This window comes from Paramormyrops kingsleyae, chromosome 5 (assembly GCF_048594095.1).
Source record: "Paramormyrops kingsleyae isolate MSU_618 chromosome 5, PKINGS_0.4, whole genome shotgun sequence".
Lineage (NCBI taxonomy): Eukaryota > Metazoa > Chordata > Actinopteri > Osteoglossiformes > Mormyridae > Paramormyrops > Paramormyrops kingsleyae.
In genome coordinates, this window is record NC_132801.1 from 38892784 (window position 1) to 39031499 (window position 138716).

General features: G+C 41.0%; 5 protein-coding genes and 1 long non-coding RNA gene across 9 annotated transcripts; 4 read left to right on the top strand and 2 right to left on the bottom strand.

Annotated features, from left to right (window-relative positions):
- Positions 1–5571: 5571 nt before the first annotated feature.
- On the top strand, positions 5572–44508 carry cmn (calymmin). The gene is made up of 37 exons (XM_072712728.1): positions 5572–5680; positions 8572–8625; positions 9038–9103; positions 10358–10423; positions 10506–10574; positions 10664–10708; positions 10917–10970; positions 11072–11110; positions 11303–11347; positions 11758–11805; positions 13191–13241; positions 13806–13856; positions 15188–15235; positions 15585–15641; positions 15734–15778; positions 16156–16212; positions 17364–17414; positions 17890–17946; positions 18219–18272; positions 19000–19056; positions 19385–20011; positions 25021–25080; positions 26291–26362; positions 26806–26841; positions 27078–27101; positions 27216–27275; positions 27386–27451; positions 27628–27705; positions 27919–28107; positions 32745–32792; positions 33056–33112; positions 35532–35597; positions 35723–35794; positions 35872–35943; positions 36366–36431; positions 43446–43499; positions 44008–44508. The coding sequence occupies exons 1-37, from the start codon at positions 5614–5616 to the stop codon at positions 44010–44012; spliced, it is 2733 nt and encodes a 910-aa protein (XP_072568829.1). The 5' UTR covers positions 5572–5613; the 3' UTR covers positions 44013–44508.
- An 8261-nt stretch (positions 44509–52769) lies between these two features.
- Positions 52770–66034, top strand: LOC111833109 (progestin and adipoQ receptor family member 4-like). Of its 2 annotated transcripts, XM_023791047.2 has the most exons (4): positions 52770–52944; positions 53299–53433; positions 61172–61390; positions 62623–66034. In XM_023791047.2, the coding sequence occupies exons 1-4, from the start codon at positions 52890–52892 to the stop codon at positions 63054–63056; spliced, it is 843 nt and encodes a 280-aa protein (XP_023646815.1). In that variant the 5' UTR covers positions 52770–52889; the 3' UTR covers positions 63057–66034. The 2 variants fall into 2 exon arrangements, with proteins under 2 accessions (XP_023646815.1, XP_023646814.1); XM_023791046.2 differs by having other exon boundaries at positions 52772–53433.
- Positions 66035–66780: 746 nt separating this feature from the next.
- On the bottom strand, positions 66781–80224 carry pelo (pelota mRNA surveillance and ribosome rescue factor). Of its 2 annotated transcripts, none has more exons than XM_023791049.2 (13): positions 80191–80224; positions 79223–79315; positions 78995–79145; positions 78296–78386; positions 77818–77981; positions 77403–77463; positions 77154–77315; positions 76998–77044; positions 76777–76850; positions 68672–68743; positions 68518–68592; positions 67487–67518; positions 66781–67389 (listed from the first exon to the last, which is right to left on the bottom strand). In XM_023791049.2, exons 1-13 carry the CDS (start codon positions 80199–80201, stop codon positions 67295–67297), a joined length of 1128 nt encoding a protein of 375 aa, XP_023646817.1. In that variant the 5' UTR covers positions 80202–80224; the 3' UTR covers positions 66781–67294. The 2 variants fall into 2 exon arrangements, with proteins under 2 accessions (XP_023646817.1, XP_023646816.1); XM_023791048.2 differs by lacking the exon at positions 80191–80224 and adding an exon at positions 79801–80169.
- Positions 80225–94275: 14051 nt separating this feature from the next.
- Positions 94276–101019, bottom strand: LOC111840499 (uncharacterized). Of its 2 annotated transcripts, XR_011991840.1 has the most exons (4): positions 100890–101019; positions 100279–100325; positions 97845–98133; positions 94276–94765 (listed from the first exon to the last, which is right to left on the bottom strand). It is a non-coding gene; the product is annotated as an uncharacterized lncRNA (long non-coding RNA). The 2 variants fall into 2 exon arrangements; XR_002837426.2 differs by lacking the exon at positions 94276–94765 and having other exon boundaries at positions 97557–98133.
- Positions 100266–111694, top strand: LOC111840498 (serine/threonine-protein phosphatase PP1-beta). Its single transcript, XM_023805406.2, has 7 exons — positions 100266–100642; positions 102331–102462; positions 103705–103935; positions 105219–105323; positions 106982–107205; positions 109943–110077; positions 110180–111694. The coding sequence occupies exons 1-7, from the start codon at positions 100588–100590 to the stop codon at positions 110288–110290; spliced, it is 993 nt and encodes a 330-aa protein (XP_023661174.1). The 5' UTR covers positions 100266–100587; the 3' UTR covers positions 110291–111694.
- A 672-nt stretch (positions 111695–112366) lies between these two features.
- tufm (Tu translation elongation factor, mitochondrial) lies at positions 112367–123164 on the top strand. The gene is made up of 10 exons (XM_023805405.2): positions 112367–112468; positions 113964–114013; positions 114146–114284; positions 114558–114724; positions 115379–115648; positions 117014–117146; positions 117348–117452; positions 121720–121871; positions 121959–122078; positions 122194–123164. The coding sequence occupies exons 1-10, from the start codon at positions 112408–112410 to the stop codon at positions 122362–122364; spliced, it is 1368 nt and encodes a 455-aa protein (XP_023661173.1). The 5' UTR covers positions 112367–112407; the 3' UTR covers positions 122365–123164.
- The last annotated feature ends 15552 nt before the right edge of the window (positions 123165–138716 follow it).

Consider the following 138716-nt stretch of genomic DNA (forward strand, 5'->3'; position numbering starts at 1 on the left):
CAAGGAATAACCCAGGACGGGCCACCAACCCACCACAGGGCTCACACACCATTCACACGTGAGAACATTCTCACAAACTCCACACACATAGAGCCAGAGGAGGTAGAACACAAACCCGGGTCTCCAGAGGCATAAAACACAGCAGCCACTGCACCACCATGCTGGTCCAGTCTGGGGCATATTAACACTTCTTAGCTTTTCAGTTTTCTATAAAACACAGCAACGCTTCAGCCTTTGAAATCCAAACACTTTAGCCACATAATCATTGCCCCAGAAATACAAATTCAGCCTCTGCTACAGTACAAATCTTACCAGGACTGTGTGGGACCCCAGACAGGGCTGGATTGGCCATCTGTCATACCAAACATTTATCGTGTGGATTCCCCCCCCAAATCCAACTCTCACCCCAGATTTACAGAGATGATATTCCACTACTGCCCAAGAGCTTAAACACACCCAGAAGAGTCCTAACCTGTGTTGTTGAAAGACATTTACAGACATTAAGTATACGAGTATCTGAGGTGTGGCTGCTATTATATTCCTTATTAAGCACTATGAGTAAGCAGTAGCTGTCCAATTACATTTAATATTAAGACATTACAACCATTACCTCAATAATATGAGTCATCTAAACTCACAAAAACATATTTTTCAGGATGGAAAACTTGGAAGATAAATGAAAACACAAATGACACAATTAAACGCTTCTTCAAATCAGAATATAAGGCTCCAGAGTTCTTTTATAAGAAGTATCTGAGCATAAGACTTTGCCAAGTATTCTCAGCATCAACAAGGCCCTCAAGCACCTACAGAGTGCCGGTCACTTGAGAGACAACATTAATGGTGCTTCTGGCTGCCAAATGTAGCTCTTAGTAAAATGACTCGCAAAGCACATTTGCAGAGTGCATGGATGCTGTTAGACCGCTTTTACTGGGGCATGTACCCCAGTATTGATCTGCTGTGCCCCAATAAAATCTCATGTGCAAGTTCTAGCAACTCCTATATTTGGCAGAGTATTAATTTAGATTGATAATAACAGGAAAAGTTATATATATATATTAAGGGCAGGTACATGGGACAATAGGACAATAGGAAATTGAGTTTGGCTCCCGTTAGAGATCTGTATAAATGCATATTAATGTAAAGCCTGATGAATAATGCAGTACCCTGTTTTTCTGATATATTATGCTTCCTTGATAGAGGACAGGACATGCAAACACAGACAGATGACTTCACACATAGAAAGCAGGAGCTCAGAGTGATGGGGAGTGGGTGAGGGTTGGGTACACCTTGCTGAACAAACACTTGAAATGTGCTCATGTCTGCCTCTGTCCTCCAGGCTTCCTGCAGGAGCACCATGAATGGACAATGCGAAGGCTGGACCCATGAAGACAGACCTAGTAGGTAGTATTAGGTTAATACCTAACCTAAAAACACACTCCACTATTTTTCGAATACCATACCATTCCTAAATCTCACATTCCCAGACATTAAACCAAATACCTGCTTGAAACAATGATCATAATTTAAACTAGCCTACATTTATTTACTCTTTGGTTGGAATGCTAAAGGGCTGTCTTAGAAGGCAGTGTTTCATCGCTTATTATTGTATAAAACAGTCAGACCTGATGTAAAAGGCATGAATTATTCTGTTATATCTTTCCTGCAGCTTAACTTTAACTCTATTTAAGCTCCATTTATTCATAGAATGTTTGATTACAAGGATATTTGTAGCATATCAGACACATGCATATCCTACACCCCTTAAGTGATCAGTGCTTTTCCTATATTTGTATATGACAAGTAAATCCTGATTGACATTAACTCTTAACAGTTTTTCAGTGCTTCAGTTTCAATCGTTTTAGGAGTTTTAAGTGAACATACATAATGTACATTTCCATGCTGTCTAGGATGGGTTTTAGGCTTCCTCCTGCCACACTGTGCTGGAAAAGATGGATGGATGGATGGATAATATTTGACAGAAGGATAAAAAAAATGATGAGCCTTAAGAGGCATGGGTGTTATTTAAATGTAAGCAATAGCTATTTAATTGTACATTCTTTAGGGAAATCTCTGGCATTATATCATGTTCAAAAGGAAAAAGAGTATGATTTAAATAAAAAACAATCTATAAAGAGTGCTTCATCGCAATAATACTGAGTGACAGAGGACTAAATGTCCTTTGGAGTATAATTTGTCTTTGTGTATTGCATATCTTGTGTGATGTACTGGATTTCCATCCACGGTGCCCCCAGCAGTGACCGGCAACTAATAGTTCAATTGGGAAAACATTTCTAGTTGATAGCAACCCTTCCACCCCCCCAAGCCCCCACCAACCTGTGCATCAAAATATACTGATGGGGAGTCAACACCCGCAGCCCCAGTCAGCAAGATATAACCCCTCCCCCCGATCAGCAAAACGAATCGATGGAGAACAACCATTTTGCCCCATTTGTAAAAATAGCTCCCAGTGTAAAAAAGGGGCAGGAGAGCACTGGGTTACAGGCTAAGCGCAGCAATCCAGGGCTGGATAAGCATTTGAAAGATTTTTTTGTGTAGCCTTGGGGCATCACATAGCAGCCCAAAGCCCCCAAAGGCCTTTAGGTGGTATGACGGGTTAAACACTAACACAATCAATGTTGTACTTACCAGACATTTACTGTTACCAGGCAGCCATATTTTTATATGTCAGCATTAATGGAAGAATTTATTAGGGAATTAATTTATTTCTATTATCACTGTGTGACATTCCAGAAGTTATGAGGATCTTAAAGTATAGAATAATACATGGGCCTGTAGACTGGACCAGCACAACACACTCCCATATCTCTCTCCCAGGGTATTTTCTTAGGCTAGCTTCCAAATCGTACACATAGATGACATAGATGAGCACCTTCTCCCAGCTCAGCCGTCTGAGCACTAGTGCAGCAGTGAGAGCACACTCACAGGGCTACAGAGTTACACTCTACTCCTCCAGATAAGAAATGCTTCTCAATGTCTGTTCTTTTAATCAGAAACTTCCAGAAGAATGCTTCACAATTTTGTCAGGTTACCTATAATTTTAATTTTATAATATTGGTCACAACAGAGAGCTTATTTGTTGTTTTTGCTTTGTCTGGGGAAAAAAAGGTTCTAAATTAAACCGTCGAATGGTTTCAACAGACTGCCGTTGGATAAAATTCCAGGCTTCACTGCTTAAAATGTTGCACATTACATGTTTTGCTTTTGCTGTATCTAGCATGTTATGAATAGTAAACAGAAACATATTCTGCAGTACATGCTTTGGAATATGATGCTTACTCTGCAGTGTACTCAATAGGCTACAGTGAAAATGGGCCAATGAAACAGAAGCATAAAATTGCATCATGCGGGAACCATAAATCCTCCTTCTCATTTTCAATAAACTGTGATGGATTAGCATCCCATCCAGCCTTTGTGTTTGACCACCTTGTTCCCAATGTCCCTTTCCAAACGTGACCCTGCATTGGATAAGCAGTTGTAAGATGAATGGATGGATTTTTAATAAACAAATTGCCTTACACTATGAAGAAGACTGACCTGATCATTCTCCTCTCTGCAGTCTGTATGAGAACAGGAGTGTGATCACAGGACATGCTCTGCAAGAGCTGTTTCAGCGGACGAAAGCGGATTGACCAGAGCCTGAGGGAAGACTCCTCTCAGCACACTGATCTTTTGGTTGGGGCCTGATGAAAGCGAGAGAGAGAACACGGGTAGCTGACTGCAAGTGAGGGGGTTTGTCACATGACCTTGTCCCATATCAGAAGGTCCATGCCCTCCCCTCTCTCAAATGTTGTTTGGAGGATGCTTGATGTGTTGCATTTAGCAGATGCTTTTATCCAAAATGACTTTCACATGGCTATTAGAGAACAGGCTCAGCCAGTCCCTGGAACAACTGGGGTAAAGGGCCTTGCTAAGGCTCCAACAGTGACACCATTCTGCCAGCAAAGGGATTCAGATCAGAGATCGTATGATTAAGTGCACAGAGTCCTAATCTACCGAGTCACACACACCCATTGTTAAGGTGCCTATAAAATCAGTTAAGGGAGGGTTCATGCTAAGCCAAAGCTGTCAGAGGTCACAGGGGTCAAGAGGTCAGACATTAACCCCACGTTAACCCCGCAAGATCAGGATTTGGGGAAACGGTGAGGAATGTATGTTGAAGGTGAGATATCTTGCATTTGTTTTCTTTTTCTAGGCAGACAAAGGGTGACTGTCTGTGCCTGTGCCAGGCTTCATGTGTTGCACTGCAATCATGGAAATTCTTTGCTTCTGAAGCAGGCAGGAGGAAACATGGTGTCAGGAACTTTTAGCTCAATATTTAACCACATTTGCAGTACTTTACTTTGGGCTCAACTGTACATATCAGATTATTCATGTGTGTTGCTCTTACTTTTTCACTAAAAAATTCATTGATACTGAGTTTGAGCAGAGAGCTGTAATACAGTATAATTTAATTTACATTGATATTTGTGTTCAATGGTGTTTATATTTCTCACATTTGTCTATAATAATCTTTAGAACCTTAATAGGGATAATAATAAGTAATGTATCAGCATATTATCATGTGCTATTAAATCATTTAAAAAACACTGGATGTTTATTGCTTATAGAACTATGTTTTACAATAGTTCTATCTGAAATAAATGAAAGCCACACTGAGCAACACCACCTGAACACACATAACAAAGAATTCAACTGAATAAGATGAACACTGGCTTGCAGTAGTTTAAACTATGGTAAATAGCTTTCTGAATACTAATAGGTTTTGTGAAAATAGCTGCTTGATGAATTACAGTGGCTCCCAAAGGTTTTGACACACTGTAAATGCTGGTAAAATGGACGCACCTTTACCTCATGCTGATCAAAACATTTTCATAACTGAGCTACAGTAAATATATTAGCTAATCCCCATGACCCAGGCCAATATAAAGCATAGAAAGATGAGTGCACAGTAGTGCAAAGCTCTCAGTGATTCTCATATTTATGCCCCCAAATGAGGGGCCACTTCTGCCCATTTCCCAGTGCTGGTAACACGTGATGTCTGTAGCCCTGTTTCACGGTGCCTCCACACTGCTGAGCTGATGTCACCGTGCAGTGCAGTGCAGTGTACCAGGACCCTGCGGCCAAAAATAAAGTGACTAGGCAACCTTATTTGTTTAGTCTCTTCAGCTCTGACAGTCCTTCATTTGTTTTTCTTGGATCCCTGAGGTGTTTCCTAATAAGTTCTGAACCCAAGCTAATGTGACTGGGCCACTGACTTTACCCAGCCTTGGCTCTGCACTCTGCCTTCTCCCCATGCATATCCATCCTTCTGTATTTGTCATTTTCTCAGCCATTGTGTCCCAGTAGCCCTCCCTCTCCGTTCACTACACCACTTACCGTATGTTTAACATCTGTGCACCTGAGAGCTGCAGATGTGGGTCCCTATTGAGCAGGAAGGCGGGGCTGCCTGAGCGATGGCCAATCGCAGCACTGCCTATAGGGTGGCTTTCTGACCCAGATGGATATATAACGTGAGGGTGAGTAGCGGGAATGTCTGTTTGAGCCTTGCGTTGCTCCACCTGCCTGTCTGCATTTCCCAGTCTGTTCAGCATGTTAAGAAGCATGATCCTTCGATTCCTGCTTGTCTGTGGACTGGCACAGAACTCGCTGCAAGGAGGTAAGGGTGTGAGAGCGGCGGACAAGGGAGAAGGGGTCCCGGGCTGGCCGCTTTGGCAGGGCCCTCAAAGGGAAATTAGTGAGGTGAATGGAGTGAATAAATCACTCCCTCATTTTAAGAAATTATTGTATCATATCCAAAATGTGACCTCAGTTCTTTGGTTTGTTTAATATGTGTGAATTCACCCTGTTGATCTGCAGAATTCGAACCGCTTTAATCATTTTACTGTAACGTGGAATCTATTGTTAAAAACAGTTGTGAACTAAAGATCAAAGGAGTAGACTGGTAAAAGACTAGGAAAGTGCTGGATTTGCAGATCGGCCATAAGATAAATTATGTGTAAATGTATGTGTATGTGTATGTGTGTGTGTGTATATATATATATATATATATATATATATATATATATATATATTATTATTTTTTTACACACATACACAAAAATAATGTTTTACATACTCACACATATGGCCCATATAGATATATACAGGTAGTCCTCCAGGAATATGGGTTCAGTTTCTGGCCTGGTTCTGTGTGTTTGCAGTTCCTGTGTGTTTTCTCGCTTGTTTAGGCAGGTTTCCTTCCGCTGCATTTCCCATGGCATGTAAGTCTGCTTCCTGTGAGGGGTGCGTCACCTGCCCTACGCTTCCTGGCATTTTTATACAATTGACAGACCAAATGAATTGTTACACTCAGTCACATAAGGTTTGCAATGCATTAGCGTTTCAAACGCTGGAGTGGAAAATCATAGCCGTAAGAGTGGAGGAGCAAACTCCACCCTGAAGCTGAGGTATCAGATAGGAGGAAGCCTTAGAAAATGTAAAGAAAAGTTTCCACTGAAGCTTGTGTGTGCCTGCGACATTTCTGATGATCGTGTCAAAGCCGTAATAAAAGCAGCTTGGCAGAGGCTGGCTCTTCTGCAGGCTTCTCCATTACATAACTGTGAAGTTGCTCTGTAGTCAGGGATCCCCTCTCTTCTCACATCAAAGGGAGCAGGGCACAGGTAGCAGTGGCTGTCGAAATCTGACAGCGCTGTGAGAGGAGAGCACTAACTCACCACTGGTGCTGGGCCGCCTTGGCGGTCCCAGTATGAATGGGCTGTTATTTGCCAGGCTTCTTACTGGGAGGGGATGCAGTTAGTGCTGACTGGATGGGCGGAGAGGGACACGTGCTTGGCTCCGCACAACAATATAGTCGCATGTTTAATCAGCCCAATCCCTTTAGACGTACGTTAAGTGATGCGATGAGATGATATCTATCTTTCCGCATCCAGCACAGCTCTTTGACTTGTCGAGCTTCTCAGGTGTCCTCTCACTACTTCAGAATACATGAGCACAATGACCTGTGTACTGTACCATACCCCACATGGCTATTATAAAATGGTGTTTCTACAGAGATAAATTGTGATGAAGATAAACTAGAAAAGCATCCAGCTCATCTATCAACCTCTGACACTGTCAAACATCCAACATACAAATGATAAAAATTTTAGACTGTATAAACAATATATACATCTGTATGCATGTGTACATAACACAGATGCATAGATATTTACATAGTGCACAGGACTAGAACATCAACTCCTCTTAGTAGCATTGGCAACAATTATGAACAAATATGTACAAATACATGCTCCTACGTACAAATAAAAATCTGAGATGGAGATAGAGAGGAGATATTATTTCTGTGGGTTGTAGGCTTGGGAAGCACACAAGTCTTTTATTAGTCCCTGGTGTATGTTTGGAGGCAGCAGAGAGTTGGGGAGCTGAGCAGCCAAACAATGACCTGACTTCATGCCACCACCCATTAATTTTACATCACTACCTACTGACTTTTTTGGGATATGAGCTCTTTCATGTCGTATCCCATACAGGGTAAACCCCAGCCTTTTGCCCTATAATGGACTGGCATCCTATCCAGGGTGTACCCTGCCTTGTGCCCTGTGATAGACTGACATCCAGATCAGGGCGTACCCCGGCCCCGTCCCCTGTGATGGACTGGCATCCTGATCAGGGCGTACCCCAGCCACGTGCCCTGTGATGGACTGGCATCCTGATCAGGGCGTACCCCAGCCGCGTGCCCTGTGATGGACTGGCATCCTGATCAGGGCATACCTCGGCCCGGCCCCTGTGATGGACTGGCATCCTGATCAGGGCGTACCCCAGCCGCGTCCCCTGTGATGGACTGGCATCCTGATCAGGGCGTGCCCCGTCCCCTGTGATGGACTGGCATCCTGATCAGGGTGTACCCCAGCCACGTGCCCTGTGATGGACTGGCATCCTGATCAGAGTGTACCCCGGCCACGTGCCCTGTGATGGACTGGCATCCTGATCAGGGTGTACCCCGGCCACGTGCCCTGTGATGGACTGGCATCCTGATCAGGGTGTACCCTGGCCACGTGCCCTGTGATGGACTGGCATCCTGATCTGCCTGTACCCCAGCCCTGTGACATGTGCTGTGTATGATAGGCTCATTAGTATCCATTTATGCCTTGGCAGTTTACTTCTGTGAGTACTGTGCACTCCCGTTCTTCGCTACTTCTCTTCCCCCCATAGTCTAGCTTTCCTCCCCAGCCGTAATTCTTTCAGCCAGTTATTCATAGTAAATAGAGGTTCAGCACAGGCTCCATTACTTATCTGATTCCCACAATTACTTTGCATATTTTTGTGACGCATACAGACTCTTGTCTTGAGAAATAGCAGCCCAGTCTATAACTAACATCTCTTCATGCTGAGCCTCATAAACCCCTAAGAACTACTTTCCTTGCTCTTGTAAAAATTCCATTATCAGAAATGCCTTATGGTATCCCCAGTTGTACGTCATTGTTTTTGTGTCACTCACCTGTTAATATTTCTACAATATATGACACCATGTTCTTTTCTGCTTCTCAGGGGTTGGCCCACAGACTAGAGGCAGCATGGGGAGGCAGCTGATGCCACCCGGAGGTGACTGTTGACCTATTTTCAGCATTTAGTGTGTGGCTTTGTGTTTACTTTGAATGGGAATAAGTCACTGTGTTCATCAAATGTTCCTAGAGGTGGTCCAAGGTGCATATGTGCATGTTATTGGCCACCAAAAATGTTTCAACCTACTGCATGTAACATTGTATGACATTTAGTTATTATATTGATTAATTTATATAAATGATACTGATATAATAATACATACTCTACACAGAGCCGCTGCAATCCATACTTGTTTGTGGCATGTAGCAATTGTGTAAATAACCTCAAAGTCTATGGAATAAACCATAGAAATATTTCAATATACAGAATTGCCTGCCATTAATAATGTTTTAATGCCTTTAGATGTCTGTTTACCTCTGGTATATCTATGTGTTCCTGCTTCCTTTTGCAGGAGCCAGTGCAGCTCTTGGCATGCAGGGCAGTGCCGGGTATATGGGCAACCCCATTAAGGCAGCAGGTGAGGCAGGACAGACAGCTCATAGCTTCTATTATTACAGCTATACGAAATACTGAAGATTAAATAAAAATATTCAAGTCATTTATTTATTTTGAACTTTTAAAATATTATAAAGGTTAGTCCAAAGTGCTGTACAAGGCTAAAAAAGAATTCAAACTAACAAGACATGCAAAATCATCACACAGACCCAACTGATATTTGTCAAATTACAAAGAATAATGAGACATGGAAAAGTGACAATGTATAATAAGGCAGAAAAATAAGTAATAACAAAAAGAAACCAATGATAAAACTAATACTAACAAATACTAAAAACTATAATGCTATAATCATACTAAAATCTAAAGCATCAAACGGGCCCAAACGCTAAAGAATAAAAATGAATTGTAAGCCATGATTTAGTGGTGATGCAGGGAGACAGATGGACCTGGAGTGGCGAGCTATTCCACAGAAACCCAATCATCTTTGTTTTTTAGATGGCTGTGTGAGATAGAAATAATTGATTTGAGGTTTTAAGACAGTGATTCCCAGTTAATCCAATAAATACAATGCTCTAACACTAAACAAAATATTAATGCATAAATTTATTAAAGATGTTTGCGGAACTTTTACTTGCAGATCAATGAACAGATTAATGACTGTCAAGGTTGGGGCTTTAGTGAGGAATGAACATTTTGGCTTCAGCAAACAGGAAAGGCACAGGAACACAGAGTGGCCATCAGGACTGGGCAGGTGTCCTGAGCTCGGGGCTGTCAGGCTACAAGGACAGATACATAAAGTCTCTATTTTTATGAACTACCTGCAGGTGAATGAGGGGGTTTAGCTCGGGCTACAGTGATTAGCATGTGCGCCCAGGGTAACTGATGCTTGTTACAGTTCTGTCACTTGCTTCATATTTTGTCATATTTCTGGCAGAAATAAAAACTATTCATTATTCATCGTGTTTTTGAAATATTCAGACCTGGTGGATTTGGTGTGATTTGCATACTTGTACTTACTTTTTACTAATACTTTTTGTTTTATGGTCCTAATATATTGTATAGTTAAACAAAACCATTTCTGAAGATACAAGAAACTAAGTTTGTCATTATATAGCATAAATTATTATGAAGTTATTCTGATTACTCATGCCCTTATCCCAGCCCCTGCATAGGAATGGGTAAGTTACTGTACTGCTGCGGCATGTATATTTTTCTTTATTTGATTCCAATTGGACACACATGCTGAGGTACGCACTGGGCGCATGTTTTCCAGGCGGATATGGGGGGCTTGGGAGGGGAGCCGTCCAGCAAGGATACGGTGTCCAGCCGGCCTACACAGGTGATCTGTCACTGCCTGATTTCATTGTATGATTTTAGCCACTGTGGCTGTGCTGCTAAAATAATAATTGCTGTAAGTTTAGGTGCTGCGTTTGGTGTGGGCACAGGAAGAGGGCTGGCTTTGGGCCCACAAGCTGGAAGGCAGGGAGCAGGTGAGCAACTGAAACAGGATCCACATTCCAGGCCAAGGACAAGTGTGGGTACAAGTGTCAAGCCTAACCGGTGTTCCTTGTTTTTATAGGATATGGCAGCACTGGCTATGGATACAAAGGAAATCCTTTAGGCGGTAAGTTTGACTATGGCTAATCAAATTAAAACCATATAATGTATGAGATTAAAAGAATACAGGTAATAGACTGACCCAGACAGTGATTGTGATTAAATGCTAATTTGGGTGTCATTGTTAAAACTTTGTCATGCACATAGTGCGGAGCTTCACCCTCATATACTTGTGCATCCCAGTGTGTGATTCCGAGCCCTGCCTTGGCTTTCAGGTTATGGGGCAGGTGCTGGCATGTTTGCCAGGCCAGGACTCGGCTTCGGTGCAGGTGGGCCAGCCTGCATCACCTCGTCTGCAGTTTAACATCAATTGGTGACATGTTTTCAGAGGCTGCAAAGCTGAGCTCATTCAGATATGTCTTTCTTTCAGGACTTGGAGCTGCTTTTGGAAGGAAAGGTCTAAAGCCAAGTCAGTTAGATTCTTTAAGGCTCAAATGTCTGTTATTTTGTGGTTTTGCTTTGCTTATCTGTTCTTTCTTTTGGGGTGGGGCTGGTTATAACTGGCAGCTTCGCCTGCTTTTCCTATAGAAATTTCCCAGGATAAGTGTAAAATTCCTCATGCTGTATGACTGGAACACTAACTGTGAAATCTGCTCCTCAGGTTATGGTGCTGCTGCTGGATATCCCAGCGGAGGCACCAAAGCAGGTAAAAAATACACCCCTGTTATCAGCACAGTCGTGTGGGTGAGGTTTAGGTACACAGACTACAAACACCACTGCTTTGAGCAGCCTCCACCTTTCTGAGAGCTGGACTTGGAGCCAGTGAGACAGTCTGGATCAGCGCGTCTCTGTGTCTCAGACGGCTGTATGCAGATATTAGGGCTCATTCAAACTCTCAGGCCCATCAGTTCACCAACAGAAGAGTAATTCTTTCGATTGGTTGCCACATCTCAAGAATAAAGTGAAGGATGGATTATAATTCGTTTTAAAACAAATTTTATTGGTGTGCTATATTATGAGACATGTTGAAATATCTTTTTTATGGTCTTGTGTTTGTATAATGAGCATATGTAAATTACACATCAGGGTTTTCAGTATAATGCTTGTGGTCTGCAGGTTATGCTGCTGCTGGTGTGTCTGACAGGCAGGGGGCAAGACCCACTGGTAACGTCTTTTGTTCAGCTGCTCAATTTCACCTAAATTTTGCATTTAGATCTTTCTGTATACCGTGCTCACAGAAAGTCTTGAGATGCTTCCTTAATTCAGGAAAAATATTACACATTTTTGGGCTTTATAACAGAAATCATTACTTTTTTCACTTGTTAAAAATATATTTCACATTTGAAATGACTAGGACATCTAAGTAAACATTCATTTCATGTAGCAATAAATTGAAACCTAAATTCTAGTTATTAAAGAGCTGTTCTGAGCTAAAAAGTTAATTGATAAGCTGTCTCATTGGGTGCTTCTTTAATTAGTAACACCTTTGCAATACCATGAAACGTCAAACATTTGTGGTTAATATCCCTTTTGAGACAATGACTACAACTACAATTAATACCAAAATGGCAAGAAAAAACTGAATGAGACAACTAAAAAATTACACTTAAGAAAAAGAAAATGTCTGTGCGAAAAATATGTGCAGATATGTTAAGCATTGCATTAGTTATGAAACTAATAAATTTGCAACACTTTTACAGAATTAAGTGAGCATCCCAAGACTTTCAATGAGCACTGTACATGTCTGTTTATGTTTTTGTATATATTTTTCTGTATATACAGTACTGTGCAAAAGTCAAGAAAATTATGTTTAAATGACCTTTTTGTTGCTGTAAAACTCTGCTATTATGCCTGTCAAACTGTGTCAGCTTAGGCATTTCAAAACATCTGCTAATATCACCCCATTATTTCCAGTAACCATACAATGCACCCATGAATTTTTTGACTCGACCACTAGCACACCTCATATAGGTGATCAATACCTCATTGACTGTTTTAACTAATTAAGTTAATTAATTAACTGAGCTGGTAGTGAAATTTAATAAATACATGGAATGGCTGGGGTGCCCCTGAGGAGAGGTTTGGGAACTGAAGCGGTGTTCATCTAGCCATCCAACTAGTAACTTTTTGGAGAACAGAAGAAATTTTTGCTAGTTTTTATTATGTTACTCTTAATTTGCATGTGTTTTAATGTTAACATGTGTCTTTTGTTCTGAGCAAAGATGCACTTACTATCCAGATAAATAGCTTTAAACATTTCTTTTGACTGCCTAAGACTTTAGCACAGCGCTGTATGTTGTCTGATACTTTACAGTACTGTATTAGGGAATGATTCAGTACACAGTAGGGATGTCTTGCTAAGTGAAATATTTTTTTTTAAGTATTAATAGTTTCTCCTGCAGTCCAAAGATATACAGTTAGACTAGCTGGCATCTTTACATCACCCACTGTGTGAGTGAGCACATGTTAATGTATGACCTCTGCTACGCATTGGCATCCCATCCAGTTCTGAACATTTTAAATGTGTCCATAACTGCTTTGGTTGTCAGGTTATGGTGCTGGTGTTGGTTACCCCTTTGGAGCTAAGGCCGCCAAACCAGGTAAAGTACAACCAAGCAAGAGAACACAAGTGTTTTTTTTATTTCTGTTAAGTTTGGGGTCTGTCCATCTTACAGCTTAAAAATCACTTATTACTTACAGATATTTAATATTAAACAATTATCGAAATTATTTGACAGTTATTAAGTGAATAGCAACAAACAACATGTGGGCAGCATGTGTCTCAGTGGGCCTGTAATTAGAAGGTCACCAGTTCAAACCCAGCATCTCCAGGTCCTTGAGCAAGGCCCTTAACCCCCAGCTCCCTGGGTGCCCCAACAGCTGAACAGCTTACTCTACAAAGAGCAAGTCGAGGGAGATAGTCAATGAAAGTTTAAAAAAAATAAAAAATAGAATTTTCATATTTTTACCGTGTTGCTGCTTCATGAAAGTTACATTTCAGACTGATTTGCTTTTTTGAATGTAATGTGCAATGTGGTATAGTTATTTTTTTTATGTAACTTTTAGTTTTATTTCTGTGAATGAGTATGTACATATGTGAACGAGAGTGTGCACATTTGTGAACAGGGTGTACCCATTTGGAAAGGTCTGTATATCATCCCCAGGTTATGGTGCTGCAGCTGGTGTTTCCAGCGGACTTGCGGTCGCACCCTTTGGTAATACATCCTTCTGCACTGTTTGTCTCAGTACCAATCCAAAATTTGAGTGCATTTACTCAGGTTTTCTTAATTATATTTACCAGTTAGAATATTTTGCAAATACCTTAAATAAGAAAAAATAATTAAAAGCCATAATAGGAATAACAGGCAGGTTCTGAAAGAAAAATTCTATTAATGTTTTCAAAATTCCTGAAAATAGCCACTGCTTGCCTTGATAACATCAGCACCAATATAAAGCATTCGGTCTGGGTACTGGGCAGGCCAGCGGACTGAACAGGCCAGGTCTTTAGTTTGAGTTGTTCTCCACTTTCCTTTTTTTTGCCAGATAGTTGTGCTTCATTTTGAGGTTCTTTTTGGACTGTTATTTTGCTGTAGAATGGAGGACTTTCCAGTGAGTCTTAATGCTGATGGAGTGGTATGCCTCTGAGGTTTGCTATTGCTGAGTTGGCTGAGATTGCCAAGGATTTGGTGCAGATCGCCAGCTCTGTCATCAACAAAGAAACCCCAGACCATGACACTGCCTACTCCAAGCATGACAGGGGGAGCTGCATCTGCTGAATTCATGTGCTTACCCTCTGTGTATCTTACAAATTTATATAGCTTATTGCAAATGATTGTGGTTTCAAGCAGGTGTACTCCAAATTTTAACTGGTGTTTTGTGCCGTCCATTTGAGATTCTGGATAGAAACCCACACTCAAATCAAATCCAAAATCCAAAAGAATTTGCAGTAGCTGTAGAATATACTTTAGAAGTAGTTTTTTTTTATCTCATCTTTAAGTCTTTTGCTCATATTTTCTTTTTATGTGGGAGTATTTTGAATTGTTGTATTTGCTGCTTAAAACATGTTATGGAGCAAGAGACAGTTACAAAATAAGGTTTAGGGGTGGCACAGTGGTGCAGTGATACAGTGGTTTGCGCTGTTGCCTCACACCTCTAACACCAGGGTTCCGTGTGTGGACTTTGCATGTACTTCACGTGCTGCCATGGCTCCATGTGTATGGAGTTTGCATGTTCTCCCTGTGTCATCATGGGGCCAAATTGCATGTGTGAGTGTGCCCTGCGATGGGTTGGTGCCCCATCCTGGGTTGTTCTCTACCCTGCACCTATAGGCTCCAGAGACCCTGAATAGGACAAGCAGTTGCAGGAAATGGATGAAAAGAAGATCTAATCAAACTCTTCTTTTTGTTGTAAATTTTAGCTATGTCCAGTAAGTCAAAGTTGACTCCTGGCTGCTATATGTTGCCTATGAGCACTGCATTTTCTGCAAGATTGTATAATAATGAATAATGAGTGAATCAATGTGTAAAGACACTAATGTGGTCCTTAGGGTATGGTGCTGGATACCCCAATGCAGCAGCTAGGGCAGCCAAAGCAGGTAAAACACACACTGTGGTCTGTTACCTCTTCTCTTTATAACCCAGGTCGAGCTCAAACCCTTCAGAAACTCTATAAATGATATGAGCTTGGAAGACAGATTGATTGATTGATGTTAAATCCTTTGTATATCAGTTTATGACATTGAAAAAAATATAATTAGTGATTTTTAAATTACTATTGTAAATGAATTATGTTGTGTTCTTTTTCCTCAAAATGACCCTTTGATAACTTTTTTAAGTAAAAACTTCTTTTGGTAACCTTTTGGAAACTTGGCAGATTCAGATTCCTAAGCAAATTGTTGATTGATCGTAAAGCCTGAGTAGAGAACCTGGATCTCTGGTCCTCAGGTAACCCTGCTGCTGCTGGATATCGTAATGGCGGCGGCATTAAAGCAGCCAGTGCAGGTGAAAATATACCCCTTTATCTACAGCCGCTGGTCTCCTTTTCATGCCTGAGTCACATTCGACATGTTTGTTTCATTTAAATTTCTCTTCAGGTTATGGTGCTGCAGTACCAAGTGTACAGGAGACCAAACCCACAGGTAAACCCTTTCACCGTTCCTTTACTGTCAAATATGTGAAAGTCTGTGCATTTACAATCCGTGTCATATGGCCTTTCCAGAATGTCGGCCTGTTACATTATTTCTCATCTACCCCTAAGAAACTTTTATAACTGTGATTATCAGGGCTATTGCTTGCTTTGTTTGTATTAGTTGTGAAAAAAATGTTTTAGCTGATTAATATGTTATTATACCTTTAATTTAGTTTTGTAAATATCTACAGTTTGAGATTTTTTCCCATTCCTTTATGCATTGTTTACTTTACATTTTTTTTATGTACTGTAGTGCTCTGATTGTGGAGCTAATTGCAGTACTGCTTCCATCTGTCTGTATTATTAAGCTTCCATCTTTGTCCCCAGGCTCTGGTGCAGGTACTGGATACCCCAGTGTAGGAGGTGTTAAAGCTGCCAAGCCAGGTAACTTTCACTAATGTGCCCTTTGTCCAAAGTTGGGCACTTCTGATTAACCCTGCCTGGTTTTTCAGTAATATATACACTGTAGTATGATGAGGAAAACCCTACTTCCAGGTGCAATGAATTTCATTTATAGAACATTATTCTTTTATATCTATATGAATTCATTGTGTGCAGTTCATGGTAGACTTTGTGTAACTTTTTCAAAACTGATTGTAAATCCAAACTTTGCAGATTTTACTGAATCTATTTTAGTTTATTCATCCCTTTATTGACATGGATCATTAACATGTATTATTTGCTCCTTAAGTTATTTAACTTGCAATGTAGCAATTTTTACTTTGTTAGCCTCAAATTGAATTTGGGGCTCATTCAACAGCAATGTCTCTTACCAGAAATTATGACCTATTTACTCAAGATAATCCACAGATTTTGTAGTGAACAGTTTTAATCTGGGAGCTATTTCTTTCTACCGAACTCCACACACCCATCGTACCATTGTGCAGAATATACAAGCATGGTCACCCTGGCAATATCTTCTGCACAGTGATATGATTGGTGTGTGGAGTTCAGTAGAAGGAAATAGTTACTACATTAAACTGCTCACTACAAAGTCTGTGGATTATTGTGATTTTTCAAATGTACTTTTCTGGTACTTTAATCACCACAGAAAGAATGTCATTAACTCCCAATATACTCAAAGAAGCCTAAAACAAAACTAGGCAGCTAACAGCAAAATGACCCAGATGGATAGATAGCACTAAAGCCCCTCTAGAATATATTTTTTTCAGTTTTGGGGTGAACTGCCCCTCCAAGAGTTATGAGCAAATAAGTTCATTTATGAGTCATATCAATTTCCAGCATGGTAGATTAATAACAATGCATATAAGAACATAAGAAATTTACAAACGAGAGAAATTTTAGGTTATATTAGCTGTTCACAACAGAAAGCGAAGGAGTAATAAAAATTTGTTCTTTAGATGAAGGTTGATGTACACTAAGGAAATTTGTTTACTCTGTGAGGATACAAAAGACTTGCTAATTTTTTCTCCATTTCATGTTCTGGTGGTAGTTTCATTAATAAGTCAATAATACACAGTAGGACACAGTGTAGCCTGTTACTTTATATACACTGACATTCATATATCCCTCAGGTTATGGTGCTGTAGCAGGTGTCCCCAGTGGACAGGGGGTAAAACCCACAGGTAATAGCCCACACTCAATGGTGTGTTTCAGTTATACTTGTACCCTGCTCTGTCTTGGGGAGAGTAGATTGCCCATAAAGATGAGTGTACACCCTACAATGGACTGCTATCCCATCCAGCCCTAACACGCAGGCAAAGCCAATTTACCATGCTGAGTGTCAGTTTTAAGTGCATGAAATAAAAATGGTGTGATTCTGTTTGTAACAGTGTTCTTTTCAACTGACATATTTTGTTTCCATCGTGCAGAACATCACAGCGCAATGTAGTAGTGGAAGTTTGGCATGAAATTTTAGTACTTGTGGCTCAAAAATTGGAGATATGTTTTGTAACTAAAGTAAAATTATTGCTATAAATTCAAACAATACTTTGATGCCTCTTTGTTAAGATTTTTGTTAAGATTGTGTCATATGATAATAGAATGTGTGTGACATGTTGCTGTGGATGTAACCAGTTTATGAATCCCTGTTGTTTGTAGGTTATGGTGGTGCTGCTGGATATCCCAATAAAGGAGGGCTCAAGGTGGCCAGACCAGGTACAAACACATTGTCAATCTGGCAAGCAGGTGCTGGAAAGGCTAATTCAATGTATATTTTCATCAAAGTGAATCAGGAATACAGATGGCTGATGTGGCATTAAAAGAGTTTGTAGAAAAATGTGCATCTCCTGCAAAAATGGAAGAACCAGTAGCTTTGACCTGATAGTGCTGGAATTGAAAAGAGATAATGAGTAAATCTAGAACCAATGGGCATTTTATTAATAAGCATTAAAAATTATGTACAACAATCATTACTCTGTGTTCTTTAGGTTATGGTGCTGTTGCTGGATATCACAATATTGGAGCTAAAACATCCAAACCAGGTATGATAACCAATGGTGAAGCAATCTTCAGTGTTTAACTGATTTTTGAGGACTGATGTGTTTGGCCATTGGCACCCTTTTCTTGAGTTGATATCAACTGCCATTTAATAAATTACTTGATTCAAATAAATTGAGTGTTAATGAATAATTTAATTGGGGCAGCATGTGGCTCAGTGGGCTATGCCTCTGTGCCTGTGATCAGAAGGTTGGCCGTTTGAGCCTGTCCTTGCCATATCTCCTGGTCCATGACCAAGGCTCTTAACCCCCAACTCCCTGGGTGCTGTTCTGGGTGGTTGCCCTTTGTGGTCAGTTTGCTGTCACCTACAGAGAGCCAGGGGGGCTCTATCTATCTATCTGTCTCTCTGTCTGTCTGCCTGTCTGTCCGTCTGTCCAACAGTGTGAAGTCATAAAAATGATACAGATTTCTCCATGAGAATGAAATGGTATAAAGTCTTCATTGTGTGTAATTTTATGTTATTTTAGCTTTCGCTTACCAGTGAACTTCATCGAATAACTAATAAATATCAGCACATAATCATCAGGCAGCATTTGTTATCTTGTCAAAGGACATTTTGTGTCCTGTAATACAGAGATAGTGTGCTTGAATAGTTGCATCACCATGTCTGTATCACCATAACTCATTATTTGTAAAATGTGTTTCTTAGAATCTAATATAATAAGAAGAATAAAATGAACCAGTGAATGATGTTGCTTTTCTGTTTACTAGGTTATGGGATGAAAGCTGGTGTACCCAATGGAGAGGTGCCTGAATCAGCAAATACAGGTAAGTCATCAATGTTTCATTTAAAAATCTTATGAATATCTTAGTAGCTGTTTGTCAGTTCATAATGGTGTACAACAGTTTACCTTTATGAAATTACTAGATTCAATCTTCTACTTGGTTGATGTCCAAACGAAAGACCACATCTACTTCATTGTTTAAATAATCTTGCTCCCTCTATAATTAGTTCATAGGAATCATCTTATATTCATTGTCTGTTTATTCTTCAGTATGTTTTTCAGTATCATTTTTAGTTACTCAACAAGTTTTTTTTTTATGTAGACCTGCCTCACTGGGATTGTTTGTCACTTGACTGTTTTATGGTTCCCAGGTTATCATGTTGGAGGTTTTGGGTCTAAAGGACGGGTCACTAAGGGCTTGGGAATGGGCATGCCCACTGGAAAGAGCTACAAAAATATGGCAATGTTGCCTCAGGTGCAGGGCACTAAGGGTCTGGTCTCTTCGGGTCCACAAGGACAAAGTACTAAAGGTGTGGCTCCTGCAATGCCTGAAGCCCAGAGCACTAAGGGCTTAGCAATGGGCATGCCCACTGGGAAGAGCTACAAAAACGTGCCCATCATGCCTCCAGAACAGGGCACTCAGGGTTTGGTCTCTTCGGGTCCTCAAGGACAAAGTACTAAAGGTGTGTCTCCTGCAATGCCTGAAGCCCAGAGCACTAAGGGCTTAGCAATGGGCATGCCCACTGGGAAGAGCTACAAAAATGTGGCCATCATGCCTCCGGAACCGGACATGAAAGGTCTTATGGTTCCTGAAGCACAGAATATCATGGGTGTAACTTCTGAAGTGCCTGAAGTACAGGGCACTAAAGGCAGTGGAGCTGGTCTGGCTGCTGGAAAGGGAATGGCTGTGGTACCTGTGGATCAGGGTTCAAAAGGAGTGGCCCAGGAGGCTAGAAGGACTGGGCCAATATTACCAGAGGGACAAGTGACTACTATCGGTAAACCTCCACTCCTGTTTTGTTATTTGTTTGTACTTTTCTTCTAACTTGTGTCCTAATCCATGTGTTAGTCCATGTGTCTTAATTTGTTGTCCTATTTGTTGTTATTTTATCATACTATTGTTACTTAATATATTAGTCTTCTCTGTACTTGTAATCTCTATATATTCTTGTAGGTGTAGATAAGGTTCTGCGGTGAGAGAGTCAATTTGATTATCCACCCTTTAATACAGGAGTAATAAACATGCACCATAAGAAACTCAAGTGAAACTGATGGTACATCAGTCAGTTTGAACTTCACACTAGTGAAGTGTTACTCTTAAATGGTTACTACTTCTAATCATATCATTTCCACCAGTTGAATGGCATCATTGGTTGAGTAACATCTCTAAAAGTCTGTTGCTAGGTTTCTATTGTCTAAGTCAGTTTATTGCTAGATGCTTTCTCAGGAATCGTTGCCTTTGTATCCGCATTTAGAAAGCTAGCTATATACTCTAAACTTCAGTCAATAACATATGATTTTAGCATTAGTCCGCTGGCGCTGTCTCCACCACCGCCGCAGACGTTTTAGTATGTAAGGCGATAACTCAAAAACTGTGTGACGGAACTTTTTCAAATGCACAGGCTTTGTGTGAGTGTATTTGCCAGATTTTGTTCAGCCTTTGCAGATATGTTGGAAGGTTAAAGATCCTGAAATGATTAAATTTTGAGGCAAACTGCATCAAAACTGAAGCAGCACCATAAAGTGATAGCAAAGAAAAGGTCAGCTCAGACATTTAATCTTGTCATCATGATAACTCAAAAATTATTTGCCCGATTATTTCCAAACTGGACTGGTCCAAATTTTGCAACAAACTGCACCAATATTGAAGCAATGGTGCTTAGTGGCAGCAAAGACAAGGATGAGATGATTAGAGGCTTATCCTTGTGAATAGGATCAATCTCTCTGTTATTATTTGTTCTGTTTACTCTACTTGAACTTGAATGATTTTAGCTAAAAAGTAACACTTGGTCAGATTCAAATCACGTTGTAACTGCAACAGCAAAGCGCAGCAAAATCGGAAATGCAAACTAGAGGGCAGCCGAGAAACGTAATTGCTAGTCATCATCTTGTGAATGCAGCCATCTGCCATCTAACGTTATTCTATGGATCATTATGTAAACTTCCCAGGAACATTGTGCAGGTCAGTAATACTAAAACTGTGCAATTTTCAATTTTTATTTTTTTTTTTGCCAGTCTCCCCCGTTTGGAAAATTTTATTGGTTGTAGTCTGGTAACTGGTTGGCTGGAAACACATCTTGGGTGAATTGGCAAAATTTATTGTGGGACAATTTAATTGTGTCACAGTTTATTTCTTTTGGAGCTGTGAGGAGAGGCAGGCTTGTAATAATATTTTCTTTAGACTGCAATATTTTCATTCAAACATTTATTGGACAGACTAAAACTAAATGTTTTTTGAACATAAATATGAATCGAAATAGACAGGATACAATATTATTCCAAATAAATAAACTTAAACTTAAAATAACTTAAAATATTTTACTCTCCATAAAAATATCTCCTGTCAAAATTATACAAATTCAAAATATTAATATGCTGCAAAAAACCTGAAAATATAAATAAAATATATGCTTTTAAGTGAAAGTTAAAATAATAACAAATCAAAACATTACATTTTCTTTGCTCTTATGCCATTCCGCCAGAGCTGGATGCTTGGCATCTTTTCTTGGCAACAAGTTCGTTTATGTTTGGGGTATAGGGTTCTGTGTTGTGGAGATTCTTGCTCAGCCACATTAGCTCCACAAATAAGACACACGGGTTTACAGGCAATGCCAGTAATTAAAAAAAAGATATATAAAATTATCTGGGGGTGGCATGGTGGTGCAGTGGTTAGCACTGTTGCCTCACACCTGTGGGACCTGGGTTTGAGTCTTTGCCTGGGTTACGTGTGTGTGGAGTTTACATGTTCTCTCCGTGTCATCGTGGGGTTTCCTCCCACAGTCCCAAAACATGCTGAGGCTAATTGGAGTTACTGAATTGCCCATAGGTGTGCTTGTGTGAGTGAATGGTGTGTGTGAGTGTGCTCTGTGATGGACTGGCCCCCCATCCAGGGTTGTTCCCTGCCCCGTGCCCATTGCTTCCAGGATAGGCTCCAGGCCCCCACAACCCAGTAGGATAAGCGGGTTGGAAAATGGATGGATGGAAAATTATCATGCAGGCCGGGTATAATTGTACGCCGAGCCAGATGTGGCCCTTGAGTTTGACACATGTGCTCTAAGTAAGTAAAAATATTTAAATTGTAAATACTGTTCTTGTGGATTTTAGCTAATCCAATTTATATACTATACATAAGAACATTCATTTTTGTTCAGTTTTTTATTGTGCAAAAGGAACATGGCAGTCTGAGTGACAGGGGCCCTAAAAAATTAGGAAAATAACTGGATTGGTTTGGACTGGGGGGCGTAATATGATATGCTTTCATGGGGCCCAAAATCTCTAGCAACGCCCCTGCATGCAGTTAAGGGTCTTCGTAAACGTGAGGATTTGAGTTTGCACCTGTCATAAATTACGCAATAAATAAAATGTTACGCAAAATAAAATAAAAGGTTATGTCAGGTTCAGCCAATATGGGATGAGATTTCATATTTTCAGATTGCTATCCTCCTCCGAGTAAGTTAAATCGTGGGGACTTGGGGAGGTGAGGGAGTGGCCTCCCTTATTTTTAAAAATCAAAAGTCATGATTAATAGTTTGATAAACAAAGGTGTGCGTCTCTAGTTAGTCAAACACAACAACACAGTGAGGGAAAACTGAGATTCTGAAAAAGCTAATTGATGTGTCTTAATTCTTGGGTTGACAGCAGTTGGGATTATGATGATATTTTGGAATTTGTGGTGTTTTGCGGTTGCAGTGTAACATAAAGCAAAAAGTAATGTAAACCTCATTTAAATAAAAAGGGAAAATCATAAAAAAACATAAATATGTGAATGGTAATTACATGACCACAACGTGTAGTTTTTGTCCATGAAAGTGCAGGAGAAGAAATTTGGGATGGAAGACATATTATACATTATTATGACGATATGGGCTCAGAGATATATGCATATACTGTTAGCAAGTACAGTATTAAGTTTTCGATGACCATAACACCCAATTTCCACCATAGAATTAATTGAAGATTTATGCTAGGTATAGCTGAATAACACAAAGTTGGATTGGGAGGCAGATTATGCACAATTACAGAGATTTTAGCAAATAAATTTACTATCGTACAACCCCAAATATTTCATTTAACAAATAACCAAAAGGTAACCACCTAATAAATGGGGGAAGATTCTGTAAATTGTCATATAAATGGAACGTGCAATAAATGAATGAGTATACTGTAAGACCTACATATCATGACAAGGACTCACAGCATTCAAGTAAAAACACATTAACTTTCACATTTCCAGGTGATCCATTCAGTACTTCTAGAAATTGTACAAGTTGGTCAGTGTGGAAATGAGTATGGCTTTGACAACAGAACCAAATGCCAATGCCATTTTTTCCCGATGGCACCAAATCTAGTTGGTTAATATTTTAGCCTGTGGTCAATTGCAGTGATAATTGTTAAAGGTGTACTGAAAAAAATCATTTAATTTTTGACATTGCTATAATTAGCAGCAATGTCATTAACATTTAGAATATTGATTGATTTTTGAAATTTACACAAGCTAACAGAGTTTGGCCAGTGTTTTAGTTTTAGTGGTGTGAAACTTCAATTTCCTATGATGTTTTAATACTGTGATTGAAATGTTATATCAGCAGATGCTGTAACTGGCAGATATAATGGAAAGGCAGAACAGTTCTATTCTGTCTCCTGTTTTATTTTATGTGTTCACCGTGGGTTCTTGAATTGTTTTGTTATTGTCCATGTAAATTATCTCTGCTTGTAAAGAAGCTCCTGGTGAACTGTGGTTTATCAGTGAGTCAGCACCAGACAATGATCATGCGGTAACAGGAGGTCAAAACCAGCAAAAGTGGGTAAACTTCAAATCCAGTGTTTTTCTCTAGGAATCTGTATCGAAAATAAGTGTCCTAATCACTTTAATCACTGCTTGTAATCACAAGGTCGCTGGTTCAAACCCAGCCTCAGCATGTCTGCAGGTCCTTGAGCGAGGCCCTTAACCCCCAGCTCCCTGGGCGCTGCCATGAGTGGCTGCCCTTGACAGACAGCTTGCTTACAAAGAGCAAGCTGAGGGAGGCATAAAAAAAGACAATTTCCCCACAGGGATTAATGAAGTGACGGTGATGATCATTATTATTATAAGAAGTACTTTATTTCATATTCCAAATCCTCGCATATTGTTGAGTTGTACTGAGCTTTGTCTGTTTAATGACGTAATAATTAATGATGTAATAATTAACATAGTAATTCATAATGATTCTTCATGTTTCTCCACAGCAGGTGCTTATGGTTCCAGTTGTAACACTGTTACTGGTATTTTAGATCATTGTAGCTCTCTAAAGTGGTGGAATATTGTTTTCTCAAACTCCACAAGAATGACAATTTAAAATTGATATTAGTACTAATAATGTGTCACGTTAGCAGAGTTAGCAGAGTGCTTGATCTCCACATGAAGGGGGTTGAAGGAGTCAAACCAGGTTAAGCTCCACTTTTCTTTGAATCGGTGCTCCATATCATGGTTGATTCATCTGTCTCAGGCACATTTGTATTCCTAAGTCCTAGAAAGTTCTGGTGTCTGAACCAACTAATTTCTCTTTGTCATTCTGTCCCTCTTAAAAATGTATAGGCTGTTGTTTCATGTTACTTGGTGTGTGTTAATCTGTGTTTCACTGACCCTTCGCTTCATTTGTCTTTTGTGTTGAGTGATGAAGATGCAGACACCATTTCTGCATCGAAGGCAATGACTCTGTTCATAGTTAGCTTGTCAATCTTGAACAGAGCTTACATGCAAAAGAAACATGAAATTCACTCAGCGTTGTATTGATTGTGTTCACTGCAGGATACGGTCCTGGAACAGGGAGCTACCTTGGCATGGCACTTGGCAATGGTTATGGAGCAGGTAATGACAGCAGTGAACTGGCGTTGTAGTCATCATTCTGATTGCCCTCGGTTTGTGTCATATTTGTAAAATAGCCACTGAATGTGGAGTAGAGAAAAGAGAAGTTATCAGTGGGATAATATCAGAATTACAGGAACTCACCTTCACTTAATTGAAGCTCAAGAGCTATTGAAGCTTTTGATGTCAATATTTAATAAATGCAGTGTTCCTTCTGTTGGGGTACTTCCTACCCATAAGGGCAATGAATGTAACTATCCATACTTATATCCAGTCAGTCCTGGAATTATGCTTTCTATAGACATTTTTTGTACTTTTTATGCTTCTGTACATTTCCCTCCATAGTTACATAAAAGCTAATAAGAGAAGAATAGTAGAGAAACTTTTAATTCACTTAACTTTTATCAGTGCTGCTCAATAAAATACTTGTATATGCATTGTTTTTGAAATACCTGCATCTTACTAACAATAATCTGTTTGCTTGTACTCTTTAAACAAGAACTCAGATTTATGAATTACCCTTCTCGAACATACTAGAGTGCAGCCAACAGAAAGATCCCATTAGAATAAAGGTTCAACAATGAATTCGGTCTAATCTCTGTTGTGCAGCTCTTGCTCAAGGTGGATTTCCCCAGGCATGCTGCTATACCAGTATTCTCCAATTAGTTTTTCCCAAGGGCCAAATTCTATCAATAACTCAAAGCCAAGGGCCACTGCTAGGGATGGGTCATACCACTCATTTTCTTATCAATCCAGTATTAAGTAATATCAAGGTAGGAATTGCGATGCTGATCCCAATACCAAAATTCTGGGTGCTGACAATTAAAACATCCTACTCCGTGTAATAGAAGCATTTGAACTACTGGGTAAAAAAAATCAATATTTTGACTTTCAAAATGAAACCGTCACAAGGAACACACACTTACACCACTTGACCTAACTGCATGCCTTTGTTTTATGGAAGAAGTCCCACATACAGTACATACTCCATGTGCACAGCACAGCGATGAGATTCATACCCCCAGCCCCAGAAGTGTCACCATTTCACCCTTTGTTATCATTCTTATTACATGTAGGCAAACTGACAGCTCACTTCAGGGTGATTTGCAGCATTTAAATCCAGCTACACAGATCTAAATAAACCATGCCCATGACCAATCCTCTGTATAATGTGCCCCATTCTCCCTTCTGTGATTCTCTGACATCCCTCCAGGTACCATTGCAGGTTATGGAAAAGGACAAGGTGCTTACCTTGGCATGGGTCTGGGTACTGGCTATGGGAATGGTGAGCACCCGATACCTTTCAGTTAATGTAAAATATCTATATGGGAATGGTGAGCGCCCACACCTTCTGGTTAATGTAAAATATCTATATGGGAATGGTGAGCGCCCACACCTTCTGGTTAATGTAAAATATCTATATGGGAATGGTGAGCGCCCACACCTTCTGGTTAATGTAAAAGATCTATATGGGAATGGTGAGCGCCCACACCTTCTGGTTAATTGAAAAGATCTATGTGGGATTTTCACTGGCATAGACATCTGCATATACAGTAGTAGGCCAGCAGCAACTAATTGAATCTGAACTACTAACTACACTATGATACATTAATATTGGGCAATTGACTTTTATATTAATAGAACAAAATTTTGTACATTTTCTATGTTGCAGTATTTTTTTTTTTTGCAAAAACCAAAATATTCCTTTTTGATTCTTTTTTGTTTAAGGTCAAGCTGACTTAGGAAGTAAAGCAAAATCTGCAGGTATTTCAGCATTACTGTGTCTATCTGTGTATTTTTGTTAAAAGGTTAATGTGAAATGATTTAATAATCAAATAGACATATTATAGAATACTACACTAATATCTAATATAAGGGCAGGAAGTATGTGCTGTTTAATGACTTTAAACATTGTGTAATCAGAGCGAGGCTGATTTAGGTATGGAATACCCATTTCCTTCTTATCTCAGAATAAAATGTTCACTTTCTCTTGCCCACAGGCTATGGTGATGGTGTCCGCAATGGTATGAGTAAGCATTTGATTGTCGTTACCTATTAAATCAATCAATCAAATATCTTTTAACTTGTACTCCCAGGTCTATTGATAATTCCGATTCCAAAGTGTAATGTTTTTCCAGGCTACCCTAGTGTGCCCACTGACCTTGCTGCACTAGGGGCTAAAGCTGGAAAAGGAGCAGGTAACTGAATAATACAATGTGTTGTTCCAGTAATTACAATACATAACAATTATGGTAATAATTACAATTTATCAGTGCATGACAGTAATTTTGTGCTTTAAATGCTGCAGGGACAGGCTATCCTAGTCTGCCAGTTGACCTCAGCGTCCTGGGGGCCAAAGCAGACAAGAGAGCAGGTAATTCAATCTGATTATAAATCATATAATGTGCTCTCTTCTGCATTGTCTGCGAATGGCTTTTCTGATGTGTGGTTTATACTGTGCCAGGTGCAAGCCTAGATATCATAAATAAATGTGGGCATTATGTGTAAAGAGTATGTAGTTCATGATTTGTGTTTTCTGGTGTCATGTAGGTCTGGGGAGCAGTGCCTACGATGGCCAGAGTCTGGGAGCTAGCCTTCTTGGACGAGAGGGCAAGTCCACCAGTTATGGTGAGAGAGGACCTGAAACTGCAAGAGAGAGAACAAAAGAAAGACAATGAATAGGAAAAGAATGTTCTGAATCCATTAGGGTTACCAGACTTAACTTTTGAATATCATTAATATCTTTGCATATCTTAGTCTTTCACTCATTTTTGCTTACCAAGGATTCGGCCTTGTCTCCAGGCCCTGTTCCCTCATGCAGTGTTGTGTCTGTACCTCCAGAGGGCACTGCTAACAGCGCTGCTGCAGCTGCAACTCCTGCCCAGTTCCCCTACGGGGGTCAGCCAGTGGTTTCGGCTGGGTTGGGACCTGAGAGCGAGGCGGGTGCTTACGGGGCAGGGCAGCTGCCCTACGCAGGGCAACCCATCCAGCCAGCGGGGATTGGAGCCGACCCAGGACTGGCTGAATACGGTAAGAGAGAGAGAGTCTCTAACTGAGGTGGTATGATGGGAGGATAAAGGTTCCTATGAACCTGACCAGGATAAGCAGTGAGAAGGTGGATGGATGGCACAGTTGCCCAGCCAAGTCGTCTATATCTGTGTCTGTGTCAGACAGAAGGCTGGAAGTGGGTGTAGTTTATACTGGAAGTGCCATAATTTCTAACCTAATATTCACTGCCAATTCAATTGTTTTGCCTTAACTAAACTAATTATGAACTGTCTGAACCACCCCCCACCCCTGGGGGACATTGATCAATCAATAACTGAAAAAAAAAGTTTTATAATAAAAACATTCTGTATGACATTGGACATAGAACCTGTATGCCATAAAGATATATAGAAAAAAAATCCTTCAGTTGAAGGGAATAATCATAAATTCCAATGATGCAGCATTCACGTTTGTTGGTGTTAATATTACAGCAGTTCGCTAGGTAAACATGAGTTACAACAGTAAATACATAATTGAATTGAATTGAATTGAAAATCTCATGCCAGCCAGCTGACCAAAGATAGTGGCACTGTTAAAGTCCCACACATTTATTAAACATAAGGATGTGCCAAATTTCTACAGATTACTAATTTGTTAGGTGCAATAATAATCTGCTTAGAAAATTATGGGCATAAGTTAATGTCCATATAATACCGAATCACCGGTGCACAGACAAATGTTTCATCTAAAGCCATATATATGTGCCATATAATCACGAGCACATCGCAATGTGGTATCATGAAACCCTACCTTGACATGCCAACGCGCCAACTATTGCTGTGCAATCTGTGATTTGTAGTGCCATTTATGTGTGTGCTGTACTCTGGTGGGCCAGTTCTGGTAGATATAAGATATTATTGCATGGGCTGGATGTGTCCCATGGATCTTTATAAGAACATAAGAAATTTACAAACGAGAGGAGGCCAATCGACAGATCAGGGTCGTTTGGGGAGAACTTAACTAATAGCTCAGAGTTGTTAAAATCTTATCTAGCTCTGATTTAAAGGAACCCAGGGTTTTAGCTTGCACTACATGAACAGGAAGACTATTCCATACTCTAACTACATGATGTGTTTTCTCAAATTCAGTTTAAAATGTTCTCCCGCTAATTTCCAATTTTGACCACGAGTTCTAGTATTTAAACTAATATTGAAGTAGTCATTTGGCTGAACAGCATCCAGAACTGTTACAATCTTATATACCTGTATCATGTCCCCCCTTAATCTCCTTTGCGCGAGGCTGAACAGATTCAGCTTGCTTCCCCACACTGGCGAGAGTGGGACATGGAAGCAACAACATACATACCAAGGTCTTTCTCGTAATCAGCTACCTTTATTTCAGTGGAACCCATAAAATATCTGTATTTTATATTGTTGCTCCCTGCATGGATTACCTTACATTTATCTATGTAAAATTTCATCTGCCAGGTATCAGCCCAGTCGCTAATTAAATCAAGATCCTGTTGTAGCTACTGTGCTGCGTACATTACGTAAATTAGGAACAATAGTGGTCCTAAAATTGAACCCTGCGATACCCCACTATGAACGCAGGCCCACTGTGACATTGTGCCTCTAATAACTACCCGCTACTTCCTGTCTGTTCAGTTTGACACCCCTATCTTAAAGTGACAAAATGGCACATAAACAAAGATCTGCTGTCTTTGCCACATTTAGCTTGGTAATGACTGTACTTCATGCTGTGGCATGCAGTATTTTGAAGGTATTTTCAAAAGCAATGCTGTTCCAGCTTATGGATCTTGGCAATAAAATTTACTGGGGGGGGTGGGGGTGGGGTGTCACTAAGTTTGTTGCCAAGATTTCCAAATACTGTGTTGTTATGTTTTATTGTAATACTACCTAAGCCTAGTAACTTTAAAACTGTTCGTTACAATAAATCTGCCTCTGCTGGTCTGGAGGTATAGAACACCAATGTTAACGTTGAGATGTGTTGATGTCTTTATATGCAATTTATGCCGCACACCACACAAATGTAATCAGGTTGGGTTGGTTCAGGTTGGGGATCATGCACTGGTACTCACGTCGCCATACACACTACATAATGAATTACCGTGGGATCCAATTTGGCAACCCCCCCCCACGCCCACCACCCCAAGCCGCCACACGGTCCAGTCCCACCCGCCAGAAATGGCCATATATCTGCTACAGTCAGGTGTTACATGGGCGTCCCCTTGGCCTGGTCCAGCCGCTGGAGTTCTCAGAATTGAGGATCCTCCGGGCCAGATCGCCCTCAGAGAACATGGCTGCAGTGCCGTAACTGATGCTCCCACACAATACAGGTAATGTGCCTCATTCAGAACTTCCTGAGCAACCACTAGTTCAACACAAAGTCAAACCAGCAGTACCCAAGGATTCTCCAAAGGGACACAGTACCAAAGGAGTCCAGTCTTCTTCTCAGGTCACTGGATAGCATCCATGTCTCACAGTTTGGACCTTCATCCTCCTTACAAAGATATCACGATCACCACACACCCCTTTCCAGTGATCTCATGACCCCCAATGCTCTCCCATTCCATCTCCTGACTTCATAGGAAGAGTCACTAGAGACATGAATGTCGCTGCTGAGGTAAGTGAACCTTTCGATGAGGTCAACATTCTCTTTGCAGACAGGCACAATGCTGATGACTGGTAATTAAAGGCCTGGATCTTGGTTTTTATCCAGGACGCTCACAAGCCTAGACACTCAGACTCCTAGCCACAATTAGAGCCTCCATTGACACCATGAAGATTACAGCATTGTCGGAAAAATCAAGATCAGTGAATCTTTCTTCACCGGCATAAACCCCACAATGGCTGGACCCCACGACTGACCAAAACCCAGTCCATGTAAGCCAGGTGATCACCCTTCCCTTTCCATATAGGGACAAGAAGTTCCATTTTCCAGTCAGTTGGGATTACGCCTGTCTCCCAAATATAACCAAAATTCCAGGAGGACAGTCTTATCACCAGCCTGGAGAAGTCTGGATACCACCAATCTGTCTGGTCTTTGTTCACCACCTGTGCAATGTCAGTGAGTTTGGGTGGCTCACAGCTAATCTGAGGACCAGTCTCTAGAACTGTGGACCCAGAGATGTCCAACATCCTAGCTAGAGGATCAATTTTAAACAGCTGCTCAAAGGAGCCAGCCCAACGGTTCACAACTGCAGTGTCATCCATAAGGACTGTTTCATCACCCTCCCTGACTGTGTGAGGAACAGATTTGGATGTGCATAATGCTTTGATTCCACTGTAAGCAGGATGTGGATTACAAGACCATAGATGGTATGTCATTTGCCCACAGATTCTTCTAACAACTGTCTCCTTATCTGCACTCAGGGCACTCGCACCCATACTTCTCAGATACCGTTACAGACCGGAGTTGCCTTCAAGCTGTGCACTGTGACTTCTCTTAATAATACCCTGCGATATGAAACACCTTCTTCTGCAAAAACCGGCAACACCAACACAACCCTCATCAGCCATCAGGGTCTTGTCACGGAAGGTCTCCGACATCACATTACAATTGGAGGTTGCATCCAAGTCTGCAAATTCTTCACCCAAGTTGTATGCATACTCTTTAGAAATAGCCTGATCTTGGAATTTGACCATGTCCAGCCTCATTCTCCTAGTAGGTGGTTGCCTTCTGGACCTAAGCTAAATCTTAAGAGTAGCAACCACAAGTCTGTGGTCAGAATTCACAAATTAGACACTTCTGTAGACCCTGTAGTTCTGTAGGAGCCTCCAGCATCTGCCCATGAGGATGTGATCGATTTCTTTCACCACACCACCAGTATTGGAGTACCAAGGCTTATGGTGCTGGAACCAGGATCCAGCAACCAGTGACCCACAGCCCCTGACCTTTTGTAAAGTCAAATAACATGGAGCCACTTTCACCACAGTGGTCAGACCTATGGGGACCAACACAATCCTCATAGCCAGCCCTGTCAGTGCCAGTAGTCGCACTAAAAGTCACCCATGATCAGAGGAGTGTCACCTTATTGGTACCCATCAACCACCAAGCAAAGTTCAGAATAAAATGTCTCCATCGAAACATCACTCGGACCACAGGCGGAGCATACATTGAGACAACGGTCACATAATCCAGAGTGCCTTAGCCTGAGTCTCATAATACGGCTGTTGAAAGGGGTGACATCAAACACCATTGGGATGAACCAGTCCGCCTTCCTGTGGGTAGCTGCAGTAGAGCTACTCCCACGGAGAGCAGAAAAGAGTCCTGTCTGCTTTGTCGGAGCTATGTGAAGTTTTTACGGTGACTGGAGTCCCAATCCCCTCACCAACCCCCAAGTTTTTCTCTACAGGTAGAAGGACCGCTTGCAGGGCCGGATGTAATTTAATGTCATACAAACGAGAGGAGGCCATTCGGCCCATCGAGCTCACTTGGGGTGAACTTAACTAATAGCTCAGAGTTGTTAAAATCTTATCTAGCTCTGATTTAAAGGAACCCAAGGATTCAGCTTGCACTACGTTATCAGGAAGACTATTCCACACTCTGACTACACGCTGTGTAAAGAAGTGCTTCCTTAAATCCATTTCAGGTTTTACATATTGTGACTGATTTTCTTTGTGTAGAACACCTGGTAAATCATATATGTTTAATTGCAGGTGGACTCGGTGCTGAACTAGGAACAGAAACCACAACGGGCAAATACGGTAAAGCCCTTATTTTATTCTCCTTATTGTCATTTGCTCCGCAGGTTCTATAATTCAGTTTAACTTACATTCTTGCAGTCCATCTGTATAAAATAATGGATATACATTTGTGAGGCTACGCACAGTGCTCACATATTTGTTTTCAAAAATAAATATATAAATGAAGAAAATATCAAGAATAGATTTACACTATTGTGATGAAGACAATATGCAGTATGCAGGAAATATTGTCTCATATATTTATATTTCTTTTCCTTTCTTAGTGGGTGGCAGCCAGCTCCTTTACAATGGTGCCCCCATTATTCCCGCTGGTCTGGACGGTAAGGACCACATGTCCCTCCTCACTCTTCTTCAGGCCAGGAGAGTTCCTGCTCCTTTGACTTCTCCTCACTTCCTCTGAAGTTTCCCTTAGCAGCCCCTCTCTTTCCTTGCTGTTCTCCCTGTTCTACCGCTGTCCACCTTTGGACCCCTCTCAGTAGCAGTATTTTGGCACTCTGAGGGCAGACATGTGCAGGCACTCTCCCATATCTGCCACTGACGTCAAAGTGTGCGACTCCTCACCTGCTCTGGAAGGGGCCAGCAGAAAACTAGGAAAAGGCCACCATCTGTCCAAAGCCAGCGTTAGCTAAACTAGATAGAACTACTGATTGATAGAATAAAATAAAGATGCCTCATATTAAAATAGTAGATGAGTCTCATTTCCAAAGGTGGAAAATGATACTGTTCCCTTTGACAGTTTTTTTTTTTTTACATTCCATGCCTTAAACTTGATAAAAGCACCAGCTTGTATCCGGCAGAAGTAGATGAAGGGATGTGGAGACTATCGACATGTTTCTGTAGCTTCATGCTGTCTGCACTTATTTGAAAGACCATTACATTGCTTTCTTTTTGTTTAATTTCTGTTTATATCATGTGATTTTTCTTTTTTATTACCTGCATAAAATTAAAGCCTTCTTTGGCTATTTTGTTGCTGTGCTAGACTGTCCTGATTATGGTGTTACTCTGTCCTAAACACAGTCTTACTCAATCCTGTTAACAGTGTTATTTTGTACAGATTATAGCATGTTACTGATTACTGTGTTCCTCTCTCATAAATACAGTGTTACATTGTTTGGAGTTAGGGGTGGAGCCGAACCCGAATACGGTATTCGGAAAGGCACAAATAATGTGTTTTTTACGAATACTTATTTCGAACAAATACTTTAAAAAATATTTGTATTCGGGAACAAGAAAAACTTTATATTAAAAAGCTGCGTTTCCTCTTGAGACCGCAGTGCATGCCCGGATGAGTGAGTGAGTGAGTGAGTTCAGGAGTCGGGGGGGGGGAGTAAAAGAGGTGACTGACACAGGCTGCTCCACACAGCAACAGAGAAGACTCGGCTGAGCGAAAAAAAGACTTAACTGTATCACTATTTTTGTTGAATAGATTTTTGTACCTTAACTGTGTTCCGGAGGCAGTTTATAACTTTCGGGAAGCAGAGTTTGATCGGGAGATTATTCCATTACGCTGCATTATTGACGTCTGCAGTCAGGTGCTCTCATGTTCGCTCTGTTTACGTAGCTCTGTTAGCTCGGTAATTTAGACAATAGGCTGTTGACAGAGTAACGTTAACGTTTGGTTAAAAAGGTTAAAACAATGCTTGTGTAGTTGTGTCGAATTGTATGCACTTGTAGGAGTTATATGGTACGTTTAAGTTACTCTGTCTACTGCATATCCATAATTATAATTAAAGAATACTTACACTATAACGTAAATTAGAAGCGTTGGGGTAGTTTGCAAACTCCACAGACCATTTACAAGGTAATAAAACTGTTACATACATGAAAATGCGTGTGCAATCTTGTCTCGAATTGAAAATCTCACGTCAGCCAGCTCACCTAAGTTGGCAACCCTTCTTTGTCGCAATGTTTAAAAGAGCTCAGCAAAGAGATAAAATTGTGTTTATTGCTCTCTCTCAATATTGCCTGCAGACATGGTTTAGCAACGCAAAAAAACTGGATTTTTACGCCTATTTTGAATTTTAGTCGAATACGAATACAAATACAAATACTTTTCCCCCCTCAACAAATACAAATACAGATACAAATACCGGCTGCTTTGCACACCCCTATTTGGAGTATAGCATTACTCTGTCCTGATTATGGTGTTACTCTGTCCTAATTACAGTGTTACTCAATCCTGTTTATACTGTTACTCTCTCCTGATTTCAGTGTTCTACTTTGTACAGATTATAGCATTACTGGATCCTGATTATAGCATTACTCTCTCCTGATTATGGTGTTATTCTGTCCAGATTATAGCATTAGTTTGTCCTGACCATAGTGTTAGTTTGTCTTGATTACAATATTACTCTTTTCTGATTACAGTGTTACTCTGCCCTGTTCCCAAAACTAGTGAAAACACAAGAGCTTAACTGTAACTAGATTGATTTTCATAATAATGGATGTTTGGATAAACTGAGCCTCCAGGTATACAATCAAATAGATGACTGCAGATTACTATTTCTTGTATAAAAGCTAAGTTCAATAACAAGTAGGGAACAAATTATAGCACATGAAAAAATCAAAGGCAAGATGACCATACATTTTTTCCAACAATGCTCTGCAAAAAAAATATTAACTTTCTGGCTACTTACACCTTCTGTCTTTGTTATTCCCTTTCCCAAATGTGACAGTATTTTAATTGCATTGTGGTTGCAGTGTCTTGCTCCCTCAGTGTAATGTGTTGTATCCATTCAGGAAATGGTGGGTTGCAGTATGGAGCTCAACCACTTGTATCTGATGTAAAAACAGCTGGAAAATATGGTGAGCTCTTATTGTAATGTTTGTCTATGACTATTATAATCGAATTATAATAATTATAATAATATAATTATTATCTATCTATCTATCTATCTATCTATCTATCTATCTATCTATCTATCTCACAGGTAACACTGGTTTGCCGTACAGTGGCCAGCCCCTCGGTTTGGGGGCTGATGGGAAATCACCCAGCACATATGGTGAGCCTCGCCCTTCATCTTTTCAGTCTCTTATAAGCCACTAGCAGGCATTTTTCTCACTCTCCCACCCCTCACAGGGAATGCTGGCCTGCCATACTACCTACAGCCGCTTGGCCTTGGGACTGATGTGAAATCTGCAGCAAAATACGGTAAAGTGCACCAGTCTGCTTGCTGATGTGTCTGTTTTTGTTTCTGTGCCTTACTTTGATTAGTGATGTATATATGGCTCAGTAAGGCAGGAAATACCAGTTATACTGTTATACTAGCGTCTGATGGAAAATCAGCTTTGAAATATTTAGCATGTATTTACTTAGCAGAGACTTTTATCCAGAGCGATATACAAATGAGGAAGCAGGGTCAGTGAGTGTTCCTGGAGAAACTGGGATTAACGGCTTTGCTGAAGCAACCAACAGGAATACCACTCTGCCAGTTAAAGGATCTGAACCTACAACCTTCTGGTCGTGAGCACAGAGTCCTACCTGGCAGAGCCACACCCAAATACAGGGGCGCCAACCTATGACTATATTTTTTTCCAAATCATTCTAAATGGTATTTTTTCACTTTATCTCAGGAAACAGCGGTTTGACAACCCAGCCATTTGGATCGGAAGCAGATGGAAGGTCTGCTCTTAAATATGGTACGTTCCATGTCTGTTTTTCTGAATGGAATCTGGTTGTGTTTCCACTTTCTTCCAGTCTGTCATACACATGAATACACGGGTCTCATATGATGGCAGTTTGATGGCAAAAACAATGTTTATGTTATTATAGAGACCTATAAACGCATTCAGCAGATGGTACTCCCCTGGCAATTTCTCTGTCATACAGACACCTACAAGAAAGCAGATGACATGTAAAAAGGTCAAATAGCATAATTGAAAAAAAAAAACAAAATGCCAAATCGGTAAGATATATTCATGCAGTTATTCAGATTAATATGGTTTGGTGCCAGCTGGCAGAATGAGCTGAATGACATAACCAGCCAACCACATTGAAATATTTTGGAATAAGAACATAAGAACATAAGAAATTTACAAACGAGAGGAGGCCATTCGGCCCATCAAGCTCGTTTAGGGAGAACTTAACTAATAGCTCAGAGTTGTTAAAATCTTATCTAGCTCCATCTAGCATGGAATGCGGTATAAAATTAAATAATTGCATTTACATTTCATCTTTTACTGGTCTTTAGTTAATTCTCTTTTGTTGTATCACTTATTAAATCTTAGCCAGTCTTCATGCATCCTGTCTCTGGCTTCTTTACTAGATTTGTTTTAAAATGTGTTTCTTCATCTCTTACCGTCCTGGTCCACGCATTGTGCATGGCTGCATACTGTACCATTCCTCCCTTATTGTGTTTATTTCTCTCTTCTCCTTCTGTATGACTTCTCACGCCGCCATCCAACCTTATTTGCGACACCTCCATGTATTCCTGCCGTAATAATTTCTCATGTCTCATTCTTCTGTCCTATCCATCTTCAACATACTATCTCCCATCATCCCATGCACCTTCCAGCCCCTTAACATCTGCAGATGTCCCCTTACCTACCCCAGTCCCCATAGATCCCTCTTATTCCCCTGGAATTTCCCCATCTCCTACTGTTGCTGTAACACCCAGCGCTGTCTCATCCTCCTCAGTAACCTCTCTGCTAGGTTCTGAGCTCCCATCTGCCTCCATGCTGCCCCTCACCACTGCCAGCCCCTCCCTCCCAGCTGCAGCTGCTCCAATGCAACCCCCGCTGCCTGTGCAGGTTGGCCTGCTTGAAATTCCGCAGCCTAAGCGCCATCCAATAAGCCCCCCCACACTGTATGTTCATGTGGGGGATAAAGTAAAGATAGGTAACCTGTGAAGAAGGCATAGGAAGACACTCCAGCATGGTGGGGAAGGGGTTCCAGGCAGGGTTTAAATATAAATGGAGCCCAGCCCCACTTCCTTATGTCTAAATCGCACCTTGCCAGAGCACAGCTCTACCTCCTTCAGCATTAACTTTTTTTTTGAATGCCCCAAAATTTAGTAAAAGATTCACAGTTGAATGACTTAATAAAAAGTCAGTTTTGCATTAAGAATCATGTTTTTTTTCATCAGCTTTAATCATTTTCATTAGTAGCTCTTTCTTGGGTGGATAAGATATTCCTCCATGATGCCTTGAGTTCTGTTGTGTGTTTTTGTATTTTGGCTTATTTTGTTTACTGTACGACTAGCAAAACTTCACTTACAAGCTAGACTCTGCTAGAGGTAAGGCCTGTGTAAGAACTTCTAGAAGCAATCCATGAATTACTTGATATTTTAATGCATTTTTACAAGGACATTGCAAATGAATAAGCAAGATTTAGTATCGTTTTAAAGTTGTAACACAACATGCCAATAAATGAACACACTGCATCTTGTGGATTGTGATCATAAATACATGTGATAATACAGTAATGTACTGAGTGGCTTATTCAGGACCCTCCACCCCCATCTGACAGACCTCTGATTCAGATTTAATCCTGCAGGGTAGGAAATAGGGCCAAAAAAATCTGTGATTAAGGGAAGGTAAAGTATACCAGGTGCTGATGGAAGATTATGGGGTGGCTGAGGGAGGACAAGGAAAAAAAATGCTTAAAAACACCAGGACCCTGTCAAGGGCACATGACTGAATGTTAAAACTGTTGATCACTACATCACAATTAACAGAATCAGAAGCATTGCTAAAAAATAGAATTTTCAAGACAAACAGAACCCTGAGAAATATCTGTATCCTCAGACATATCAGTATGTTTCTCTGTTATGCAAGACACAATGAAGTGAAAGTTTATTCGGAATTTCTCATTGCATTTTCTGCTGGATTTCCAAGGAGATGCTGTTAAATCACAGAGATCCCTATGAAGGATTAAGCTGCCAAAATGGTTTTGGGAATAGCTGGTTATTTGCTGGCTTTCATTTTGCTTTGCATCTCCACACTAACAACTGATCCCTCGTCAGTCAACACACTCAATGTGATTAAGCATTTGCAGAGATGCTTTCCTGATAAGGGTGGAAAACTGTACTTCAGCAGTTTCTCAGAGTTGGGAACAAGCAAAAATGTGAAATGCCTGTGGGTCCCGAAGGACCCTGCCCTAAGGAAACTGCCCTATGGACATTGCCCTAAGGACACCGCCCTAAAGCATTCTTTGTTCATTGGTTCCATAAGCAGCACAGGTCTAATTATTCAATTTTGGACTAATCTTTAGGTAGCTGCCTGAGAGTTAGACTGTAAATAAATGCAATGAAAGGCAAAATTAGACTCACCAAGACAAATGTAGAAAGGAAGATTGCATTGAAGGCTAAGGATGACATGAAAAGTTTCTTCCAATATTTTAACTCCAAAATAGCTCTAAAAGCTGAAATCACTAATTTGCAGGATAGTAAGGGCCTTATAATTGAAAATGGGTTTAATGATTATTTTACACGGGTGTTCACAGTAGACCACCATTTAGTACAAATACAGCATTGTCTATGACCAATATATGTATAATAATACTTCATTGATGCCTGTGGAGAAATTGTCTTTATGCCTCCCTGAACTTGCTCTTTGTAGAGTAAGCTGTTTGCAAAGGGCAGCCACCTGTTGGGACTGCTCAGGGAGGTGGGGGTTATGGGCCTTGCTTCAGAACCTGCAGATAGGCTGAGGCTGGGTTTGAAACTGTTCTGAGGGATAGCCAACATAGATTTAGGAGAGGTAAATCCTGTTTAACTAATTTACTTGAGTTTTTGAGGAAGCTACAAGAGAAATTGACCACAAAAAGGCCTACGATGTGAACACACACACACACACACACACAATGTGTTAGTTTTTCTTGATTGCTTTGGCACATTTCATGAAACACGCTTAACATCCTCACAAGTATAAGAGCAGTAAAGTTAAGCTGCAAAAAGGTCATAACACGCAAAACAATTAACTCATGTCCCAATAGCAAATAATTCTCTTGCTGAGTGTGAAGCTGTTTTCGTTGTCCCGAAATCTACTATGGGAATTTGATCACAAAAAGGCCTATGATATGATCTACTTAGATTTCCAGAAGGCCTTTGATATTGTTCCCCACAAATGGCTCTTGTTTAAGCTCAAAGCTGCAGGAATGTTAGGAACTGCAGCAGCAACTGGTTTACAGGCAGGAAGCAACGAGTAGTTATTAGAGGCAGAATGTCACAGTGGGTCTGCGTTTATAGTGGGGTACCGCAGGGTTCAGTTTTAGGACCACTATTGTTCCTAATTTACATTTACAGCAGTTCACAGGAATGTCACAGGTTGGTAACGAACTCACACCTCCGTTACCAACCTGTGACATTCCTATGAACTACTGGGCAGTGTCTGCTGATGGGTCTGCTGATGGAACAGCCATCAAACCCACACCTCCTTTGCCAACCGGTGACATTCCACTGCAAACTCCCCCCTCCCCCCCACCACTGCTACCAGACTCTGCAAGTGTCCCCTCACCCCCCACTATTACTGTAGACCAGGTAATGAGAGAGTTGAAGAGGCTGAAACCGAAAGCTGCTGGGCCAGATGGCATCTGTGCAAGATTGCTGTGCTGCGGAACTGGGGGAGCCACTCCAACATGTCTTCAAGTTGAGTCTGTGTCTGGGGAGGGTAACTACACTATGGAAAACATCATGCCTGGTACCGGTTCCCAAGAAGCAACACCCCAAAGAACTCAACGACTTTAGGCCTGTTGCCCTCACCTCACACGTAATGAAGACCCCTGAGCAGCTGCTGCTCCACCTCCTCCTAAGACCCCAGGTTTGCCATGCGCTTGACCCCATACAGTTTGCTTACCAGGAGAATGTGCGAGTGGAGGATGCCATCCTCTATCTGCTACACAGGCTGTACTCTCACTTGGACAATGGAGGCAGTGCTGTGAGAATCATGTTTTTTGATTTCTCCAGTGCTTTCAACACCATCCAGCCCCTTCTTTTGAGAGACAAACTGCTGCAGATGAGAGTGGACCCAAGCCTGGTGACCTGGATTACTGATTACCTCACTGAGTGGCCCCAGTTTGTTACACTGGGGGACATCACATCTGGGGCTGTGGTCAGCAGCACTGGGGTGCCACAGGGAACTGTTCTCTCTCCTGTACTGTTTGCCTTGTACACCACGGACTTCAAGTACAACTCTGAGTCGTGCCATATGCAGAAGTTCTCTGATGACACTGCAATTGTAGGCTGTATCAAGGATGGGCAGGAGGCTGAGTACAGGAGCCTTGTGGAGGACTTTGTGGGATGGTGTGGAACCAACCAGCTGCAGCTGAACATCACCAAAACCAAGGAAATGGTGGTGGACTTCAGGAGGTCTGCCCCTCCATTGCCGTCTGTCACCATCGACGGGGTGAATGTGGAGACTGTCAGTACATACAAGTACCTGGGGGTTCACCTGGACAATAAACTGGACTGGTCTGCCAATACTGAAGCACTTTACAAGAAAGGACAGAACAGGCTCTACTTCCTTAGGAAGCTGGGGTCCTTCAGTGTCTGCAGCAAACTCCTGCTTATGTTCTACCAGTCTGTCATGGCCAGTGTCCTTTTCTATGCTGTGGTATGTTGGGGAGGCAGCACTAGGAAGAGGGATGATGGACGACTGGACAGGCTGGTGAGAAAAGCAGCTCTGTGGTGGGCATGGAGCTGGAGTCACTGACATCAGCTGCAGATAGGAGGACCCTGAGCAAACTGCTCTCAATACTGGACAATGACCGTCACCCTCTGCACACCACTTTCTCCAAACAGAGGAGCATGTTCAGTGATAGGCTCCTGTCTCTGTCATGCAGAACAGACAGGCTCAGAAGGTCCTTTGTCCCTAGGTCCATACAGCTCTTCAACGTCACATGGAAGGGGAGGAGTGTGATGGACTTAAGTGTTTAGGCCTGTATAGCACACTGCCCTCCTGTAATTTTCCTTTGTACTGTTGCAGTATGTATGTGTGCGTGAATGTCATAGGTCTGTGCGCCTATGTGTATGTATACTGTGTATAAGCTACTGGACACCTAAATTTCCTTCTGGATAAATGAAGTATCTCTCTCTCTCTCTCTCTCTCTCTCTCTCTCTCTCTCTCTCTCTCTATCTATCTATCTATCTATCTATCTATCTATCTATCTATCTATCTATCTATCTATCTATCTATCTATGATATTGACACCAATATATACAGTAAATTTAAATTTGCAGACGACACCAAGGTGGGTGGTGTAGCAGATACTGATCTAGCAGCACAGAGGCTACAACAGGATCTTCATTTAATTAGCAACTTGGCTGATACTTGGCAGATGAAATTTAACACAGATAAATGTAAGGTAATCCATGCAGGAAGCAGAAATATAAAGTACAGGTATTTTTTGGGTTCCACTGAAATAAAGGTAGCTGATTGTGAGAGTGACCTCAGTGTGTATGTTGATGCTTCCATGTCCCACTCTCGCCGGTGTGGGGAAACAATAAAAAAAGGCCAATAGGATGTTGGGTTACATCTCTAGGCGTGTGGAGTTTCAGTCAAAGGAGGTGATGTTACGATTATACAATTCCTTGGTAAGACCCCACCTAGTATATTGTAAGCAGGTTTGGTCACCATACCTTAATAAGGACATTGCTGCCTTGGAAAGGGTTCAATGTAGGGCTACAAGAATGATTCCTGGTCTTAGAGGAGTGTCTTATGAGGAGAGGTTAGCTGAGCTGAATCTGTTTAGCCTCGCACAAAGGAAACTAAGGGGGGACATGATCCAGGTCTATAAGATTCTAACAGGTCTGGATGCTGTTCAGCCAAATGGCTACTTCAATATTAGATATCAGGAATGGTACTGAACATTATATACTGTTACATTATATGTTAAATATACTGAACATTAGAAATCAAAAGAAAAGAAGAGTTAGGTGGATACGGTTAAAGAAAAGTCATAGAGTGTAGGAGAGCTTTCCTGGTGAAGAATCATTTGTACGTTTTAAATTTTCTTTTCAACAAACAAACCCCGATGCTGCTGATTTTGTGGCGCAGGTCTGCAAGATGTACTTGTCAAAATTGACCATGGGCAAAAAATTGTGCCTGTTGTCAGAGATAAACCCATTCATTATTTTTGTTTAGGCCAAAGATGATGCGTTTTGGATGGTTATTCCTCAAAGTACCCTTAAACATAATTTTGTATATGGAATAGGCCTAACCTTGTATTTGGAGTAGGGCTGAGGCTGTATGTGGAGTTGGTCTGAGCTTGAATTTGGGGTAGGCCTGAATTTGTATCTGGAGTAGGCCTGTGTTTGTGTATAGAGTAGGCCTGAGCTTGTATCAGGAGTAGGCCTTTATGTATATGATGTAATTGAAGTTGACTATAATTTCAGGGGATTTAATCATAAGTGCATGGAGATTTACAATTAAATTTGAAATCTGTTTTGTCGTTATTGTTGGTTGAAATTTTTCTTTTGATTGTCTTTTCAGTTTGATTCATGAATTGCACATTCACCGTTCTGCTTAGCTGGATTTTAAAGTAGAAACCAAAGAAATCAGTTAGGTTCACAATAGACCATCCTGGAAATTTTATTTTTAATTATTTGTTTTACTTTTTCTTTATTTGGCTGAATATTAACTGTTTATCACAGAAATATGTACACCTATTAAATATTATTAAAATAATTGACCTTTACAATTTTTTTCTTTGTTTAGGTGGAAAGGAAAACAAATATGGATTAAATAGGTTTTTCAGCAATGGATACCAAGGTAAGAAAACATGAAAAAACACTCATTTACTGGACTAATTTGTGACTACAGTGTGTAATCATATGTAATCCGTGTCTGGTATATGTCTGTAATTCTGTTTTGTCATTTGAACCCTCTTGTAGATGTCAGTAGTTCAAATTAGTCACTTTCAAGTCAATTTATTTTTACATAGTGCCTTAAGTTACCTTAAGGTGCTTTACAAGGACATTACAGCTTAATTTAGACAGAATAATACAAAAACAGGGAAAATGGAGGACAATGAAAAGAAAGAAAGAAAGAAAGAAAGCCAGCTGACAACATAGAGGGACATAAAAGTCCCAAGTAGATAAATAATCATATAAATATTCAGATAGATGTCAGTAGGTCAGTTTAATCATATAAACTCTCTGGGAGATGTCAGTAGTCCTGTTTGCTCTTCAATGGATGATGTCTTTACGTAAGGTTTAAACTGTGTTGCTAATCTGTCCGAATGATATTCATCCCTTTCTCCTTTTATCTTCCTCTTCAGGTTAATTCTGCTGGCCCCAGAAAGCAGTTTTGTGTTCTTCTGTTATCAATGTGTGCGTGTTTGTTTAATAGTTGCATATGATGGTTTTGTTTTCTCTTAACCGCCTGTGTCATTGGTCTTGCCACTGATTCCATCCCTTTCTGCTCTTCCTGCCTATCACTTGGGATGTATGTGTTTCTCTTTCACGTTATCGTCACCGATGTAGCTCCGTAAGGACACGGCTCCCTTCATATCTTTCCAGTGCACAGGAACTCCCGATTCTTCTGCTGTAAATTGTCAAGCTTCTTCTCTCCCCCAGTCTTTTGTTGTACATGTAATAAAGTGAGTACCTGAGCTGCAGAATGAGATTTCATCAGGTGCTTAATTAACGAGGCAGATGTGGACCTGCACTCGCAAGACTTTTCGGGATTACAATGTCATTCCCCTTACTTCAGAATTCAGTGTAATGGAGAATTTTGGATGGTACATCTTCTGGAAGCCATTAAATAAACAGAAAACCTATTTATTCTTAGTTTTTCTATGGTTATTACAGTTGATGGTTACTTGTACTCTACAAGTTGCTCTTCTTACCAAGAAAGGTGTATACAGTTGGCTATCCGCATCGTATCAAATCAAATCAAATAAAATCAAATCAAATCAAATCAAGTGAATCCAGGACCACCCACGGATATCACAATCCATGGATTCTCCAGTCCCTTATATAAAATGCCGTAGTATTTGCATATGACCTACGCACATCCTCCCATATATGACAGATCATCTCTAGAGTACTTATAATGATTTATAATACAAAATAAATGCAATGCAAATAGTTGTTATACTGTATTATTTATGGAATAATGATAAGAAATAAAAAAAAATCTGTACTACAACTTGTGGCCATAAGTGGAAATTAGCGGGAGAACATTTTAAAATGAATTTGAGAAAGCACTTCTTTACACAGCGTATAGTTAGTGTATGGAATAGTCTTCCAGCTAGTGTAGCGCAAGCTAAAACCCTGGGTTCCTTTAAATCAGAACTAGATATGATTTTAACAACTCTGAGCTATTAGTTAAGTTCTCCCCAAATGAGCTTGATGGGCCGAATGGCCTCCTCTTGTTTGTAAATTTCTTATGTTCTTGGATGCTCAGATTAAGTGTCTTGTTGCTGTAAGTGAACAGAGCTGGTTTGATTTTCATGACAGTTAAGGGATGTCAGTATGATGACACAGCAGGCCTGCACATAGCAGAACACTTACTGTAGCATTTATAACATGTTGTAAGTGCTATTGAGCAATATTGGATTGTATGGCCCACTCAGTTTTATTCTGGCCCACCTGCATTTCATTTCTTGCTGGCCTCAATGGACCTATTGTCAGCTAACAAATCTGAATCTAACAACATGGAATGTTACATCACTGGTGAGAATTGAGTCTGAGCTAGTGCAAGAGGTATACAGATACCATCTAGGTATAGTTGGGCTCTCCTGAGTACATGGCTTGGGCTCTGGAACCAAACTCCTGGAGAGGGGCTGGACTCTATTCCACTCTGGAGTTATCCTTAGTGAGAGGCATCGGGCAGGGGTGGGTCTACTCATAGCCCCCCAGTTTGGCACCAATAACTTGGAGTTAATCCTGGTGAACGAGAGAGTCACCTCCCTTCAACCTCAAGTCCCCTGTTGTCTTTGCTTATGCAATGAACACCAGTTCAGAGTATATGATCCTGGAGACCTTGGATGGGCTGCTGGATGGCGCCTCCTCTGGGGACTAGGGTTGGGAACCAAAAGTAGGTTCCAAATTAGAACTGATAAGAAAACACCCGATACTGGGTACCCAGTTTTTTGTTTTTAATTTCGGTTCTGCTTATCGGTTCCTAAACCATACATATCTGTAAAGACCGGTATGGCTATATGGCAAGACCTGTTTTATATGAATATGTCAACGCGCAACAGCCATTTGCTTAGACACAATTGAACATACGTGACAATAGTGTGAAAGATAGATCATGAACAGTCTAAATAAGCAATAATCTTTCTTCAAGAACAAGAATTCCTGAAAGGACAAAAAAGCTTATGTGTCTTTCCTTCTATTTACTAGATACAGTTTACTTATCTCAGTTTAGTTTCAGTAAGGCACTTCTCTCCAAGATGACCCTTTCACACGTGTGAGTGTGTGTGTGTGTGTGCGCTGAACACTAAGAACAGTCCCTAACGAAACTAAACTTTCTACACCTTTTTAAATTCTTCCCTTGGCTTTGGGTTTCACCTCACTTCATGTCTTGCACTCTCATTGGCTGTGGCTCGTCGTCACACTCATCACCTTTCACACTTACAGGATTTGGTGTCACCAACAGGCTCATATATTTTGCCTGCCTGATATCTGATGGGCATCTGCTACACATCTGTTGGGTTGCATTGCAAGCAGTTCATACATAGCAATCAAGCGGCAATTTACCAGCACCGATCGAACACTGATTTGCCTCCAATCTGGGGCTTTTGTTGGCAGTTTCCAAAAATTATTGGAGAATGGAAAATTGGGACTTAAATCATGTAGTGTGAATTAGTTATACTGGAAGCTGGCATTTGCGCAGACATGCACTAGGCGGGAAAAACAAGTCATCCAATGAGAAAGATGCATGGAGACAGTGAGAACTCTTGGAAATGTATGCGTATGTAAATGATTGGATAAAAAGAATAACAACCAATACTTGGAAATGACTCAGACGGTGATCTAAGTTGTTTGCTCAAACAGAGCTAGCAATTTTGTCTCGTCATACTCAGCAAAGCATAACGAAGAGGGATTCTCTTCTTCTTTCTAATTTTCTTTGTGAAACAATTTTTCATTTTAGCCATAAAATACATCGTCAATGAATACTTATAATCAAAATTTCCATTTACAAAATTAACACTGTTTTTTACCTTCATGGAATTGAAAAGGGGAATTAATAAGAACCAGAACTGATAAGCAGAACCAGAATTGTAATAAATAATATTCAAACAATGCCCAACCCCACTTGGGACTCCATTGTTCTACTGGGGAACATTTATGTTCATGTGGGTAATGGCAGTGAAACTTGGACGGGTGTGATTGGGAGGAACAGCCTGTCCAATCTGAACCTGAACGGTGCTCTATTATTGGACTTTTGTGGTAACCACAGTTTGTTCATAATAAAAATAATTTTCAAGCATGATGGTATTCAGAAGTGCACTTAATGCCAGAGTACCCTAGGCCTCAATTTGATGATCGATTTTGTAATCATATCGTCGGATCTGTGGTTGCATGTTTTGGACACGCAGGTGAAAAGAGGAGCTGAGCTGTCAAATAATTACCATCTGGTGGCGAGTTGGATTCAAGGGTTAGAGTGAATGCTGGATAGACCTGGTACACTCAAATACATAGTGACGGTGTGTTGGGAGCATCTGTCAGAGGCCCCTGTCTGGAAGATCTTCAATTCACACCTCTGGCAGAACTTCTCTTGCATCCTAAGAGAGGCTGGAGAAATTGAGCCCAAATGGACCATGTTCTGGGCCTCCATTGCTGAGGCAGCTGTGCAGAGCTGTGGCTGTAAGGTTGCTACTGCCTGTCGCAGTGGCAATTCTTGAACCAGATGATGGACATCAGCAAAATGATTAAGCTAAAGAAGGAGGTCTTCTGAGCTTGGTTAGCTAGTGGATCTCCTGAAGCTAGGTACAAGCAGGCTAAGTACAGTAGAATGCAACTTTAGCAGCTGCTGAAGAAAAGACTTGGATATGGGATTTAGTTTGGTGAGGCCATGGAAAATGACTTTTGGTTTGCCTTAGAAACATTTTGGCAAATGGTTGGCTGAGGTGAGGGTGAAGCATGGCCTTACCCATCCTGTTTACAGCAGGGATGGAGCACTGTTGACCTCAAATGGGGATATAGTCAGGTGGTGGAAGGAGTAGTTTGAGGACCTTCTGAATGTCACAGACACGCCTTCCTTGGAGGAAGTAGAGCTGGACAACTCAGAGGAGGACTTACCTATCATAAGAACATAAGAACTATACAAACGAGAGGAGGCCATTCGGCCCATCGAGCTCGCTTGGGGAGAACTTAACTAATAGCTCAGAGTTGTTAAAATCTTATCTAGCTCTGATTTAAAGGAACCCAAAGATTCAGCTTGCACTACGTTATCAGGAAGACTATTCCATACTCTGACTACACGCTGTGTAAAGAAGTGCTTCCTTAAATCCAGTTTGAAATGTTCTCCCGCTAATTTCCACCTATGGCCACGAGTTCTTGTATTTGAACTAATGCTGAAGTAACTATTCGGTTGAACAGCATCCATTCCATCCATCTATCACTAGGGCTGAGCTCCTGAAGTAGCAGAAACACGCAATGGTGGTAAGGCTCCGGGGGTGGACGAGATTCACCCTGAGTTCTTGAAAGTTCTTGATGCTTTTGGGCTGTCTTGACTGATATGCTTCTTCAGGATTCTTGAGGTTGGGCACAGTGCCCTTGGATTGGCAGACTGAGGTGGAGGTCCCAGTCTTTCAGGAACGGGCCTGAAGGATGTGCTCCAGCTTCAGGAGGATCACACTCCTCAGCCTCCCTGGGAAGGTCAATGCCAGGGTACTGGAGAGGAGGGTCCATCTGTTGGTCAAAACCCAGATCCAGGAAGAACAATGCGGATTCTGTCCTGGTTGTGGAAGACTAGACCACCTCTTCACTCACACAAGGATACTAAAGGGTTCATGGCAGTTTGCCCAACCAGCCTACACGTGTTTTGTGAACTTGGAATCGCATCCCTCAGGGGGTCTCGTGGGGGTGCTTTGGGAGTGTGGGGTAAAGGGTCCATTGTTATGGACTATTAGATCCCTGTATAAATGGAGTGAGAGTTTGGTTCGCTTTGCCAGCAGTAAGTCCAACTCATTCCCAGTGGGTGTTGGACTCCTTCAAGGCTGCCTTTTGTCATCGGTGTCTAGGCATTGCCAAGGGGTGGACAGGGTCCGGTTTGGTGACCTCATGACCGCTTGGATAGATGGATTTTATATGTAGCTGAATTATAAACCAGGGACACAGCCTGCATTCATATAAAATCATATTAAACCACAAAATTCACATTAACCCCCAAAGTACCAAAGGTTTTTCATTGTTTCCTTCATCCCCAAATGGTAAAACAAAAATAGATGCTCTGGTGTACTGGATAGCACAGCTCCCCATATAAAGACAGGCATAGTAGGCAGTTCCTACTACTATTTAAATGAAAAAAAAAGTTTTAAAAATAAAATGAACAGCATAATAATAATAAGAACAGAAAAAAATATATATTGAAGCAGTACATTTATTCAAGAATAATATAAGAACAGCTTTGTTGCAAATACAACCCTGCTAAAAAATTGGCAATTAACACATTTCCTTTATCATAAATAGTATAATTTTGTTGTGTTGCCAGTCCAACTTAAACTTAGAACTTAAACAAGAAAGGCAATCGATATGTGCTTCAACAAGTGGCTGGAACATGCAAAATAATGTTTATAGAATGTGCATGAGGCATTTTCACATTCCCCCAGCAAAGGTACAGCAGGAATGCCAGTGATTAGGAAATATGCTGTTCATTTTGACAGTATAATTTGATGCAGTTTTAGTTTTAGTGTTTTGACAAAAATGCAATAGTTTTAGTCATATTTTAATATAGCCTTATTTAAAATAGGATATTTAGGCAACTACGTGCACAGTATATGCAGTTAATGCAGTTTAGTTGTCTAATATATAATTTTCACATTTCTTTGAAATTTTCACTTAATTTTGTGTGTACATGTGTATACATGTTTGTATTAATATCTTTGTGGGGACCATTCATTCATTTCAATAGGAAAGACTAATCGTAACACTGACAACCTTAATGAAGATTGAGCACATTCCACCCAAGCTGGAAAATCTTGATGTGATATGAGTGATACATTCCGACTGAGAAATGCAAAGCTATGTGTCCTCACCTGCCAGAACAAGTTAGTGTGCTATGCGATACTAAAAAAAGATCCACAAAGTATGGAAGCAATTGCATAGTATGCTATGCAAAATCTCAATTCTGACCCCAAATCAATGTTAGTTTTTTGGTCAACTCATTCATTCAAATAATAATGATATTTTGCCTGAAATGGATGAAGTAAACAGCTGAATGAATGAATCACAATTCAGTGTGAATTGGGTAAATGAAGAAGAAAGAATCGGAATCAGATTTTAGTTTGGTTTGTAAGTAATCAAGAAATTGATGCAGGTACAATGTAAGTTAGTGAGACTTGGTATGGAAACCTCCTCAAGTTTCAAGAGAGTGAGAAACTGAATGAAACAAAAGAGGTAAATATCTCCATGGAAATTTCAATAATATTTTTTAAATAACATAACATTAAACTTACATTTAACATAAACATAAATTCATTGCTAAAATTACAAAAAAGGCTTTTTGTATAACCTGGGTGACATCTGTAGCCATGTCTAGAAGGTCATGAGTTCAAATCCTGTGGCTGCCAGAGTAATTGTATCACAGTTGGACCATTAAGCAAGGTCCATATCCCTTCTCTCTCATCCATACTTTCATGTAAAGCTAAATGTTTCTGCTTAATAAATGTGATACATAGGCCTGCATGTGGTCATGCATGTATTAATGTTGTGAAACTGAGATGGACAGTTCAGGTCCAGAAAGTAAAAATCCAGACCAAAATTTTGTTTCAACCAGCCAGCTGAGTACTCTGTGACTGTGACTCTTTATACTAAACTGGTTGGTTGAAACAAATTCTTAGTCTGGATTTTTACTTTCTGGACCTGAACTTTCCACATATGCTAAACTTAGCATTAATCATGTTTTTTAAAGAAATACCAGTAGCATATAGTTTGATCCTCAATGATGGTGCAAGTGTACTGGTCTAAATTTGCCCTGAATCACTCAAAAAAAGACATGCGAAGTGGGAGAGGTGCCTGTGCATTTGAGCCTTTTGCTTGAATGATTGAAAGTGCTCCCCTTTTCAGGTTCTGAGTCACAAGGCTTACTTCCCAATCTAATTGGTTTAGCCCTGATGTGCCAAAGCCTTCCTTTGGCTAATTATAGCAGAAAGCTGTGGTCATGTGGTCATGTACTGAAGGGGATTAAGCATTATGCTGAAGTAGAAGTAAGGGACAGAGGGAGAATGAATATTGAAAGTGTCCTTATATTCTCACTGGTCACTTTATTAGGTAGACCTGTTGAACTGCTCATTGAAGGAAACGTCTAATTAGCCAGTCTGTACAGCCATGTCAGAAGTACAATGCATAAAATCACGCAGGAGTGTCAGTTAATGTTCACCTCAAATATCAAAATGAGGAATGAAGGTGATATAATTAACTTTGAACGTGGCATAATTATTGGTGCCAGATGGGCTGGTATGAGAATTTCAGAAACTGATTTACTGGGATTTTCACACACAACCATCTCTAGGATTTACAGAGAATGGGCCAAAAAAGGAAAAAACATCCAGTGAGTGATGGGCGAAAATGCCTTGTCGATGGCAGAGTTCAAAGAGTAATGGCCAGACTGGTTCAAGCTGATAGAAAGGCAACAGCAACTCAAATAATCACTCGTTACAACCAAGGTATGTGGAAGAGCATCTCTGAATGCACAACATGTTGAATCTTGAAACAGATGGGCTACAGCAGCAGAGGACAAACTGGGTTCCACTCCTGTCAGCTAAGAACAGGAAACTGAGGCTACAGTGGGCATGGGCTCACCACAATTACACAATGGAAGACTGGAAAAATGTTGCCTGCTCAGATGAGTCTCAATTTCTGCTGTGACATTCAGATGGTACGGTCAGAGTTTGACGTAAACAACATGAACGCATGGATCCATCCTGCCTTGCATCTATAATTATAGCTGCTGCTGGAAGTGTTAGGGATATTTTCTTGGCACAGTTTGGGCCCCTTAATACCATTTGAGCATCATTTAAATGCCACAGTCTACCTGAGTATTGCTGCTGACCATGCATGTTCATCTCATTATGACCACAGTGTACCCAGCTACTAATGGCTGTTTCCAGCAGGATAATGCACCATGTCACAAAACTCATATCAGTTCAGGTTAGTTTCTTGACAAAGAGTTCACTACACTCAAGTGGTCTCCATAGTTACCAGATCTCAATCCAATAGTGCACTTATGGGATGTGGTGGACCAGGAGGTTTTAATTATGATGGTACATCTGACAAATCTACAGCCACTTCATGATGCTGTCATGTCAACAGGGACCAATGCCTCTGCAGAATGTTTCAGGAACCTTGTTGAATTGATGCCATGAAGAATTAAGGCACTTATGAAGGCAAAGGGGGGGTCCAACCCGGTACCAACAAGGTGTACCTAATAAACTGGCCACAATGTATGTGCTGATTATACACATTTAAGTATGTAATGGACAGAAATGGGGGTGTAGATGGTCCAGGACCCTCAGTAAGCAAATGATAGAGCCACAATACGAAAGAACATAGTAGTTTATTAAGACTTTTTGGGGGACAACAAAATTGCTCATCACTCCTGAGTGAAATTACCATTTCGATAAAATAGGTGCCTAAAGTAAAACATTAAATAAATATACCAAATGTCACATATACCACATTTTCTGTTTTAATTGTCAGGGCATATGCGTCTTGGGTTTCGGTGTTCCAGTGGCAAAAAAGATTTTTTTTTAACCGTGATCCACTTCATTTCGTTCTTTTATTCATTCGTTCTTTCATTCATTGATTTCCGCAGCCTCTCCACCTACCGCACAGGGTCCGCCTCCACGTCTGTCTTTCCCGGTCCCCGATAGCCGGCTATATCGTCCTGTGACAGCAGTGACATAAAGAAGAGATGTACTGGAGATAGCAGATGAGAAAAGTTATGTGCATTTGATATTCTGATGTTATCCAGCTGGGAAAGAGGATGGGATATACAATCGGATACTGGACTGCAGCACTACTATCGACTATTAACACCGGTGAATTGACAATGGCATTTTAAAAGTTAATTTTAAAAGCTACAGAAGCAAATAGTTTGCGCTATCCACGAAGGAGGCGGAACGGAATAACAGCATATATATACGCTGCAAAAAAGAAAGAAGAATCCATTTAATTGACATCGTTTTATTAAAAAAAATGGGCATTAAATGTTTTTTTTTTATTAAATGTTTTTTTTTGCGTTTTGTCGTAAGGGATTTAAACCAGTATCCAGCGGGCTACGCAAAATAGCTCGATTGTCGAAGAACTGTGCAAGTTAATGTTAACACAAATATTGAATTACTTTTGTTCCGTTTTTGTTAATATGGCATTCTTTAACGGACCGAGGCTATTAGAATGGGCGAATTCACCTCCACACCTGCAATTCAACAAATATGTGCTGAAGGGATACCGCCCTGTATCTTCCGCCCAGGACTGTGTCAGAAGCCTGTTCTACCTCCACAACGAGCTGGGCAACATTTACACACATGGTAAGCCAAATAACAAAACAAATAATCAAATTCTTTCAATGCACTGTATTTTATATTTGTGCGACTGATTTAGTAGGCTAGTAATAGGCTAAAACAACATATATACGGCCCGTGAGCTAGGTGACTTATAGCGTTGGCCTATTTCTTATCTCGAAATGAGCGGCATTATACGTGTAAGTACAATTTGAAGTACATTTGTCTTGTGATGGATCAGTTTAAACCTTGTCCAGTTCATCAAGATAATTAACATGGAAATCACAGAAAGACAACCTTGCGAGTTCTCTGAAAAACATAATGCAACCAAAAAACAAGAAGTTCTCAATGAAATCTTAAGATGGTTGTAGTGTAGGTAGGTAGTTCTGAATTCACACATAGTTATATTGTATGCTTTCCTTCTAGTTACTACATGGATATTTATATTTTACTTAAATTACACTAATACACTAAAATTGCACTAATACTTCCTCATGTGCATGTGATCGTTTCCAGAGAACTTTTGGAACAGTTTGGAAAGTTTGGAACACATGACAATACTAGTAAAATTACACCTACTGTACTAGTAAGATTACACCGAAATAGAAGTTGGTTGTACTGCAAAGTGTATACAGTTCATGCCAGTTTTCTGTTATTCTTTGAAAAGCTTGTCTGTAAAAAGTATTTGTCACAATTACAGGAAACATAATGCCAATGTAATGTTCCACTGTTACATCATTCTAACAGCTAATATACTTTAACCAATATATTATTGAGCTGAGATCCATTTCCAGGGAGGGATCAACCCATATTATGTGTTAAAGTGGATGCAATCTTTTAATTACAATGACTGATCTGCTGTATGTGTTTAAGGTAGTATGTCAAGTTAATTGATACTGTGCTTTAGGAACCTTCAAGGCAGAACAGTGTGGAGAGGAGAATCGGAAAGAGCCGATGTGAGAATGCCGGATGGTGGACACACACTCCTAAATGGTTGCAACAACAGTGCCCTTAAACACAGGGCCCTTTGTAAGGCTAGCGGCCACCACCATAATAGGCATTGATGAGACAAAACCACTACATTAATCAATGTAGATTTGGGTTTCTTCAGGTTCCTCATCATTTGCAATCAGGCACTCAAGTGACAATGATGAGAGGGGAACTTCACTGTGCTGGATTGCTGGGTTACACGGAGCAAGGCTATGTCCGCACTAATAGATTAAAAAAATTATAGGAGTTTACGAAGAACAAGATCTGCGTCCACATTACAGTTATCACAAGCACTGAAAGAAACTTCTCTGTTCACACTGTTCTGTGTAAAAGGCAAATGACGTAGCTATGAGTGGTTGTTAGTGTATAAACTATATTTCTGACATTTTTCATTCGCACGTTTAACCAAAGCTTTTTATAATATATTTTTTAGAAGTGCCATACTTTATTTTTTTTTTGTTGTAACTCGGGCACAACATGTCATTTGCACATTTTTTGTACAACCAAATTTTTAATATAATTATAGAAGTATATAATTCGAATCATTTATTTTGACTTTGATTAGCAATAAAGTTCAGGTTTTATAAACGCTTGACTGTTGATTAATCTCACACACAACCATATGTTTAAAGTAAATGGTATAGTATTTATTTAGCAAAAGCGAAATATCAGTACTGTAGTGTAACAAACACGAAGCTGTACATAAAAGGAACCATCACAGCAACAACACAGGAATCCAGATATTTAGTCACTACCCGTCTCACTCTCTTCCCCTCAGTTTCAGTGCACTCAGTTGTCTTACTCTAATGTTCGATGGCTGGATGTCTTTTTCATAAGCTGCACTTAAACTTGGCTCAGGTCTCGTTTTGAGCTCCACAATAGTTGTAAAGCTTACAATGTACACAAAAGACGATTTAGTTGCACACAAGTAAGCAAAACAACATATGCCTAATAGTGTCCTAATAGTCCTGTACATCCTCCATGTTCACATGCGGCTAACTTCCCTGAAAACAAAGGCAAAGCATTCAATTCAAGATTCAAAGTGTTTATTGTCATATGTACAGTAGAAAAGTCCATTTCTCTGTGTAATGAAATTCTTTTCTGTCCACACAAAAATGCTGAGGTACAATATAATAGAAAAAATAGAAAAATAAATACTTTTAAGTGTCAAGTGTGAAGAATACACTGTAAGAATTTGACTGTAAAAATATAGTAAATTACTGGCTACTAGTTGCATTACTTTACTAGTTGCATTACTTACTCAACAATAATTACAGTATAGTATGGTGCAATGACACCAATGTACTGTGAATTCACAGGTAATAATGGAACAAATTTACTGTGATTTAACAGTTTGCTACTTTACAATTAGAGTAAGGAACTATGCCTACATTACAGTATTGTGTTGTGATATTACATATTAACTGTAAAAGTAATGCAACTTAGTAGCCAGTAATTTACTATAACTTTACAGATGAAATTATATAACTAGTTAAAATGGCAAATTTCAGTGTTAGCTGCAATTTATAAAAAGAAATACAAAATCAATGTCCAATTAACATATTTATTCAAATGTATTTTTTAATGTGAAATGCAAACAAAACACTTTTTACAGAAAATACTCTGGCCAAAACCATATTTTAATAAACATTAAAATGTTTTGACTACGGAAGTGATTGGAAATAGTGCCTTAGCTTTTAAATCAAACATATTGCATCTGAAATGCAATCTGAAAAGAAAAATGTCAGACAACAGTGAAAACCTTTAAAAGTCATCAGAAACAACTGTAAACAGTAAAACAAACAAACATGAACGTGATCATTGAGAGTCCAATCAGCAAATGTCTACCTTGACAACCATTCAAAATCGAAAATTTTCCTCAGGTGTATAGAGACTTGCTGGTTTATGCCCACACAATTCTTCCTCAAGAATTTGGTCCCTGTATCAGGGTTATGTTCTTAATGCCCAAGGGGCACCTGAAACCAAAAGGACAAGACAAAGGCTTTCAGATTTTATATATTTTTCAAGAAGCTGTACTCATTTCCTTTTTAATACTTCCTGAAATAAATTAAAGTCAAATACGCCAATTATTTAAAGTAATGCAAACCAAGCATGAGGTAACAAGATACCTCAATGTCAATATCACCCTTACAAAAAAGAAGTTATGGATGTATACTTTAAGTACTTTATAGTGTATTCTGAGTGTACTTTTTGTGCTGGTTATCAAGTTCATACACACACAGTTTACTATAGGTATTTCGTATTTCAGTAACTTAAACCTGTAGTATGCTTATATTATAAATTTATTTCTAGTGCATTTACGTAAGTGATATGGTGATGGAGTGGTGAAAACGTGTCTTTCAGAACAAAGGTTCTTGATTTAAATCTGTCTGGTGGAATTTCCATGTTCTCTGTAACTAAAGATATGTAGATTAAGTGGAATTGGCTGGGGTTGTGTGTGGTTGGTTAGACTGTATGTGCCCTGAGTTGAAGATGATCACTGTGACCTTGCATTAAGGAAAACAGTCTGTTTTCATTTTATTCAGTGAACATTCAATGAAGTACAGTATACTGAAGTTTTAACTGAAAGTACAATTAGCTTCTTTTAAATTTACATATTAGTACATATTATACTACATTTTAAATTCTTAAATTTCAGCATTCTGTGCTGTAATCCACCTAAAATATACTTGGAAAGTACTTTTTCCATAATGGTAAACATAAACATATGTTTTCTATATTGTTAACAATGTTAGCCTACTGTATGTATTCACTTACCTTTGGAAAAACTCTAGAGTACATGAGGCATATTGTAAATTAAAGTTATAGTAGCTTGCAAACATTGCAGCTAATCCACTGATGAATTCGTTATGTGGTTCCATAATCACTTGTCCTTCAATGGACAACATCCAGGCCCTGGGGTTCATCACATCACCTGAAATTAAGATTAGTCAGATAGTCTTGTTTATTTCCTGTTGGTCCCTTTTGTGATAAACCCATTTGCTTTGCCTTGAATCCTGGTCCTGCGTCCCTTGTACCGCAAGTCACAATGGATTCTTCAGGTTTCTGTGTTTGTGTTTCTGTTTGCTCTGCAATGACCTGACACAATGACAGACTGTATGTGTGTTTGTGTATTAAAACACAGTTTGCAATGATTATATCCTCCTGAGACCCAAGGAAAAAAGTGTCCTTCAATTTTAGGTTTTTTGTCTTTGGAGGAAATAAGACATCTTACAATTTAGATTTTTTCAAATGTATTTTTATTTCTAATTTCACAGCATGTTCTCTTTAGTGTACAACAGGAATAAATATGTTTCCTTACATCAGTGAAAAGATAAATGCAAAAACAAAATGTCCACTACAATGGACATAAATGAATGTGTGGGGTCTCAGGAGGATATGACAATGCAAGGCACACTTGCATTGTCAATGTTACCTTGAACAATCAATGTTACCTTGAACAATCAAAAGAGCTGTGCTCGGCAGCATCACTGTTTTCTGAATGTCATCAACTGTGAAAGATGTCTGTAAAAGCAGAGAATATAAAACAAATCTTAAGCAGCTTAGATTATACATAGTGAACATAAAACAGTTCTGTGGCCTCATTAACCTGTTATTCTAGTCTGAACAAAGTGCACCATATGTATAGATTGTTGTATGGATCATTTACATATATTTATTTCTTCTGAAATGGGTTCAGTCTTTGAATTCACTGATTATTTATATTTGCAAGTCAACTGGGCCAGTTTGAAATTGTATGCAAAGGTGAAATTCACTAATTGTGTATTTAGATATTAAGTTTTACTTAGAAATATTTTGCAGATATAGCAGAACATTTAACCTTGACGATGTATGATTTCACCGTGCATACAATTCATTTGATAATCCTGGCGAGATCTTTAACCAAAACTGCATATTCTCAGAAAAAATATATCACATAAATTACAAGCTACTATAAACGCTGAATTATTTCAGATACTCAGAGGCTGATCATGTATACTAGGCGCTAACTGACACTTGTTGCAATTACTATCCCATAATTCAATGCAACTCAGTACAATTCAAATTTACTGAAGTTTCTCTATATTGTAGTGATTTACAGTACTTTTAGGAATGCAGTATTCTTTTGGGAAAAAATGCTGTTAATTACTGTGAAATCCTTGTAATATTTAACAGTGTAACCAATTAGGAAAAGAGACATTGAAACAGAAAGATGACCACAAAAGGGTCGTGAGCTAAGTACAAACCAATCGAAGCTCACTGATGTAACAATTTTTTTTACATTTATGAGCATCAGCACTAATGCATTTACAGAAACATTAGCTTTTGGATAGTGGTGAAATTTTTCTCAGTTTCTGTGAATAAAAGATTTATAGTAGTGCAGGTGGAAGGCTAAATCAGAAGAAAATTTTTGTGTTACTAAATATAAATGTATTAGTGTGGACTATCAATTGAATTTTCATTTAGACTTTAGGAATTTTTCCATTTTTTGATGTTTTTTAATTTTGTGCTAAATGGCCATAGTATCATACCTGCCAGTATATACAGTTTTTGGGATGGAAAGCAGTTCCATAGGAAACAAAATGCCAAGTGAGGAAGAAACGTTTCTGTTGCTGCTGTGGGGAGTCAGTAGATCCCTGGGATTTTGCTTCTGCAAAACAAAGACATCTTGGTTGAAGAAGTGGAACTATGCCAATGGAGAACAGGCTGGTGAGCTACTAATAGCAGACAAAATCACTTGATGCTGACTGCAGTCACCTTAGCCTACAATGCTAGCCCACACCCCATAAAATAATCGATATTTTATACTTTATGTGCATGAACTGGAGACTTAACCCTTAACCTAAACCTAACTCTTAGCCTATGATGCTAGCCCACACTCCAATAAAACTGTAGGACTTAACCCTAAACCTAAATATATCCCTTAGTGTATGATACTACCCTGCACCTCCATAACATTGGCATGAACAGGGAACTTAACCCTAACCCTATAGCATGAGTCAGCACATACCAGTAGCAAAGAGACCAACTAGCTTGCTAAGTGACTTTTTTGTTGATTCCCTCTGCGTTTGTCTCTATTAGCCCATACAGTCTTGAGAGTTTTGACTGTTGAGGGATGCTAATGGTGTTTTTTAAAGCAGTCTGTGTGAAATATGACAGAGCAAATAACTATATGCATAAACCAAATATAGTCATCTGAGAATTAAAACAAAACTTTCTGATGGGGCACTTTCACACCTCAGGGAACTTTTTCAGTAACCAAAAAACTTGGGGAATGTTAGGTTGCAAAGGATCCATCGGGTAGATCCTTTGCCACTCGGCAAAAGAAGGACGTTTTTGAAGGAATCTTCGAAATGGGGCAGCCTTGTCGCACTGATATGATGCATTCGGTCTGCAAATGCAACTTTACAAGGCTGTAGGCCTGAATTAGGATATTTCCTAGGTACTTTTCGTTTGAACACAAACTACAGAGGAGGGGCTTACTTAGAGCGATAACTTGCTGATTGGTTGACTACAAGCACCGATGCTAACTTGGAAGTTGGACGTGCAGGAAAATGAGATAGAAGTAGTGCAAAAATTGAGCAGATGGAATTATTTTTGTCCATATACTTACACTTAATACAGCAATACCTTTTTGCTTGCACCTCCATATTTCTGCATCAGAAAATTCCATCAGTAATCAAAATACTTTTGTCTAATGTTGCCGGTGCCAGTGGTGAAACTTGCCAGCGCTTCCCAGCTCCTGTTGTGAGGTGTGAAAGCCCAGGGACCCGAAACCAGGAATCAGGTTCCAGAACTTTGGTGTGAATGCATCCATTCTGGAAAACGGTTTCGGTCATAATGTTAGCCCAGTGAAACAGTTTCTGGCACCTGTATGTGAGTTCATTTAGGCCTAAATTGTTTTGAGTATGTCTGAAAAGGATTAAGGTTTAATTTCCACCCTTTTGTCTGCCTATTAAATGCTGTCACATACTGCACTGACCTGTCCTTGATCTAACAATGTATGTCTGCACCTAGGTTCCCTCAAATATCTGATAAGTTCATTACATTAACACTCTTACATAAGAACTGTGAGGATTAATTCAGGGGGCTTAGTGATGGCTGCAGACACAGTGATATGCTAACTGTTTGCAGTTTATGACTGAAGTGAATGTTTAAGCCTCTCAATGAGATGTCTCACACCTCAGGGTTTGTGGGTTCAGTTTCAGCCTCTGACTCTGTCTGTGTGGAGCTGCCATGGTCTCCTCATGTGTCTTTTCTTCCACAGTCCAGCTGGATATTCAATTGTAGAATCATAATTCTTTACAACTGAAAAATGAAGGTGTGTCACCCGTGAACTAATTTACAATGGAAGACTTCAGATTCTGGGTTGTGTGTTACAAGGATCCCAAACTTCTTGGAAGAAGAGAGGAATAATTAGGGTGAATACTGCTATTCACAAGTTTTGCCCTGAGGTGACACCTGATGAAGAAGAATGTCAAGTTTGCCTTTAATTAACGTGTAATTTGAATCAGGATCAGACTGTCATATTGGACTTTAGTTCATCTTGTCTCTTGCTTAGTGGTGATTGAGCTGCTCTAGAGTTTCGGGAGGGGGAAGGAATGAAATTGACTAAATCAGACAGGGTGGAGTTGGCATTTGGGCACACCTGTACCATGAGGTAGGTGGATTAGGTGACGAGTTTATCTGCCTATTGCCCCTTTGTGTCTCAGTGTTGCCCCTCCCACAACCCATTTCTGATGACTAATGCCCCCCCCCCACTTATATCCCTCAGGAATCCCACTGCTCTGCTTCATGGTGCTGCTCCCCTTCTCCATCCCCTGGTCTCAGATCAGCATCACCTGGCTGGCTGTGGTTCACATACTGGCTTGCCTGTCCCCACACATAGGCTCTGTGCTCTATCACCTCTTCATGAACCATGAGGGCGGGGCGCCGGTCTACCACACCCTGCTGGCCCTCGACATGTGCGGCATCTGCATGATCAACACATTAGGTAAGAGCAGGAGGCCCCGTGGTGGGAGGAAGGCTGTGTTCAGCTGTATGCCAGGGCCAATTCTGAATTATCCAATAAAGACCCAGCAGCCAGTTCTCAGACTTTTATTTGTCGTACTACTTGCTGAAGGCTTTAGAATGCATAAGTAATTTTATATGTAGTTCAATCTCTTCAACAGAGGTCTATCCAATCTAGGTTATTAGGTTCCTTTTCTGGTTTAGTTTGAAACTAAACAGCACTCAGTGGGTGACTCTTGTGTTCCACAATGCCAGGCTGGGAGCTTCAGATCCCGCCCCTGCTCTGGGTGTGGGCAGCTCTCAAGTCCTCTTTATGTCTTGCTTATACCTCCTGCAGTCCAAAAACTGAGTATATGGGAATGTGTGTGTGTTCCCTGTGATGGGCTGGCATTGGATCCTGGATATTCTCCTGTCTGCCCTATCCTGCTTGGGACAGGCTTCAGTCAAGCATATTTACTGTGGCTCTGTGGCTTAACAAGTCTATGCGGGCCTTCTGTTGTCATCCTACAAGGGGCCTGGTATTATGGTTGTCTAAGGCCATGACTTCATCTCCCATTCCCATCTGGCACATCTGGAACCATGGGACTGCTGGGAGAACTGGAATACTGAGATCAGCTCAGGGCAGGAATCTGTTTAAGTTGAGCCACTTTAAGAAGCTTAGGGAAACTTGTGTTGTTTCTTGGGTAAGTGAAGAATGAGTGACTGGTGTTGTGGTTGTTAGGAACAGGTTTAGTTAACAGCACTTTAGACATCCACCCACCTGCTAAGCAGTTATCCAGGTCAGGGTCACTATTTGGGGTACCTGCACCCTCGTCTAGTCAGCACAAAGCACAGGGCTCGATGCCATTTTAGTCCACTGTCAGGCACATACATACACACACACCCGTACAGTACAGGCAATTCATAGACCCCAGTCAGCCTAACTGCAAGCCTGTGGACTGTGTAAGGAAATCTGAGCACCTGGAGGAAACCCAGGCTTCACAGAGAGATCATGCCAACTCCACAAGGACAGAGAGGAGGCAAGAATCGAACACCCAACCCTGGAAATGTGAGATAGTGCTTCCCACTGAGCCACCATGCCTCCAACAGCATTTTCTGTGCTTGTCTTTTCACATTCAAACACATTATACACACTGCAGTCATCTGTGAGATTTCTGTCCATCTGTCCTGTTTTCATAACTGAAACTTTCCTTCTCTCCATCCCTCCATGCACAGGAGCACTGCATATTGTGTACATCACGCTGCTATGCTACCCCTCAATCCGCAGCGCCGCCCTGCTGGCCTACATCCTGCTGTCGGTCTATGGCATCTACTCTGCGGTGACAGCACGGGATAGCATGCGCCGCCTGCGCTCCTTCGTCTGGCAGGCCCTGTTCCGTTTAACGCTCTTCCTGTTGCGCCGCCTCGGTGTGGGCGTTGGTAGTCCCAGTTCACTGCGCCACTTCATCGCCATGGACACATTGGCTGTGCTAGGGGGGGTCATCAACATCAGCCGCTTCCCTGAGCGCCTTCGCCCGGGCCTCTTCGACTACTGGCTCAACAGCCACCAGATCATGCACGTGTTGGTGGTAGGTGCCATTGTGTGCTTGCACTGGGGTGTGGTCGACGACCTTGTGTGGATCAACGGGTACCTCTGTCCATCAGACTGACAGCGAGGGCCAAGCATGTTCTGCCTTACGGCGGGAGAGCGAACTTGATGAACTACAAAAGAGAATATTCCATCCGTCCATCCTTCTTCTAACTGCTTACATTTGTCTGGTTTACATGAGGGACTGGAGATGCTGGAGTACACCCAGGAGGGATGCAGGTCCATCATACAGCGCAAACACAAACTATGGGTACTTCAGAGACACCACTTAACCTAACTGCATGTTGGATGGAAACCAATTTGCCCAATTTATGTTTTAGTTTGTTATGCACAGCCTGTCACCTGGACCATGATATATGGTTACAAAAAGGATGGATGGATGGATGGATGGATGATTATGCACAGATACCACACCTGTGGTTGGTAACCTTTTTAAAAAAATAATTACACCAGCATTTGCAGGCTATTACAGTTTTAATTTTTTTCTATAGGGAAAATGGTTCCCAAAATCTACAGGTTCTTATGGGCTCATCATCCATCCATCCATTTTCAGAAACCACTTAATCCCAACTGGGGTCACAGGGGGGACCGGAGCCTATCTTAGGAACGATGGGCACAGACAGGAATCAACCCTGGGCAGTCACCAACACATCACAACTACAGGGCCAATGTAGACTCACCAGTCAACCTATCCTGCACGCTTTTGGACCGTGGGAGGAATCCGGAGCTGCTGGCAAAAACCCACACAAACATGAGAAGGGAGTGTGAACTCCACACAGGATGGAGCTGGGACCGAACCCGGGACCGAACCCAGGACCTTCGCATGGGAGGCAGCAGTGCTAACCACTGCACCAACGTGCCACCTCAGGCTCAGCATTTCAAGTATAAACACACTTCAACACTTTACAAAAACAGCATAACGTTCATGTTTTTTCCCTGCTGGATTTGGTACATCATGCTGGGGAAATGATCCTGAAATCAAAACCGAGTCAAATCAGACATACCGAGAAGAAAACAATACGAAGCTGACAGATCAGACACTGAGCTATAGACTGTTGATTGTCCTTCATGTGTTGTCAGCAGATATTTTGCACTAAACTGTATTGACAAGCAATCACATTAATTGAAATTAATCCTTATTTATCTGTATGAATAATGGTGGCTATAATTTAATTAGTGGAAGTGGTCTTATTTTGTTAGTGCTATAGAGACGGAATGATTGTAAAAAAAAAAAACTTGTATTGTAATACACAATAAGCGGCTTCAGTCTTCCACGTGGCACTTGTCTACTTTAATTTTACTGAACGACAGTAACTCAAACCTTAAACAAGTAATGGGACTGTGAGATAAATGTTTTTGGGGAACTAGCAATAACATTAATGTAAGTGGTGCTATGGTTTTCTTGCGGCTAAGCAAAAAAGACAAGCAAAAATATTTCTCATCCCGTTATTTAAATCTCAGTAACTCCTGTCTTTGGATAAATTTACTTAAATTTATAAATGCAGATTTTTGGAGTAATTACAGTTTATCAATTAGATATACAGCATACATAATGACTTTAGGCTTTAACCCTTTCAGGCTCAAATTGAGTTTTTGTTGCTAAAGGACAACCAAGACCTGCAGTGGTACTTTTGAGTAAAAAAAACTCATAAATTATGTATCTGGGGTAATAAGGTAGTTAGTTTTTAACTGTTGCAAACAGCAACGCCTGCCTTGAGAGGGTTAAACAGACTACCTAAACAATATCAGGACATTAAACTCAAGATCGTATATGGCTATCTACAGCAGTCTTTCCCAATCTGGTCCTCGGGGATCTGTCCATGATTTTGCTCCCGGGAGCTGGGAGTGAGCAAAACCGAAGTTTGGGTTGGGAAACACTGATGTAAAGAGTCCAGTGATTTCCTTGAGATAGAGCCAGCCCAGATTGAATGGGTGATGTGTCACATCAGAGAAGATGCTCTACTTGTATGTAACAAGAATGGTTAGTATAGGGATTCTTACAACAATAGAAATATTAACAAGTCTATCATTGCTGTAAGATTAGTATTATTTTTTCATATAAAGTTTCCACTGTGAAGGAAAAAAAACTCGAACTGAGAACTGGACAGAGACAATTTTATAAGAAACTAAGTTGTTAGTTTAAAAGGGCTTCAGAATAAAATTATTAACAAACACATTTTAATGGGTTTATGTATCTTGCTGTATTTATACGTCATCATTGAACTTTAGTTTCGCAGTCATGTCATTAACTGAAGAACTTTGTGCACAACGATGTTATTCGTCTTTGTAACAGCATCGTTTTGTGCTTTCTGGCTAAAATGTCAGGTGAAAGGTAATTAAATGGCGCCCCCTAGTGGTCTTCTGTATTGTGACGATTAAAACATACTATGCCAAAGCATTTTCAGAACTGAGGGAAAGCAGCAAAACATTCCAAGCATGTTCAGAAATGCTATTTTCGGATCGTGGTTTCCGCTCTGTATTCAGCATGGAAGTGGAAGCTGTTCTGCATAGTATATGTTTTGTCCTGGTTACATTTTTTTTAAAAGGATGAAATACTGAATTACACAAAAGTGAGAATTACAGAATATAAGGATTAAAGGGCATAATTAAGCTAAGGTTCTGCATTTTCTTTCCTTTCAGAATTGAAATCACGTAGAAATTATCCAATAGATACTGTAAAAACATAAACTGTTATGTTTTAACATTTACCTTCCTGAAGTATGAGTTGTAATCATATGGTAATTCAGACAGTCAACGTTCTTAACCAAAAAAATAGTCTACATGTGGTCACCATAGACCTTCCTGTTTATTCTGTGTCTGCGGCATATCAAGCAAATGAGGTCCAATGTGATACAGCATCTCGTTATGTTAGGGCTCAATTATACCATGCCCAAAGCAGGGCTGCTCAGTCCTCTAGGTGATATAGGCATCTGCCTTAGGTGCCAACTTCTGAGGGGCTTGTCTGCTGTGCCAGCACTAAACAACTATGCGAGGCAGTGTGCCCCACTATGTCTATGCATTAAAGAAACATTTGTGAAATGTTTTTGTCCCTGTTGTGATTGATCTTTCCAGTTGATGGGGAAATAGTTCTGCTCTGTCCTCATTTCTTATATGAAGCCAAGGGTGACATTAAAAACACTGATTTTTTTTTTTCACTGTGTGAGGTGCCTTCAGATGTGAAGGTATACATGGCATATTACACACGTAGCCATTGGGAAGCCCAGAGCAGATTACAAGCAGCATAGTTGGACACCCTGAAAGGATGCCAGTAAATCATAGGGTGACACCATGAAGTGGTGCCAGTGCATCATAGGAGACTTACAGGGGCACCATGAAGGGGTGCCAGTGCATCATAGGAGACTTACAGGGGCACCATGAAGGGGTGCCAGTGCATCATAGGACACTTACCGGGGGCACCATGAAGGGGTGCCAAAGCATTATAGGAAACTCATAGGGGGACATCCTGAAGAAATGCCAATAGATCATAAGAAATAAATAGGGGGACGCCCTGATGGGATGCCAGGGCATCATAGGGGATTCATGAAGTGCCAATTCACCAAACACGGTCTTTAACCTGCAGGAGTTAACAACAGAACACTGAGAGACTCAGCAGGAGTGGGATTCGTATCTGAACCTGTGAGCGTGAGGCAGAAAAGCTACTGAGCCACTATGCCATCCAATGATTTGACCAACCTTCTGAACCAGAGGCAGACATGGTAACATTGTGCTGCAAAGTCCAGCTTCTACAGACGTATATAATGTACAAAAAGCCACACTCAACTGTGTGCCCCATCAGTATACATTTATTAGAATTAAATATCCTCCTTTTCAAACCATCACCGAAGCTGCATGCAAACATGGCCCAAAGAAACAAATTCAACCAGGAAGACTGTCTCAGGTTGCACTGACTTGTAGTCATAGGCAAGCTGGGTAAAGTAATCCCTTAAAGCTGCAAACACAGCAGACAAATGTCCACTATTCACTTCTGCTGGTGAACTGGTTTCCCACCCCTTTATAAGTCTCTGAGATATCATGAAGGTCTCCACACGTGTGTGGCACCCTCCTGACCATTGCCGTTCCCACAGTGTCAGTTGTGTGCCCTGTGCCTTTCCCATGGTGTGTGAACCATGCCCTCTGTGTCTTTCCCTTAGTGTGTCCATCTGTGTTGGTTTTATTACTCAGTGTTTTCACCCATTTCTGCTTTGCTCCTCTCTGCGCCTGTTTGTGCGCATTCCCTTTCTCTCCATGCATTCCATGTGCCGCGGATGTGATGCTGGCTTCTCGCACCCCGCCAGCCTCCTATTCTTCATCAGAGCTGCTATCATCTTCTGGCTCAGACAGGTCAGCGATGGGGAATCGCAAAATGCCTGCAACTCCACTCAGCTGGTTCAGTTCTTGGGAGAAAGAAGAGGAGGTAGGTCACCTGGACTTCTCGGCGGTGGTCACAGCATTCCCATCCAAATGTCCTGCATTTAAAGACTAGATACTTACGCTCTCCAGACACATGAAGACTTGAAAATATTCTGGAACACAAACAGTACAGGACATATGCAGTGGCCATTATTATTTTTACAGACTAGTGACAGAGAGGCCTGTTCAGTTTTGTCAGCTGTCAGGTATAAAATACTACATATACCAACACCATGCAAGGAAAGCTGTGGGCAGAAGCACACATTTCAAAATATGTTATGTTAAAAAGGTTAAGCACTGCCTGTCATGAAGCAGAAGATAAATGGCAGGCAGGTGTGTTGCAATCAAGCTAAATGAATTAGAAAACATTAATACAGACACTCCTCTACTTACGAATGAGTTACGTTCTGAACGGCCGTTCGTAACTTGAAATGTTCGTGAGTCATTTCCAACATCACATTCAACATCATTTTAAGGGTATACGGAAGTACAAGGAACTAGGATGCTGGTAGAACGAACGCTATGCTGCTGCGTGGCTACAGCGGAATTGGCACGCAGAAAAAAAAAAACTGATGTTGTGGACAGGAAACGGGGGCCCAACGAACACAATTTGGACTTACACTCCTCTTTGTTCGTAAGTCTGAAAGTTCGTTAGAGGAGTGTCTGTATTACAGATCCCAGACCTGAGGTGGTGACTTGTATTAAGCCAGCAAATACAAAGCTTTTCATTCTACTGATAGACAGACCTCAGTCTAAAAGTATACTGTTGCTATTGTAACTGTACATCAATATTTCTCAATTCAGTCCCCAGGGACCCCACCCATATTTTTGCTCCCTCCCAGCAAAAATGTGAACTGTCTGGTGGGGAGCTGGGAGGTAGCAAAAACATGGTTTGAGAAACAATACTGATGATAAATGTGCTACTCTCCCTCCAATGCGCTATGGAAAAGAAGTACTGCTCTGTTTCTTACATCACTGAATAGGCAAGATGGTTTTTTTATGCCTAAGTTTGTTTATATGTGAAGCGTGCACACACATACATTAACTGGACTATTCCCTTTTCTAAAGGCACCACCGTCAAACAGCTCTTTCCCCACTGCACCAGTCATTACCTGACTGTCCCTGCATTGTCTCTCACACTGTCCACAAGCTTCACGTATCGACCTCGGGTTGCCACATCCTGGTGCCTGGTGAGACAAACGTAAATGCTGATGACCCGGAACTGAGGTCCACTCTGCTCTAGCCACAGAAACAGCACATGCTTACCTGAAAAGCTCATCGCTGATTAACAGGATGTCAATGGCCATCGCCTCATTGGCCTTCTCCACGTGTGCCAGTCTGAAATGATTATGGGATCTTAGGGACCATGCATATGGTAACAGTGACTGTTTCAGCTTGCATCCATAAGATGCATGATGTCATTTGTTTTTTTTAACATGGGATTTAGGGTTGTTAACTAATCAACGACCTATTTGCCATTAAGCAGAGCCTACACCAGAATATGATAGCATTTATACTAGCATTTGTACAATCTGTGATGTTACATTTCTGTGGAGGTGCGAGTCAGGCTATGGTACAGTGTACATAGCAACGCCATACCTACGGTGTAAATTGTATGTATGACTATAACTCAGGCCTGGCTATGACAGCACAAATTTTGTGTGGTGTTTGAAAGCACAATAATAATGCAGGCAAACTCAATGATAATTCAGCCCCCCCCCCCCCCAGATACCAGATACTACCGACAACCTTTGAGTCTCAACCCAAAGAGCTTGTTTAATATTTTTTTGGTCAGTGCATAATTATTTTATTAGTTATTTTACAGTTTTCATGTTTCTATAATTATTCTAAAAAGTAGAGAATAGTAGAAATAAACCTTTCAATGGGTAGGTGTGTCCAAACCTTTGACTGGCACTGTTGCTCGATCAGCCAGAAAAAAATAGGCTGATTTTTAAGCATTTCATGGCAATTGGCATTGACCAATTAATCAGATTACATGGCCAATATAGTGATGGCTGCGTGAGGCTGCATATGGCTGTGTAACATGCAGCCACGCAGAGCACTTGCTTCATCAGCGTTGTAGTGTGGTATATCAGCACCTGCTGTAGTGAACCTGTGCAACAACCAAAGGTAAGAGTGCTAAATTCCTGCCGCTTACATCAGTTTCATTTGATGAATAACAACACCACAAAGCAAAAAGAAATCTCAATGCTTAAACAGATTGTTTTGTTAGATTCAATAGATTGCCAAAAGTATTGGGACACCTGCCTACTCACACATTAACTTTTTGTCTCGTCTAGTCTACTGTCTTACTGCCTATACTTGAGAGACTCTCTCAGCCCTGCTCTTCAAAACTAAGGAAATTATGGATTTGATCAACTGGTCTCCCAATGCAATTGACACCATCTTCTCGCAGAGGAGCGCAGGTTCGGGGGAACCTGACTGTCCTGCAGGAACGTACACAGCTGGCTACACGATGGACGGATGGGAGAAGTGGAGGGTCGTGTGTCTGGCAGCTCTTCCCGTGGAGGACATCGAAGACATTTATCTATTTGGAACCATGATTACAGGTCTGATGCTGATTGGATTAGGCATTGCCCTGGCTTATCGGAAATTGAAGAAAACGGTGACAGCCGCTCAAAGCCCAACTAGGTTGGCCGGGATGATTGACAGACTTGGCAGAGCTGTTGGCCCTCAAACTATGGCTATAGATCGCAAACTGGATAACATCACTGTGTCTAACATCACTGTGCCCGAAAACCCAAACAACCCCATTCTATCTGCTTTTGGCTCCCCCCCTAATCAGCACTGGCCTTGGCCAAGGCCGCTGCTGAATTCAACAACTCCCCCGGAAGAACGAGGCAGTGAGACTCTCTTGCATTCCTCTCCCCCAATCCCAAGGACACCCTCCCCCGATCCCACGCCTTCGCCGCTTCATACCCCCAGCGTGAACAAGCGGGTCTGTGACCAGCGCCGTAATGGCTGCAGGATCAGACTGATGTTTGTCTATGCTGGACTACCTCCACCTCCCCATTCCCCTCCCCTATTGCAAGTCTCGACTTTAATGTTGTAAGATGTGGTGACTATGTGCTTATGTTGCTGAGGTGTTTTTTTCTGTTCCTACATTGTACTCCCTACTGGAGTATAGTCTGGGGGCTGTTTTTTTTTTTTTATTCACCTCCACTCTCCTCACGTAATCTTGTTCCCCTGTCTTCCCCCTGTAATGTGATGTTTGTATATGTATGGTCAGGTTGATGGCCTGCTTCTTTCTTTCTTTCTTTCTTTCTTTCACTTTAATGACACCCCATTCTTAATACATAGGTTTTAATATGGAGTTGGCCCACGCTTTACAGCTAAAACAGCTTCCACTTTTCTGGGAAGGCTGTCTACAAGGTTTAGGAGTGTGTTTATGGGAATTTTTGACCATTCATCCAGGAGAACATTTAAAAAGTCAGGCACTGACTATGGACGAGAAGGCCTGGCTCGCAATCTCTGCTCTAATACATCCCAAAGATGTCCTATCGGGTTGAGGTCAGGGCTCTGTGCAGGACAGTCAAGTTCCTTCACACCAGACTTGCTCATCCATGTCCTTGTGGATCTTGCTTTGTGCACTGGTGCAAAGTCATGTTCGAAAAGGAATGGGCCAACCTCAAACTGTTCAGGGCTTGTCCTTTGAAAAATGCAGGCGCACACAAATTTGTGCACCTAAAAAGTGCTAGGTGCACAATTTTTTTTGTGCACCCTAAAAGTGCTAGGTGCACAATTTTACCTTTTTTGTGCGCCTAAAATGTGGTTGGACTTTGGTGCGATGGGTCAAAATCCAAAAAGTCCTAGTGTTAGTTGAGAATTTTGTCCTAGTTTTAATGCTTTAACATATTTTGTAGAAACCCATTTAAAGTGAATCACTTTTTATTGGTGAATAAAATTTGCAATTCAGAATTCAGTCTTTTTTGCATCAACACTTGCTGCAGAAGGCTCAGAGGGGAAGAGCACCATAATATTAAGATTATATGGGCCAAAACTTAGAGATGGCATCCAATACTTTGTATGAGCCAAATTCTGTTTCTCCACTGAAATTGCATTTGTTAGCCAGTGTCTTCTCTGAAAACTTAATTCTTGGATGAAAAACACATCAGCAGTCGATCCCAGCAGCAGCCGATCCTTAACATGTATACAGCTAAGACTAACTAGTTATGAAGATGCCATCTCTTAAGTGCTTGAGTATTTTTGAGTAGGTTGCCTTCCAGGATATAATCTGCAACTAGACCACAGGGTGAGTAATGACAGTAGCCAAGGATATTGCTATTGGACTAGGACTAGGAGTGGGGATAGCTCAATATTAAGAGTTGGACAATAGGGTTGGGTCGATAGACGATGCCATCGTCCATCGCCGATAGACATCACGATGCTGAGCCGACATCGCGATCCTCCGCCCCACCCCCGCTGCAGCAGCAACCAGCCCACGAAAAACACACCACTTAATCACACTATATAGCCAAATTAAATGCATGCTTTCAATTTCTGCATCTTTACTTATATTATGAGGAAATAACAAGGAAGTTGTTATAGCGATCACAATACAAATTACAGTGAACGCCAAACGAATTACACGAACTCGTTCGTTTACATTAAAAAATGAGGCATACAGAAACAGCAGAATTTTTTAATTTTTTTTATTAAATAAGATTAAATAAACTACACCAAATATGCCTTTGTCAGGGTTTTACCATAACGAACAGAACGTCTGCGCATCTTTTGCGCGGATAACTTGACCGCAAATCCTACACACCACTTCAGGCGTATCTCGTGGCTGTCCTGTTTCATTCGGTCTAAAGCTAAAGTATTGCCAGAAAGGTGAATTTGCACCTTTTTTTTACCAACCGAGTTTGTCGACGCCATTATAACGACACAGATCACTGTGCCTATTCCTGCCAGAGTCCCGCGGAAAAAGTGATTGACAGGTGGTAATTTGTGTGTAACATCTTTATTTATTTATGGTTTGGTTATGGGTAAAACAAAGACCATGCGGGTCAGGTAGTGGAAACGGTAGGCTACAATTAATTAATTCGTTATGAATTAATTATTTAACACCAACCATAGCTGCCCTCCCCAAAAACGTTGCATTCTGACACGGATGACCCTTGTTATCCATGCTTTTTTTCGACGCCATTGTTGTCATGAATAATTCCGTGGAGCGTCGAGTGGTCACGTGACAAAAGGCGCGTACAATTTAATTCTTTTTTATTGATAGGCGCGCATTTCTTTGCGCAGCTCTTCACCATTTTAGGCGCGTGATGGCGTGCACGCGCAATTGCGCACCTTAAAGGACAAGCCCTGCTGTTCCCACAAAGTTGGGAGCATGAAATTATCCAAACTGGCTTTGAATGCTGTGCATTGCACTGGATGATATGAGGCTTGCAGCTGAATGGCCATGAAAACCCATTGCATTAAGTTCTCTATGCACTGTTTTTGAGCTAATCTGAAGGCCACATGAAGTTTGGAGGACTGTGGCTATTGACTCTGCAGACAGTTGGCGACTTCTGCACATTGTGTGCTTCAACAAGCATTGTCCCCGCTCTGTGATTTTACGTGGCCTATCACTTCGTGACCGAGTTGCTGTTGTTCCCAATTGCTTCCACTTTGTTATAATACGACTAACAGCTGACCGTGAAATATTTCGTAGTGAGGAAATTTCACGAATGGACTTATTGCACAAGTGGCATCCTATCATGGTACCACTCTTGAATACACTGAGCTCCTGAGAGTGACCCATTCTTTCGCAAATGTTTGTAGAAGCAGTCTGCATGCCTAGGTGCTTTATTTTATACACTTGTGGCTATGGAAGTGATTGGAACACCTGAATTCAATGATTTGGAGGGGTGTCCCAATACTTTTGGCAATATAGTGTATATTCATCTTTTTCAATAACAACTCATCTTTATATTTGGAAGGGTTGCTATTTCAGTCATTATCTGAGACATACCAGCAGTGCAAGTAACCAAAATATGGGAGACCATCAGCAAAATCCCTGCACACCCCCCCTCACATAACTGAAGAATTGTTTGTTTGTACAAGGGTAATATTCCATTAAAACAGCATAAGAACATAAGAAATTTACAAACGAGAGGAGGCCATTCAGTCCATTAAGCTCGTTTGGGGAACACTTAACTAATAGCTCAGAGTTGTTAAAATCTTATCTAGCTCTGATTCAAAGGAACCCAGGGTTTTAGCTTGCGCTACACTAGCAGGAATACTATTCCATACTCTAACTACACGCTGTATAAAGAACTGCTTCCTCAAGCACTTATGGCCACGAGTTCTAGTATTTAAACTAATATTGAAATAGCCATTTGGCTGACCAGCATCTAGACCTGTTAGAATCTTATAGACCTGAATCATATCCTCCCTTAGTCTCCTTTGCTCGAGGCTAAACAGATTCAGCTCAGCTAACTTCTACTCATAAGACATTCCTCTAAGACCAGGGGCCTCATGTATAAACGGTGCGTATGCACGAAAATGTTTTCCACGCTCACGTCGAGATGTATAAAAAAGAAACTTGGCGTACCGCTACGCACATTCTCAGGGCAGCTCCAGACATGGCGTACGCACATTTCTGCTCGGTTTTGTAAACAGACGGCACTCAGTGGCAAGTCATTGCTACTGTGGTTTCCCTTTTTAAACTCACAATCATGACGCTGACTTTATCAAATACACCGACATTAATTGTATGTTGTTTATAAATGTACAGAACCTGATTTTTAATCAATTTGTAACAATAAAACGGTGCATAAAATGACCGAACTATTACAACTACTATGGCAGCTCTTGCGTTATTGGAAGATATACCTTATGGAAGAATTAGAAGAGAGCGCGTATTCAGGCCCATGATGATAACTTGCTTCTAAGTCGATTCAGAGTTCCAAGAGCAATCCTTTTGGAGCTGTATGCTAAACTGGGGCCAGCATTACAAAGGCAGATGATGAGGAATTGTGTTATACCTGTCCCTTTACAAGTTCTGTCCACTCGCGGGTTCTTAGTCACAGGTGTTTTTCAGTGAGAACTTGCGGACCAATCGGGTATTTCTCAGTCAACAGAGTCGCGCCATGCCAGCTGTATGGGACGGCAAAATCTGCTTGTCACCCAGATATATAAAATTTCCTTACACTGTGGTTCAACAGGCAAATATTAAAGCGCAATTTGCAGCGATGTCCGGTTTTCCAAACGTAGTCGAAACTATCGACTGCGCGCGCATTGTTATAAAGTCACCTTCAGAGAACGAATTTGCTTATGCTTATGTAAATAGAAAGCACTTTCACTCTATTAATGTATTCTATTAATGCACTGGGGGCACCTCTTGTACTATTGTCTGTAAGAATAAACAGAATAAACGAAAGTAACACCGCAACTGTGCCATACATGTTATTCATAAACAAGCAAGTAATTCAAACAAGTATGGTACGAGAAAAACTCACCCGCGATGACATCGGCGTCCCCCTCCCCGAATAAAAGTGTGTCCCCAATCATCGCAGCAACTAGTTGCTCAAAGGGCGTGAGACCGGGAATTCCGCTACCTCCGCCTATGCTGTTAAGACTTACAGTACGGTGAGCGGCCGCTCGTTTTTTTACGTCGATTTTAATGTCCAACCACTTCTTTTTAATTTCGGCCACCGTGCGAATTTCGGAACCAACACTTTTAACTGACTCCGCCACGCTGTGCCACTCCGTCAACTTTCGTTTATTGCTGATGCCACTTATACCACCAAATAATATCACTTTTCTCGATTTCTGTTAACATAGGGTGACCAGATAATCCATGTCAGGGAGGACACTCTGAGCTAGGACAGGAATTGTAAATTACCATTTCAATTAAAAGGACCCGAATTTCACTTGAGCAATGAGCTCTTGCTGTGTGCTGATTGGTCAGTCTCCTATAATCATGCATGTGTCACTAATGCTAATATGAAACAGCTGGATGAGTCTTTCAGTCAAGGAAACAAACCAGTCAAAGCACAAGAAGAGCTGAACTATTTAGCCGAGCACAGGAGCCTTTCAATTAGAAAGTAGTTTGTAAAACCCGAAGTAGCTCAAAGTGTCCTCCCTGACATGGATTATCTGGTCACCCTAGTTAACATGACCTCCACTTCGCACTCGCTGAAATACTTCTTTTTCCCTCGTAGTTTATCCATTGTTGTTTAAGAAAAACATAGAACAAAGCGGGCATTTATACAGATTTGCATATGCAAATATACATAATTATGGGCGGGTCAGGGGGGTGGCTGTGGGCTCGTTCACATACGTAAAATTTCGTGCTCATTGGGATTTTAAAAGGGAATGTGCGTAGATCTGTGCTTATGCAAAGTTTAATGCATCTGGATTTTTTCTTGCTTACGCACATTCCTAGTTTTGTCCGTACGCCATGTTTTAGTGTGAATTCTACGCACATCGTTGTACATGAGGCCCCAGGAATCTTTCTCGTAGCCCTCCGATGCACCTTTTCTAAGGCAGCAATGTCCTTCTTAAGGTATGGTGACCAAACCTGCAGACAATTTGCCTGGTACTTCTGCTGTGTGGTAACTAGGCTGTAATGAAAAGGGTATCCCATAGCACTGAGTTTGTAACTGCAGCACAATGCAACAGGTGCTGTCACAGTTCATTCTAGCACAACAGAAAATAAGCACAGGATGGGAGGCAGGGGGGACAATGTCTGCACATGGTGTGTGGGTCAGTTCAGGGGAACCAAAATCTTTCGGACTCGCAGTCAGTTGTCAGTAAAATTGAATGGTCTCAGAGGCAGACAGTTCAGGTCCAAAAAGTAAACACTCAGACCGAAATTTTGTTTGAGCCAAACAGTTGATAAAAAAGGAGGAGGTTGAAAAAAAGTCTGGATTTTTACTTTCTGGACCTGGGGGGTGAAGTCGTGATTGTCCAATAGAAATACCCCTTACCTAAACTCTTATTAGACAATCATGAGATATAGCTAAGTTAAGCCCAGCTAACCGAGAAAATCTGCTTCGTGGAACACCCCCCTGAACTATCCACTTCTGAGTGATGTAAAATGTAAGAATACAAGCCACTATGTTACTAAAAAGATAACACTGTGTACAGGAAGCTGGAAATATCTGACCATGTTCCTGTAAGCAAGCGTGAAACAGTAAAGCGTGAAACAAACGTAAAAAGAGGGACAGCAGCAGTGTTGTTGTTCTTATTACTACTGTTGTTGTTGTCATCAATAAATAATAATAATATTAATACAAAAAATGAAAATCACACCTATGTCACAATTTGCAGTAAGACAAAAGGAATGAAAAGAAACTTTGGATATTTAAGTACAAAAAATAAATTTAAAGCAGCATATAGCTGTTGTTTCCTACCCGTAAAAAGCTCTGTCTGGTTCATGCTGCAGCATCTTGTAAAAATCCTGCAGAGCTTTGACCTCCCCCGCTGCCTACGAATGAGAGGTGTTACACACGCCGCTAACTCATGCGCTTAAACCAACTGTATCATTAGGAAATCAGGCAGTCAATGAAATTATTTATTTACAAATAAATATTCAGAAGGCATTAGATGTACTGCCAATAGATAAGACACTTACCTTGGTGTCAGAAAGTCTGCTTGTTACAGCTGGGTCAGCCAAGATTTCTTCAGGGAAAAAAAAAACATCTTGTGTAAAAGTTTCATTCCTTTCAGATTTTTCTATTATACTGTAGATACATACTAAGCATTTGCTGGGCCTGCCTTTGCTGCCTACCTTTCAGAGAGTACTTATGCCCAGAGGAGGAGTGGACCAGCATGAATTTGGGCTTGTTCTCCAGCAGCACCTTACAGTCCTGCCGCACCGCCTCTCGGAATAAGTAGCTAATGAACTGATCTTTCACAAAACCGGGACTGGCCACCAGGACACATTTCACCACTATAAGAGAAAAAAGATACGCACTGCTGGAGATAAAAAGGAAGGATGACATTCTTATGGAAAGTCGCAACAGAAAGCATGGTTTACCATCAAAGTTGATGTGTCTAAGTATTCCTTGCATCACTGCTTCATAGAATCTCTCTAAGGCCTGAAAGTCAATATTAATCAAGTCAAAATAAAATCAGAGTCAGACTTATTCACCAGGGGCTCAACAAGTCTGACGAATTTGTTGTGGAGAATTTGTAACAATTAATTAATAAACACCACACAAAACTTAATATTAAAAAAATTTACAAGACACACAGGTTTCGGACTGTATAAATTATACAATGCATGCTATACACAATATGATATAACTGAAGAACTGACATGAAATGATATCTAATTAGGTGCCCTAACTATTTGGATAACCATGATAAGTGAATAGTCATACTAGCCGAAACTTATGAGACAGAATGCATGCATTTCTTCTCATACTTAGTTCCTGTGACTTTGTCTTTACCTTGTCATGTTGGGCACAGCTGCCCTTCCTCTTGCGTGGGATGGTGACCTCCACCTTCGCTCTTAGCAGGGTCATGGCAGGAGTGACCAACACCAGATTGGCCAGGCCCTCCTGCATCACTACGGCCGCCACGTCTGCCTTCTGAGCTGGATCGCAGGCCTGCTCTGCAAGGACCACATATCAAGTCAAGTCAAGTGGGCCGTACAGTCATACCATCCATATACAGGTACACAGAGGTACAAGACAGCATTCTCCCAGGACCACAGTGTGATATACAGACTACAAGTAACAAGGTGGTGGTGGTGGTGGTGGGGGGGGGGTGTTACAGTACTTAAATTGGAAAACACAGGACAGGGGAGCTGGACACAAGAGAAACACTTTCACCAGAAGACGAAAGTCAAAATCATTTCAATCAAGGAACGAAAGATTACAAATAGAGAACCTTCAAATGTGAATTACCCAAGACAAACACATGTACCTATTCTGTCCAACACGACACTGTCCCAAACTTTCTTGGCCAGAGTGAATTTTCTGTTCAGTTCCAGTTCTATGGTATGATATGCCCCCATCTAAGAGTGAAAGGAAGGCATTAGACCAATACACTTTTAACAGACAAATAGGGGGCAGATACCAGCTTTATGCCAAAGCAATACATGTATAAAAAGTAGTTTGCATGCTTTTTAAATACACTTTAGCATACATAGCACATTTTAAGCTGGGCTCTAGAGTGAGTGAGCTGTAGTATTTTTTTTAATCACTCATATATATATATATATATATATATACACATTATTTGGACATCTTGACTAAAATTACTTGTTAATACACTTAAATTTACAATAAAACTATCAAGGTGACTGAGTGTTTGATTCATCATATTTAATAATATAATAAAAATTTCATTTGAAGAGCAAACACTACATCGACATATTCTTTTCTTTAAGACAAAACATCTGTTATACCTATTTACAACATCCTTGTTTAGGAACATCAACTTATAACCATGGTCAACTCTTTGATACCTCTAGTATGTAAGAAAAAAAGTTATAAATTAATTAAGGGCTTTTCCGAGACTGGTTACATCTGTTCTAATTAGAATCAAAAGTGCCATACACAATATTGAACTCATGAACAACTTTTGTCATCAGAATTACTCCCATAGTAAACGCTTTCTGACCTTAACATACTGGTTCTCCTGGATGTTGGTCCCCTTCACTCTCAACTGGCAAGCCTGGGAGTCAAAGTCAATAGTCTCCACACACAGTGTAAGGGTGGTGCGCACCCGGCTGCTGCCCACACTGCCCGTAGATGACTCTGTCTGCACCTTCCTGAGATAAGAGGAAAACATGAGCCTGGATTTGGCAGACATCCACCTAAGGTGATACAGCACAGGCGAAGATCTCACCTGATGGTTGAGGCCCTTAGACTGTCTCCCACCTGGAGCAGGTTGTAGGTGTGCCACATGTCCTCTGCCTCCTCGGGAATCAGTGTCACCTGTCTGGGGCATTAGACAGAACAAAAACATTTATGTGACATGGCTAGACAAAGTCAAAAATCAGGCATTCCTGGTGATGCAATAAAACAGTTTCACAATTGCGGATTGAAGAAAAAAAAACAATAATAAAAGTTAACAAGAATCTTGTCCAAACTCTACTCTGGAAGATGGTTTATATTATGCCTCTATTATTTATTTATTTGTTTGGTTTTTTTACCGCAATTTTTTGCAATTAGTCATTCCCAACATGACGGATTATTCCAATACACAGTTGACATGGTTAGGTATCCTTCAGACTCGCCAATGAACTATGGTGTCTTTTAACACATTTACTATCTGATGCAAACCTTCAGTGCCTCCAAAACCGATGACATTTAGTTTATTAGTTTTCTAAAATGTTAGATTTAGTTTAAGTAAGTAGTGAACAGCTAAATGCTAGCCACGTAAGCCTGTGTGGAAAATGAATAATGCTACATGAATCGACTTACCCTAAATTATCTTTCTCTATATCTTTATGTAATAGCTTCATCCTGAAATAACTCCGTAATGACGATAACCTGTTGTATTTATTTTTTTAAATAATCCGTCACTTCATCGCCTTTGCCGAGCAAATACACCTATAACGAACTTTTACTGAAAAATGAATCAGTCTGACATTACGTCGCGAAAATTGTACGTCATCCTGTCACAACATGCGGGAAGAAACGAGGGTTCAATCTCGATGTCAACTAGAGGCGCGTTCCCGCTAAATCCTTGAGGGTTTAGGGGTGTTTCACAGTTAATTCGTCAAGTGTATGATGGTTGTCTTACAAACAGTTTTAGCCTTTTATGCATACTTTTAAGTCTGCATTTCTGCAGACTTTGCCCGAGGGACTTACCCATAGTTCATAGCCTTGTGACGTAAAACATGGGGGGAAGTCCGGAAGTGTAAATGGTAAATTAATAATTTATTTTAGTTATTGCTTAATGATGCAGTTTTGACAAGAAAACGGTACACTTATTAATTGACAATTACCTCTCGTCCACTCTTAAAAGCAAGAGGAACACGTTCAAATTAAGTTCCTCGACCGTGAAGAAAATGTAAATGTTAAAATAAAAAGTCCCACCCACACACAATAGTAAGGAACACGTTTTAGCGTGACCAAAATAACATGATATGGCGTGACGTGCTGTCCCATTCGTAGTAATACCATATCGAGCCCTTACACGCTTACAGACTCTTGCACTCAGTCATTTACCAGGTTTTTTTTTTTTTTTTTTTTTTTTTTTTTTATTAATTGCAAGAAAAGACACAATACAAACATATACAAACTCTCATAGAGGAGAATAAAAAACAAACCAACAAAACGAAACAATGCTAGGGGGCAACAAAGACACACATAGAGGAAAAAAAAAACAAAAATCCATGCAAAAAATAAATTAAATAAAAAGGATAGATATTAAAAATAAATTCTTATTTGAGCACATATCAAACAAAAATCAAAATAGGAGCAACTTAGACATTCGGTGACTAAGGATTCGTGCATTTTTCCAATCTTTTAAAGTCCTTAAGGAGCCATAATACAATTTAAATTCTTTCATAAAACAAATGAAGGATGGCTTTCTCCCCTTCCACTTACAGCAGTGAATATGATATTTGGCTAACAGCAGTATCACATTAATAACATTTATTGATGAAGAGTCCAAATTTTCCATGTAATACAAAATATGAGAGGCGTTAAAAGGGGGAATTTCTTTTTTAAGGTTAACCCAACTATGGACATCTTTCCAAAAAATTTGTGAAAAAAAGCAGTCAGCAAACAAATGATTTATAGTTTCATTTTCCTGGTTGCAAAAAACACATGGATCAACTTCAAATTTAAATCTTCTTTCAAGAAATTGGCTTACAGGGTATATATTATTAATAATTTTAAAGTGGGTTTCTTTAACTTTTGGCGAAATCGGCCATTTAACAAAAGCTGAATGAGCTTAAACTTTAATTGAGTTTGAACAGCCCAATGTCCTGAAAGAAGCTCCGTGATAATCATGGTATATATTACTTGTCGCAAACCTTCATTAACAACCTTATTTTTACATTTGAAAGCAGTTAATTCACAACCATTTATCGTCAGTTTAGGAAGTGATATTGTTACCTGGGAATACAAAAGTGTATTTTGGATTAGTTGAAGAAGTGATTTTGGAATTGATTAAAATATAAAAAAAAAATACTTTATCAAAAATTTTAGAATCACAAACTACCTTATACTTGTCCACAAAGGATGTAAAATTCAGAAAATTACCATTATTATCTAACATATCACCAACAAATATAATATTTTTATCAAACCATTCATGTATAAATAATGATTTCCTTCCAGCTAAAATTGATCTGTTATTCCAAAGAGTTGAATTATGAGGTGAAAAGTTATGGTTGAAAATCATTTTCCAAAATAGCAATATTTGTTTGTGAAACTTCGATAGACTTAATGGTATTTTGGTAGTCTCAAAATCACAACTTAATAAAAAATCAATTCCTCCTAGATTTTTAAATAGAGAATTCGGGATGTGAAACCACATTGAATTTTTGTTCATTAAAAAGGATTTTAGCCATTTAATTTTAAATGTGCCTACCATGGCTTCAAAATCTAAGGCATTAATTCCACCATTATCGTAACTTTTAAGCAATTGTGATCTTTTAATGTAATGAGTTTTGTTTCTCCATAGAAACTGGAATATAATGGAATTAGCCTTCTTAATATTTTTTGGTGAGATGTACATGGAGTGGCAAGGGTAGATGACCCTAGAAACACCTTCTGCTTTAGTTAATAAGTTTCTGCCAAATAAAGTTAAATCTCTAGTCAACCAATGACTTAGACCTTTTTTCATGTTCATTAACCGTTCAGTAATATTAACATGCTCCCTTCTGATAACATTTTTAGAAATCAATATACCCAAATATTTAACTTCTTCTACAACCCTTATTGATGAAATAATATCAAGGTGACAAGCATGAATAGGAAGAATTTCACACTTCTTAAAGTTCAGCTTTAAACCTGAAGCTTTCGAAAACATAGTGATCGAGTCAAGAGCATTTCCAACCACCAGACTATTTTCAAGAAACAAAACCGTGTCGTCAGCAAATTGGCTTATTTTAAATTGTCTGTTAAGAACATTGATTCCTTGTATTGTGGGGTCATTTATAATAACTGAAGCTAAAAGATGTGTTGCTAAGATAAATAATTTTGGGGAAATCAGACATCCTTGACGAATACCACGCCTCACTTTGAATCTGGGAGTAAGTCCTGGATTAAGAGATACCACACTGAATATACCATTATAAAACATTTTGATCACTGCACAAAAATAGTCTCCAAATCCCAAGTAATTTAGGGCTTGAAATAAGAAAGAATGCTCTAACGTATCAAAAGCCTTATAAAAATCTAAAAATAGTATAAGATTATCTTCATCAATCAAATTGTTATAATCCAACAGATCAAAAATTAGCCTTATATGATTATGAATATTTCTCCCTTTAATAAAAGCAGACTGGCTTTCATCAATTATGCTCTCCAGTCCTCTGTTCAAACGTTCAGCAAAAATGTGTGCTAGGATCTTATAATCATTGCATAATAAGGTGATCGGTCTCCAATTGTCTAAATGCAGAGCATCTTTCTTTGGCTTTGGAATTAAAGTGATGATCCCCAACTTCATAGAATTAGAAAGAGTCCCAGCAGAAATGCATTCCAAAAAAACCTTATACAACAGACTCCTGAGATCTTGCCAAAAAAGCCTATAGAATTCGACAGTTAATCCATCCATACCAGGAGATTTACCCAAGGACATTTTTTTAATAGCTTTATCCATTTCGTCAATGCTTAATGGTTGGTCCAAGAACTGTTTGAAGTCTAAATCAATTTTTTTAAGATCTTTTAAAGCATTCAGAAACATTTGACAGTCAGTTTCAGAGTAATTTGACTTATATAGCTTGGAATAAAAACTATGAATTTCTTCGTTTATCAAGTTAAGGTCTTCAGTGACATAATCATTTATATTCATTTTAGTAATTTTCTTTTTGACTTGTCTATGTTTTTCCAGATTGAAAAAATAAGAAGTATTTTTTTCTCCCTCTTCCAGCCATCGAGCACGGGATCGAACAAATGCTCCTTTCGCTTTATCCAAGTACAGAGAGTCCAAATCAGATTGTAGTTTATTTAGCTCAGTAGTTTCACTGTCTGACAGTTGTTTTTTTCCTGACAGATTATTAATTTGATTTATAATTTCCAGTTGTATTTGCTTTTTTAGTCTTGCCAAATATTTACTAGTTTGGATAGCTAATTCTTTGATTTTAAACTTTAACCAGTCCCACTTACTAGCTGACAACATGTCCAAGGCATCAGTTTCAATTATCAACTGTTTAACTTTTTTACAAAAAAAAGAATTATCTAATAGAGTATTATTGAATTTCCAAATTTGAGTCAGTCTAGGATCAGTTTTTGTAATTTGAAGAGAAATTGTAATAACACAATGATCAGTTAATGGAGAAGCAGAAATAATACAATCCTTAATAAAATTGATCAAGGCCATAGAGATCAGCCAAAGGTCTATTCTTGAGCTATGCCCATTTCCAGATGCACTAAACCAAGAAAAACAAGATGTTTGTGGGTTTTTAACTCTCCAGTAATCAATTAAGTTTGCGTTATTCATCAATGTGAGCAGAAGATCATCATATTTATGGCATTGAGCTTTAGGAGGGTTTCTATCCAACCATAGATCTGGCGCTAAATTAAAGTCACCACCAACTATTATTTTATCAGTTAAGTAAGTATTCCTACAGTCATTTATCTGCTCGCATAAGTCACCAATCAGTGCTTTATTTCTAACTCTTTCATTGTAGCCATAAACACAAATCAAAATATATTTTTCATCATTAATTTCGGCAATCACTACCAACCAATGGCCATTTGTGTCACCCATGTAATTAATAATATTTCCCGGAAATCTATTCAGCAAAATCATCACACCAGCAGAATGTGAAGTACCATGACTAACAAAAATAGAGTCACCCCATTGCATTTTCCAAAAATTAACATCTTCCACAGTGGAGTGAGTTTCTTGTAAAAAAACACAATTTGTTTTTTGCTCCTTACAAAATAAAAAAATTGCTTTTCGCTTAACATTGTTTTTAAGCCCCCTAGCATTCAAAGAAAGGAAAGATAACATACCTAGTAAACTTAGGTAAAGCGCAAGAACCTTCTGATGCGCAGGAATGAGACAATTTGTGTCCTTTTAAACATTTTTGTATTACAGTGCAGTTCTTTAGTTATCTGTGCCTGTTCAAGTTGGAGGGTCCACACGTCGACCATCAATCATAGCATATCCTTCCAACAGGTATGCTCTCAAGTTTTTCTTCCTAGCTTCTTGGACCAATGGGTACAGTTTGGCACGTGCCTCTCTGTCTTCTTTGATGTAATCTTTCTTGAAGTGGATGTGCAGCTCCTTGCAGACAAGGGCATCTCTAGATCTTTTCCAGACGTCATCTTTGAGCGTTCTCCTAGCAAACTGTATGATTATGGACCGCGGACGATTATTGGAGGTTGCTACAGTACCTTTTATGCCCAGGCGATGCACCATGTCCACATCCTCACAAAGCTTTTCCACTGAAATGGAATGGGAACCACTCTGGTTAGAATCCCAATGACAGTGTCTCTGGTGTCTTCTCCCGCTTTTTCAACCAAACCATTCAATCTCAGATTCCAACGTCGTTTAAATCTGGCTTGTTCAAGTATTGCTTCGTTTAGGCGCTTGTTTTCAGTTTTAAGCTTATCTACTTTTGTTTGCAGCTCAGTAATTTCCTGCGTATTGGCTTTGATGCTTTCAGTGTTACTTTCAATCTTCGTCTCAAATTTTCGCAGGAGATCGGTTTGGGCATCCAACTTTTCTGTCTGTCGATCCATTTTTCCCATAAGATCAGACATCGCTTCCAAAATAGAGTCCATTGTTTCATCGACTGACTTATCCTTTTTCTTCTTTTTTGGGTTGGGTGCTTTCACAGGAGTGTGATCCAGGTTAATCATCTTTTCTTTTGAAATCAGCTCGTCAACCCCAAATTCCTCTCCAAAATCTTCATTGCCCACCGGACCACTCAAGCTGTACTCATGGTCTGCCATTGTTGCAACTTGCAGGCTAGCTCAGGTAACTTCGGTACTTTGGCAAGCACAGTAAAAGCAATGTAATTATAGTTCCAACTCACTTCGTGAATGTCTTTCAAATCAATATTTCAGGGTGCAAACTGCATGTCAAAGGATTTACTTTTAAGGACAAAAAACAAAACTTTTCATACTGTAGCCTGCATTACGCGTGTGCTCATTCCGCCATCTTGCCTCCTCAGGCCGTCATTTACCAGGTGACAATTAAGTCTGGGAGGATTTAGGGCGTTTGGGGAACTTTGGGATTGGGCCGATGCGGCTTTCATCCTTCTATATCTCCGTCGCCTATACAATGCAGTGCCAGATTATAATTATGGCAGAATATGCAGGTGGCAGATTGTAATTTACAATAAACCTACATGAAACAATATAGTTTATCCGGATAATTTCGGATATGATTTTTATAAGTCAAGCAGAGCTTTAACACTACAATTCTTTAATATTATATGTTTAATGTTTTAAATTTAAAATTACATAAAATAGAAATTGAGTTTAAAAAAACTTGATTTACACTTGTCTCTGTGTATAATATACAAAACACAATAATACATTTCTATTGTTTAAAATCGTCTTCCACGTTTTTTCTTCTGTTCACACTTTATTATGTCAGTATGTCAGATTGGGTGCGTTCGACTCGTTTTTTTTATTATTGATAATCACAATTTACAACAAACAATGCATAAATCACAAAATAAACAACCTTCCGAAGGCACCAGAAAGGCCAGCACAATCACAGTGAAAATGAGAAAAGACATTAAAGAAAAAGAAAAAAACCCACACATACATACCCAAACTAGGGGAAGTCATAAACCCCAAGATCATTCACAAGCTTGAAAAGTTTTAAACTCTTCCTCTTCATCACTTTTAAGGACAAAAAGAAATAGCCTAGTTCCCTATAAAAGGCTACAAAAGATGGCTTTATTTTTGTGTAGCTTGCTTTTACATAGGGCAATAATCGTGTTGACTACCAGGTCATGACTTTTATCACTTGTACAGTGCCTTGAAAAAGTATTCATACGCCTTGAACTTTTTCACATTTTGTCACCTTACAACCACAAACTTAAATGTTTTTACTGAGATTTTATGTGCTACACCAACACAAAGAAGCACATAATTGTGATGTGAAACAAAAAAAAATACATGGTTTTCAAAAATGTAAGCAAAGAAAAATCTGAAAAGTGTGCCATTGTCTCTATGTCTTCATTGCAAAATAAACAAATGTTATTATCAAAACTAAATCGTCTTCTCAGGAATTCCCCTGAAGGGTAGATCCCTGAAAGAATCTAGAAGTGGATCTCTTTGACTTTGGGTAAAACTGGGAATTTAAGGTAACCGGTTCTAATTTTAGAAACATGAGCTAAGGAAAAAAATTGACAGATTGAGTTTCTTTTGTTTATGAATAGTAATAGTGTTTCTGTGAATATTTTACGGATTGTACAGTTTGATAGAGTAATTCCCATAAGGTCATGACCATCTAACTCAATGGTTCCTAAACTGGGGGGCGCAGAGGTATTGCGGGAGGGGCGAACCAATGGGATAGCCTCAGGGGCAAAATAATCTCTTCACAGACTGGACGATTAAACAAATAAAGCAGCGCAACATTACAGTAACTAACAATATATAAACCACTAACTTACGTGTACTATTAGAGCATTTATGTCATTTATTTAAACTTTATTTTACCAGGTAAATTAACTGAAAACCAGTTCTCACTGCTTTACATGATATTCGGGAGAAATAGCAGATAACGAATCGTTCTTCAGCCAATAAGGGCAAAGTTGTGTCGTCACGGAGGCTGTTCCAGTTTGTTCAGCCGGCTGAGAGAGAAGGGTCCAGCTGCAGACGCCTGTAGAGTGGAGCTCCACCGGAAATACGTCACCTCCACAGGAAATACGTGATTTTAAGGGGCGTAAAGTGGAGCTCCACAGGAAACACGTGACCAAACTGTGTGTTACAGCGGAATTTCAGTTGTAAAATTCTCAAAAAGTATGTTTTTGTTCATTTATACGCTAGAGAAATTATATATATATATATATATATATATATATATATATATATATATATATATGGTCTGATATAGTTTGTGGAATATATATATTGGTCATAAGATGAGCAGTTATAAACATGCCATACATACGCAATTGCTATTATGTTACTTTCCATACACATTACTAATATATATATTGGTCTTGCCTTAACTGTTATAAACATATACTATATACGATTGCTGGAACAATGCAAATGCGTACGTATTTTATGTGCATTTGCGCTGATATGACAAGAAATTATTGTGCATTTTAACCTGTATATGCTAATTCGTACTTCATTTGCGGTATATAGGTTGAAATGCACGGTATTTTCTTGTCATATCAGCGAAAATGCACATAAAATACGTACGCATTTACACTGTCACAGCAATCGATTGCCGCACGTATCGCTTTTAAAGGTGAATGCGTACTTGCGTACCAGTTATATGCAGCCCTGTATGTGTTGTATAAATGATGATCAACATGTAACAATTATATTCAATCAACTGCTAAATTTATTTAGACAGCAACAACAAACAGAATGAAATTTTAAAAAAAAATCAATCAACACACTCATGTGCCAGTAATTTAATTTTTCTCATAACAGACAGCATTAACCCGGAGGCCCCGCTGGTCAACACAGGCATGTAAAAATAATTCCATGTCACGTGTTTCCTGTGGAGCTCCACTTTACGCCCCTTAAAATCACGTATTTCCTGTGGAGGTGACGTATTTCCGGTGGAGCTCCACTCTACAGGCGTCTGCAGCTGGACACTCTTGGGCTGAGAGGTGCTGTATGATCTGTCTTAAGTCGTCTTTCTCTTGCAAGGTTTTTGTATCATGTGACATGGTGACGCGTCACGACGTTTTGCATCGCCGGAAAAAGAAATCTAACCATATGAGAAGGGTCCAGCTGCAGACGCCTGTAGAGTGGAGCTCCACCGGAAATACGTCACCTCCACAGGAAACACGTGGCCTCAACTCTGTTGGTGCGTTCGTTTTTCTCTCGGAACTCGGAAATTCCGAGTTGAGTGACATCACGTCCGACAATCTCCCATTCGAGCTACCCACATCTCGGAACAAACATGGCTGCCTCCATGAACACGTTGCTGTGTGTTGTTGCTTTATATTTGAGCAGATTTGGAGTTTTCCAAATGAAGAAAATGGAGAAATGGAGATTTTTCTGAGAGACAAACAAGAAACACGAACTAGTCAAACCACATTAAAAGCCTTATAAAATATTTTAGTACATTCATAGCGATATTCTTTTTTCGAACGGTAAACAAACTACAAACAAACCAAGTCGCCATGTTGAAATTACGTCACATGAGCAACTCGGACAACAAAATCTTGTCCGACTTCAACGTCATAAAAGGGGCGTGTTTCCGACGGGAAGTGATGTTTTTCGTGACATATCGTGACGTTTTCATCCGAGTTCCGACTTGGAGAGAAATAATCGAACGCACCATGTGTCACAGCGAATAAACCCTAACCTTAACCTTAACCCTAACCCTAACCGGAGCTCCACTTTACGTCCTTAAAGATCACGTGTTTCCTGTGGAGGTGACGTATTTCCGGTGGAGCTCCACTCTACAGGCATCTGCAGCTAGACCCTCTTGAACCATATCATGAAAAACGAGGTTTAAAATTTTCTACATGAAGCGCAGGGAGATAGGTATGATTTAGTGTTGTTTTGTGCTATAGTACAGGCTGAAACTTGCAGTTATCATTAAAAAGAAAATGCGGTAATCGTAAAACAAACTTTAATTTGTGTACGCCAATGAATATTAATATTAAATCTGTATTTGCATAATTTCAAACTTATGCTGGACTTTTATTTTTAATTGATTGCTCTTTTTTCTCCCACAGTGGTGAAATTGCACCATTTGAATTTTGTAATTGCATTTGTTTCGTTCAATTACAAAAGGGAGTTGTATTTCAAATAAAGTTTGAATCTGAACCTATATGTAGTTTGAATGGGGGGGGGGGGGGCTCAATAATGTTCCTATCTAGAAAAGGGGGCCCTGCAGAGAAAGTTTGGGAACCACTTATCTGACTGAAGTTTAGGAAGGTGTGGAGTTCTACTTATAGGGTTTTGTATTAAATGAGAAGCCATGATTGTGGGATTGCCTTAATAATTTTAGTGTATTGTTTACGGTCAACTGTAAAATTATATTTCAGACAAAAAAGTTCATATGACAGGACCATATTTTGCCATCTAGTATGTGCAAAATAGACCATATTCCTTTTTCCATTCATTTTCCATTAAACAATGTTTTGTTTCTTACCGTCACATAAACACATATACTTTCCAATTTTGTTTAAAAAACACACGGCCAATTATCAATAGATCCCTAGATCAGCGGTTCCCAACAGGGGGGTCCCGGCCCACATTTTGGATTTTTTTTAGCAGTCAGGAGAACGATCATGTTGCCTTAGTTAATTTTATCCCCTGGCTGACCAAAAAATGGACAAATTTGTAATTCGTCCTCCACAAAAAAGACAGTCTCACTGATTCGCCTTCAGCAGCTAATAGTAATGACCCAAGCATACTGGAACCAGGTGAGGAAGCTCCAAACATTTCGGGTGGCAGCGCTACAATACTGGAAAAACGAAATAGGCCTACAGGAAATACCAAGATAGTTACCTGAACTATGGTTTTATTCCATTTTCTCAAAGCAAAGAATCCCTGACCCAGCCACAGTGCATTATCTGCGCCAAAGTTCTTGCTAACGAACGCATGAGGCCGTCCAAATTAATAAGACATTTGCATACGACTCATCCCCAATACCGCGACAAGCCCAGAGCATTTTTTGAGCGCAAGGCAAAAGAATCGACACACACCAAAAATGAGATGAGGGACGTCACAGCTAGAAACTTTTAAAAATATCGTACACAGTTGCTGAAAATATCGTCAAAGCAAAGAAAGGGCATACAATTGCAGAAACTTTGATTTTGCCATGCGCAACAGAGATTGTCAAGGAATTATTTCGAGAGGATAAATCAAAACAATTGGCCAAGATACCATTATCAAATAATACGGTCAAAAGTCGCATCGCAACAATGTCAGAAGACGTGAGGGATCAGCTTTGTGCGCGACTTCGTGGTAACAAATTCGCACTTCAAATAGACGAGTCTACCGACGTGTGAAAAATGGCACAACTCCTCGCATACGTTCGTTATGAACGGGAAAACAAGATAAAAGATTTTTTGTTTTGTAAAGAGCTCCGTACCACGACGACGGCAAACGATATTTTTGAAACTCTTGATAATTTCATCAGAACAAATGAGATAAACTGGAGTGACTGTATTGGGGTCTGTACTGATGGAGCTGCCGCGATGACCGGCAGGCAGTCCGGGGTAGTTCAGCGAATCAGAGGTTGCTCCGCTTGCCATCTCAACGCACTGCTTTCTGCACAGAGAGGTGCTTGCTACAAAAGAAATGGAACCCAGTCTTTATGGAGTTTTGGATGTGGCCGTAAAAATCGTGAACTTTGTAAAAGCCAGAGCCACCAACTCCAGGTTATTCACTGCTCTCTGCGAAGAGGTCGGCGCTGATTATCATACCCTGCTGATGCACACTGACGTGAGATGGCTGTCCAGAGGGCGGGTGCTGATGTGTCTGTTCAGCTTGAGGGAGGAGATGCGTGCTTTTCTTGCAGACAAAACAGCAGACCTTGCAGAGTTTTTGGACGATGACAAATGGCTCGCGCAACTCAGCTACCTTTCAGACATATTCGGTGAAATTAACAAGCTTAACAAAGCAATGCAAGGTGCAAACATAAACACTGTGGTGCAGCATGAACGAGTAGAAGCTTTCAAAAGAAAACTACACATTTGGAAAACCCGTGTCTCCTCTGGAATCAGTGACATGTTTGAGCACACCCATGCATTTATTGCAGACAGACACTTGAATTTTAAAATCATTCAACGACAAATAACAGTGCATCTATCAAAGCTTCTGGAGAAATTTGAAAGTTATTTCCCAGCTCTAACTGAGGAGCAGGCAGCTGATTTTCAGTGGATCAGAAACCCTTTCGCCGAGAACATTGAAACAAAGCTTCCAACTACGCTGCCTTCAAGACTTCTGGAAGAGCTTATAGAAATATGTTCTGATGCCAGCCTGAAAGTCCATTTCAGTGAAGTTTCACTGGAATCATTCTGGTCTGAAATTGCAGAAGAACACCCAGTCTGTCACACTGCTGCAATGAAGGTGCTGATTCCCTTTAGCACCACCTACCTTTGTGAAGCTGGGTTTTCAACCATGACAGCCCATAAAACCAAATACAGGGCCAGACTGACCCTTGAGGATGATATGCGTCTTGCCCTGTCAAAGATCTCTCCACCTATTGACCAAATTATTACTCACTGCCAGCAGCAATCTTCACACTGATTGATAAAGCATAACAACATGCAAGTATTAAATTGCAATAGCCTATATTAGTTTTTTTCCCTTATACACCAGTGTGAATACTGATATTTTTGTTATTGAATTTCAAATAGGGCCAATTTAAAGGCAAAAGGCTTACGTTTTTCATTTACAAATGGCCTACTGATGTTTTGCTTTTATATTTTACAATAGGCTATTATTTGTGCATAAACATACCTAGATATAGTAATAAACACACCGTTTGTTTGAAAACAACATTTTTTGTCATCCTTACTGCAAACTTATATGAGCGATAATATCATTAAATGTGGAGGGGGGCCTTACAATATTTTCCGGGGGAAAGGGGGGTCTCAGGCAAAAAAAGGTTGGGAACCACTGCCCTAGATGACCAAGCATTTAACTGCATTTTACAATTGTTTATCTTATTCCAAATATTAAGCCTTTCTAATAAAGCATTATCTTTCGAAATATGAACTTCCAAATATTTCACTACAGACTTAATAGGAATATTGTGAACTGTCCTGAGAGGGCATTCTTTAATCAGCAATATTTCAGACTTTAGGATTTAACCTCAAACCAGACGCATTTGTGAAAATAGCGATTATATTAATAACCCTAGGAATTTGGTTAAAGTTTTTCATAAAAATTGCAGTGTCATCAGTAAGCTGATTTGATGATGACCAATTCTTTTCCTAAAACAGACAGTTTCTCAAAATAAGAGTGCTTAATCAGGATTGACAGCATCTCTGCTGCAATAATGAACGGGAGGGGGGAGATTGGGCAACCTTGCTTAATACCTCTATTACTTGAAAACCTTGGGGAAGAACCATGAGGTAAAATAACAGTGCTTTTTGTATTTTTGTACAATAGTTTTACTACATCAATAAATAATTCCCCAAACCCAAGCCATTCCAGAGTCTTAAATATAAAAGGGTGCTCAACCATATCAAATGCTTTGTAGAAATCTAAAAATAAAATAAACCCCTCATCATCTATTAAATTATTATAATCCAGGACATCAAGTACAAGACAAATGTTGTTGTAAATAAACCTTTAATAAAACCTGATTGTGTCTCTGAGATTATCTGAATGATACCCTTTTTAAGTCTATTAGCAAAAATATGAGTCAGTAGCTTGTAGTCATTATTTAAAAGCGTTATTGGCCTCAGATTATCCAGATATCTGAAATCCTTTTCAGGTTTGGTAATCAGAATAATAGTTCCCTGTTTCATGGTGTTTCGGAGGGTCCGGAGTTCAACAACTTCTCTGAGCATATTAAGAAGTAATACTTTGAGTGAATTGAGTGAATTGTAGAAATTACTTGTTAAACCATCTGATCCAGGAGATTTATCTAAAGATGAACAAGTTATTGCCTTCTCCACTTATTAATTATTAATTTCTGCCTCACATACCATTTCAAAGTCATCATCTATCTTGGGGATCCATTCTTTAATTATCTGAAAGAAGGAGTCGGCTTCTGTAGAGGAGGAGTATAGATTACTGTAAAATGTGTAGATTTCCCTGGCAATTTGGTCTGAATCGGTACACCCCTGACCATCTTCTTTTCTAGCCTGCAAAAGTATGCACTACTTATTTCCCCATCTTCTATCCACTTTGCCCTTGATCTAATGTATGTCCCTTTTGCCTTATTAACATGCATATCATCTAATGTCGATTGCAACAAGGCCAGACTACATTTGTCAGTCACTTAACACAGTTTTACTGCAAATATTATTAATTTCTTTGACAGTCATCATTTCCTTTTGCTTATTTAAGTGACTGATTAATCTACTGTGTGCTATAGCAATCTGCTGTACCCTAAATTTAAGATATTCCCATTTAATGATATATGACACTAGGTTTGGATCAGAAACAACTGATCCAACTGAACATTGATTTCTTCCTTAACTTCTTGGCAAAAGGATTCACTATTGAGTAAATTAGAGTTAAATTTCCAATACCCCTTGTGGCGATACTACTTTTCAAGAGGATTAGGTGCAAGACTAATCATACAGTGGTCTGTGAGAGGTGCTGCAGATATGGTATTACAAACATGCAATCATAGGAGAGTATGAGAGACAAGCCAAAAATCAATTCTAGATTTAATCAAGCCATTGTGTTTGAACAATGTAAATGTCAGGTTAAATATGTTTGCTAAATGCCATGGGTCATCCAATTCAGAAATCTTTTAAAATTGAGTTATAATGGTACCCCTGGTATTTGCATGGAAATCTATCATGCCATTCATCCAATACCATGTTAAAATCTCCTCCAATTATAACACTTTCTGTGAGATTGGTGAGGCATCGACCAATAAAATGACTTTATTCCCACCCCAGCCCCGCCCCCGATTCTGCTCTCTCAAGTTTGCATTTATAAGTGCACGAGTGAGTTTTGCTACAGGAATATCGCAAAAAGAGTAGCAAAAGTCAAAGCGCTAGGATTTGAGGTTGTACTGCCAGATCTGAGAGGTTGTGAGTGCTGACTTGTGGTTGTACAGCGAAACTGAAGTAAAGCGCAAAGATAAATGTGTAGTACACAATTGTGCCTGTCATTTTGTTTATGCGAATGACACTTTACACATTTGTAACTATTAATCTACAACTTCGAATTCAAACCACAGGTGTTCTGAGTATTGTCTGTGTGTGCAAATCGATAGATGCAGCTTTTCACATCAGAGCTGTGAGTATAAATTTCAACTCACAAATACAAATATTAATTTTACAAGTTCTCACATTCAAATTAGCAAGCTCTCGAGTTTTGCTACTGTTTTACCTTCATACCCAAAGGCGCGCACTACGGGCGCGCCCCAGGGGAGGCGACAGACGAGACAAGACCGGGGAAACAGGACCTGGAAAACAAGAGCAAAATCATCAACGAGGGACCGGGAACAGAACGGAAACACAAAACAAGCAAAGGGGCAAAAACCAAGACAAAACCTGACAAAGGACGGGAAACGCAGACAGACAGACCAGGAAGGGAGACACCGGAGGAACACCGACAGGCGGAACAAAAGGGCCAGGAGTGAACGAAGGAACCAGGGTGGGACGAGGAGCAGAGACAAGAGGGACAAAAGGACGAGGAGGGAACGGAGGAGACACAGAGGGAGGAGGAGCAGAGACAGGAGGCAGAAAGGGAAAAGGAGGAGGAACCAGGGGAGCCCAAGGGAACCCCAGGGGGCGAAAGGCGGCAGCAGGAGGAGCCGCGGGCAACCAAGCGGCCGAAGCCGGAGGGCCCCCGGGCGACCGCGAGGCAGGAGCCGGAGGGGGCAACGACGGGGCAGAGGAGGAAGCCAGAGGGACCAATGGAGGAGCAGAGAAGGAAGCTGGAGGGGGCACCAGCGAAGGCAAGGAGGGAGCAGAAGGGGAACACGGCGAAGGCAAGGAGGGAGGGGAAGTCGCAGCAGGCGTCGGCGCAGCCACAGCAGGCGGAGGCGCCGTCCACCGACGAGCCAGAGCGGGGAGACCCGCAGGCGAGTGACGAGTCGGAGCGGGGGAACCCGCAGGCGGCCGCCGAGGCGTCGGAGGAGGGACCACAGGTGGCCGACGAAGCGACGGCGGGGGACCCGTAGGTGACCGTCGAGCAGAAGCCCGGGGGACCGCAGGTGAGCCGGGGGGCAGGGCTGGCGGGACCCGACCTCTGCGCCTATGTCCTCTCCCTTTCCGGGACACCGACAGGCAGGGTTTCGGTTGGGCTTGACCGCGCCGAGGCGAGGGAAGAGGAGTCATTAGGGAAGTCCCCGAGGGGTCCCACTCGAGCTCCTCCTCCTCCAAGGAGGAAGGAGCGATGGTTGGTCTGTCCGGGACCTCCTCGGGGACTGGAACCAGGGCTGGGGGGACAGGAGCGGGGACCGTGACAGCAGGTGCCGCGGGAAGAGCGGCGGCCTCAGGAGGTGCCGCGGGCATGCGGCCAGCAGGGGGCGCCTCGGCGGGCGCCTCCGACACATGGCCAGCAGGGGGCACCTTAGCAAGCGCCGCCGACACGTGGCCAGCAGGGGGCGCCTCAGCGGGCACCTCGTGAAGAGCAGCGGCAGCTGCAGCAGGCGGTGCAGCTGCAGCCGGACAGGAACAGGCGGGTCAGGAGCAGGCGGGTCCGGAGCAGGCTGGACCAACGAGCAGGGCTGGACGGGCAGAACAGGCAAGGCCGCGGGCACAGCGGCGGCCTCAGGCAGAGCTGCCGGCAGAGCAGCCGTGCGGCCAGCAGGAGGCGCCGCAGCAGCCACTGCTCCAGTAGAAGCCTCGTGTGCAGCAGCAGGAGGCGCAGTAGCTTCAGGCAGGATGGCTGCAGGCAGAGCGGCAGCATCAGGCAGGAGGGCCTCAGGCAGAGCGGCAGCCTCAGGCAGGAGGGCCGCAGGCAGATCAGGCGCCGGCAGGACAGGCGAGACAGGCAAGACAGGCAGATCAGGCGCCGGCAGGACAGGCGAGACAGGCAGATCAGGAGGGGGCGCCTCGGCGGGCTCCTTGGGCGTGTGGCCAGCAGGGGGCGCCACGGCGGGCGCCGCCATCACATGGCCAGCAGGGGGCGCCGCAGCAGTTGTAGCAGGTGGTGCCGCGGGCAGAGCAGCGGCAGCTGCAGGGATCGCAGGCAGGACGAGCGGGTCAGGCAGATCAGGAGGGGGCGCCTCGGCGGGCTCCTTGGGCGTGTGGCCAGCAGGGGGCGCCACGGCGGGCGCCGCCATCACATGGCCAGCAGGGGGCGCCGCAGCAGTTGTAGCAGGTGGTGCCGCGGGCAGAGCGGCGGCAGCGGCAGCTGCAGGGATCGCAGGCAGGACGAGCGGGTCAGGCTGGACATGCGGTGCCGCTGGCAGTGCGGCGGCAGCAGCAGCAGGCGTTGCCGCGGGCAGAGCAGCGGCAGCAGCAGCAGGCGTTGCCGCGGGCAGTGCGGCGGCAGTAGCAGCCGGTGCTGCTGGCAAGTCCGGAGCAGGCAGGTCCGAGATAGGCGCCAGGATCGGCGCCAGGCGTGCAGGCGCTGCCCCTTTAAGGGCCTTGGGGATCCGGGGAATCGCATCCCAGACGGCCCTGGCCCCTTTAAGGGCTAGCCGCGTTCCCCGGAAGGGGGAAGCTGCCCGCGAAGGTACCTTCGCAGCGGCGGTTATGTCCGGGTTGACAGCAGCAGCCTCTGTGGGACATACCTCTAGACACTGGTTCGAGAGGTACTCCTCTGGAGCAGCAATGAGGTAAGCGGGAGATAGGGAGGCAGCTCCCAGGCGAATCGCGGGCGTCTCCGTTTGTCTCCGGCTTTTCCTCTTCTTTCTCCGGCTGGGGCAGGTCAGATGAGGCGGGGTTGCCTCGCAGAGGACGAGCGGCTGGAGCCCCTTCTCCGTCACCCCGTCAACGAGCTGCCGGAGGTTTTCACGCACCTCTGCCAGTACGTGCGCTGCCGTGAGCGGGGTTATCTCCTCGAGAAGGGTCCCGCTTTTGCTGGCTAGGTCCCGTAATCCAGGGTCCTCACGGACCTCTGGCAGGTTCAGCCAGTATATTACCTCTTGGAGGAGATTGAGACACTGGTCTACAATCTCCTGAGGTGCGTTGGGGAGATCCGTCATTCTGTCAGGACTGCGGGGCAGGCGAGCCAGAAAGCAGGCGAGCGGAGCCGTGAGGTTGGGCAAACAGGGTTTATTTGAAACGGAGGGTAGACAGGCACGAACATCCACTGACACTACAATGACGGATCTCACGAGATATACTCAGACGCGGACTAAATACATAAGACTAGCCAGAAATAACAGGACACAGGTGATCACAACTAGGAATTGACACGAGGTAATGAGGGGGCGTGGCACACACAAGGATCGTACGGAGCTGGGCGTGACACTCTGTGCTCGGTGGCAAGATGCATTATCATCCTGAAAAATGACTTCATCATCACCAAACCTGCTTTCGATTAATGGAATGAGAAAATTTCAATGACCATCTGTCCTGGTCCTTTACCTGACATGCAACCCCATATCATCAATGACTGAGGAAATTTGCTTGCTTTCTTCAGGCAGTTGTCTTTATATGTTTCATTGGGATGGCACCAAACATATGTTCCAGCATCATCTCCTTGGCTAATGCAGATTCAGGATTCATCACTGAATACCACTTTCATCCAATCATCCACAGTCCACGACTGCTTCTCTTTAGCCCACTGTAACCTTGTTTTCTTCTGTACCATCACGAAAATCCCTCGAGGTGAACTGGAGTATTATCTAGTGATGTCTCCCTTCGTCTCTTCTTCCTAGGCGATACACAGAATCAAGAGCAAAGTCCATCAACGGCTCCCACTGCAGCGTGATTTTCATCAGAATTTCTACTATATCGCTGTAAATGTTTTCCCGGTCCTTTTCCTTCAAACCTTGGTCCATAAGCGTGCACCGTTTTTGTGCATGTTCCATCTCTAAAACCCTCTCCTTCAATTCATTTTCTTTCGTGAGACGAGGCATTTCTCTCTCAAACACTTGCAATTTGCTTTTACATTTCTTTAATCTCTGCAGCATTCATTTCCACAAGTTTAGTCACAATTAGTTAGCATAATGCAGATTTTGCGAAGCTGCACTCCGAATCCGTCAATCCTCTCCGTGAGTTTATTTAATAATAATAATAATTGATACTTTATTGATCCCCGTGGGGAAATTGTTTTTACGCCTCCCTCAACTTGCTCTTTGTAGAGCAAGCTGTCCGTGAAGGGCAGCCACCCATAGCGGCGCCCAGATTGAGGGTCTTTTTTTTTCAAGGACCCGCAGACGTGCTGAGGCTGCGCTTGAACCGGCGACCTTGCGATTACAGGCACACGGCTTAGCCCACTGAGCCACACACTGCCCCCAATACAGCTGCAACTATAGCAGCCGTGTCCGCGTCTTCTCCATGCGACACCTTTACCTTGGTAGGTAGAGCCTGAATTTTGGTTGGGGTCGAAGGAGGCTTTCTTTTCGTAATGACGGGTGAGCTCTCTATTATATAGCTGTGATCATTTGAACTCGAAGCAGTACTGTTATGCATAGCAACTAGCTCACGGGAGGAAAATACGGTACTTATATGAAATTTTAACGTCTAATTATTTTCAATCTGGGTCTCAATGGTATTCGTAGAAATGTAAAAACACAAAACTTGGTTCAATTTGAAAGGACACTATTTTAAGTTTTTCAGGACATGTGAACAGCACCTCTCTAACAACCACCCTTCCGGCTCACCATCTTCCCCCCCCGTTAATGGTGGGAGGATCGATCCAAGTATCGGTAATATACCGCGATAATAATGTTGGTATTGATATTGATCAATACCAGTTCAATGAGATCGATACTTTAGTTTCAGTTTCTCTCCTGAGTCTCCGGTGTCTGTGTCACCGCTGCTGCTCTCAATTGCTGCTCATGGCTAGCTGTCAAAGCGCTGAGCAGGCTTTGCTACTCCTCCTCCCTCTTGTCTTTTGACGTTGTACCGTCACGTGACTCATCGAAAAATTAATCAACATTCCCTTCTTTGAGCCAACTTGCCAAGAAGCACCTGGGAGTGGTTGCATCCTCAGTGCCAGCTGAGAGGATTTTTTCATACCCGGTTATCTAATTTTGTGCACTTTATTTAAGAAAAAGACATTTTGTGTTACTTGTGTTTTATAATAAAGTATTTATTTACTTATAAACTTTGCCCAAATTCTGTCCTGGGTTTTAACTAATTAATTAAAAAAAACACAAAAACACTTGAAGGTAATGAAAATTAATTCAGATTTAGCAATTTGATGATACATCCACCTTTATTATTTAAAAATATCGATATCGAAACCGGTATCGGCGATACTGGCCCTGTATTTACTTGGTATCGGATCGATACCAAATCTTGTAGTATCGCACACTGTCACTACCGAAAATGTTACACCTACCGAAAATGTAACTTCCGCTACTACGCATGCACAGGCTTACGACTTATGGAAGGAGGCGTGCTATTTTTACGGTACCCTGTTACATTTCATCGTATGTTGATTTTTGATGAGAACGTCGACAGCGAGAGGAAAGAGGAAGTTTAACCGGATAATGATGGAGACCTTCGACTTTTACTGCCCGATGTGCCTCAGAAAGAGCGACGTAAAATATGGCGTATGGCCGTCAATTTTACAGTCAAAAGTGACATTACTTTAATGTTTTTCTCTATGTGCTAAATGAAATTACCATTATGTATTACACCCAGTTCGATGTGCTGTGAAGTTACTTAAACTAACCCAATAAGTCACTATATATAAGGTGAAGGTTAAGCTGCACGATGACACCCATTGGCCGAAATCGTGTCTGCTATTTGATGCCTACGCGGAATCATGTCCAATAGGAATCCGAGATTTCTGTTCGAATATAACCAGCAGGCCAATCTTTTGGGAGAAAAGAAAACGAGCCCTTACGTCATAAGCCGCTCTTTCCGCCCCTGAATCACTGCTCTTTGGAAGTTCTGAAACAGGAAGAAAAGGAGAAGAGGCATTACAATACGCTTCGAACTATATTTTTAAAGTGATTCACTAGGACATCTTTATATTTTCGTTATGGTGTGGTGAACGATAAAAATAATTCGTCGACTAGGTTCGCTAGTATCTGGCCAATTAAAGAGTTGAGCACCCTACCCCATTGTTAGGGTCGTAGCTAGTAAGTTCGAGATATTAACGATTTCGAAGAACGAAACGTGAAAAACCGACTGAAAACTACAAAGTAGTAAAATGGCGGAGCCGGAAAAATTAAATATTGATTCCATCATTCAGCGTCTTCTTGAAGGTAAGAATCGTAAAAAATTCATATAACCATCGAAAAATGACCAAATTTACCAAGATCTTGGGGAGCGTGGAAGCGTGCGACGAAAGATGTGTTCTACAAGTACCTCACAGCTCAGCGTTTCTAAGTCTTTGAGGGTCTCCTGAAGTGAGTCTGTTACTACATTGTTTGCAGTGAGATATCGCTGGTATCTTGCATGAAATAATTGCAGGGGGTGGGTAATAATGAAAATACTGAGGAAAAGGTATACCTTTTGATGTTGCATGTCTCCGTTAAAATTGGCGAGGCTGTGGATCTTTGGATGACTGACGCTTTGGATGGGAAATCACTGGAAATGTTTGTCTGTCTATTTGGGGTAGTTGTGAAAGACCATTGCGTAGTTGTCCTGCGTGCCTTTTTAAAATGTACGTGCTTTGGAAATGAATTGGGGTTAAAATGCTTTAGTTTTTTAGTCAAATACAGTTGAGACGCGTAATTTAATACTTTGAAGTGTATTTTTATTAGATATTACAGTTTTCAACTTATCCTTAAGTCAGCACTATTGCCTCACACCCCTGGAACCCTCATGCCATCTTGGGGTTTTCTCTGGTCCCCATCCCCCCCCCCCGTCCAAAAAGATGGCTGAAGCTGATTGGAGTTACCATATTGCCTATAGGCAGTAGTGTGAGAGTGTGCCATGATATGGGTTGGCACCCCATCCTGGGTTGTTCCATGCCTTGTGCCCATAGTCTCCAGGATAGGTTCCAGACACCCCACAACCCTGAATAGGACAAGTGGTTTCAGGAAATGGGAGGGTGGAACTTATTGTTTAATTTTGACATTAAGCCAAGATTGAGGAAGAGGTTGATTGGACAAAACCACCACACCGCATAGAACAAGGGTGGCAGTATAATGGAGGAAATTGCATGTAAACTCCACAACACCCTTAAACAGGGGGATACATGATTGTACCATTATGATCGTTGTGTTTGTAAGCCCCACATTAAGCAGCTAAGCTAAAAACAGTAAGGTAGCACTCAAAGCCTGAGAGGTTGGACTTGCTGGATTTGGGTGAATCCTTCAGGTAAACAACCAGGACAAAACCCAGGCCAAGAGCTTGGTGAAAGATCCACTCAGTCTCTACTGGGCATTTGGGTGATGCACAGGAAGCATTTTTCTAAAATGTCTTACACTTGTATATTCTACTCACTCCACACAAGTTCAGAACATTCTGTCGTTTCATCTTTTGTTTCCTTTCATTGCATGGGGGTTTTTCCTCTTACTGTTCATTGGGGAAGGACAGCAGTTTTCCTTGTGATAATTTGGCAGGGGCTGCCATATTAATAGAAATTATAAAAGGAATAATGGCATGTCATATCAAACCTAACATTATGTGCAGTCCAGAGTCGACAGTTCACAACTCTTTGGAATGTGGGAGGGAACCAGATAAAGGACCATACAAACACTGTCAGTGTGCTCTGTTCAAATGTAACATTAATTATACCTGGAAATGCCGCACCTTAGTGATAAGATTACATGGAAAATGCTGTGTAAGCCTGATAAATAGACAGTGAGTGATTATGGGGTTTAACCAACCTAATCCAGGTTCCAACTTGCATGCAGTACTGTAATTCTATTGAGTTTTTTTTCCTTTTCTTCCAGAGTGTATTGTTTTTATTTAATCATACACTGTGGTGCTTGACCCTCTACAGTTAAAGGCTCCCGGCCAGGCAAGAATGTCCAGCTTACGGAAAATGAGATTCGTGGCCTTTGTCTCAAGTCCCGTGAGATTTTCCTCAGTCAACCAATTTTGCTTGAACTTGAAGCACCACTCAAGATCTGTGGTGAGTTGAAGGGCTTGCTGGGTCATAATGATGATAATGCCATCTGTTTAAAAAAAAAAACCTGAAAACAGCAGGTGGGTTTATTTACTCTTGAGTTGAATGATGGGGTAGTTGGGTGCCTTTTCTAAAATCATCTTTCACTTTTCTAATGTGTGCCTAGTTTTGGCCTGTATACTGGTTTTAATTTCCCATATGGTATGTATTTTTCATACACCACCATACCATAACATAGATTGAACAACTGTAACTCTTCAATAGGCAGGCAATTAAATATTATTCGCTGCTAGAAGTGCTATGGATTGCTGTGCAGAGTGTATTGAGGGGACCCCTGTTAATGGCGCATACCGTTCTAATAGTTAAACTTTTTATAATGCGATAATTCTCCATATAGAACCCTTCAGCATTGCAGTATTTATAGCTACTGCTTCAGTCTGTGCCTGAAAATTTAGATTATGTGTAATGATAAATTACAGGTACCTTGTAATTGTTCTCTTCACCTACCCCATCTTGTGCCCCATATCTTGGGGGTCACTGCAGGGGCAGCCAACATGTGGTGCCCCTGGAGCTGGGGGTTAAGGGCTTTACTCAGAGGCCTAGAGAGATGTGACTATTCTGCCTAAACCAGGCTTGAACTAGCACAGGCACAGAGAATTAGCCCTCTGAGCCACTCTGCAATTAAATGCATTTAGGTAAAGCGAAATCCCTATTATTATTATTTTATCATTGGGTTCATTGGGTAATAGTTATTAAAATCATACCAATTTAAGCATGCATTTTGTTACCAAGAAAAAATACTGTAATCAACAAAACATGTCTCTATGTAATTTAATACTGTATGTGGATATAATCAGTAAAACACGTCACTATCTAGCTATATAAACATTATTAATCTAATAAAACGTGTGAGTGAAACAATCCTTATCGAATTATTAAGTGCATGGTTATAATCAATAAAACATATACTGTGATACCGCCAGACACTTAATAAATACTGTGATACAAATTTTTGGTCATACTGCCCAACACTTCTATGATGCTGTCTATTGAAAGACTTCCAAAACTTAGGATAGATAATAAATGCATGATTAACTGATTTCTCACCGGTATTACTGAAAAAATCTATGTAGCTGAGCTTGAAATATGTAACTCGTCCAGCACCTTACAATTGGCGAATCTTGTGTCTGCCTGCCTGCCCTTCATTCTATGTATCTAAATTAAATCTTTGTTGCTATGGCTACATAGGTGATGTCCATGGACAGTACTATGACCTCTTGCGGCTCTTTGAATATGGAGGCTTTCCCCCAGAGAGCAACTACCTGTTCCTCGGGGACTATGTGGACCGAGGCAAGCAGTCACTGGAGACAATCTGCCTCCTGCTGGCCTACAAAATCAAATTCCCTGAGAACTTCTTTCTTCTGAGGGGCAACCACGAGTGTGCCTCCATCAACCGCATCTACGGCTTTTATGATGAGTGTAAGTGAAGGGTGCTGAGGCAGTGTGCCTCCATCAGCCACGTGTATGGCTTTTATAAATGAGTGTAAGTGAAGGGTGCCAGGGCTGTGCTCACAGTGCTCTGTATGGTTTCTCACTTTCATTGTTTTGATTTAGTGGTATGTAGTGAATTCCTTAGGTACACTTAGAGCTGGGCGATAAATCGATTTAATCGATTAATTCAAATTTACAGTTCAGGACAATGTGTTTTCATGAAAATCGATTTTATTACTTTTTTTACACACAAGCGCCAAAAGCAGAACTAATGCGACGCACCAATCTTCATGGGTAAATTAGCGTGGCGCACCCAAACACTGTAGCAGATTCACGAACAACATGGCAATGACAGGGGAAAAGCTGGCGCTTGTGCGCAAGAAAGGTGTTGCTACATCTGTAATATGGAATTGGTTCGGTTTTGCGAGGTCGGACACAGACCAAACAAGTCCTCGTTGCAAAGACTTTAAAAACTGTTGCAACCAAAGGAAGCAGCGTGACTAATTTATTCCAGCATGTAAAGCAGAGGCATGCAGCGGAGTGGGAGAAGTGCCGCTCCCAGTGAAATGACAATAGCCGCAGCACCAGCACAACAAAGTTAAGCAAGCAACCGTCGCTGACACATTTTCGAACTATGTGCCATATGATAAGAATCGGGCACGATGGAAGGCGATAGCAAATGCTGTCGCGATGTATAGTGCAAAAGACATGCTGCCCATACATACTGTGGAAAAGCTGGGATTCATTAACATGCTAAAAGTTTTAGACCCGAAGTACGTGCCTCATTTTTCTTAACACTGGCAATTTTTCAAAAGCCCAATGGCATAAAGTATTTACTTAATACCAAGCTGACATGATAAAATTGTGTTTTTTTTTTCTATTATTATTACAATATTACTTATTACTTTTATTTAGAAGTTTGAGGGCATATTGTGTTGTTGCCAGTTTGAAAATAAGCTATAGAGAAAGCTTTCCAGAAGTTTTTACAAGTTTCTAAAAGTGTTTACAATGGAGTGGTCTGCCATCTCACTTACAAGCATCTTTTATGGCTTGTCGGATTGCACTTTAACCCTAAAGTAAAAAATAGCTAAATAAAGTTAAAACTTGTTTTGAACCATTTTTGTAATCTGTAGTTTGATTTTGAGTAGGGGAGGGGAAAATCGATTAAAATCGGAAAACGTATTTTTTGTGAAAAAATCGGAGATTTTATTTTTAGGCCATATCGCCCAGCTCTAGGTACACTAATATTTATGCTTGCTGGTTCCCTGCAGGTAAAAGACGATATAACATCAAGTTATGGAAGACTTTCACTGACTGCTTCAACTGCCTTCCAGTGGCTGCGATTGTGGATGAGAAGATTTTTTGCTGCCATGGAGGTATTTTGTCCATCTATCTTTCTCTGTGTGCGTTTGAAAGGGTGCCTCAGTGCAGGCGAGTCAGTAATGTTCCCCATGGGTATGGATTCTATCTTCCCTGTGTCACCCTATTTTTACCAAACAAGGTAAATGTTGTGAGGTGTCTCTTGGTAGAAACCTGGGCCGGTATGCATAAAACTTCCTAAGAATGGTCTTAAGAATGGTTGTACACTTGGACTTAAGAGTTAAAAAAAAAAAAAATCTAAGCAAAAAGTAGGACCTAAGAGCATTGTATAAAGTAACTTTCAGCAAAGTGTAAGCCCATTTCCTAATTGCTGACGGAGCCAGCATTTAAGTGTCGTGAAATGAGGACTACAAATAAAATCCTGCCCCAAATACTGAGTTAAAGCTGTACGGTGAATTTATTAGTGACATTAAACCGTTAATGTAGAGCTTTATACAACATACCTTTCTGTGATCATACCTTTTAATTGGTTGTACGAAAATCTACCTAGCACACCACCAATCAATTTCCACTAATAGATGCACATGTTGTATAAATTATGGGTCAAACGCAGAACTCATAGCAAGACATTGGATCCTAAAAATAAACCAAACTGGACGACAAACAAAACGGTTCTTTTGGCACAATTGGTGCTTAAATGGAAGGAGGTAGTGCGAGGAAAGTTTGGCCCAGCTGTTACGAGCACGGACAAAAAAAGCTTAGGAGGCTATTGCAAGCTCCGTAAATGCTGCGTCACCTCGGACAAGGCGTTCAGCAGAGGAATGTGAAAAAAGGTGGCATAATGTTTTATCGACCTCGCGAAAGGAAATCAGTTTATAAAGCAAGCATGCAAGCTACAGGTTTGTGTCATTACTTATATTGCTCTTATGACCCTCACTATAATAGATGATGATGATGATAATGATAATTATTATTATTATTTTTCCAGTTGCCAAAAACGTAGCATTATTATCACCTTCAGTTCAACTGTAAGTGCATTTTTAGGTGACGTAGGAGATTGTACCCGTTTCATAATTAGGTTGGTAACAACAAGAATGCCGTCATGATCAAGCCTGTACCTTTTTATCAATTCATTATTGTCGTACGTCTGCAGGACGTCCTTTCTCTGACGGAAAGTGCGCGGTCTCCGTCTCGGTGCGCGTAGTGCAGCTGCCATCATTCAACTCCTAACTGGCTTAGGAGTCCTCTCCAGCTCTCTTAAATAATTTAGGAGCTGAGACCAAGTCTTAACACTTAATAAGTGGCATGCATAAACATTCTTAAGTCTGGGAGTAGGAGCAAAATCACGTCACTCTTAGAATTGTGACGCATTTAAGAGTGAAATTTGAAGTTTTATGCATACCGGCTCTGATGTTTATCTTAATCCTCATTTCCAGATGCCACTATAATCAAAGTCTTTGGAAGAAATGGCTTTAGTGTAGCTGTGAATTATCAGTTTATGCCCACTGAATGCAGTCCACTGGATCAGAAACTCTCCATTAGGTGTTTAGGAAATATATTCTTAGTTGGAACACAAAATCACATAATTTAAGGTCAGTTTTTAATGTCGCTGGAAAACGAAAACAGCTCATCATTATTTTGTATTATGTTGATTGCACTTGACCCATAGTGTTTGAATGCCAGTTTCCTTTACCTGTACCTCCATGTGTTCTAGGCCTCTCCCCAGACCTGCAGTCGATGGAGCAGGTGCGCCGGGTAATGCGTCCCACAGACGTGCCTGACCAGGGCCTGCTGTGTGACCTGCTGTGGGCCGACCCGGACAAGGATGTGCTGGGCTGGGGTGAGAATGACCGTGGAGTGTCCTTCACGTTTGGAGCAGATATGGTGGCCAAATTCTTGCAGAAGCATGACATGGACCTCATCTGCAGGGCACATCAGGTCAGTAACAAAAACATGATATACAGTTTAGTCTAGGGCTGAACTATTTATCGATTTCAAATGGAAATCAGATACGAAACAATGCGTTTTGTAAATTTGGGATATGCATTATATAGCACATCTGACCCAAAATTTAAAACTGTCCCAAGAATAGTTTTACAAATTCATGCCATCCTCCTTGTGTAACAGTAATTCTCGCCAATCAGAAGTGTCATGCTACTCGGTGTGTCAGTCATGCTCACCAATCAGAAGTGTCATGCTACTCGGTGTGTCAGTCATGCTCACCAATCAAACGTGGCCTAAGGCTACTACGTATGTGCCCACAAACAGCAAACACATAAAACCCAAGGAAAACGATGTTCCAAAAATGTTACCTACCCTTTTCTTTGTGGTCAGAGATTGTTTACGGGAAGGTCCTGTCGTTAGGGGGTCCAAGCAGCATTAGCAGTCCAAGCAGAAATTTATTTCTTTTGGAATTTTTATTTTTATTACTTTAACACAGCCGCAGCTTTTGTTACTATTGATTTATGTTTGATTCTCTGCAAATTTAAAAATATAGTATGTGCATACACATACAAATATTAAATAGCATTAATCATATTTTTTATATTTTATATTACATTTTTTCGCGATACATAAATACCTGAATATGCTTTGTATTTTTGACTTACACAAAAATGTTCTTTTAATTGTTCACGGCCAACATCAAGTTTGCGGATCTGAAGGGGCAACTGTAGGGCTGCACAATTTTGGAGAAAATATTTTATGGTCGCCACTTTTTTTACCCTTAGTACAGTGATAGTATTTTCTGAAAGTCTGATGTACACAAGGGTGAATATTAATAGTTATTTTTGGAAAAAGGAAAAAAATGCATCTTAGCTTGGGTACACTGCGCATCTGTCTCTGTAACCAACCTCACTCGTGTTTTAGCTGTCTGTGATCATGGATCTCGTATTCCTCACGGTAACTTTTAAATTCTTCAGTGCTGTTAATTTTGCATTTTTAATAATGAACCTGAATATTATTTGCAAATATTCACATCTGATGGGATCTTCTGCCCCTAACCTGAAGGGAATATGAAGGGAGAACTGTATAGTATTTACGCTCAGTGACAAATTTAAGCACCCAGACAGAGTGGTGGAAATGAAATGAATCTGCATGTGGTGAAAGGTCATGTGACTGTATTGCAATTATTATAATATCAGATCAAACGCACAACAGAGTTCAGAAAACAGAGTTTATGGGGGCACTGCTGGTCCCATGTCAGTAGGGTGTGGCAGCGATGCGGTGCGGATGGGAGTCATACAGCCGTGGTATCCTCTCCTGCAGCAAGACGGCCCACAGCTGTTGTAACTGGCCCACGAGATCCTGCAGATTGGCAGGGGTCTGAGTTGACATCTGAGCTGATCCCATATATGTTCGATTGGGGAAAGATTGGGGGACCTGGCTGGCCACGGAGATAATTCATAGTCCATAAACACCTGTGCTGTGTGTGGACTGGCATTGTCTTGATGGACTGTACCTGTGTGCTGTCTCAGGAGGGGTAAGACATGCAGGCGCAGGATGTCACTGACGTGGCGCTGTGACATCAGTGTCCCATGAATCACTACCAGAGATGACCTGAAGTCATACTCTATGGCTCCCCACTCTATGGCTCTCCACACCATGATGCTAGGAATAACACTGGTGCGTTTCTCCACAATATTGCCAGGATTGGTCCTCTCCCCTCGGCACCGCCATACATGACGGTCATCCTTTTTAATGCAGAACTGAGATTCAACACTGAACATGGTACAACACCTCTTGTCATCAGTCCATGCCTCCGGCTTACGGCACCACTCCAAACACAGCTGTCTCTGTGCTGGTGTTAATGGCAGCCTACACATGGGGTGGTGAACCGGTAGTCCGGCTAATGCCAGTCGTCGAGACATGGTGTGGGATGACATGGAGTGCTGTACAGAGTCCAACACCTGTGTCCGGATGGCAGGCACAGATGTCATGGGGTTTTGTGAGGCTTGGCGCACAATACAACGATCCTCCCTTGGTGCGGTCCGTCTTAGTCGACCAGAACCTTCACAATGTGTGTGGGTGCCCTCACGTGCCCATTGGTTTGCAACATCGGGTGACTGCATACCCCACATGCTGGGCAGTTGCATGATACGACCATCCACAATGCAACCCCTATCAAACTCCGTCACATGCTGGTAATGCTGTCTAATGTGTCTGAGGCATCCTCTGTCTGGCGACTATATGTCAGCTTCTTGTAAATCAAGTCATTTACATACCCATTGCTGGTTTGCATGTGTAACAAATTACATCCAAATTGGAAAATTACTTCTGGGTGCTTAACTTTTTTTTTTTGTCACTGAGTGTATATGCTTACATCCTCACTGCCTGCACTGCATTACACACAGGCCATACATAATTGCCTAAATAATTTAAATAGTTTTGTTTTAAGGGGTCTTGATATAGCAGCTACACTGTTCCATTGTGTGACTGAACAAAGCTGCATGAAAGTTGCACTGTTGCTGGGTAAGCTTTATTGAAATGGAAAATTATAGCTGATGTTTTGAGGAAACAAACTTGGACATTACCCGCAGTGTGCATTTTGTTAATCCTTCAGCATGCACTGTGCATATCCCTTTGTTTTTTTGCATTTGGGATAGTGCCAGCTGAATGTGCAGTGAATCCTTCTTGTGTATGTAAACAGTATCTTGGCCCCTGGTTTCTCCTCTAGGTGGTGGAAGACGGCTATGAGTTCTTTGCAAAGCGACAGCTGGTCACGCTTTTCTCAGCCCCAAACTACTGTGGCGAGTTTGATAATGCTGGAGCCATGATGAGTGTTGATGAGACACTCATGTGCTCCTTCCAGGTAAGATTTATCCCTCTTCCTGATGCGGCCTGTCTGTCATTCAGGACATTCAGAGTATACCTAAGTGTCCTCTCTATCCCCCCCCCAATTTCCCTCCTGCAGATCCTCAAGCCCGCAGACAAGAAGCTATATGCTTACGGAGCGGGTGGCGTGGGCTCCGGCCGGCCTGTCACGCCGCCTAGGAATTCAAAGGGCGCAAACACCAAGAAATGACAGCAGCGACTTCACCCTTGCTGTGATTCTACCTCTCTGCCCTCTTCAATCCCAAATAGCTGCCAACATAACTGCCCTTTTAGTTATTACACACTTTGTAACTGTTTTAGAGTTATGTTGTGTGTTAGTATAGGGGTTAGTATGTTTTCTTGGCACTGTGCCTTTGTTCATCTTCAGTACTTTTTCTTTTTTAAACAGGGAAGCTGGGCTACACAAAGATGTGGAGGAACTTGATCTCTTCTGTGTTAGAGGCTCCATGCTGTTTTAATGTTAATGTTAGCAGTTTTTTATATAGCAATAGCAGAATCTGTTGGTCATATCTTGGTTTGTGTGCCCTCGCTTACTGTGAAAGGTATACAGATGGCAGGATTATGAACAGTCATCTTTGCACTGTTTTGTTTTTTTTCCCCCCAGAACCAGGGAATAAAATTGCTAAAGGGGAAATTATTTGCATATATAAATTGGGAGAGTTGGGGAGGACTTTAGTAGTGATAATGTTGGATAAAGATTAGTTTGTTTTAGATAACAGGTTTGAAAACATCTTCCATGCCGTTCTCTACATTGGGGTGTGTGAACCCCCCAGTACTGTGAAGATCTCATTGGTCGTGTTTGATTATAAGGTGAAAGCTTTACACTGACTCAGAAATTACAATTCTTTACACTAGTTCATACTTTATTTTTTAATGCATGGATTGGTTCACAAATACAGATTTCTTTTTATAAGAAATCTGATCCTCCTTAGGTTTTTGGAGGAAATTATGGAAAAGTTATGTTGTTCGAAAACTTTTAAAGAGTAATTCACTTCGTTTTACAGGCTATGAATTTAACCCTTTATAATAAAGGCACATAATCTTGTGTTCAGCCAAGACAGTTCATCCCTGGTCCAGATAAGATGATAAATTGATATTTTGTAACTTTACAAAAAGAATGTATTGAAAGTTCTAATTTCCAATTCCTCCAAATGAAAATATTTTGTCATGGATTTAAGTGACTGAAAATAAAGTGTGCCGTTCTTTATTTTGAACACTGAAGCTACTAAGAACCATGGTAATTTTATGAAAATGGCACATAGCCAAAAAAAATAAAGCTGACTTTGTTTATTAAGGTAAATATCCCAGCAAAATTCATTAAACGTAAATGTAAGTTTTTAATGATTTTCCATTGTGCTTTATACAATCAAAATTCAAACTATGGTAAGTGCCAAATCTATGAATTTGCCCCAGATTGGTTTAACTATTTGTTTCAATTGTATTTTCCTTTTATGTTGGGTGTCTTGCGTGCTTTGGTTTCCTTTTATTTTCATGTTTCATTTGATTGTAACTGCAACAATTATGATTGCAAATGTCAAAACTGTAGTTAGGACACAAAAATAAAAATTCAAAGTTTTATTGTCGTGTGTACAAAGTACAGTGTACAATGAAATTCTTACTTGAACGCTTCCTTCAGACTAGACAACAGAGGAGAGCAACATTGAAACAACTGACAATAAACAGCTAACAAATAACGTATACTATTGACAGTGTTCATGGTTGACCATAAGAGGGCAGGTGTGAAGTGTTTTTAAATAGTCTGTAGCATGTGTATTGTGTGTTAGGAATATTACACATAACTTTTGTTGAACACACTGCTAGCAATCAAAACCTCCGTGTGAAAAGCAACTACATAAGGTAACGTTTTATTAGCTATGACTGTTTTTACTACCGACCTTTTTTATATTGAAGTAGGTTTATTAATTGAGAGTCGAGCCGCCACAAACCGTGTTCTGACGGTCACGACAGCAGCCCACACTTTGGTTATGTCCGAATTCAGGGCCTGTATCCTTCTAAGGCTGCATTCGAAGACCAAAGTTTTGAAGGTTCCTTCAAATGTACCCTAGACACGCGTTATTGTTATGCCGAGACCCCAAGATTCATTACGCAAACCATCGAAGAACGCAGCCTTCAAATGCTACATAAACTTCGACTTTGGAAGGACGCAGCCCCAAATTTGGACACAACCTTTCTTCACACAAGTCTTTCTCTAAAGACGGCAACAGGAAGCTTGTTCTGTCAAACAGGTCAAGGGAACTTTCCCGGCTCAATACAGAATCACTTCCGGTATTTTGCGCAGGCGCGTAGATGTTTCCTCTAGTAGTCGACATGGCTGCGCTGGTAGGAATCCGCTCGTGTCTGGTGTCCGGTAATGTCAAACTATTTTCCCCCTAAGTAGTGTAAATATATTAATGATGAATGAGTGAGAACTGGGAAAACAAATGCAAAGGTTAAAACTTGGTTTTGGTTTGAATGATGTCCATAATGTACAGAATGAAGAAGCCAACTTCATTGAATGCATCTCTGCAGCACTAGTCAGTGACTAAGGTCACGTTATTGGATCAAGTAAGAAATGAAGATGGATTAGATGCTTTTTGCGTAATTAAGTCGGCTGCTTAAATATAGATGTTACCGTTTTAATTGCATATAAGCTATGGGGCTTAATAGGTTTTTTGTGAAGGACCTATGTACTGAGAAATTTTAAATCTTAGGTGTCCTTTTTCAGGCCTGAATGTCGCGCGCATATGCTCAGTTTTTTCACTGAGATTTTTATTAAGAGGTTTTCCTTGAAGATAACAAAAACAAGTACAACAACATATCTGAAGAGATCGCTGGGTTGTAAATTCAAATTCACCCTAAAAAACATTAGGTAATAAATTAAACCGGTTCAGATCTTCAAGTTGTTTCTGCAACAGCAACCTTTTGTCGTGATGTAAACCGGTTACGTTTTCCCGTCGCTCACAGAGAACTGCGTTTGAAGTTAGAGTAAACGTCAGGTGCTCCATTAAATTAATCACTTCAATGATATTAATCCATTGACTCACAATAAAGAGGGTGTGCTTAAACAGGGTTTTTAATTTTTTCTTTTTATTCAAAGCAAATAAATGGCAATTCAACAACTCAGTTTCATTGTAATGAACAACAGGAATACAGAACATCAACACAAAGCACTAAAACCTAGAATACACAACATCAAATTTGTAATGATATTATATCAAGCGTGTGGTCAAACAATGAGTATGGAATAAAGTGCCGAATAGTCGCTCTTTAAATTTAACCATTGGCTTAAATAATGAAAATGAAATATACCACTGGACATGAGGACATAACTAATCGCAGAAGACAGGGTGGTACATTAATTGCACTTTGCATGTGAGTGATTGGTATCATCTACTAGGATGGAGCACTGAAATGAGTTATGTGCAATCTCTGAGTGTTGTACAATGACTCTGTTTGAGCACATTTAATTGTACTAAGGATGTACAGGGACACATTTGACAAGAGGGTAGTACTAGTTATCTTTCAACATGGTGTTGTCTTCGAGGTTGGTGTTAGCACACCAGGCGACTGCATTGTCTGCTTCCCGAGGGTATCGTGCTTCCTTCTCATTAGAGGTGGGCCGTATCATATTTCAGGGGTTTCTGGTGCTGAGCTGTAACATGAACGAGGAGAAGAGATGTTGGGTGAACACACAACTTTGCAGTGCACATGTACTGATAACCAGAGGATAGGAGATGAGCTTGCGCACCTTGACCGACCGACTGACTGACATCTTTTCATGTGTGTTATAGTTGTTAAGGAGGATGTTTTTAATATAATATGTCATATAGTCATCATTCTCATTAAAATCCCTGCCTGTCTAGCTCTCCAGCTCTCAACATCACGTCATCTTCTGCATATGCCTTATAAGCTGGTGAGTATTCTCCTCAGAACGCAATTTGCATCACACTGAACTCATTCTGTATATTATTTGTATGGACCTGAAGGTAGTGTTGATAAATGCAGTTCTGTTTCTGTAGTAATCGTCTTATTTTTTTTTTTGAAGTGTTCAGCCCCTCTCATCAAAAGAGACTTTGCTGCTGATGCCAAGAAGGTGTTTTCTAGAGACAAGCCCCATGTAAACATTGGCACAATTGGGCATGTCGACCATGGAAAAACTACACTCACTGCAGCCATCACCAAAGGTAAGTCTTCAACAGCAAACTGTCAGAAATACATATTCAGCATACTACCTATGGCAGGCCATGAAGTTATTTGTGATAGAGAGAGAGAGAGATAGTGACAATGAAGGTCTGTCTATTACAGAAACCGTGAAAAACAGTTTAGCAGCACAAGTTAAAGTAATAAGTAAGAGAAATAAGAACAGCACACAAAAAGACAGTCGTCATATTGTAGTGTTTTATGTTTTTGCATAGCTTTGTTTTAAGACCACCATAATGATGAGTCCTTTTTTAAAGTATTGGCAGACGCTGGAGGGACACGTTATAAGAAGTATGAGGACATAGACAACGCACCTGAGGAGAAAGCTAGGGGCATCACCATCAACGCCTCGCACGTGGAGTATGCCACTGCCAACAGACATTACGCCCATACCGACTGCCCAGGCCATGCTGACTATGTCAAGGTACCACCAGATCAGTGTTTCCCTTCCTGCTCCATGGAGTCTGTCTGGCAGGGAGCTGAGAGAGAGCAAAATCATGCACTTTAAAGTGGAAACCTTAATTGCTGGTCTCTGTGACTGTAAACACTTCCATTCTACTGGATGGCAATACTTCAAGTGGTGAAATAAGGTTGCAGTTTTCTGCACTACTTTCCAGCAGAGCTAAAAGTACCGCCACACCACTAACCCCTTTGTACCTTGGTTATCCACAATATCTCCTTTTTTAAAAAGATGATGCGGCTGCTGAGCTGTTGCTTTATTCACCAACACTTGAGGCTTCCTCTGTGGCAGCACTTATGTCTTCCAGGATATTACCAATACAGCAGATGTTGCATGATCCACTAACTCAATCAACCTTGCAGTGCGTTTGTTGAGCATAAATTGTCTGTTCTTAAAAGCCTACGATATGGAATTACATTTCTTTCTGTGATGTGATAGGCTGATATGTGCTATCAGGCAGTGTTCCTTATTGCCAGTTTATTGAAGTTCCTCATTTTCTTATTGTCAAAATTTTAACAGTCAAAATCATTTATATTGGCCAGCCATACTGTCCACCTTGATCTTGACCCGTCACATTAGGCTGAATGACCTCTGACCTCCGAATTCTGCCCTTGGTAGAACATGATCACAGGTACGGCACAGTTGGATGGTTGCATTCTGGTGGTGGCAGCCACAGATGGACAGATGCCTCAGACACGAGAGCACCTCCTGCTGGCTCGGCAGATCGGCGTGGAACATGTGGTGGTTTTCATCAACAAGGTGGATGCTGTGGAGGACCGGGAGATGGTGGAGCTGGTGGAGTTGGAGATCCGGGAGCTGCTCACGGAGTTTGGCTATGACGGCGAAAATACCCCTGTAGTTACTGGCTCCGCCCTCTGTGCTTTGGAGGTGAGGCATTATGGATGCACGGGGGGAAGCTGACAGGAGCAGAATATGGGTGACAGGTTATAAGACGAAGGCGATGATTAGGCTACAGGATGTCATGGACGGGGCTACTTTTATAGGGAAAAAAAACTGAAGAGCGATTTGAGTAATAATTGCTTGCTAAAAATATACTTTATTGAATACATTTCAGTTGAAAATGAGATTAAAAGACATCTTATCCAGAATGTGCTGTGTTAGCCCAGTGTAAGTATAGGGATAGGACTGTCGTGATCACATCACGATGTAATCGCGATTATATGGCGCATGCGCAGTCATCACCTGGGCTTTAGATGAAGGGTGAAACATTTGTCCGGACACCGACTTTTTGGTACTGTAGGGACGTTTACTTACGCCCACAGATTATACTGCGAAAAGTATCACCACACCAACACCATCTTTTACCTTGTTCATCCACAATATCCTCCTCATTTCAAAAGATGTTGTAGCTGTTGAGCTGTTCTTTTCTTCAGTGCCACATCAGTGCTTATCGCTTTCATGATTTAGTAACACAATAGCATGTGTTGTGCTTCGCTAACTGAATTTAATAAGGATACGCTGAATTTATACAAACCACTGACTTTTGAGGGTCACAATACGCATCTCATTAGTATCTTAGGCACACTAGTAATCTGCTTACCAAATTGTGGGCGTAAGTAAATGTCCGTAAAGTACCGAAAAGCTGGCATCCCGACAAATGTTTCACCTGTCATCTAAAGCCCTGTTAATTATTGAGCATGTGCCATATAATCCGAATATATCATGACAGCCCTAGATGGGGAAATTCAGAAATCAGGAACTATTATTCCAAAGGCAGCCGAGCAGGAACTCAAAAGTACGGCCACGTTGTTCATGCTCAGTTGTTTGGGCATTAAGGCAGAAACTTTGGCCTCTGTTTGAGCATTGCTGGGTTTCCTCAATGCTGTCTGTACTCATTGGCTCTATGGCAGAATCAGTATCAGAAATCCAAAGTAGTGTTTCTTTCCCATCAGTTACTTCTTGCATATCTAGTAAGTAAATGTCCTTAGAAAATCAGTTTAAGAAACAGGTATCCATCATTACTTGGTGTCATAAAGTAATTCAGGTTGCTTTACAATGCATACAGCACAGAACATTTACTGACGCCTGTTTGTCGTGCTAAGGGGGTCTCGTTGTTTTAGGTTCATTTAGTAGTTTCTGAGAAAACGCTCCTGAAATAATGGAATTATGGTGGATGTTTTTCACAGGACAGAAACGATATGCATGTGTACATGGATCACACCACTAAGCATGGGGAAAGGAGTGCCCATAATTCCTTTTAAATCATTTTTGCTTCTCTGTCTGCCCTCTCAGAGCAGGAGCCCTGAGATTGGTGCCAATGCCATTCTGAAGCTGCTGGAGGTGGTGGATGGTTATGTGCCTCTGCCTAAGAGGGAGCTGGACAAGCCCTTCCTGATGCCCATCGACTCCGTATACTCCATCCCCGGTGCGTGCTCTGCTCTGTGCCGCCAATGTGTCTCTGCACGCCTTCGAACCTGGATGGGCTGGGCGTAGAACACTCAGAACCATGAACATGCAATAAGGAGTTTGTGCTGTGCTGTACCGAGACTACTGCTGAATGAGTATCTCTCTCTCTCTCTCTCTCTCTCTCTCTCTCTCTCTCTCTCTCTGCCTCTCTCTCTGTCAGGTAGGGGCACGGTGGTGACTGGTACACTGGAGAGAGGTGTGATCAAGAAAGGGGATGAGTGTGAGTTTGTGGGACATAATCGCGCTTTCAAGTCTGTTGTGACAGGTAAGCACTAGTTAATTGTTTAATAATTTCCTTTTTTTTGTAGTCTGTGTACAATTTCTTACATGCGGATACTTTCCAACAGAACCTAACAGAATTTAAATGTCCTAATGTGAAGTATGGCTCACTCTTTCGTAATCCGTTTGTATACTTCTCATTCTCCATATTTGATTTGCATTTCAATCGATTTGTGCCGGTGAGTTGATTTGTCAGCTAGAGCCACAGCCAATATGAAAAATTTTTCAGATTTTCAGGAGCTAGCAATTCTGATACCTTCTGACACACAATGCCTGTTAGTTGCCTTTACTCATAATTGCTCACCTGATGTCTCTGTGTAGCCCAGAGTCCTGCACCGGGTCGGGTACCCGCAGATAGTTGCTGAAACGGCCGGATTTTAATCTTCTGGAATTTTACGGGCGGGTATGCAGGCGGGTAATTCATTACACACAGGCGGGTAGCAGGTCAATCAAAACAGTATTGCAAAATAAGCAAAAATATCTATGTATTAGAATACAGGGGTGATAGCGTTCCGGCACCACGCTGGATTTCCGGCGTACTGTGGCTGCGGAAAAAAAAAAAATCAGGTTCGCGGATATTGATCTGTCATTTCTCTAGATCTGAGATGCGCAGGTCAGAGAGCAGCTTTAACGCTGAACGACTCAAACAATACACATACTAGCCGATGAGCCAATCAGAAGTAGGGAAGGGGCGGGCCTTGTGTCTTTGTCAAATAGATTGATACAGGTTAAGGCAATGCTCCATGCGCGAAGGTGTTTTTAGCTCCCATACTTTACAATGCGCTATATGCACGCTCACTTCCGCATTCTGACTAAGACGGCTGCTTCACGGCTATTTCACGGTTACAGAATAGCTCCGTCAGACGTGAAACCTAAGTAAAATGTTATATTCGGCGGTGCGGGAAAATGCTGATTCCGCTACTGAGCTATAAGTGAATTGCCTTCCTATTTCATGGTCCGAGATTGTTTCAGAAAGTTGTCAAGGTGGCATTGTTCCTATCATCAATAGAACCGGCGAGCTCCTTTTAAACACCAGCTGCAATTAATATACTTCAGCGTATCATACCTTTGGTTTTTGTTAATAGGCAATAGCATTAGTATACCACTAACCCATCAAAACAACAATGAGACAGTCAGTAATTCTCACAGCAGCGGAGTCGGTGACCTCCAAAAAAGCCGTAAAACCCACAATACAGTCGTGTTTGTCATATATTTTTTGTGCTTATTAAATGTAAGTGTTTCCAAAGATCAATCCCACAACAGTAATAAAATAAGTCTTGCTTTAACATAAATACTAAAACAATAGATCGCTTTAATCGCTATTACAGTTGGGTATAGGCACGCGGTCTTATTTAGAAAACATACAAAAAGAGACCAATATAGGGCTGGTTTCCCGAACAAGGATTAAGACTAGTTTTGGACTAAATTGCCGTTTCAATGGAGATTCAGCATTGTAACTCAAAGTTAGTCTAGGCCAGTGGTTCCCAACCTTTTTTAACTCACGGCCCACACAGCCAAACACATATGTTTCCGCGGCCCACTGCAAAAGAATTTAAACGATCCCGCTTTTTGTGTCGGGTTAACTAAGTACTCGGAAGCAAGGCTGTTAATTGTCTTTATTGAATAAACTGGTAATTTATTTAATTATATATCAAATTATGATTTATTTGATTTTGACTAGACATTTTTTATTATATTAACAATATTACAATTTCTATTAATAATAATTGGCGGCCCCCCTGCAATACCGTCGCGGCCCACTAGGGGGCCGCGGCCCACAGGTTGAAAACCACTGGTCTAGGCTTAATTAGGTTTAATCCTTGACTGGGAAACTGGCCATTAATGTTTAATCATTAGTTTTGTATTTGTCCGGTCCACGGGGTTAATTTTGGGGATGTTAAAGTGATAGATCTTGATAAAGCCTGATGAACAACCAAGGGAATTATTTTTACAGTGAAAATAAATGGTTTTATACTGTATGTTCCTGAGTAATCGATAAAATCAGTTTCTGTGTACTTTGGAGTACTATTATTGCCACTTACTGAACTGTCTTGGTATGGCTGTAGCATCTGTAGCATTTACTTCCAGTGATTGTACTAAGATGGGCTAATAATGTCAATCTAGGCACTGAACATATTGAGAAGAAAATGCTGTGTTTTCTTGAATAATACTGGGGGCATAATGCAAATATGAAAATATCTAAAAAGAGCCACTTGACAATAATGAAGGGTTATACATAGGCTGTTTATATATTTGGGCCCAGGGGCCAACAAGTTATGTGTTAAAAGTGCGTCGCATACATAGTACCCCCACCCCTACTGACCTCGGGGGCAAGGAAAAAAAGTTCAGGCTCAGGAAATTTTTCCACTATCAGCCCTGAGAATATCATATACAAATTCTCATCATCAGTGTGTTCAGTATGTCGGGGGTACCTTATGGTGCTTTTGATTATTTCTCTCGAAGTTGGAACTCGGATGAAAATGTCACGAAAAACGTCACTTCCCGTCGGAATCACGCCTCTTTTATGACGTTGATGTCGGACAAGATTTTGTTGTCCGAGTTGCCCCTGTGATGTAATTTCAACATGGCGGCTTACACACTGAACAGTAATTCTATTTTTATAAATCTTTAAAAATGTTTATTTTGTTAGATTAGATTAGATTAGACTTTATTAATCCCACAATGGGGAAATTCTTTGAGAAACAGCAGCAATAATGAAAAAAGACAGTACAAAAAAGGACAGGATCCATAGGATCAGCAAAAAAATAACAATACAGATAATAAAAACAATAGAAAAAAAATGTATTAATAGTTATAAATGTAACTGCACGTGTTCGATTTAGAGAATACCATATCATGACCGTAAACAGTATCCTATCATGCAATATCAGATTTTTACCAGACTTGTTAGTGTCTTTGGTTTGTTTGTAGTTTGTTTGCCTCTCGAAAAAAGAATATTGCTATGAATGTACTAAAATGTTTTATAAACCTTTTAATGTGGTTTGACTAGTTAGTGTTTCTTGTTTGTCTCTCTGAAAAAATAATGTCACTCTAAATCTGCTAAAATATAAAGTAACAACACACAGCAGCGTGTTCATGGAGGCAGCCATGTTTGTTCCGAGATGTGGTAGCTCGAACGGGAGATTGTCGGACGTGATGTCACTCAACTCGGAATTTCCGAGTTCCGAGAGAAAAACACACCAATAGATAACCGACCTCGACAAACATTCACATACATGTCTGAATCCTTGCTGAAGCGTGTCGTCATGTTCTCTCTTTCACGCTCGTCACAGTATGGATAGCTTAGATCTATCTGATTTGATTTTGTGTTAAACGGACTTTTTCGTTTCAATTCAAAATTCATTTAGGCCTAGCGCTTGTCACGTTGAGAGGTGCATAGAAAAAATAATTGTGTGTAATTTATCATGGGTACAGGCGGGTAACGGGCAGAATGTTAACGGGCCCGGGCGGGTGCGGATTTAACTTTGAAATAATCACGGGTGCACGGGCAGGTGCGGTGCTGTACTGTGCGGGCGGGTGCAGGTCTCCAAAAGTGGACCCATGCAGGACTCTGGTGTAGCCATTTCTTCAGTTTTGATTGTCGAGGTATGCAGATTGAGCACATTCTCAGTGGTGTATTATAATGGGCTGGTTAATCAGAAAAGCTCCACTGATCTGGGCGTTGTTACCAGTGTAGCTAGAATGGCTTTGACTGGCTTCACTGATATTGCGCAAGTAGCTGAGGAACCTGTGAAGTGACAGCTGAGCTGCACAGTGAAACACTTAAGAACCATCAAGATAGTGGTGATAGGACCTTTTAGGTTCCACAATATAAGATGGGTTACTATTAAGATAAGTACTTAAATGTGAAGTAGACTTAATAGATCCAGTCAGCAACCACTTGGTAATTGTAAAATTCTTCTTCGGATCCGGACCAGCGGAAGGTTGTCAGCATCATAGTGTTGTGTTACATTGGCTGTTTATAGTTCAATTTCAGTTTCAGTTTATATAGCACCTTTCACAACAGTCGCCCCAAGCGCTTTACATGGGTGTGTTGTGATGCAGTCCTTTTATAAAAATGATTTATAAAAGTACAATTATAAAGCAGTATATGCTTCAGCAGTATATAGTAGACAGGAATGACAACAATAAATCAGAATGTGTTTCACTGGCTGTGTTCATCCTGCTCAGTCATCTCATGACATTCTCTAGAATGCCGCATTGTGTGTACACAAGCTCCCTGTTTGTCTCAGGCATTGAGATGTTCCACCAGTCCTTGGATCAGGCAGAAGCAGGGGACAACCTGGGGGCTTTGGTGAGGGGCCTGAAGAGGGATGATGTGAGACGGGGAATGGTTATGAGCAAACCAGTTTCCATAAAGCCACACCAGAAAGTGAAAGCCCAGGTCAGTATCTATGATGGCCGACCCAGAGCCAACTACATGTGCATGTTGTGTATGTGTACTGAAGTCCATCACCTGTATCTCTCTCAGGTTTACGTCCTCAGTAAAGAGGAGGGGGGTCGACACAAGCCCTTCATGACCAACTTCATGCCTGTGATGTTTTCTCTCACTTGGGACATGGCCTGTAGGGTAACCCTACCCAGCGATAAGGTATCTCCACCATCCCATCTACTTCCCTGTCCATGCGCAACTTTAGAAAAGTTCTCCTGTATCTTCAGAATCAATCAAATTTTTTTTAAATCAGTGCTGATGACTCTGTTTGCAGGAAATGATCATGCCTGGGGAGGACACCTCCCTCAGCCTCACCCTCCGACAGCCCATGGTCTTGGAAAAGGGTCAGAGGTTCACTCTGAGAGACGGAAACAAGACCATCGGAACTGGGCTGGTCACTGAAACGCTGGGCCTTACTGAGGAGGACCAAATTAACTGGGGCTAGGAGACCAGCATGACTAGGAGAAGATTTAAATGGACTAGAGATGGATTACATGTCTTACAGCCCCCAAGACCCGGCCAGTGCTGTTCATTCAGATATATTTGCAAGCTTGGGTTGGCAGTTTTTGCAAACAAAAAAAAGAAATTGGTGATAATTTCACAGACACGGTTTCTTTACTCATCTATTATGTCTCAATGCAGGTATTGTACTGGTACCTTCAGTGATACGGGTCAGTACCACCCCCTTTTTCTTTTTTCTTTCTTTTTTAGAAATGCAAATTTGTTCCATTCCTGTTTTGGGAAACACGTACATAATTATAATTACTGATTAAACTTGCTCTCGGTTCTGATTGCCTTGACGGTAACAGAAGTTAAAATCCTGTATAAATATTGCTGTTTTTTAATTCTGAATTAATGTTTGCATTTCTGAAATGAGACCACTAATGAAATGATGTCATTGGTGAAGGTGACCCATACTTTTCTTAACCTGTCTTTCTTGTATGTGGCTGGTTGCAGTAAATACTTCATCCCCACCTTCTTTTTGTGTATTTGCCCTTAAGTAAAGCAAGTATTCTACTGCCAATGCAAATGCAAAGTGAATGTCTCAGAAATGAAGCCCTTGGCTACAAATATATCTGCACTTACAGTACAGTATGTATCACCAGGCTGTGAATTGGGTAACTGTAAGAGCCAAATGTCAGTGGTGAAACTGCTTGAATTTATCTTCAGGCTGAAATTATTTATGTATATTGAAATAAGTTTTTTTGCCTGAAAAGGCATAAATTTTGCTGTTGTCCATGGAAAGTGTGTCCTCTCCTCCCTCGTTAGCATTTGCTAACTCAGATGTGGCGGTGGATGGGCGTCGCCTCACGGGTCGGCACCTGGTCTCAGGGTCAGTGCTTCTTGGGACAGATTTCATGCGTCTGACCACTAATGGGTGAATGACTATGGAAAATTGATGTATGCATTAGATGTAGCATTATAAACTGGTTTTGAATAGTTTCTCAACAATGAAAACTGAAAAAAGTTCTTAACACTAGAAATTGTTAAATATACTTTTTGTAAGGTATTGATAGAAGCTTTGGTTTGAATAACTGGATTAGTGGAAATATGTACTTTTGACCATATCTAAAATTCCCAGTGATTGAATCCCATTATAGGTCTAGTGTGTGATGCCCAATGAGACTCACATGGGGTGCAGTGTGTCCCCAGCTTCTTTAAAGTTTGTGTGCAGCAGACTGAGAGAATAACAAACTTGGAGGAGATTGTCTTGTAGATCACCAGTAGATGGCAGTAGATGGTAAAGTAGCGCAATAAGGAAAGATGCATCTAATCCACCCAGTGATAAAGCTAGCCAGCTGATCGACTTCGAGATTCCTTTTCGCAGAGGAGTAGTATGGTATACCTAGAAGCAAACCAGCTGTCGGACACCCTGTGGTATCAACTGATCTTCTCACATTAAATTATAAAACGGATGATTAACGGTGAGAGCTCTCAGTATGATGAATCTCCATCCAAAATAATGTAATGAAGAGTAGATGACATTAATATTAATTATGAGAGCCCAGTGACAAGAGAAACACACATTAACATATAAGATAATTTACTAACAAGCCAGTGATGTAGAGGAATGACAATCAGGCATAATCCATCATTATAAAACGAAATAAATGGGGAACTGGCTGGAAAAGCCAGAAAAGGCAGACCGGACTGCCCCCTCCAGCACCGTGCAGTAGCTTGTTTTGGGTGACGCAGAATGTGTAGACTTTGCTATAGATTGGTGAGGGTTCAGATGAGTGTGGGGGAGAGTCAGCCACATTGGCACAGGCAAGGAGCTATTCAGAGCTATGAAAGGGAAACAGAGTGGTCCACCTCACCCGCTTGCTGAAGTGGGTGGAAAAATTAACAAAAAGTAGGCTAACTTCTGTGCTTTCTGTCATTATCTGCTCTGAGGTAGAAAGTAAAGCCTTTGGTTTTACATTCTGCACTGGGTGGGTCTTTGATACTTTCCAAATACAGAAATTTGACAGTACGGTTCTCTTTAGGTAGAACTGAGCCTGCTTGATAGTTGTTAAAATTTCACTGACTGTGGAAATAATAGTAAAATGGCCTTCTGGGTTGATCTTATCAGTCCCCTTCAGGATTCTGTACACCTGGATACACTGTGAGTGGCTTTGTGGAATGTGTCCTCATTTCTGTTGAGACTGGAAATTGTATCAGACTTCACTAATGCCATTGTGTCCTTTAGGTTTGATGCAGGACTACAGACAAGGTCATTTCTTTGACTTGCTTATAACATGGAAAGGCATTCTGTGCAGGATGGAACAGTGATGCGAGAGAAGATCAGAGACTTTGAGAATGGGAATAGTGAGGACTTTATCCAAACTGGGGAAGTGTGAATAAGAGCCATTTGGGCTTCAGCCCAAGGGAATCCAAAGGAATCGGGATGGAAGGCAGAGCTTGAGAAGCATTGTTACAAGTTTTGGAGTCTGCCTGAGAAAAACTGATTGGTAATAAGGCACAAATGAAGTGAATGGATGTGATGGCCACCAACCTGGGGCTTCCAAATGGCTATTGGATTTTAGCCTGATTTTTTGAGTAGACCAAATCATTGTACTGTAAATGTGGATTGTGTATCATGTGACAGTACTTTAGATGTAAAATGATTGAGTCACCTAAAAAACTGCTTAATGAATTCAGGGTTCCCAGCTCTCACGCACCAGCCATGACACTCATGCTTTTAGACTCTTGTGCTTATGCAAGAAATCTTACAGCAATCTTGCACTTGTGGTCAGAAGTTTACATACACTCAGCAGGGGCAAGAATGTCATTAATTTTGGGCTTTTGATTTATTTGAACTGTTCTTCTTGGGTGGAATGATTATATATAAAACATACATCTTCAATGATTTTTAAAAACAAGTATTGGGTGCACAAGTTTGAATTTATTTTGGATTTTCTGCAATCCACACAGGGTCAAAATTATACATACAGGCTGAAATATATACATACACCCCCTCTAATATTTGGTTAAATGTCCCTTAGCAAGTTGCATCTCGACCAGACATTTTTTGTATCCATCAAAAAGCTTTTGCCATAATTCTGGCTGGATATTTTACCACTTCTTGGCAGAATTGGTAGAGTTAATATAAATTGGTTGGTTTCCTGGCACAGACCCGGCTTTTAAGCATAGTCCACAAATTTTTCAATAGGGTTGAGGTCGGGGCTTTGGGAAGACCATTCCAGAACCTTAATGTTAGCCTGCTTTATCCATTCCAAAATCAGTTTTGATGTGTGTTTGGGATCATTGTCCTGTTGGAACACCCAATTGTGTCCAAGCTGTTGATTTGAGGTGAAGTTGAAGAATTTGGAGGTAGTCGTCCTCCTTCATTATTCCATCCACTTTGTGCAATGCACCAGTACCACTGGCAGCGAAACTGCCCTAGAGCATGATGCTGCCACCGCCATGCTTGACAGCTGGTACAATATTCTTCGTTTTGAAAGCCTCACCTTCACTCCTCCAAACATACCACTTGTCATTGTGGCCAAATAGCTCAATCTTTGTCTTGTCGGACCATAAAACTTAAGCTAACATAACCAGAAGGCATTTGGCTTGTCCATGTGGGCAGCCACAAATTTCAGTCGAGCTTGAAGGTGTCGATTTTGCAGCGGGGGCTTCTTTCTTGGTCGGTACCCTCTCAGTCCATAGCAAAGTAAAACTCGTTTCACTGTGGACAGTGACACTGGTGTTGTAGCCGTTTCCAGTTCATGGCAGGCTTGAGCCTTGGTGGTTCCTGGGTTGTTCCTGATTATCCTAACCAAATTCCTTTGGTCTGAAGGAGACAGTTTGGGTTTTTTTCCAGACCTTGGCAAAGGTACAATTGCTTGAACTGATCTTGGAATCTGCAGTTGTTTAGAATTGGCTCAAAAAGTGTTTCCCAACTACAATATACAAATCTACAATTCTCCTTCCTAGATCTTCACTGAGTTCCTTGGACTTTTCCATCGTTCTGAGTATTGGTCAATCCAATGAGTGCTGTGAAACAAATCCTTTTTATGCTGGCGAAGAGAAACTACCAACTGCAGCCAATCATGATCACTAACGAGAATGTAATAGGCCTTGACCTTGTCAAGTTAAAAGACATTCTAGAACCTTCAGCATCACTCATTAAAAGCCCAAAATTAATATGACATTCATGCCCCTGATGAGTGTATTATTCCATTACAAACCTAAAATTAGTTATATCAAAAGCATTGGGGCTAGTTTGCAAATCCTACAGATTATTTACAAGGTAATAAAACTGTCGCATACATGTAAATGGGTGCGCAGACTTGTCTCAAATTGATATTTTCACTCCAAAGCCAGCTGACCAAGGTTGGCAACCATGTGAATTCCTCTCTGCTCATTTCAGTCCATTTTCTCCAACATGACTCCAACACTTAATAACCTAACTAGCAAAAACAATACAAATTGCCATTAAACAATTAGAATTTGTTTTCTCAGATAACATGAGGGTGAACTGGTGGCCCATCCTGGGTTATTCCCTGCTTTTCACCCATTGCTTCTGGGATAGGCTGGGGACCACTGTGACCCTGAAGAGGACAACTTGGAATGGAAAACGGATGGATGGATAACATAAGAGTATTTAACACAAAGCCATTTTAAAAAGTCTGTCGGAAAAAATCAGGCAGGAGACTGTGGTGGTGAGGAAGCTAAGAGTCCTGAAGGAATGAGAAAGAAGCCCGAGGGGTTTAGGACCAGCTGTGCCGCCTGCACCCCAACTGCTGCCACTCTGTGCCCAGCTTCAGTTGTCATGGACCAGTTTATGTTACCAGTCTAAATATAGAACACATATTTCTATTCTCTCCTTCTCTTTGTCCTGCTCTATGAATTCATAAGACATGACAGCTTCCTCAAGCGTAGTTACACATTTATTAATTTATTTATCTATTTCTTACACTGAGCAGCTTATCCCTAATTAGCTAATAAGCAAAATGTTATCTGTCATAATATAGTTTCATCATTGAGTATAACATTAAACCTACTGTGTTTTCCATTTAATAAATGTAATTATGATGCATTATGAATATGAATGTTCTGTCAGTGCAGCTGTTTAAAATAAGAGCTTGTGTCTGGATTTCATTGAGCTGTCTGTTTGTATTTCCCCTTTTCACGCAGTAATATTTTTCTTCATTGTTCTGTCTCTTTCTCTGACCCCTCTCTTTCTCCTCTGCTTGCAGCTGTTCCTGGGGACTATGTCAGGCTGTCTCTATTAACCACACTCGTCCATCTCTGTCTCCATCTTTCTCGCCTCTTTCTCTAATACCGTCTAACCCATGTAGCAAATTCCCAATTATTATGCTTTCACACAAATCCTGCTGCCGGTAGCATGTAAACTCTTGTGTTGTCATGCTGTTGTCATCTTTATTATGTTTGTGTGAAAATGGAGTGGCCGTCTGACATAATATAAGGTATGACTAAAGGATCTGTTCTTATGTTAGCATTAATTATAGGTAATTTAACAACTTTGAAATCCAATACAGGGGCATGGAGTAACCCGGTGTTCATCCAGGCAGCCTCATGCAGGAGGAAGGGGAGCAGCCTATACAGGATGCCAGTCCATGGCAGGATGCACGTTCAGTCACATAAGCACACTTTATAGGCAATTCAGAGCTGGCAGTTTGCCCAAGTGAGTGTGTTTGGATTGCAGAAGGAAACCAGAATCACACGCGACACAGGGAGAGCATGCAAACCCCCCTCATACAGCTACGGGGGACAGGATCCTGGGGGGGGGAGTAATTTAATGGTGTAAGAGTTCACCTTATAATAATTAGCACGGGGGGGAAACTGCCATGGGGGGCACGGGGTTGCGGGCGGGGAATGGAGTCCATAAGTGTGCCTTTGCTCATTCTGTATCTAACCATCTCCTTCTGTGTCACCTCCTACAGAAATAACCAAGGACAACCCCAACTATTCTTAGCGGCTGCTGGTGCCAGAGAGGCAACCCCTTACTTGGATCAAAAATATCTATACGGCACAGTGCAACCTAACGTACATACTGTCTGCCTGTGCCAGAGAGGCAACCCCTTACTTGGATCAAAAAAAATGTACGCAGTGCTGACTAACATACCATTTATATTGTCAGCTGGTATCTGCCATAAAGTATGCTGGATCCCTCCTTCACTGCCCCTTAAAAACAAACACAAAATTGCACATACATATAAGATAGGATTAGGAAAAGAATGTATTCAGTTATAATAGATAGAAGAGCTTGGTTTTCTTTTTGTCTTTTACTGGACTGTATCATGTGTAATGTAAATGTTATTGCATGGTATTGTGATCTTTCTGTCTACTGCCCACTGGCCAGCTTTTCTTCCATAACTGATGGCCACAGGTTAATATCCTGTCTCCACTAATTAGAGGTAAAATTAAAGTGTTAAGTAAGAGAGCACTCAAGTTGCATTGTCCAGACACAACACTATAGAGCCATTATTTAATGTGTGTGATTTTAAAATACAACACAGTGTCCACAGTGCAATAACTCGTATGAATGCTTCTCTGACTCTGACTGGGTACAGGGCAGGTTTTCTCGCTATTTATTCTGGTTACGGAGCAGGCTTTCTCTGTGTTTATTCCAGCTACAGGACAGGTTTTCAGTGTATTTGTCCCAGCTACAGGACAATGGCCTGTACTACGAAGCGGGGTTACTGGCTTATCAGGGTAACTTGTCAGATTTAAGGTGACACAGTTTAAATGGACTTCATTTTCATTCACTTACATTTTGCCCAGACTACCATGACCCCGCTTCATAGTACAGGCCCCAGGTTTTCTGTGTATTTATCCCGGCTACAGGGCAGGCTTTCTCTGTGTTTATTCTGGTTACAGAGAGAGGTCAGGTTTTCTGTTTGCTTGTTCTGGCTACACGACAGGCTTTTTATGTGTTTATTCCAGCTGCAGGGCAGGCTTTCTGTTTGTTTCTTTGTTCTGGTTACAGGGCAGGCTTTCTGGTTCTTTGTTCTGGCCACAGGGCAGATTTTCTGTATGTTTATTCTGGCTACAGGGCAGGGCTTGCCTGTATTTATTCCAGCTACGTAGCAGGGTTTCTGTGTGTTTGGTCAAACTACAGGACAGGGTTTGTCTGTGTTTATTCCGACTACAGGGCAGGCTTTCTGTGTGTTTATTCCTGCTACAGGACAGGGTTTGTCTGTGTTTATTTTGACTATAGGGCAGACTTTCTTTGTGGTTATTCCAGTTACAGGACTGGTTTTCTATATGTTTATTCCAGCTACAGGGCACGGTTTCTTTGTGTTTGTTCTAGGTGCAGGGCAGGCTTTCTGTTTGTTTATTCACACTACAAGGCAGGGTTTTTCAGTGTCTGTTTTGGCTACAGGGCAGGCTTTCTGTGTGTTTATTCCAGCTATAGGATCGGTTTTCTGTGTATTTACTCTGGCTAAAGGGTAGGCCTTCTGTGTGTTTATTCCTCTGTGCAATTAGTGGATTACATTATTTCACTTCTGTGGGGAGTTTTGAAATGTTTGGTGTTCCTGCCTGCTGGGCAGAATACAGCTGAGTATGGAATTATTCTGCATACCAGCCTTGGTTCTTAAAAGAGGGAACTGGGGAGGGCAGGGGGGCAGGGGACAGAAATAACTGGCAGGTTCAATGCTGTGAGGATCACGGAGCATCATGCCTTTCCTATTTCACACCTGTCCAGCAAGAGGAAATTACAATAGTAAAACCCCAAAACATCCACGTTAGCTTAATTTTTAAGGTCTGATGAGTAAAAATATGGCAGAGGTTATGATTTTTGCATTTACATGGGTTAAACACATTTTATATGTGTACAGTATACTAATAAATGAATGTGGGTTCTGTTTTTCTATATGTATCATACACGGAATGTTATTTTTCATGAAGTATCATAAAATATGTTTTGGCCCTGTGATATTCCTCTTTCCTGCCTGCTTTCATTTTTTCCCCAATCTCGTTTTGGGCCCAGTTTCTGCCTCTCGCTCTGCTGGTGTCTCGTTCCCGTTTCATTCATCTTCCCCCCTGTCAGCGGCACCTTTCCCCCCAAGCTGTTCCATCCATCATGCCTCCTGTACTCCTCACACCTAATAAGGTGAGGTAGCTTTGGAAAGGAAAAGCTGAGAAATGGTACATGCCTGTAATGTCCTTAGACTGTACGACATTGCAGGCAGTGCCACAAAAACCTGAATAGTCTGCTGCATCTTAAGCCTTAACTATTCTGATGTCAATAAAACCCCCAGCAAGAATGTCCATATTTAGGTATAATTTCTATATTTCACCACATCTGTACTGCTTCTTTTACTATAAAAGTAGGGGCCATCAAGTTATATCTGCATTTCTAGGCAGGACAGTATGGTGCTGTATTGAAGAACTGTTACATTGCAACACACAGAAAGTGTCTGCTGGCTGCTACACATCCTCGCCCTTTGTGCTTATGTCTACCATTTATGTTTTCACGTTTCATCTTATTTCTCTGCAGCTTGTTCTGAGGGTATCCAAGGTTGATGTCACTCTAACTCCATCATACACTTCATAAGTATGGAAACAAAACATGATTTTCAATGACCGGCTGCATATTGAAATTCAGAGCAAAAATTCCTAAATTTAAAAGTTTTTAAAAACTGTAATACTAACCAGATTTAACAATATAATAATAAAACTTCTGAAGGTTTCTAAAGTACCAATCCAAGAGGCCTCACTGAGTCTTAAGAACATTGTGGTATGTGTCAGCAAAAAGAGGACACTGGGAAAACTGCCAAAGCCAACTGTAAATGGGGAAAAATCAGTGCATACATCATAGGACGGCTGCATGGAGCAATGTCATTTAATCAGAATCCAGTATAAGATCATGTAAAGGAAACAGAGAGTGTAGGTCTGTCCCACACCGTGTGAAGGACAAAGTCAGGGCAAAGGTTATTCTACCAAAATTAGAACAAATATGTGACGATTGCCGCAAGACCAATGACACTGAGTCTCAGCCTGGTTCACGCTGTGCCCAGTTTGTAGTGTGTATGCTGTTTGCAGTCTGCCTGCTGATGGTTCAAGAACATCTGCCATTTCAGTTATTACTAGAACTGACACTTAGACTTGTAACAATGTTAAAATTTGCATGGTTGTGTAAATAGTATCAGCACAGCTAGTAGTAAAATGTTCAACAACATTTACTATTACATTGCGTGTCATGACCTCTGATATAAGTACACTGCTGCCCCTAAGCTAGTAGGACATTTGAAAGCCTGTCTACATTCAGATGGTGGCAACACTTCCAGACTGTAGAAATTGTTTTTCATTTTCATTTGATTTATATAGAAATACTAACAACAAAAAAAGTAGAGAATCAGAAAGGAGAAATCCTGATTTATGAAAGACAATGATGAACACCTTTTGTTCAGTTATAATAAAAAAATGTGTTATTGTACCTCTATATTTACTATTTAACTTTTTGTTTCTTCAGATTTCTACAGAGATCTAGCTTCTGTTCTACTCTGGTACCCCTCATGTTTTCTTACCTACAGCAAATTCTACAATTTATTCATGGCTGATGTGGATACATTTGCGTAAAATGTTGCAGTTGTGAATTTATTTTGCGATCGTAATAGATACATTTATTCATGTTTATATGATTCTGTTAATAGGTGGAGTGTGCAGAGCATTACATGATGACGCACATGTAAGTTACAAAGGCTCAGAGCTTCACTAAAGTCTTCAGCATACAATATTAAGCAAGTCAATGGCTTCAAATGAGAAAAACGATACGAAGGGGCAGCCCTAACTCTGGTGCAGACAGCAGTTTAATATAGCTACTGTCATGTCTTTCATAGTGCAGTTGGCACATGTGAAACATGAACCTGTATGTGAGGCTAATGTTATAAGTCATAGCAGTTGTCCATAGATTGCTAGTCCTGGCTGCAGTAAAGTGTTTTCCCACAGCATGTTCTGCGCAGTTCACAAAATGTTTGGTGTGTGCCTGAGGTCGGGTATGGCAATGCCCGACGTAGCCTGACCGCACATGGGTGATCGACACTGTCACAGTGCCATGTCACCATGACACTGGTCAATGAGAATGGCGCTCAGCCTTAAGTCGGCACGGCTGCATGGCCGTTGAGCGATCCAGCAGGTGGAGTGGCCTGTTGGTGGACACTGTATCCACAGGGGTCACTCAGGGAGGTTATTGAAGATTTATTCGTAGCTGAACAGCTAAGTGGGCTGGGCAACGCGATACATTAACATTGAATCAAAGGGAGAATTGAGCAGGAAGATGAGCGTGAAACCCTAATCCTTCTAGGAGATTGAATTAAATGTCATTGAGCAATTCTGAGGAAGAAACTGACATGTGGCCTTGCTGACACCCCAAAAGGTCATAGGTCAACCCCTGGGGCAACAGCTGAGAGAAAGAGTTATGAAACAGGAACCTAAAGGAAAATGGAAACATTAGGGTATTAAAAAGATAATAATACAAGATAGAGGTTTAATATGAAAAAGATGCAGTGTACCTATAATGTTCATAGCATGTGACTAAGAAAACTGAGTGAGCATTAATTAATTTCTTGCCATGAAATCTCAGTGGAGATTTGGACTGGATTTTGATTAGAATATCAGTCATTCTGGGGTTTATTTGGAATATATTTTTTCTTGGCAGAATAATCACATGTCCATGGGTCCTTGAGCAAGGCCCATAACCCCCAGCTCCATGGGCACCACTGCAGGCGGTCGCCCTTCACTGCCAAGCTTACTCTCACCTACATGTGTGTCATGGAGAGCAAGATGGGTAGGCAAAAAGAGAATTTCCCAGCAGGGATCAATACAGTGTCATTCTTTCTATTATTATTATTATTATTATTATTTAATAGGTTTATTTAATAGGTTCATTGTCTTGCTCAGTGGCCTGGTTAGTTACATTTGTTTTGACTCTTGAATGGGTGGCCTGACCTTTTTCAATGGAGCCTCCTGATACAGAAAAGAGTTCAACCGAAAACCATGCAAGAAACCTCACCATTCTTAACAATTATCATGATACTCTTACTGTATAATGCAGCGTTTGGTCTTCTCTGAGCCTTCAAGTACTAAAAGTACGGTACCTGGGGCAGTGGAAAAGTGCCCTAATAGTCCTGTGGTATATTACGATGGCAATGCTATGTTCATTTTTACGTTTCTTGTGGTATCTAAACATGAAGTAAAATAACCTGTAAGGCAAAATGGAAAACAATTATCTTACAGAAAGTATTATATTAAATTTAATGTTTGATTGAATGTATTGCATCCTTTCCCAGCAGCCAGCGCTCATTTGAGAGCTTATCCTGTGTTTTCCTGCCCACTAACTGCTTCTGCAAAAATGCAAAGAAAAACAAGAATTGTACGTTAGAAGAGATGATTAAAAGAACACTAATAAACTGGTACCACAAACTTACCAAGGAGCTGTGGTCATGGTGGGAGACCTTCTCCATTTGCATTATTTTTGCCTCCTATTAAGGAATCGGACGCCATCTGCACCCTCGTGAAGGTCTATGTCATCAGGGTGAGCCAGCCTACCACAAGAGTATCACACGTCATATTTTCAAAACCACACGACTGTGTTATTACCACACGTGTATACCACAAGATGCGTAGTAGAATTCTAATGACATCACATTAGGACATTAGGATATGATATTTATGTGGTATTTCTTAACTAACAGGAATATTACAGGATTATTTTGTAAGGAGGAGGGACACCCTGAATGGGATGCCAGTCCATCACATACACACACAAACGGCAATTTAGAGATGATGATTTACCAACATGCATTCTTTTGGCTTGCAGGAGTACCTGAAGAAAACTCACATGACACACAGAGGAACTCCATACACACAGAGTGGGGCGTGGAATCAAACTCCCAACCGGAAGCCCCCAACCCCCCCCCGCCCCCAAAAAAAAAAGAAAAAAAAATCCACCTGGTCAATTGATGTGACCCCCTTCCACAAATAGACTCAAATGATTGGCTAGAATCCAGCCTGAAATCTAAGATTTTTTTGTAAAAATATTTCGGAGGTATTATAATATGGGCAACTTATAACATTAATGCCTGAACTTTCTTTAGTGACAGAATGAGTTTGTTGAGGAGAGGAGTGTCCTGACCTATCCTAACTAATTCATCATCATTTCCAATCACCTGTTGGGTTGGACTTGAGTTCCACATTGTAGTCACCAACTATTTCATTGAAATATTGACAGCACTGTTTCATTGTAGTTTCGGTTTTGTTCATTTGTTCAGTCCTGTTTAACCATTCTAGCTGGTTTCTTCAGTGAGAGGAATTGTCTGTTAATAGCAATTCCCTAATGTTTTTGACCCCTACTGTTCCCGGTGTGTTTGCTACCCCATTTTTGTGATATTAGGAGTATTTCTCTTGGCCAGTGAGTGTGCGACCTGACCCCAATCCCAGTGCGAGTGTGAGTCACACTTTTCCCATTTCTGCACCTGCCTTACCTCCAGGACAGACCTTCTGGCTTCCTGACCTCCACTTTCATCCCTGACCTCCACTCTTGCTTTTCAGTTTGCTCTGCTTGTGGGTCCCTTGCTGTAGAGGATTCTTGTTATGTCACCATTAAACCAATTTTATTTGCTTTAAAAAAATCATTCAATGTATGCAATGAGAAAGAGTTCATTACTTATCAGTTGGTTGTAAATATTAATGCCGATTTTATTAGGTTCTCCTGGCTAATAACAGGTAGGATGCTTCTAGAATAGCTTCAGAAATACCATGTATAGCCTAACATAAGTGGACACCAGCTTGTCCAACATCTCGTTTCATAACCAAGGGTATTAACATGAAGTTGGTCAGCCTACCCTCCTGAGACCCAAGGAAAATAGTGTCCTTCAATTTTAGGTTATTTGTCTTTGGAGGAAAAGACATCTTACAATTTAGATTTTTTTCAAATTTATTTTTATTTTTAATTTCACAGCATGTCCTCTTTAGTGTACAACAGGAATAAATATGTTTCCTTACATCAGTGAACAGATAGGTGCAAAAACAAAATGTCCACTACAATGGACATAAATGAATGGGTGGGGTCTCAGGAGGATATTGTTGCTATAATAGCCTCTACTTTTCTGTGAAGGCTCTCCATTATATGTTAGAACATTTACTGCCATTCAGGTTGGATCTTGATGTTGGGTTATCAGGAGTTGACCAGGACTGCCCCAGCATAGCATAAATGCGGCAAACTGCCTTCTTAGAAAGATGGCGTCCTATAATGGTGCCACCCACTCTGCTGGTTAGTGTTTGTTTCCAGATATTGCATGACTGTGTTCTTAATCATACACCCATGTCAGCAGTGTGTGTGGCTTAATTAGGCAATTCCTATAATTAACAGAGTTGTGCACATACTTTTGGAAATATAGGTGTAAATGAATTATGCATTCAGAACAGCCTTTCTGCACATCACAGAAGTACTGAGCTGTTGTTTTACAACTTGTTCCTTCCAAAGGTTCATTTTGGCATCATTCTCTGTAAGCTCTAGACACTGTTTAATTCAAGGAAGAGGGCTCTTTCTGAGAAACTGGAACCAGTGACAGTGGAACCAGTGCACCCATATAATTCAGTGTTTAGATGAAATTGTTTCTGTTAACAAGCAGGTGTATCTAATAAAAAACTGATTTACAGTATACGGCCCTGGCTTTTGAAACAAATTTAGTATAGTTTTTAGGAGTTGGGATAAAAATGCGCTTTAATTTAGTCCCCTCCCCTGAAAGTGGGCTCATTTGGTTCTGGTTGGCTGCTGCTCCTTGGCCTGAGTTTCAACCAACATATCTATAGTGTTCAATTAGTGTTTGTTTGCAAAGAGTGTCTTGTGTGTATGTATGTGTGGGTGTGTGTGTGTGTGGATTATGTTTATATTACACTGTGGGGACCAAATGTTCCCCACAATGTGATAAAAACCTGTTATTTTGATGTTGGTGGGACCATTTTTCTGGTCCCCACAAAGAGATTCATAAGTCTCATATTTTGTTTGGTTACTTATGGTTAAGGTTAGGGCTGGGTAGGGGTTAAGGTCATCATGTTGAGATTAGAGTTTTTTCCATACAAGTGAATGGAGAGTCCCCACAAATATATATTTACATACCTGTGTGCGTGTGTGTGTGTGTGTGTGTGTGTGTGCTAAAATGTCCCCAAAATGTGGTAAAACCTGAAACTGCCTTACTTATGAGGAAATTTTTCAGGTCCCCATTTCAATAACCTCAATTTTATTAAAATCTGTGAATGCAATCAAGAAGTAAAAATGCCAAAAGTACGGTCAGCCCTCGTGCAGTCGCGTGTCATGATTCACAAATTCACAGATCCACGAAAATTTCATTGGAACCAAACTTATTTGTATCCGCGATTTTTTCGCACATCTGCAAAATCCTCGAAGAACCCTACAGAAGTGTTTATGTTTCATTTTTGTAGTCATTTATAAGTTTTCATGCTTTTAAGTGTAAAATTGGTAAGAAAAATTTAGTTAATGAAGATTCTACTGTGTTTTTGGGGGAAAGTTCAAGACATACAATACAAATCAGTTTTAAAATGCCTTAAAAAACATGGCTTTCTTATGGAAACGTTCCTTTTTATGTACATACTGTACTTTTACCTTTACAAGATGTGAATCCCATTCACAAAGTTTATTCCCTTTGGAACGCTAATGGTTACATAAATATTAGAAAATAGTTAATTTACTATTTTGTAATAGTAAATACATGTTAACGTAAATTCAATGTACAAAAATCATACATTTCTTGAAAGGTGCTAATGTTTACATACATAGCAAATGATTCCCCGTGTTCCCTCTCAAGACGCATTTGCTATAAACACTGAAAGGGTTAGAAGTAGCCAATCACAGAGCATAGTTACCAGCTTTCCACCCTGCTGATTGGCTGGTAGCTCGGACGCTTTGTGTACTGTACTACATGCGTAAAATCGCGGTTCATCTTCCCGCATCTCAATTGTCCGAAGTCTGACTGCATTTTATTTGGTCATTTTTGGTTATGGTTAGGGCTAGGTAGGGGTTAAGGGTGTCGTGATTGGGATTAAGGTTTTTCCTGTAGAAATTAATGGAAGGTCTTCCTTTAGATAGGCATGGTAATGTGTGTGTGTGTGTGTCTGTGTGTGTGTGTTTGTATGTGTGTGCGAGCAGAGCCTGGCCTGCCACTTGATTTTCTAGTTGTATGTAAGCCCTCCCGTTGCCACCCCAAAAACAGCTGCAGTTTGTGATTATTCATAAAAATGCATGACAATTGGAGCAGGCCCTCTGTCTCAGTCCTCACTGATTGCATATAACTGCAGCATCAAGAGTTCCATTGGCTAATTGACTTGTTGATAAGATTAGAAGGTCAAATAATGACAGGTTCTCATACAGATAAAATGAGAGGCCGATGCTGGTAGGGAGCCTAAGACTTATGACTGTCACAGCTGCTGCTGTTACCATCAGGGCACATAGACACACATACAAACACACGGCGGACATGTGTAACTGTATATATGCCCGTCTTCACACCGAGCGACAATGCCGGTGACGCGATAACCAAACAGAGCATGGTGGTCACCCGTGAGGCAGCCTACACCGCTCTGCGTTCCCAGGGGGCCCAGGGAACATAGCGTCCTCCTCCGGCGTCTCCCGCTTGCTATACCTCCGTGATTCCTGACTCTTCGGCTGAGTTTCAGGTTCTGTCCAGAGTGTGGAAGGGGGCTTAAGTGATCCCTGCTCTTGCATACCACCCCCCACGCCCCCCACCCCCCCCGCTATATCTTACCCCCCTTGGCCCTGCCACTCTCTTTGTATCTCTCCATAAAGCCTGCGAGGGATCCTGTCAATTCTACTCAGTCACTGAATGGTCGAGTACTTTGAATTTGTACTGTTTAACCCCATCTGTTGCTTAATGGGTCCTCTTATTCTCCGTAAGTGTGCCACTTATTACTTTTATGACAGTTTTACATAGCATATATATTAGTTTCAGTCTGCTAGCAGCAGCAGACATATCAGTAACGATCTGTCCTGAGGTGTGGACCTTAGTTTGCTTGGGTCGGCAGAGTGATTTCAGTTTTGGGGCTGCAAGTAAGGCCCTTAAGCCCCAGTTGCTACAGGCACTGGCTGATCTTGCCTTGTCAGTTGTATGTCGCGTTGGATAAAAACATCTTCTAAATAACTTTCTATACTTATATTTCATGGATTTATTTTAACTGTTATTTTCATATAACTGTTGCATGTAAGTAGCTTAAAATAGTAAATCATAGTAGTAGTACGTAGTAAATCATTCCACTCAACCCCATGTCATTGTGTTAGCATAACACTTATGTGTAGATACTGCATTAAGG

Bases quoted from the DNA above. Each gene is read 5' to 3' on its own strand.
- pelo (XM_023791048.2), bottom strand. From the start codon at position 79,841: ATGAAGCTATTACATAAAGATATAGAGAAAGATAATTTAGG. The intron at 79,146-79,222 runs GTGAGATCTTCG...CTCTTATCTCAG, and splicing joins CTAAGGGCCTCAACCATCAG to GAAGGTGCAGACAGAGTCAT. The intron at 77,316-77,402 runs GTAAACCATGCT...TTTCTCTTATAG, and splicing joins TAGACACATCAACTTTGATG to TGGTGAAATGTGTCCTGGTG.
- tufm (XM_023805405.2), top strand. From the start codon at position 112,408: ATGTTTCCTCTAGTAGTCGACATGGCTGCGCTGGTAGGAATCCGCTCG. The intron at 114,285-114,557 runs GTAAGTCTTCAA...CCTTTTTTAAAG, and splicing joins CACTGCAGCCATCACCAAAG to TATTGGCAGACGCTGGAGGG. The intron at 117,147-117,347 runs GTGCGTGCTCTG...TCTCTCTGTCAG, and splicing joins CTCCGTATACTCCATCCCCG to GTAGGGGCACGGTGGTGACT.
- LOC111840498 (XM_023805406.2), top strand. From the start codon at position 100,588: ATGGCGGAGCCGGAAAAATTAAATATTGATTCCATCATTCAGCGTCTT. The intron at 100,643-102,330 runs GTAAGAATCGTA...GACCCTCTACAG, and splicing joins CATTCAGCGTCTTCTTGAAG to TTAAAGGCTCCCGGCCAGGC. The intron at 102,463-103,704 runs GTGAGTTGAAGG...ATGGCTACATAG, and splicing joins AGCACCACTCAAGATCTGTG to GTGATGTCCATGGACAGTAC.
- cmn (XM_072712728.1), top strand. From the start codon at position 5,614: ATGTTAAGAAGCATGATCCTTCGATTCCTGCTTGTCTGTGGACTGGCA. The intron at 27,102-27,215 runs GTATGAGTAAGC...ATGTTTTTCCAG, and splicing joins TGGTGATGGTGTCCGCAATG to GCTACCCTAGTGTGCCCACT. The intron at 27,706-27,918 runs GTGAGAGAGGAC...CTGTACCTCCAG, and splicing joins GGGCAAGTCCACCAGTTATG to AGGGCACTGCTAACAGCGCT.
- LOC111833109 (XM_023791046.2), top strand. From the start codon at position 53,223: ATGTTAACACAAATATTGAATTACTTTTGTTCCGTTTTTGTTAATATG. The intron at 53,434-61,171 runs GTAAGCCAAATA...TATATCCCTCAG, and splicing joins GGGCAACATTTACACACATG to GAATCCCACTGCTCTGCTTC. The intron at 61,391-62,622 runs GTAAGAGCAGGA...CTCCATGCACAG, and splicing joins CTGCATGATCAACACATTAG to GAGCACTGCATATTGTGTAC.